The 118,238-nt window shown below is 48.0% G+C and overlaps 1 protein-coding gene across 5 annotated transcripts; it reads left to right on the top strand.

The window, feature by feature from the left end:
- The first annotated feature begins 21,787 nt into the window (after positions 1-21,787).
- g6pd (glucose-6-phosphate dehydrogenase) lies at positions 21,788-81,617 on the top strand. Of its 5 annotated transcripts, none has more exons than XM_063035430.1 (13): positions 21,788-21,932; positions 22,749-22,891; positions 47,476-47,513; positions 48,772-48,880; positions 49,150-49,367; positions 61,395-61,553; positions 69,785-69,910; positions 70,839-70,932; positions 75,522-75,708; positions 75,992-76,227; positions 77,055-77,131; positions 78,417-78,509; positions 79,781-81,617. In XM_063035430.1, the coding sequence occupies exons 2-13, from the start codon at positions 22,760-22,762 to the stop codon at positions 79,869-79,871; spliced, it is 1,560 nt and encodes a 519-aa protein (XP_062891500.1). In that variant the 5' UTR covers positions 21,788-21,932; positions 22,749-22,759; the 3' UTR covers positions 79,872-81,617. The 5 variants fall into 5 exon arrangements, with proteins under 5 accessions (XP_062891500.1, XP_062891501.1, XP_062891498.1 ...); XM_063035431.1 differs by having other exon boundaries at positions 21,845-21,932; positions 22,752-22,891; XM_063035428.1 differs by lacking the exon at positions 21,788-21,932 and adding an exon at positions 21,936-21,975 and having other exon boundaries at positions 22,752-22,891.
- The last annotated feature ends 36,621 nt before the right edge of the window (positions 81,618-118,238 follow it).

The raw sequence follows: 118,238 nt of genomic DNA, 5'->3' as shown, positions 1-118,238 counted from the left end.
CTCCCCGGGACCCCCTGTAAATACTGACACACTCCCCAGGACCCCCTGTAAATACTGACACACTCCCCGGGACCCCCTGTAAATACTGACACACTCCCCGGGACCCCCGGTAAATACTGACGCTCTCCCTGGTGACCCCCCCTTATGAACTTTGGTGGAAGAAATAAAAGCATAGACTATTTTCTAAATGGAGAGAATCTTCAAAAATCAGTGGTGCAAAGGGACTTGAGAGTTCGCATGTGGGATTCCCTTAAGGTTAACTTGTATGGTGGTGAGGAAGGTAAATGCAATGTTAGGATTAATTTCGAGAGGTCTAGAATATAAAAGCAAGGCTGTATAAGACACGGGTGAGGCCTCACTTGGACTATTGAGAACAGTTTGAGCCCCTTATCCAAGAAAGAATGTGCTGGCATTGCAGAGGGTTCAGAGGAGAATCATGACAAGGATTCCGGGAATGAAAGTGTTACCATATGAGGTCCAATTGATGGTTCTGGGCCTGTACTCACTGGAATTCAGAACAGTGAGGGGGATATGTCATTGAACCTTATGAAATGTTGAAAGGCATCGATAGAGTGGATGTGGAGAGGATGTTTCCTATAGTGGGGGAATCTAGGACCAGAGAGCATAACCTCAGATTAGAGGGGTGCCCTTTTAGAATGGAGATGAGGATGAATTTCTTTAGACAGAGGGTGCTGAATCTGTGGAATGAATTGCCACAGACAGCTGTGGAGGCCAAGTCGTTGGGTATAGTTAAGGCAGGGGTTGATAGATTCTGATTGGTCAGGGCATGAAGCGATACAGTACGGGAAGAAGGTAGGAGACTGGGCTGAGAAGGAAATGGATCAGCCATGATGAAATGGCAGAGCAGACTCGATAGGCCGAATGGCCTAATTGTGCTCCTATATCTTATGGTCTTATGACATTTTCTGTGCCCTGTATTGCCCTTCGCTCTCCATGGAACGTTACAGGACCACCTTCCTTATTGTTCGATCTCACTGTAGACCTCATCCACCCAGTCTACCAGGGCTGAATTCACATGCTACGACAGGCTTGCCCCTATCTTACCAGAGTATGAGGTCCGCCGGCTACTCTCACCTGGTCTAGCCCACCTGTGTTTGGTGTCATACACCTACATAGAGCTACAGGTGAGAGCTGAGTGTCCCGTGGGGACCAGAGGTGAGTGAGCCACCCCAGAATCAATACAACAAGCCCTTTTACCCTCCCTGGTCACCCCATGCACCCCAATTGTGAATTTACCTTCTAATTAATTATGTGTTAATGAATTTAATCCATAAATTTTCTAAATAATGAATGTACCACAACCTTTACTTTGAAACATTTCAGAGCTTCAACATATTTAGTGTTTCAAGTTACAACACAGTTACAAATTGCAACAATAAACACAGAATGGAAGTCAGTAGCTCAATGTTAATAAACTGCCAGCCTGCTGAGAAAGTTAAGACTGATTCAGTTAAGACATTCACTGATGTGTTGAGCTATGTTTTTAGAAACGAAGAATTCTTGTTGACATCTTGTTTAAGAGGCGGGAGGAGAAGATGGCGGCACGACGCAGCGTGCGTAGCCTCTCCGGTGAAATGATGTCGTATTTGTAAGTAGGATGCCATGTACAATTCTGATTTGATGAAGGCAGACGTGAGAAGCAGAGGAACACCTGGAGAAATTTTGAAATGCCCGGTTCGCTGCCGCTGCTACTGTGCGATCGAGAATCTCCGGAGGGAAGGCCCCAAAATCCCCGGCTTTGCCTGTTGGTGGTCGAAGCGTTCTGCAGAGATGGTGCTTGGTACTCGGTGTCGGAGGGCTGATCAGAGCTTGAAGTTTTCGGATGTGGTCAGGCATGGCAGGGAGAATTTTCTTCCTTCTCCCATCTGCATGAGATGTGGGACTTTCGAGAGACTTTGAACTTTTTTACTGTGCCATGGCCTGTTCTTCATCAAGTTATGGTGTTGTTGCACTGTTGTAACCATATGTTATAATTATGTGGTTTTTGTTAGTTTTTCAGTCTTGGTCTGTCCTGTGTTTCTGTGATATCACACCAGAGGAATACCTGTATTGTATAATTTCTTAATGCATGCATTACTAAATGACAATAAAAGAGGACTGCGTGTCCTTATAATCTAATCTAATCTAATCATTGGAACATTTCAAGCTTCGAGTGCTGACTGTGAACATGGATTCAGTCTTATGAATTGAAGCAAATGCAAATCCACAAGCAGAACAGAAGTGGAGGGTTTTGGATGATCGAATGCAGATTAAGGCGTAGCTTTCATCTGGATGTGAAATTAACCTGGACAGTGTTTGGATTTGTAAAGAAGACAGATGAGAAACATGGACACAACAAGCCCTTGACCAGAAGTACTCTGGACATTCCATACATCCTAATCTAACAACTTTGTAAATGACCCCACCCCTGGCAGCATATTCCAAGCACCCACCACTCTCTTGCCCAATGCATCTCCTTTAAACTTTGCCCCTCTCACTGTAAATTAGGATTTCCCATCCTCTTGTTTTAATGCCATTGACCAATAGTATTACACAAGGAGGCTGTGGACCCCAGGCCAGGAACCCCTGCCTGAAGTGCCCTCTGGCACTTGGCAGTCCAGAATCAGAAATGGGTTTATTTGGATGTGAACTTTGTTGTTTAGAGCTTCGGTACATTGCACAGACAAAAAAGAAATATAAATTATATATAAAAACAGTGCAAAGAAAGGAATAGATGGGTATTGTTCATGGGCCATTCAGGAATCTGATGATGGAGGGGAAGAAGCCAATTCCTGAATTGTTGAGTGTGGGACTCCAGGCAATGATGGTAGCACTCTCTGGAATTCAGAAGAATGAGAGGGGATCTTATAGAAACATACAAAATTTTGGAAGGGATAGATAAGATAGAAGTAGGAAAGTTGTTTCCGTTGGGAGGTGAGACTAGGGGACATTGCCTCAAGATTCAGGGGAGAAGATTTAGGATGGAGATGAGGAGGAATTGTTTTTCCCCAGAGAGTGGTGAATCTTTGCCCAGGGCTTCTTCACTAAATATATTTAAGATACAGTTAGATAGGTTTTTACATACTAAGGGAATTACGGGTTTATGGGGAAAAGGCAGGTAGATGGAGCTGAGTTTACGGACAGATCAGCCATGATCTTATTGAATGGTGGGGCAGGCTCGATGGGCTGGATGGCCTACTCCTGCTTCTATTTCTTATGTTCAATGAGAACAGGGCATGTCCTGGATGATAAGGGTCCTTCACAATGGACGCTGTCCTCTTGGGCACCGCCTCTCGAAGATGTCCTGGGCGGTGGGAAGGCGAGTGCCCGTGATGGATCTGGCTGAGAATAAAGCTCCCCGCAGCCTTTCCTGGCCCTGTGCAGTGGCCCCTCCATACTAGGCACCGATGCGTCCAGTTAGAATGCTCTCCATGGCACACAGAGTCATTGGAAAGTACAGCATAGAAACAGGCCCTTCAGCCCATCTCGTCCATGCTGAACCATTTAAACTGCCTACTCCCAACAACCTGCACTAGGACCATAGCCCCCGTACCCTTACCATCCACGTACCTATCCAAACTTCTGTTAAAAGCTGAAATCGAACCTGCATGCACCCCCTGCGTTGGCAGCTCATTCCACACTCTCGCAGGCCTCTGAGTGAGGAAGTTTTCCTTCATGTTCCCCTTAAATTTTTCACCTTCCATCCTTAACTCATTACCTTTAGTTGTTGTCCCAAACAATCTCAGTGGAAAAAGCCTGTTTGTATTTACCCTGTCCATACCCCTCATAATTTTGTATACCTCAATCAATTCTCCTTTCAATCTTCTATGTTCCAAGGGATATTCTATCTTACTTATAACTCAGGGCCTCCAAACCCAGCAACATCCTTGTAGATGTTCTCTGTACTCTTTCAATCTTATTTCCATCTTTCCTGTAGGTAGGTGACCAAAACTGCACACAATGCTCCAAATTAAGCCTCACCAACATCTCATAGACTTCAACATCACATCCCATCTCCTGTACTCAATACTTGGATTTATGAAGGCCAATGAGCCAAAACCTTTCTTTACAACCCTATCTACCTATGATAACACTTTCAACGAATCATGGACCTGTATTAACAAAACCTTTTTGTTCTAATTCACTCCTCAGTGCCCTACCGTTCACAGTGCCCCACCCTGGCTGGTCCTACCAAAGTGCAACACCTCACACTTGTCTGCGTGAAATTCCATCTGCCATTTTTCCAAAGGTCCAGATCCCACATCAAGCTCTGATAGTCTTCCTCGCTGTCCACCACACCCCAATACAAACAGTGCCATTCAAACTGCTTTATGACGGGGTAAAGTGCAAATGTGAAAATAAAAGATGAAGAGATGTTAGTTAAAAGCAAGTTTGAATAAATAGGATTTGAGCTGGTGTGTAAGTGTGTCAACTGCACCTGTATCCCTTGTAGTTTTAGGTATCTTTAATTTTCCGACTGGTGGTGTAGTGGCATCAGCACTGGACTTCGAGGCAGACGGTCCCGAGTTCAAACCCAGCCGGGTCCCAACCCGGGCATCAGCAGTATCTGCGCGGAAGAAAGGCCTGGCGATCTACTTCCATATCTTTCCATGAAAACCCTGTGGACCCCATGGTCCATGAGGTCACGAAGAGTCAGAGTCGACTAAATGACTGACCAGCAACAAAAATTTACTGTATAAAAAAATCGAAACCTAAAGATAACCAGGACTTCAACGCTTCCTTGTTGACATCCAGTCTGCACAGATCATGGAGATGTCCTCCATGGAGGGTCATGCTCTTCTATTGGTTAACTTTTTCTTCAACGACGATAATTCCTTCATTTTACTGGGTTAACTGGCGGCTGACTGCTGTGCCCAGCACTGGCACGGCAACTCCTGCGATGCTGCTGGCACCAAACTGTACCGACTTTCGTCGTTCCTTTGGACCTGTCATCAGCATGGAGAGGGGGGTCCCATTGCACGGGCAACAGACGGATCTCCATATCAACTCTGCCCTGGCTTGCGCCCTGGAGAGGCCACTCCAGCTTCACTCCAGCTTCGACCAGAGGCGCAGAACCCATGATTGACCATGATTGACAGAGGCCACACACACACACACACACACACACACACACACACACACACACAACACCCACACACACACACACACACACACACACACACACACAGGCCCTTCGGCCCACAAAGCTGTGCTGAACATGTCCTTACCTTAGAAATTACCTCGGGTTACCCACAGCCCTCTATTTTTCTGAGCTCCATGTACCTGTCCAGGAGTCTCTTAAAAGACCCTATAGTATCCGCCTCCACCACCATCGCTGGCAGCCCATTCCATGCACTCACCACTCTTTGCATAAAAAAACTTACCCCTGACATCTCCTCTGTACCTACTTCCAAGCATCTTAAAACTGTGCCCTCTTGTGCTAGCCATTTCAGTCCTGGGAAAAAGCTTCTGTCTATCGACACGATCAATGGCTCTCATCTTGTACACTTCTATCAGGTCACCTCTCATCCTCCGTCGCTCCAAGGAGAAAAGGCCGAGTTCACTCAACTATTTCCATAAGGAATGCTTCCCAATCCAGGCAACATCCTTGTAAGTCTCCCCTGTTCCCTTTCTATAGTTTCCACGTCCTTCCTGCAGTGAGGTGACCAGAACTGAAGACAGTACTCCAAGTAGGGTCTGACCAGGGTCCTATATAGCTGCAACATTACCTCTTGGCTCCTAAACTCAATCCCATGATTGATGAAGGCCAGTGCACCATGTACTTTCTTAACCACAGAGTCAACCTGTGCAGCAGCTTTGAGTGTCCTACGGACTCGGACCCCAAGATCCCTCTGATCCTCCACACTGCCAAGAGTCTTATCATTAATACTATATTCTGCCATCATATTTGACCTACCAAAATGAACCAACTTACACTTATCTGGGTTGGACTCCATCTGCCACTTCTCAGCCCAGTTTTGCATCCTATCAATGTCTTGCTGTAAACTCTGACAGCCCTCCACACTATCCACAACACCCCTAATCTTTGTGTCATCAGCAAATATACTAACCCATCCCTTCACTTCCTCATCCAGGTCAATTATAAAAATCGCGAAGAGTAGGGATCCCAGAACAGATCCCCGAGGAACAGCACTGGCCATCAACCTCCATGCAGAATATGACCCATCTACAACCACTCTTTGTCTTCTGTGGGCAAGCCAGTTCTGGATCCACAAAGCAATGTCCCTTTGGATCCCATGCCTCCTTACTTTCTCAATAAGCCTTGCATGGGGTATCTTGTCAAATGCCTTGCTGAAATCCATATACACTACATCTACAGCTCTACCTTCATCAATGTGTTTAGTCACATCCTCAAAAAATTCAATCAGGCTCGTAAGGCACGACCTGCCTTTGACAAAACCATGCTGACTATTCCTAATCATATTATGCCTCTCCAAATGTTCATAAATCCTGCCTCTCAAGATCTTCTCCATCAACTTACCAACCACTGAAGTAAGACTCACTGGTCTATAATTTCCTGGGCTATCCCTACTCCCTTTCTTGAATAATGGAACAACATCCGCAACCCTCCAATCCTCCGGAACCTCTCCCGTCCCCATTGATGATGCAAAGATCATCGCCAGAGGCTCAGTGATCTCCTCCCTCGCTTCCCACAGTAGCCTGGGGTACATCCCATCTGGTCCCAGTGACTTATCCAACTTGATGCTTTCCAAAAGCTCCAGTACATTCTCTTCCTAAATATCTACATTCTCAAGCTTTTCAGTCCACTGTAAGTCATCCCTACAATCGCCAAGATCCTTTTCCATAGTGAATACTGAAGCAAAGTACTCTTTAAGTAACACCGCTATCTCCTCCAGTTCCATACACACTTTTCCACTGTCACACTTGATTGGTCCTATTCTCTTACATCTTATCCTCTTGCTTTTTGCATACTTGTAGAATGCCTTGGGGTTTTCCTTAATCCTGTTCAGCAAAGCCTTCTCATGGTGTCACAAGAGGAACGCGTTGGGAACGGACCCAAATGCAAGACACAGAGACTGAAGTACTAGGAATAGGACTAGGATGCAGGACCTGGGCTAGGACATGGACAAGAAACAGGGAACCCGGACAAGGAACTATGAACTAGGAGCCTGGGCTTGGACACCGAGCCAGAGACTGGACAAGGACCCAGAACCTGGGTCTTGTCTCGGGCTCAGAACCCAGAACTAGGCAAGGACATGACATGGCTACAGACTGGACGAGGATTGAGGTTTGAGGCTAGGGTCTTGAGGCTGGAGGCTGGGGCTGGGATCTTGAGGCTGGGGTCCTGAGGCTGGAGGCTGGAGGTTGGAGGCTGGGGGCTGGGGTCTTGAGGCTTGAGGCTGGACACTGGGGTCTTGGAATGTGGAGGCTGATAACTCGGAGGCTGGAGCTCAGAGACAGACTGGGAACTGTACATCAACATAGAGCCAGCACTTATCATTCTAAAAGCCGGGACTCATCTTTAGCATGACACTAACATGAGACTGGAGAGTACGTAGACATAGAGCCGGGACTTATCCTTAGACAAGCCGGGCCTCAGGTTTATCTCCACACCAAGGTGGGACAGATCCATCCGTCGGGTAACGGCAGAACGGCCTGACTTACCCAACAGAGGCAAAGACAATACAAGACAGATCTCCCCCACAGGGCAACAGCAGAATGGCCTGACTTACCCCACGGAGGCGAGGACAAGAGGGGACAGATCCAACTGAAGGGTAACGGCAGAACAGCCTGACTTACCCCACGGAGGCGAGGACAAGAAGAGACAAACACCGAAGAATGACAGACAGTTCCATCTCTGCTCCGGGGTAGCTCCAAGTCGCAGTTACAGCCAGCAACCTCGGCTGGCTACGGAAACAGCCGTATCCCTACCTAGCTCAGAGTGACTGACAGCCACTCAGCTGGCCCGGGAAACGGCCAACTCCATACCATAAAGACAGCTCCAACTACTGACAGCAAGGCTCCATGAAGCGATGGTTCCCCAACGCGGCCTAAAGATGGCAAATGGCTGCTCTAGCCTTCCACCAGCAGATCTTGACAAGACAAACTAGCCACCCACACTTGACCCCAAGGCTACTTATATTCCAAGCCCCAAGATACCTATGATTAACCCAACCGAAACAAGGGACAGCTGGAAGACCCGGAGTCCTGAGTCCACGGACCGGACTGTGAACCAGAATGCGAACTTCATGGACTGGACCATGACACGTGGCCCCTTCTGGCTCTCCTAATTCCATTCTTAAGCTCCTTCCTGCTAGCCTTATAATCTTCTAGACCTCTATCATTATCTAGTTTTTTGAACCTTTCGTAAGCTCTTCTTTTCTTCTTGACTAGATTTACAACAGCCTTCGTACACAACGGTTCCAGTACCCTGCCAGCCTTTCCCTGTCTCACTGTCTCATGGGTTGTGCACTCATTTAAGTTTATAGAACATAGGCTGAGGGTAGCAGACACCAACAGAACCAACAAACTCATTCGTAAGGCCAGTGATGTTGTGGGGATGGAACTGAACTCTCTCACGGTGGTGTCTGAAAAGAGGATGCTGTCTAAGTTGCATGCCATCTTGGACAATGTCTCCCATCCACTACATAATGTACTGGGTGGGCACAGGAGTACATTCAGCCAGAGACTCATTCCACTGAGATGCAACACGGAGCGTCATAGGAAGTCATTCCTGCCTGTGGCCATCAAACTTTACAACTCCTCCCTTGGAAGGTCAGACACCCTGAGCCAACAGGCTGGTCCTGGACTATTTTATTACTATTTAATTATTTATGGTGCAACTGTAACAAAACCCAATTTCCCTCGGGATCAATAAGGTATGACTATGACTATGTGACAGGCCCTTCCAGCTCAATGAGCCAATTTGATTACTTAACCTTGGAGAGGAAACCGGACATCCTGGAGGAAACCCATGCAGTCACAGGGAGAATGTATAAATGTATAAATTCCTTACAGACAGTGGCGGGAATTGAACTCAGGTTGCTAGCATTGTAATAGTGTTACGCTACCCTGCTGCCCATAAATCTCATCGTTTGCATATTCAAGTACCAGTATTAAGACATATTTCAGGTGTTAATAGCCAAATTAAACCAAATAATACTAGAAAGTTGGTAAATTAACTGTCCAATAGTAAGTATTATCCTAGAATCTTATGTTTGCATCTTTATCTTGTCCCTATGCTCTCAGATCTTGGTTCCCAGATTCGAACTGAAAGGCTGTATAAATTGGGGTGAGGCTTTCGATGGCTGTGTCCAGCCTGGGTGTCTGCACACAGTCTCCGTTAGCTTATCATCCTGTCTGTGGCCCCCACTCAGCACGGGCTGTCAAAAGTGGCTGCTCCCTGTTCTGCCGGCACATCGATTTAACCCTTGTGCGTCAAGCAGTAGTAAATCAAGGCACTGGGCTTGCCGTGTTGTCCAGAAGCCGTATCGCTACTCATTCGAGAGGCTTCTTCAGTTCTGATCCATGGTGGGTAGCTTTCCGGCTGATGAACTTTGGGAGTTGTTTAAAGGTATAGCAGTCACATGAGGGTCGTTAAGAGTCGTAGAGGTAATGATAGGGTCATTAGTCTTATCTTAGCAGGAATGGAGGTGTGAACTGTTGTGCAGACGACTCACCTCCCAGTCCAGGTGTCACAGCTCCAAGTGTTCCTATCACCACCGGGAGTACTCTGGCTTTAACCTTCCACATCCTGTCTATCTGCTCTTCCAAGCCCTGGTATTTCCCCACCTTCTCTCATTCTTTCTTCCTGATGTTACTGTCATTTGGGATTGCCACATCTATTACTATTGCTTTCTTCAGTTCCTTGTCCAGTATTACTATGTCTGGTTGGTTAGTACCTTATTATCAGTCTGTATTTGGAAGTCCCACACTCTCTTAGCTCTGTCATTCTCCACAACCTTCTCGGGAGTTTCCCATCCGGACTGGGGAGTGTCCAACCCACACTCAGCACAGATGTTCCTGTACACAATTCCTGCAACTTGGTTGTGCCATTCAGTGTGTGCTGTCCTTGCCTGCACCTTACACCCTGCTACTATGTGCTGGATGGTTTCAGCAGATTCCTTGCACGGTCTGCATCTTGGGTCTTGTCTGGTGTGACAGACCCCTGCTTCTATTGCTGTTGTGGTCAGCGCCTGATCTTGTGCAGCCATGAGCAGTGCCTCTGTGCCATCCCTCAGCCCTGCCATTTCCAGGACTTTCTTCCGTCAGCCACCTCTGATATCTGGCCATGGGACGTCCCGTGCAGTGGCTTGTCCTGCCATGACCTCTGGTCCTCTGGCTCTGCTTCACCCACTTCCATTTCCACGTCCCCCGCCTCTGTATTCTCGAGCAGGTCGTCCCAGGGGGCCATCTTCCTGACACACTCACGGATGTTTCGCATTTATTCCAGCCTTGACATTTCGAAGTCCCCGTCCTCCTTTATTCCAGCAGGTGTACAGTCGCTCAAGGTTGGACATTGGATGGAATCTCCCATGTATTGTTAGTGGTTTCTGGGTGTCGATGTCAGCGGGTTCCCTGACCAGCGCACTTTTGCAGCTGGGTATCTAATGACTGGTAGGGCAAATATATATGTCTCTTTATATATAAGATTGCAGAGGGGAAGAAGCTGTTCCTGAATCATTGAGTGTGTGCCTTCAGGCTCCTGTACCTCCTTCCTGATGGAAGCAATGGGGAGAGGATATGTCCTGGGTCCTTAATGATGGATGCCACCTTTTCGAGGCATCCCTCCCTGAAGATGTCCTGGATACTACGGAGGCCAGTGCCCATGATGGAGCTGACTAAGTTTACAACTCTCTGTGGCTTACTTCAATCCTGTGCAGTGTCCCCCAACCCCCATACCAGACGGCGATGCAGCCTGTTAGAATGCTCTCCACAGTACATCTGTAGAAGTTTGCGAGTGTCCAAATCTCTTCAAACGCGTAATGAAGTACAGCCGCCTTCTTTGTAAATGCATCGACTTGTAGGGTATAGGATAGATCTTCAGCGGTATTGACACCTGGGAACTTGAAATTGCTCACTCTCTCCACTTCTGATCCCTCTATGAGGACTGGTGTGTGTTCCCTTGTCCAACTCTTTCTAAAGTCCACAATCAGCACTTTGGGTTACTGATGTTAAGGTTGGGTTATTCTGCGACACCACTCAACTAGCTGGCATATTTTGTTCCTGTACTCCCTCTCGTCAGCATCTGAAATTCTGCCAGCAACGGTTGTGTCATCAGCAAATTTATAGTTGGCATTAGAGCTGTACCTAATCACAGAGTCATGGGTGCAGAGAGGGTAAAGTTCACTGTAACCTTTGACATCCTTCGACACTGTACACATCAACCCCAACCTTGGTGTCATCTGCAGACTTTATCACCCAGCCACCTACTTTTTCATCCAAACCATTGATACTATGCAATTGTCTCAGGCACATACGGTGGTTCTAAAAAGTTTGTGAACCCTTTGGAATTTTCTCTATTTCTGCAGAAATATGACTTAAAATGTGATGAAAATGTACGTCCTAGAACCACCTAAATAAATAACACAGAAACATTATACTTTTTCATTTATTTATTGAGAAAAATGATCCAATATTTCATTATTTGTTGGAAAAAGTGTGTGAACCTTTGCTTTCAGTCACTGCTGTGACCCCCTTGTATAGCAATAACTTCAACCAGACGTTTCCAGTAACTGTTGATCAGTCCTGCACATCAGCTTGCAGGAATTTTTGGCCATTCCTCCTCACAAAACTGCTTCAACTCTGGGATGTTGGTGGGCTTCCTTGCAGGAACTGCTTGCTTCAGGGCCTTCCACAGCATTTCTATAGGATTAAGCTCAGGACTTTGACTCGGCCATTCCAAACCACGAGCTCTCTTTTTTTTTTCTCTATTCTGGAGACATTCAGCCCAATCATGACCTCGCCATCTTTGGATGCTCGCAGAGACTCGAGTTGCCGCACGACACGCAGATTGCTCTGCATCTAGGAATGGTGGTGGCTACTGGAAGTCTGCTACTCCACCCACCCTCGCACACTGGCTGAAGGAGATGTTGTCTATTATACAAATGGAAAGACTGCGTCTGCACAAACCCAATACACAGAATACATTTGAGAGAATATGGGGACCCTTATTGGCTCAGTGTCATATTGCCTCCCATACATAGTGACCTTGACCTGTCTAGTCTCATGAGTGGGTGTGGTGCCTAACTGGATTTCTTTATTCATTTTACGAGTTCTCTTTTCAAACCAATCTGTTGCTGATTTTCGGATCGTCTTGTTGCATTGCACGATTTCTATTAAGCTTCGGGTGATGAACTGCTACCCTGACATTCTTCTGTAAAATGTCTTGATACAGTTATGAATTCATTGTTGTCTCAATGCCCAGGCCCTGAGGCAGCAGCACAACCCCAAACTATGATGCTCCTTCCACCAGGCTTCCCGGTTGGGAGCAGGTTTTTGTGTTTGGTGTGCAGTGCCCTTTTTCCTCCAAGCATAGCAGTGTGCATTTCTGCCAAAAAGTTCAACTTTTGTCTCATCCGTCCACAGAACATTGTCCCAGAAGCGTTGTAGAACATCTAGGTGTTCTTTTGCAATCGTTTTTTTGGGGAGCATTGGTTTCCTCTGTTGTGTTCTTCCAAGAACACCATTCTAGTTCAGTGTTTTTCTTGTAGTGGACATGTAAACAGAGACTTTAGGAAGTTCTAGGGACTTCTGCAGGTTTTTGGCTTTTACCCATGGGTTCTTTTTCACCTCCTTCAGCACTGCACGCTGTGCTCTTGGTGTGATCTTTGCAGGATGCCCACTCTTAGGAAGGGTAGGAACAGTACTGAATATCCCCCATTTGTAGACAGTTTCTCTTACCGTGGACTGATGAACACTCAGGTGTTAGAAATGTCCTTGTTGCCTTTTCCAGCATACATCTCTACAATTCTTCTTCTAAGGTCCTCTGAAAGTTGTTTTGATTGATGCATGGTGAACATAAACAGATCTTTCTTAAGAAGAGCAGGCCCTGTCAGTTACCTGACTTTGTGTGTCTCTTTTTTAAATTATAGGGCAGGGCACCTCTACAGTCCACACCTCCAATCTCAGCTCATCGATTGCAACACTTGATTCCAAATAGCTTTTGTAGAAGGCATTACCCCAGAGGTTCACAAACTGTTTTGAACCTCGAGTGTGATTGTTTTAATGGGGGACTCAGTATTGACAAGTACAATTGTCTGTGTGTTATTAGTTTAGGCAGATTGTATTTGTCTATTATTGTGATTTAGATGAAAATCAGACCACATTTTATGGGTAGTTAATGCAGAAAACCAGGCAATTGCAAAGGTTTCACAAACATTTTCTTGCAACTGTATATAACTAGAGTGCCTAAGACTTTTGCACAGTACTGTAGTAACTTTACGTATTGCACTGTACTGCTGCTGTTGCAAAAAAGCAAATTTCATGACGTGCGTGTGATGATAAACCTGATTTTGATATGAGCATCTATTGTGGACTGAGAGTGAGAAGGGGGCAAGGAGAGGGAATAATGCTTGGGAAAAGGGGAAGGGAGCAGGGAGCGGGAAGCACTGGAGAGACATTCTGTAATGATCAATAAATCACATGTTTGGAATCAAATGACCTTGTCTGGTGAACAGGGCTGGGTGCATCTGACACACCCCTGGCACTCCTCCTCTGCCACCTGTCCCACACACCACCCTCGCCATTCCTAACACCCATTGCTCTTGCCAGATTTTGATGAGTTTGAGTACAGAGAGGAAATTAAGAACCTGGTGGCATGGTGCGAGGACAATAACCTATCCCTCAACGTCAGCAAGATGAAGGAATTGGTTGTTGACTTCAGAAGGAGTAGCGGACCGCACGACCCCATTTACATCGGTGGTGCACAAGTGGAACAGGTCAAAAGCTTTAAGTTCCTCGGGGTCAATATCACAAATGACCTGACTTGCTCCAACCAAGCAGAGTCCACTGCCAAGAAGGCCCACCAGCGCCTTTACTTCCTGAGGAAGCGAAGGAAGTTTGGCCTGTTCCCTAAGACCCTCACTAATTTTTATAGATGCACCGTAGAAAGCATTCTTCTAGGGTGCATCACAACCTGGTATGGAAGTTGTCCTGTCCAAGACTGGAAGAAGCTGCAGAAGATCGTGAACACGGCGCAGCACATCACACAAACCAATCTTCCGTCCTTGGACTCATTTTACACCGCACGCTGTCGGAGCAGTGCTGCCAGGATAATCAAGGACACGACCCACTCAGCCAACACACTTTTCGTCCCTCTTCCCTCCGGGAGAAGGCTCGGGAGCTTGAAGACTCATACGGCCAAATTTGGGAACAGCTTCTTTCCAACTGTGATAAGACTGCTGACCAGATCCTGACCCGGATCTGGGCTGTACCCTCCAAATATCCGGACCTGCCTTTCAGTTTTTTTGCACTACCTTACTTTCCCTTTTCTATTTTCTATTTATGATTTATAATTTAAATTTTTAATATTTACTATCGATTTGTACTCCAGGGAGCATGAAGAGCAGAATCAAATATCGCTGTGATGATTGTACGCTCTAGTATTAATTGTTTGGCGACAATAAAGTATAAAGTATTTGCAAACTCACTCTCTGCTCCACGTTGACAAATACCACACTGTGCAAAAGTCTTAGGCACCCCAGCGATAGGCATGACTGTTGAGAGGTACTGTACGTACAAAGAGCCAGGGTCCCAGCACCAATCCCTGTGGACACCTCAATCACAGAGCTCAGAGCCCTTCCATGGGCATGCCAATCCTGAACCCAAACAAGCAATTCACGATGCTTCATAATCTATTGGGTCAGCCTCTCCTGAGGGATCTTGCTCAGAGAGAGGTCACAGAGACGGGGAGGGGTGTGGGGGCTGGAGGGGGTTACAGAGACAGTGAGGCGTGAAGGGGCTGGAGGTGGGTACAGAGACGGGGAGGGGTGTAGGGACCAGAGGGGTTTATAGAGACAGTGAGGGATGTAGGGGCTGGAGGGGGTCACAGAGACAGTGAAGGGTGTAGGGGAGAGAGGGGAAAATAGAGATGGGGCAGGGTGTAGTGGAGGGAGGAGGACATGGAGACAGGGAAGGGGTGGGGGAATGGGAAACAGACACAGGAAAGGGTGGAGGGGAATGGGACACGGAGACTAGAAAAGGTGGAGCGGAATGGGACACGGAGACAGGGAAGGGTGGAGGGGAATGGGACACAGAGACAGGGAAGGGTGTGGGGGAATGGGACACGGAGACAGGAAAGGGTGGAGGGAAATGGGACACGGACACAGGGAAGAGTGGAGGGGGAATGGGAAATGGAGACAGGGAAGCGTGGAGGGGGAATGGAAAACAGAGACAGGGAAGGGTGGAGGGGAATGGGACACGGAGACAGGGAAGGGATGGGGGAATGGGACACGGAGACAGGGAAGGGTGGAGGGGAATGGGACACGGAGACAGGGAAGGGAGGAGGGGAATGGGACACGGAGACAGGGAAGGGTGTAGGGGAATTGGATACTGACACAGGGAAGTGTGTAAGGAATGGGACAAGGAGACGGAAGGGGTGGGGGAATGGGACACGGAGACAGGGAAGGGTGGAGGGGGAATGGGAAACGGAGACAGGGAAGGGTGGAGGGGGAATGGGAAACGGAGGCAGGGAAGGGTGCAGGGGAATGGGACACGGAGACAGGGAAGGGGTGGGGGAATGGGAAACGGAGACAGGGAAGGGTGGAGGGGAATGGGACATGGAGACAGGGAAGGGTGTAGGGGATTGGAACACGGAGACAGGGAAGGGTGGAGGGGAATGGGACACAGAGACAGGGAAGGGTGGAGGGTAATGGGACATGGAGACAGGGAAGGGTATGGGGAATGGGACACGGAGACAGGGAAGGGTGGAGGGGAATGGGACACAGAGACAGGGAAGGGTGTGGGGGAATGGGACACGGAGACGGAAGGGGTGGGGGAATGGGACACGGAAACAGGAAAGGGTGGAGGGGGAATGGGAAACGGAGACAGGGAAGGGTGGAGGGGAATGGGACACGGAGACAGGGAAAGGGTGGGGGAATGGGACACGGAGACAGGGAAGGGGTGGGGGAATGGGACACGGGTGGGGTGGGGGAATGGGACACGGATGGGGTGGGGGAATGGGACACGGAGACGGAATGGTATAGGAGAATGGGATACAGAGACAGGGAAGGGTGGAGGGGGAATGGGAAACGGAGACAGGGAAGGGTGGAGGGGAATGGGATACGGAGACAGGGAAGGGATGGGGGAATGGGACACAGAGAAGGAAGGGGTGGGGGAATGGGACACGGAAACAGGAAAGGGTGGAGGGGGAATGGGAAATGGAGACAGGGAAGGGTGGAGGGGAATGGGACACGGAGACAGTGAAGGGTGGAGGGGAATGGGACACGGAGACAGGGAAGGGTGTAGGGGAATGGGACACGGAGACAGGGAAGGGTGTAGGGGAATGGGACACGGAGACAGGGAAAGGGTGGGGGAATGGGACACGGATGGGGTGGGGGAATGGGACACGGAGACGGAATGGTATAGGAGAATGGGATACAGAGACAGGGAAGGGTGGAGGGGGAATGGGAAACGGAGACAGGGAAGGGTGGAGGGGGAATGGGAAACGGAGACAGGGAAGGGTGGAGGGGAATGGGATACGGAGACAGGGAAGGGATGGGGGAATGGGACACGAAGACAGGGAAGGGTGGGGGGAATGGGACACGGAGACAGGGAAGGGTGTAGGGGATTGGGACACGGAGACAGGGAAGGGTGGAGGGGAATGGCACACGGAGACAGGGAAGGGGTGGGGGAATGGGAAACGGAGACAGGGAAGGGTGTAGGGGAATTGGACACTGAGACAGGGAAGGGTGTAGGGGAATTGGACACTGAGACAGGGAAGGGTGGAGGGGAATGGGACACGGAGACAGGGAAGGGGTGGGGGAATGGGGCATGGAGACAGGGAAGGGTGGAGGGGAATGGGACACGGAGACAGGGAAGGGTGGAGGGGAATGGGACACGGAGACAGGGAAGGGTGGAGGGGATTGGGACACGGTGACAGGGAAGGGTGTAGGGGAATGGGACACGGAGACAGGGAAAGGGTGGGGTAATGGGACACGGAGACAGGGAAGGGGTGGGGGAATGGGACACGGATGGGGTGGGGGAATGGGACACGGAGACGGAATGGTATAGGAGAATGGGATACAGAGACAGGGAAGGGTGGAGGGGGAATGGGAAACGGAGACAGGGACGGGTGGAGGGGGAATGGGAAACGGAGACAGGGAAGGGTGGTGGGGAGTGGGATACGGAGACAGGGAAGGTGTGGGGGAATGGGACACGGAGACAGGAAAGGGTGGAGGGGAATGGGACACAGAGACAGGGAAGGGTGTAGGGGATTGGGACACGGAGACAGGGAAGGGTGGAGGGGGAATGGGAAACGGAGACAGGGAAGGGTGGAGGGGGAATGGGAAACGGAGGCAGGGAAGGGTGCAGGGGAATGGGACACGGAGACAGGGAAGGGGTGGGGGAATGGGAAACGGAGACAGGGAAGGGTGGAGGGGAATGGGACATGGAGACAGGGAAGGGTGTAGGGGATTGGAACACGGAGACAGGGAAGGGTGGAGGGGAATGGGACACAGAGACAGGGAAGGGTGGAGGGTAATGGGACATGGAGACAGGGAAGGGTATGGGGAATGGGACACGGAGACAGGGAAGGGTGGAGGGGAATGGGACACAGAGACAGGGAAGGGTGTGGGGGAATGGGACACGGAGACGGAAGGGGTGGGGGAATGGGACACGGAAACAGGAAAGGGTGGAGGGGGAATGGGAAACGGAGACAGGGAAGGGTGGAGGGGAATGGGACACGGAGACAGGGAAAGGGTGGGGGAATGGGACACGGAGACAGGGAAGGGGTGGGGGAATGGGACACGGGTGGGGTGGGGGAATGGGACACGGATGGGGTGGGGGAATGGGACACGGAGACGGAATGGTATAGGAGAATGGGATACAGAGACAGGGAAGGGTGGAGGGGGAATGGGAAACGGAGACAGGGAAGGGTGGAGGGGAATGGGATACGGAGACAGGGAAGGGATGGGGGAATGGGACACGGAGAAGGAAGGGGTGGGGGAATGGGACACGGAAACAGGAAAGGGTGGAGGGGGAATGGGAAATGGAGACAGAGAAGGGTGGAGGGGAATGGGACACGGAGACAGTGAAGGGTGGAGGGGAATGGGACACGGAGACAGGGAAGGGTGTAGGGGAATGGGACACGGAGACAGGGAAGGGTGTAGGGGAATGGGACACGGAGACAGGGAATGGGTGGGGGAATGGGACACGGATGGGGTGGGGGAATGGGACACGGAGACGGAATGGTATAGGAGAATGGGATACAGAGACAGGGAAGGGTGGAGGGGGAATGGGAAACGGAGACAGGGAAGGGTGGAGGGGGAATGGGAAACGGAGACAGGGAAGGGTGGAGGGGAATGGGATACGGAGACAGGGAAGGGATGGGGGAATGGGACACGAAGACGGAAGGGTGGGGGGAATGGGACACGGAGACAGGGAAGGGTGTAGGGGATTGGGACACGGAGACAGGGAAGGGTGGAGGGGAATGGCACACGGAGACAGGGAAGGGGTGGGGGAATGGGAAACGGAGACAGGGAAGGGTGTAGGGGAATTGGACACTGAGACAGGGAAGGGTGTAGGGGAATTGGACACTGAGACAGGGAAGGGTGGAGGGGAATGGGACACGGAGACAGGGAAGGGGTGGGGGAATGGGGCATGGAGACAGGGAAGGGTGGAGGGGAATGGGACACGGAGACAGGGAAGGGTGGAGGGGAATGGGACACGGAGACAGGGAAGGGTGGAGGGGATTGGGACACGGTGACAGGGAAGGGTGTAGGGGAATGGGACACGGAGACAGGGAAGGGGTGGGGTAATGGGACACGGAGACAGGGAAGGGGTGGGGGAATGGGACACGGATGGGGTGGGGGAATGGGACACGGAGACGGAATGGTATAGGAGAATGGGATACAGAGACAGGGAAGGGTGGAGGGGGAATGGGAAACGGAGACAGGGACGGGTGGAGGGGGAATGGGAAACGGAGACAGGGAAGGGTGGAGGGGAGTGGGATACGGAGACAGGGAAGGTGTGGGGGAATGGGACACGGAGACAGGAAAGGGTGGAGGGGAATGGGACACGGAGACAGGGAAGGGTGTAGGGGATTGGGACACGGAGACAGGGAAGGGTGGAGGGGAATGGGACACGGAGACAGGGAAGGGGTGGGGGAATGGGAAACGGAGACAGGGAAGGGTGTAGGGGAATTGGACACTGAGACAGGGAAGGGTGTAGGGGAATTGGACACGGAGACAGGGAAGGGGTGGGGGAATGGGACACGGAGATAGGGAAGGGTGGAGAGGAATGGGACACGGAGACAGGGAAGGGTGGAGGGGAATGAGACATGGAGACAGGGAAGGGTGGAGGGGAATGAGACACGGAGACAGGGAAGGGTGGAGGGGAATGGGACACAGAGACAGGGAAGGGTGGAGGGGAATGGGACACGGAGACAGGGAAGGGTGGAGGGGATTGGGACACGGAGACAGGGAAGGGTGTAGGGGATTGGGACACGGAGACAGGGAAGGGTGTAGGGGATTGGGACACGGAGACAGGGAAGAGTGGAGGGTAATGGGACACGGAGACAGAGAAGGGGTGGGGGAATGGGAAATGGAGACAGGGAAGGGTGGAGGGGAATGGGACACGGAGACAGGGAAGGGTGGAGGGGAATGGGACACGGAGACAGGGAAGGGTGGAGGGGGATGGGACACGGAGACAGGGAAGGGTGTAGGGGATTGGGACACGGAGACAGGGAAGGGTGTAGGGGATTGGGACACGGAGACAGGAAAGAGTGGAGGGTAATGGGACACGGAGACAGAGAAGGGGTGGGGGAATGGGAAACGGAGACAGGGAAGGGTGGAGGGGAATGGGACACGGAGACAGGGAAGGGTATGGGGAATGGGACACGGAGACAGGGAAGGGTGGAGGGGAACGGGACACAGAGACAGGGAAGGGTGTGGGGGAATGGGACACGGAGACGGAAGGGGTGGGGGAATGGCACACGGAGACAGGGAAGGGGTGGGGGAATGGGACACGGAAACAGGGAAGGGTGGAGGGGGAATGGAAAACGGTGACGGGGAAGGGTGGAGGGGAATGGGACACAGAGACAGGGAAGGGGTAGGGGAATGGGACACGGAGACAGGGAAGGGGTGGGGGAATGGGACACGGAGACAGGGAAGGGTGGAGGGGGAATGGGAAACGGAAACATGGAAGGGTGGAGGGTGAATAGGAAACGGAGACAGGGAAGGGTGGGGGGAATTGGGACACGGAGACAGGGAAGGGTGTAGGGGAATTGGACACTGAGACAGGGAAGGGTGTAGGGGAATGGGACACGGAGACAGGGAGGGGGTGGGGGAATGGGACACGGAGACAGGGAAGGGTGTGGGGGAATGGGAAACGGAGACAGGGAAGGGTGTAGGGGAATGGGACACGGAGACAGGGAAGGGTGGAGGGGATTGGGACATGGAGACAGGGAAGGGTGTAGGGGATTGGGACACGGAGACAGGAAAGAGTGGAGGGTAATGGGACACGGAGACAGAGAAGGGGTGGGGGAATGGGAAACCGAGACAGGGAAGGGTGGAGGGGAATGGGACACGGAGACAGGGAAGGGTATGGGGAATGGGACACGGAGACAGGGAAGGGTGGAGGGGAACGGGACACAGAGACAGGGAAGGGTGTGGGGGAATGGCACACGGAGACAGGGAAGGGGTGGGGGAATGGGACACGGAAACAGGGAAGGGTGGAGGGGGAATGGAAAACGGTGACGGGGAAGGGTGGAGGGGAATGGGACACAGAGACAGGGAAGGGGTAGGGGAATGGGACACGGAGACAGGGAAGGGGTGGGGGAATGGGACACGGAGACAGGGAAGGGTGGAGGGGGAATGGGAAACGGAAACATGGAAGGGTGGAGGGTGAATAGGAAACGGAGACAGGGAAGGGTGGGGGGAATTGGGACACGGAGACAGGGAAGGGTGTAGGGGAATTGGACACTGAGACAGGGAAGGGTGTAGGGGAATGGGACACGGAGACAGGGAGGGGGTGGGGGAATGGGACACGGAGACAGGGAAGGGTGTGGGGGAATGGGAAACGGAGACAGGGAAGGGTGTAGGGGAATGGGACACGGAGACAGGGAAGGGGTGGGGGATTGGGACACGGAGACAGGGAAGGGGTGGGGGAATGGGACAGGGAGAAAGGGAAGGGTGGAGGGGAATGGGACACGGAGACAGGGAAGGGTGGAGGGGAATGGGACACAGAGAAAGGGAAGGGTGGAGGGGAATGGGACTCGGAGAAAGGGAAGGGTGGAGGGGAATAGGAAATGGGTCTGGGGAGGTGGACATGCTGATGGGGAGGGAAGGTATCACTGAGTCGGTGAGGAGTCTAGGGGACAGCAGGGGGTCACAGAGATAGGGAGAGTGCAGGGGAGAGGGATTGGAAGGATGGGCCTTTGAGGGTCAGACAGGAAGGGGTGTAGGGGAGGAAGGGGATCACAGAGACAGCGAGAGGTGTAGGCGTTCACTGTGATGGGGAGGGAGGGGAATCACACAATTGGTGAGGAGTGCTGAAAATTAGGGCAAGTCCCCTCTCAGTTTTCTGCTCACCCCGCTGCTGTGTGGCACGGACAGGGTTAACGAGGCAGGTCCCATTGGAATCACCTCACCCCAGAGTTCTATGCTGAATCACCATGAGAAGGCTGCCTTAACCCCACCCACTCCCATTGTACCTTTCACAATAAAGCGACCCGTCCCACAGACGGCGCAGTCCAGAAACGTCTCTACCCAATCATTATTTTCCAACTCTGGGTAAGAGGGGTGCCAGAGATGTCGACTCAGCGTGGGAGGGGCGGTGAGGAAGCGCTGTACCCCGAGGGGGCTGCGAGGGAGCGTCTTACTGCGTGGAGGGGGGCTGTTAGGGGGTCGCTGCCCTGGGTGGGGGGGGGGGAACCAAGAGGGAGCTCTGGAGCGTTGGGCGGGCAGTGAGGAGCAAGTTTTGCTCCGCTGTTTTGCGTTGGGAGAGCGCCACACCGTGTGGGAGCGTCGTACAACGGGAGGGAGACGATGACGAATCTTAATGCAGTGGTAGGGACGTTGAGGGGCTCCACAGAGGGGGAGGCGAGGCAAAGAATCGTTGCACGGTGGGTGGGGGAGAAGCGAGGTGTCGGAACCCCGGACAGCCTGAGGGTGAGAGCAGCGCCTCCGTCCGGCGGACCTGCGCGATTGTTAGGACGAGGAGGGCGGGGTTTGGAGGTGCGCAGGAGCGTGCCGGAAGCTGATTGGCCGACGCCGGTGGCAGGCTACACCTGTCGCCGGGGTGACGGGGATAATGTATCTTTTGTGGTCCCGTGACGTCAGGGCGCGCGGGGAAGAAGCGGAAATGGGGATCCCCCTCAGCACGGGTCAGTGCGAATGCGGATGAAATTTACAAAGGCACCGCACCGTCCCGCTCCAACCTGACCGGCTTGGAGGTGGAGCAGAGGGCGCGTAGGCCGTCCCTCGCCCTCTGCTGCCTCGCCTTCTCGCTCCTCCTTTCACTTCTCGCACTGCATCTCCTCTTCATTTTCTTCCTCTTCCTCTGAACGCGTTGCATCTAATCCTCTTTCTCTTCCTATTGCGCGGCAGCAGTCCGCAGGATGAGTTTCTTCGGGCAAAGGCCGTCTCCTCTCAGCCAGTCGGACATCGTGGATATTTACCGTCACGACCTGATTGAAGACAAACGCTTCAGACAGTCTGACCCACACGTCCTCATAGTGCTGGGAGCCTCGGTGAGTTCGTCCGGGGTCTAGTACTTACAAACTTATCCGGTGTCTTTGCATTGCTTTTGAACTAATATACTTGCCTCTAAAGTAATTTCAAGTTAATCGGATTTTAGTTAAATTGCAAACACGGGTGAAACGTTGCCCGTCAGGAATGGTGTTTGTATTTTCGTGTATCGTGGCACCCTTTGGTTCAAATCCCAGGGTCGAAGGGTGTTCTGGAGACAGGATCGATTCTGCAAACGCAGGGTCTCAGAGTAAAGCCCTTTGAACCTGTGACAGGTGTTTGGAAGAGTCCGGAATTTCCCGCGCTTTGTCTGTCTCTTCCTCTCTTTGTCTCTCCAGCTGCCTGCCCCAAACGGTCCTTCCAGGCGAGGTAACGCTTCACCTGCGAATCTGGCCAGAGATCAGAATTGTATGAAGTGAAATTTGCTGCTTGTGGCATAATAATATGTATAAATTACAATAAAAACTACTTATAAAGATTAGTGCAAAAAGAGAAAAAGACAGAATATGTATAATAAAATGAGAATAATAAAATAACGAGTAAAATAATAACAATAATAAAATGTATATAAATAACAATAAAAAATATATAATTAATTAGTGTTGGGGGGGGGGAAGTAGTGAGGTAGTGTTCATGGGTTCAATGTCCATTCAGAAATCTGATGGCAGAGGGGAAGAAGCTGTTCCTTCAGGCTCCTGTACCTCCTCCTGGGTGGTAGCAATGAGAAGAGGGGGTGTCCTGGGTGATGGGGGTCCCGAAGGATAATGCCACCGAGGCATTTCCTTTTTTTTTTGGAAGGTGTCCTCAGCTGGATCTGATGGAGGGGGTTCCCAATCGTCTCCGGGCCATGGTGCCCTGCCATTGGCCAAAGGGTTGGTGGGCTGCAGGCTGGGAAACCCTGCGATAGGGCTTTATAAGATTCTGAGAGGGGTAGAAGTCCGACGTCCCCTCGCCGTGAGGGGTGCAAATGGGTAAGGCTGGCCCACAGGGTGAAGCCAGTCCTCTGTACAGTGGATTACAGAAACATTGATGAAGTCCAACTCTACCGTTGACCTTGGACAATGGAGGCGGGAGGTCATCACCGGCCTGTGCTCCACTGGGAAGAAGAAGAGAGGCAGAGGGTAGAAACATCTAATTCCAGTGGGCATGCATTTTTAGATTCGATTAGATTATGAAGGTCCTGACTGGCCGTTATGCCCCTGGCGTTCAGGGCAGCAATGAAAGTCCTCCATCTCTGGAGGTGCTCAGGGTTTTCCTGTCAGTAGCTTCCTCCCGGTTTTCTCCACCGTCAGTCACGCAGGTCCTGGGTGGAGACTCAGGAATACCGCCACACACAGATATAGAAGGACTCTTCATTGCCGTTTCTGTAACAGTTTTGTTTGACCAGTCGGGGTTGTTGGCCCTGAGCTGAACCCCCCAACCTGGAGGACTGGTGAACCTCTCCCAGTCTGGCCTCTACCCTCTGACCTGTTTGGCATGAGAGACCCTACCAAAGTGTAATGCCCTGACTCCAGCAGGACATTGAGGCACACGACTCCAAACCCTACGGCAAGCTGTGCTCCTCTTGGAGGGTGTATTTAAGGGGAGGGGAGGGTAATTTCAGAAGAGATGCAAGCAGAATTTTAATTTTTTTTACATGGAGTGGTGGATGCCTGAAATGTGTTTCCTGGGCAGATGGGAGAGGCAGATATGTCACAGTATGCTGCCCTGAGATTCATTTCCTTGTGGCTGTTCACAGTGTAGGCAATAGACAATAGGTGTGGGAGTAGGCCATTCGGCCCTTCAAGCCAGCACTGCCATTCACTGTGATCATGGCTGATCATCCACAATCAGTATCCAGTTCCTGCCTTATCCCCATAACCTTTGATTCCGCTATCTTTAAGAGCTCTATCCAACTCTTTCTTGAAAGCATCCAGAGACTTGGCCTTCACAGCCTTCTGGGGCAGAGCATTCCATATATCCACCACTCTCTGGGAGAAAAAGTTTTTCCTCAACTCTGTTCTAAATGGCCTACCCCTAATTCTTAAACTGTGGCCTCTGGTTCTGGACTCACCCATCAGCGGGAACATGCTTCCTGCCTCCAGCGTGTCCAATCCCTTAATAATCTTATATGTTTCAATAAGATCCCCTCTCAGCCTTCTAAATCCCAGAGTGTACAAGCCCAGTCACTCTAATCTTTCGACATATGACAGCCCCGCCATCCCGGGAATTAACCTTGTGAACCTACGCTGCACTCCCTCAATAGCAAGAATGTCCTTCCTCAAATTTGGAGACCAAAACTGCACACAGTACTCCAGGTGTGGTCTCACCAGGGCCCTGTACAGCTGCAGAAGGACCTCTTTGCTCGTTTACTCAATTCCCCTTGTTATGAAGGCCAACATGCCATTAGCTTTCTTCACTGCCTGCTGTACTTTCATGCTTGCTTTCAGTGACTGATGTACAAGAACACCTAGATCTCGTTGTGCTTCCCCTTTTCCTAACTTGACTCCATTTAGATAATAATCTGCCTTCCCGTTCTTACCACCAAAGTGGATAACCTCACATTTATCCACATTAAACTGCATCTGCCCACTCACCCAGCCTGTCCAAGTCACCCTGCATTCTCATAACATCCTCCTCACATTTCACACTGCCTCCCAGCTTTGTGTCATCGGCAAATTTGCTAATGTTACTTTTAATTCCCTCATCTAAATCATTAATATATATTGTAAACAGCTGCGGTCCCAGCACTGAACCCTGCGGTACCCCACTGGTCATCGCCTGCCATTCCGAAAGGGACCCGTTAATCGCTACTCTTTGTTTTCTGTCAGACAGCCAATTTTCAATCCATGTCAGTACTCTGCCCCCAATACCATGTGCCCTAATTTTGCCCACTAACCTCCTATGTGGGACTTTATCAAAGGCTTTCTGAAAGTCCAGGTACACTACATCCACTGGCTCTCCCTTGTCCATTTTCATAGTTACATCCTGAAAAAATTCCAGAAGATTAGTCAAGCATGATTTCCCCTTCGTAAATCAATGCTGACTCGGACCGATCCTGTTACTGCTATCCAGATGTGTTGTAATTTCATCTTTTATAATTGACTCCAGCATCTTTCCCACCACCGACGTCAGGCTAACCGTCTGTAATTCCCTGTTTTCTCTCTTCCTCCCTTCTTGAAGAGAGGGACAACATTAGCCACCCTCCGATCCACAGGAACTGATCCTGAATCTATAGAACATTGGAAAATGATTACCAATGCGTCCACGATTTCTAAAGTCTCCTCCTTAAGTACCCTGGGATGCAGACCATCAGGTCCCGGGGACTTATCAGCCTTCAGACCCAACAGCCTATCCAACACCAGTAGAACAAAGAAATAAAACAGAATCAATGAAAAGCCACACACAGACTCGCAAACAATGCAAATGCGAAAGATGACAAATACAAAAAATAAATAATAACAAATACTTTGTTAATCCCGAGTGGGAAAGTCTTTTCGTTGCAGTAGCAACATTTAAAAACACACTTAGCGGTGTGCAGACTTAACTAAGAATAAAGTGCAGATAATATGCACAGTAATAATTTACCAATGTGCAATAATAATGTACAAGATAATAAAACAGACTATCGTACTACGATGTGTGTTCTCCTGTCGCACAGAGATGAACTGCTGAATGTGCTTAATTGCATTTGGTAGGAAAGGAAACCAAGATACGTCTTCATCCCTCCTCTTCTTCATGGACACCCCGCTCTGGTCTTCTGCCTGCTCTGGATCTCTTTATTGCCAACTGCCGACGGGACATCAACCGTCTCGACTTCACCGCACCTTGTCCCCATTCCAACCTCACTCCTTCGGAACGCTCTGCTCTCCACTCCCTCCGCACTAATCCTAACATTATTATTAAACCCGCTGATAAAGGGGGTGCTGTTGTAGTCTGGCGTACTGACCTCTACCTTGCCGAGGCACAGCGACAACTCGCGGATACCTCCTCTTATTTACCCCTCGATCGTGACCCCACTAAGGAGCACCAGGCCATTGTCTCCCACACTATCAACGACTTTATCCGCTCAGGGGATCTCCCATCCACTGCTACCAACCTTATAGTTCCCACACCCCGCACTTCCCGTTTCTACCTCCTACCCAAGATCCACAAACCTGCCTGTCCTGGCCGACCTATTGTCTCAGCTTGCTCCTGCCCCACCGAACTCGTTTCTGCATACCTCGACACTGTTTTATCACCCCTTGTTCAATCCCTTCCGACCTATGTTCGTGACACTTCTCACGCTCTTAAACTTTTCGATGATTTTAAGTTCCCTGGCCCCCACCGCTTTATTTTCACCTTGGATGTCCAGTCCCTATATACTTCCATCCCCCATCAGGAAGGTCTCAAAGCTCTACGCTTCTTTTTGGATTCCAGACCTAATCAGTTCCCCTCTACCACCACTCTGCTCCGTCTAGCAGAATTAGTCCTTACTCTTAATAATTTCTCCTTTTGCTCCTCCCATTTCCTCCAAACTAAAGGTGTAGCTATGGGCACCCGTATGGGTCCTAGCTATGCCTGCCTTTTTGTTGGGTTTGTGGAACAATCTATGTTCCGTGCCTATTCTGGTATCTGTCCCCCACTTTTCCTTCGCTGCATCGACGACTGCATTGGCGCTGCTTCCTGCACGCATGCAGAACTCGTTGACTTTATTAACTTTGCCTCCAACTTTCACCCTGCCCTCAAGTTTACCTGGTCCATTTCTGACACCTCCCTCCCCTTTCTAGATCTTTCTGTCTCTGTCTCTGGAGACAGCTTATCCACTGATGTCTACTATAAGCCTACTGACTCTCACAACTATCTGGACTATTCCTCTTCTCACCCTGTCTCTTGCAAAAACGCCATCCCCTTCTTGCAATTCCTCCGTCTCCGCCGCATCTGCTCTCAGGATGAGGCTTTTCATTCTAGGACGAGGGAGATGTCTTCATTTTTTAAAGAAAGGGGCTTCCCTTCCTCCACTATCAACTCTGCTCTTAAACGCATCTCCCCCATTTCACGTACATCTGCTCTCACTCCATCCTCCCACTACCCAACTAGGAATAGGGTTCCCCTGGTCCTCACCTACCACCCCACCAGCCTCCGGGTCCAACATATTATTCTCCGTAACTTCCGCCACCTCCAACGGGATCCCACCACTAAGCATATCTTTCCCTCCCCCCCTCTCTCTGCATTCCGCAGGGATCGCTCCCTACACAACTCCCTTGTCCATTCGTCCCCCCCATCCCTCCCCACTGATCTCCCTCCTGGCACTTATCCGTGTAAGCGGAACAAGTGCTACACATGCCCTTACACTTCCTCCCTTACCACCATTCAGGGTCCTAAACAGTCCTTCCAGGTGAGGCATCACTTCACCTGTGAGTCGACTGGGGTGATATACTGCGTCCGGTGCTCCCGATGTGGCCTTTTATATATTGGTGAGACCCGACGCAGACTGGGAGACCGCTTTGCTGAACATCTACGCTCTGTCCGCCAGAGAAAGCAGGATCTCCCAGTGGACACACATTTTAATTCCACATCCCATTCCCATTCTGACATGTCTATCCACGGCCTCCTCTACTGTAAAGATGAAGCCACACTCAGGTTGGAGGAACAACACCTTATATTCCGTCTGGGTAGCCTCCAACCTGATGGCATGAACATTGACTTCTCTAACTTCCGCTAGGCCCCACCTCCCCCACGTACCCCATCTGTTACTCTTTTTAATGCACACATTCTTTCTCTCACTCTCCTTTTTCTCCCTCTGTCCCTCTGAATATACCTCTTGCCCATCCTCTGGGTCACCCCCCCCCCCCGTCTTTCTTCCCGGACCTCCTGTCCCATGATCCTCTCGTATCCCCTTCTGCCTATCACCTGTCCAGCTCTCGGCTCTATCCCTCCCCCTCCTGTCTTCTCCTATCATTTTGCATCTCCCCCTCCCCCTCCAGCTTTCAAATCCCTTACTCACTCTTCCTTCAGTTAGTCCTGACGAAGGGTCTCGGCCTGAAACGTCGACTGCGCTTCTTCCTATAGATGCTGCCTGGCCTGCTGCGTTCACCAGCAACTTTGATGTATGTTGCTTGAATTTCCAGCATCTGCAGAATTCCTGTTGTTCAAGATATGTATCTCCCCACTCTGCATTTTTGCTTTTAAATAATTCTTGTTCTGGAGTTAAAAATGTAACAACGTGGACTGTGTAGGCAGAAGAGATTAGTTTAGTTGACCGTTTGATTACTAATTTAATTGGTTACTAATCACATTGTGGGCCAAAGGGCCTGTTTCTGTGCTGGAGTATCTGCCTGTCTGTGTCTCTGCTTTCCGTCTGGCCGTCAGCTATCTCACTGTCTCTCGCTGTAAGCCTAACCAGCCGTCTGCTCTTCTGCTTGGCCTGTCTAGCTGTCTCTCCACCACTCTTGCTGTCTGCCCGCCTGTCTCACCACCTGTCTGTCACACGGTGTTTGCCTCTGGCTGGAACCTTGAGTTTTATCTCGAAAGTACAGTACCATGGAAAAGTCCAAGGCACCTGCATATAGCTCAGGTGCCCAAGGTTGTTGCACAGTACTGTACCTCCCCCACACCCCTCCTCCAGCCCTGCCACTATCTCCTGCCATCCAACCAGTCCAGTCGGGGCCGGGCTGTGCGTGTGCAGGCTGCAGTTTCTCAGGAGCCTGGAATTTGTAACTGGCCGCAGCTGCAGGTTGTGTAACTGTCAGTAATGGGGAATTGAGACGGATTGCAACAGTGGAGAGGGAACCGCTCCCAGAACTTGTGGTTCATCTCTCCTGGGCCACTGGGTCAGACACAGAGTGAAACTCCCTCTGCACCGTCCCATCACACACTCCTGGGGTCAGACACGGAGTGAAGCTCCCTCCACATCGTCCCATCACACACTCCTGGGGTCAGACACAGAGTGAAGCTCCCTCCACACTGTCCCATCACACACTCCCGGGGTCAGACACAGAGTGAAACTCCCTCCACACCGTCCCATCACACACTCCCGGGGTCAGACACGGAGTGAAGCTCCCTCCACACCGTCCCATCACACACTCCCGGGGTCAGACACAGAGTGAAGCTCCCTCCACACCGTCCCATCACACACTCCCGGGGTCAGACACAGAGTGAAGCTCCCTCCACACCGTCCTATCACACACTCCCGGGGTCAGACACGGAGTGAAGCTCCCTCCACACCGTCCCATCACACACTCCCGGGGTCGGACACAGAGTGAAGCTCCCTCCACACTGTCCCATCACACACTCCCGGGATCAGACACAGAGTGAAACTCCCTCCACACCGTCCCATCACACACTCCCGGGATCAGACACAGAGTAAAACTCCCTCCACACCGTCCCATCACACACTCCCGGGGTCAGACACAGAGTGAAGCTCCCTCCACACTGTCCCATCACACACTCCCGGGATCAGACACAGAGTGAAACTCCCTCCACACCGTCCCATCACACACTCCCGGGATCAGACACAGAGTGAAACTCCCTCCACACCGTCCCATCACACACTCCCGGGATCAGACACAGAGTAAAACTCCCTCCACACCGTCCCATCACACACTCCCGGGATCAGACACAGAGTAAAACTCCCTCCACACCGTCCCATCACACACTCCCGGGTACAGATTTGGAGTGAAGCTCCTTCTGCACTGTTCTAATAAACGTACACAGTCTGAGCCTTTTGTTTTAACTCCTGTTTTTTTTTTATACATAAAATTAAATAAATAGTGCAAAAAGAGAACAAAAAGAGTGAGGCAGTGGTCATTAGTGAGTTCATTGTCTGTTCAGAGGGGAGGAAGTCATTCCTCGGGCGTTGAGTGTGTCTTCAGGCTCCTGGACCTTCTCCCTGATGCATGGTGTGGTTCTGAGGCCTTGACTCCAAAGGGATCATGTTGATGGAGGGCTGTCCGTATTCACCATTTGAGAGTGTGTTTGGTGAGCAGCCACCGAGAGAGGCTGAAACATTTGCACTGGGACAAATATGTCACCATGGAATGGGAGTCATACGTCACAGAGAAGTTAGTGTGGGAAGTCCTGGTGATGCGAATTATTTATGATGTTCAGTATACTGAGCTCTCTGCTCTACTCGCTTTATACCCACGACTGTGCTGCCACACGCAGCTCCAATCTGCTGATCGAACTCGCAGACACGACGTTGATCGACCTCATTTCCGGCGGAGATGAGACGGCGGAGAGAGGAGAGGTTAACACCCGGTGGTGCCAGGATAACAATCTCTCCCTCAACGCCCAGAGCTGATTGTGGATTACATGAGGGATGGAGACAGGCTGGCCCCGATCAACATCAGTGGGACTTGTAGTTGAGAGGGTGAGTGTTTTCTCAAGTTCCTTGGTATACACATCACCGAAGATCTCACCTGGACTGTACACACCACCTGTGTGCTAAAAAAAAAAGCACAACAGCCTCTCTTCCACCTCAAATGACTGAAGACGTTCGGCATGGGGCCCCCAAATCCCCAAGACCTTCTACAGGGGCACAATTGAGAGCGTCCTGACTGACTGGTATGGGAACTGCACCAACCTTGATTGCTGGGCACTGCAGAGAGTGGTACAGACAGCCCAGCGCATCTGTGGATGTGAACATCCCTCCATTGAAGACATTTACAGCAGCAGGTGCGTAAAGAAGGCCTAAAAGATCACTGGGGACACCAGTCACCCCAACTATAAACTGTTGTAGCTGCTTCCGTCTGGCAAACGGTACCGCAGCATTAAAGCCAGGGTCAACAGGCTACAGGACAACTTCTATCTACAAGCCATTAAATTTATAAATTCACACGTCTGTACGTTGCCACGGAGTCATACCAAAGGTTTTAACTGCCTCAGGTTGTGTGATGGATGTAAGATTTAAATAAATTAAATTTGATTCAGTGGCCACGTTATCAGGTGCACTAGTACATTTGCTGTTTAATACTAATCTCCAGTGACAATCCGATGCAGCCTAGCCGGAGATTTAAATGGCTGAGACTCCTATGCTGAACGCCCTGACCGATCGGGGGAGGCAAGCACGTTGTATTGCTTCGGGTGGTACGTCCGGTGCCCGATCTGCGGTTTGTATTTTGGCGCCGGGTCAGGGTGTCGTGCCAGAGGAACGGGCCGGCGTTCAGCTTTACTTATCTCCGCATTGAGCCGAGGCTGTGGTCTGCAACTAGCAGGCTCCTGAATCGGTCACAGCGATGACTGGCTTCATGGCCGTGGCCTCACTTTCGAGAACTTCAGTTCTGAAAGTTATTTGCTTGCTCTTGTAACAGTTGCACAATTTGACTTTTTTTTCCCTGCATATTGGGTGCTTGTTGGTCTTTTTCGTAATGGGTTCTACTGGGTTTGGTTCTGGCTGCCTGTAAGGAGATGATTCTCAATGTCGTATGTAGCATACGTACTTCCATAAATGCACTTTGAACTTTGAACTTCACCCTGTCTAATCACGTGGGCACTTTCAGGGAACTGTAGACTTGTATCCCAAGATCCCCCTTCTACATCAGTGGTGTGAAGGGTCCTGTCATTGACTGTACAATCTTCTGCTTTTGATCTCCCAAAGAGCAACACCTCACACTTGCCCGGATTGAACTGTATCTGCCGTTTCTCTGCCCAGATCTACAACTGATCTAGGCCCAGTGGCCGCTCTTATTAGGCTCACCTGCTCAATAATGCAAATATCTAGTCGGCCAATCATGTGGCAGCAGCTCAATGTATAAAAGCACGCAAACGTGGTCAAGAGATTCAGACCAAACATCAGAATAGGGAAGAAATGTGATTGAAGTGACTTTGACCATGGGATGATTGTTGGTGCCAGATGGGGTGGTTTGAGTATCTCAGAAACTGCTGATTTCTTGGGATTTTCACGCACAACAGTCTCCAGAGTTTACAGAGAATGGTGCAAGAAACAAAAAGAACATCGAGCGAGCGGCAATTCTGTTGGTGAAAATGCCTTGTCAATGAGGGAGGTCAGAGGAGAATGGCCAGACTGGTTTAAGCCAACAGTAACTCAAATAACCACTTGTTACAACAGTGGTGTGCAGAAGAGCATCTCTGAACGCACAACACGTTGAAACTTGAAGTGGCCAGGCTACAGCAGCAGAAGATCATGAACATAAACTCAGTGGCCACTTTATTAGGTACAGGAGGCCACTGGGTGTATGTACTCGAATGACTCGTAGGGGATGGGATGGCGTTTAAGGTTCCCGAAGTTGCTGGTGACCAGGAAGCAGGTACGATATAAAAGGCGCTGAAGGAACTTGACAGAGGGGAAATCCACCATCCAGTCCTAATGAGGGTCTCAGCCTGAAAGATTGACCGCCCATTTCCCTCTGATGCCGCCCGACCGACTGGGTTCTTCCTTTGCCTTGGGCGTGCGGCTCCAGATTCTAGCCTCTGCCGTCCATTGTGTGTCCCGGTAAATTGGTTCACTCTTGTCATGTGTGCTGCCATGTTGCTTAATGTGCTGTTCATACCAATCATTTCATTGAGGTAGGACAAGGGGAAAAGAATCAGATCTGGTTTACTATCTCTGAAGTATGTCATGAATTTTTTTTTTTGCAGCAGTGCAATGCAATACATAATCATAAGTATGAATTACAGTAATATGTATGCAAGTATGTACAGTAAATGTATAAATATGCAAATTAAAATATATTATGTAAATATATATAATAAATATTTTGATTTACATATACTGTACATATATTTCAATAATTTACATACTACTGTAATTCATACTTGTGGGCATCCGTTAGTCTCGTGAGACCATGGATTTGTGCCTTGGAAGGTTTCCAGGGCACAGGCCTGGGCAAGGTTGTATGGAAGACCGGCAGTTGCCCATGCTGCAAGTCTCCCCTCTCCATACCACCGATGTTGTCCAAGGGAAGGGCATTAGGACCCATACAGCTTGGCACCGGTGTCGTCGCAGAGCAATGTGTGGTTAAGTGCCTTGCTCAAGGGCACAACCCACTGCCTCAGCCAAGGCTCGAACTCACGACCTTCAGATCACCAGACAACTGCCTTAACCATTTGGCCACATGCCAACACAATTCATACTTATGATTATTTTTACATATATATTTAGTAATACAGGGTGGAGCAGGCCTTCCCGGTCCTTCTAGCCACATCACCCCAGCAACACCACAACGCCGATGAAGCTAACCTAATCACAGGACAATTTACAAAGACCAATTAACCTACCCCATACATCTTTGGACTATGGGAGGAAACCGGAGCACCCGGAGGAAACCTGTGCATTCCACTAGGAGGGCGTACAAATGCCGGAATTGAACTCCGGAGCGCCCTGGGCTGTAATAGCGTTGTGCTAACCACAACTCTGCCGGGGTGCAAAAGAGAGCGAAACAAAAAAAAAGTTTGTCATTAATACGTTATTCTCCGTAACTTCCGCCACCTCCAACGGGATCCCACCACTAAGCACATCTTTCCCTCCCCCCCACCTCTGCTTTCCGCAGGGATCGCTCCCTACGCGACTCCCTTGTCCATTCGTACCCCCCATCCCTCCCCACTGATCTCCCTCCTGGCACTTATCCTTGTAAGCGGAACAACTGCTGCACATGCCCTTACACTTCCTCCCTTACCACCATTCAGGGCCCCAGACAGTCCTTCCAGGTGAGGCGACACTTCACCTGTGAGTCAGCTGGGGCGATATACTGCGCCCGGTGCTCCCGATGTGGCCTTCTATATATTGGCGAGACCCGACGCAGACTGGGAGACCGCTTTGCTGAACACCTACGCTCTGTTCGCCAGAGAGAGCAGGATCTCCCAGTGGCCACACATTTTAATTCCACATCCCATTCCCATTCTGACATGTCTATCCACGGCCTCCTCTGCTGTAAAGATGAAGCCACTCTCAGGTTGGAGGAACATCACCTTATATTCCGTCTGGGTAGCCTCCAACCTGATGGCCTGAACATTGACTTCTCTAACTTCCGCTAATGCCCTACCTCCCCCTCGTACCCCATCCGTTATTTATTTTTATACACACATTCTTTCTCTCACTCTCCTTTTTCTCCCTCTGTCCGTCTGACTACCCCTTGCCCATCCTCTGGTTCCACCCCCCCCCCTTGTCTTTCTCCCCGGACCTCCTGTCCCATGATCCTCTCGTATCCCTTTTGCCGATCACCTGCCCAGCTCTCGGCTCCATCCCTCCGCCTCCTGTCTTCTCCTATCATTTTGGATCTCCCCCTCCCCCTCCCACTTTCAAATCCCTTACTCACTCTTCCTTCAGTTAGTCCTGACGAAGGGTCTCGGCCCGAAACGTCGACTGCGCCTCTTCCTAGAGATGCTGCCTGGCCTGCTGCGTTCACCAGCAACTTTGATGTGTGATGCTTATCATCTTGGCGATCAGGCCCAGCAATCATAGGAAGATAGCAGAACTGACCTGGAGGCGGAGGTGGGGACAAAACAAACAATAACGAAGAAAAGTGGGCGAAGAACCTGCCTGACAGGGAACTTGCCAGACCAGTTTGAAGTCCTTGCATGAAGGGTTAAACCTTGCTGTTGCTCCTCCGACGTGTGCCAGTGGTGGCTCCCTTCGCACGGAATCAGCAATCCGCAGCAACAACGTATCAGATGTGGAAGCAGAACAACTTGGTGTGAAAGCCTCTCCTGCCTTGGCCGAAGCACCCCTTGTCCAACCTCGGTTCGCAAGAGCGGAGGGCACTGACACTGCTCAGAAAGGACCACAGTGTCACCACCTTACCAACACACAAAGGTAGGCGTACCATCGTTCCCAGCACAGAGGATCACTACTACAAAGTATACACGCTTCTTAATGATACCGAAACAAGATACAAAACCAGCAGCTACAGAAGATCAGACTGTTTGCAACATTTGGGGGAAAAACAAAGACATTGATCAGGTCTTGTATCATTGCCTCTATCTGGAAGAAACCATCCTGTCCTTACACAGAGTTCCACAAGCTAGGAGTTCCTCTCAGGCCTGTTGTGAGCTGCATTACCTCAGTTCCTTACAACATTGTCCCCAGTCTCACCCCTTTGGTTGGCAGCACTCCACACCACATCCAAAGTTCGAAGGACTTGGTTGAGAAAGTCCGGCATCTGAAGCTGAATGTGGACGAAACCGTGGTGTCAAATGACGTCGGGTCTTTGTTCGCGTCCGTGCCTGCTTCAGAAGCTAAAGACTGTGAGAAGACAGCTACGTCAGGATCGTGCCCTGGCCGGTAGAGCAAACTCAACTCAGATCAGGTGTGACCTCTTCTCAACACTACCTATTTCAAATACAAAGATGCCCTCTACAGGCAGAAACAGGGCCGTGCCATGGGTTCACCGGTGCCTCCTATTGTAGCCACCTTGTACATGGAAGAAGTGGAAAGGACGGCCTTCCATGGAACATCACCCAATCATTGGTTCAGAGATGTGGATGACACCTGGGTCAAGGTTTAAATCCATGAGGTGCACGCCTTCAGAGAACACACCAACTCTGTGGATAATAACATCAAATTTACACGAGAAGACGTCGAGAACAATAGATTGGCCTTTGTAGACTGTGCGGTAGTATTCAAAGAAAATGGACGTCCAAATATTGAAGTTTGCAGGAAGCCAACCCACACAGATCAGTGTCTATGGTTTGACTCTCATCACCCATTAGAACATAAGTTGGCGGTTATCAGATCACTACATCACCGCGCCGAGAATGTGCACAGCCAAAGACAAGGAGCGCAAGTATTTCAGAGAAGTCCTGAAAGCTCCGGCTACCCTGACTGGGCCTCCATCAAGACAGCAACAAGCACCAGCCGAACCATCACATCAGCCCAACAGAGAGGGGTAAGGAGCAAAGCAGACAGAAAAACAGAGTCATCCCGTACGTAGCTGGAGTTTCAGAGGCCCTCAGAAGGATTTTCAACAAACACTAAATCTCTGTGTTGCTCAAGCCTACAAACGTACTCGGACCGAAGCTCGTCCTCTCCAAGGATCCGACACCCAAATATGAACAGCAATGTTGCACGTTATCCAGTGCAGTGAGAACTGCACAGGTCTGTATATTGGCGAGGAAAGCAAACCTCACAAACGACCTTGGAAGGCTGACACCTCAGGTCAAGATTCGGCTGTACATCTGCACCTAAAAGTCAAGGGACGTTCCTTTGATAACAATGTGCACAGTGAGGACAGGTGGTTTGAAAGAGGGTTGAAGAAACCATCTTTGTCAAACTGGAAAACCCGTCCCTGAACAGAGGGTGTTGGGTACGACACCACCTTTCAGCTCCTTACAATGCAGTCCTAGCCTCCAACCTGATGGCATGAACATTGACTTCTCAAACTTCCGCTAATGCCCCACCTTCCCCTCGTACCCCATCCGTTATTTATTTATTTATATACACACATTCTTTCTCTCTCCCCTTTTTCTCCCTCTGTCCCTCTCACTATACCCCTTGCCCATCCTCTGGGTTTCCCCCCCTCCCCCTTTTCCTTCTCCCTGGTCCTCCTGTCCCATGATCCTCTCATATCCCCTTTTGCCAATTACCTGTCCAGCTCTTGGCTCCATCTCTCCCCCTCCTGTCTTCTCCTATCATTTTGGATCTCCTCCTCCCCCTCCCACTTTCAAATCTCTTACTAGCTCTTCCTTCAGTTAGTCCTGATGAAGGGTCTCGGCCCGAAATGTCGACAGTACCTCTTCCTAGAGATGCTGCCTGGCCTGCTGCGTTCACCAGCAACTTTGATGTGTGTTGCTTACAATGTAGTCCTAACATCTCTACCCCAGTGTCTCCACAACAGTTCACACCTCCATTCATGCAAAGATAAGACTGATGACTCTCTCAGACCTCTACGACTCTCATGTGACTGCTATACCTTTAAACAACTCCCAGAGTTCATTAGCCGGGAAACTACCCACTATGGATCAGAACTGAAGAAGCCTCTCGGATGAGTGGTGAAACGTCTGGACAACATGGCAGGTCCAGTTGCTTTGATTTACTGCTGCTTGATATGTCGATTGGTCATTGTAAATTATCTGTGATTAGGCTAGAGTTAATTCGAAGTTACTGGGCAGCGTGGCTCGAAGGACTGATTCTGTGCTGTATCTCAATAAATTAACGACCAGGTCAAAAGTGTCTGTTACTGTAAACATGATGTTCTGCAGGGGCTGGAAATCCAGAGTAACGCGCACAAAATGGTGGAGGAACTCCTACCGTAAGAAGAAAGTGCTCAACCTGAAAACTGATGGAAGCCGGTATAATCTCGCTACATTTACACAATTTATGGAACGATAGCTCTGGACGGGCACAAAGAAACGCCTCTCGCTGTACCTCGGTACGCACAACTATAGTCGGGTGGAGATCATTGGTGCGTGTTGCTTGCACAAGCTCAGTGAGGTACAGGTAGAGTGAAAGACTTGCAGCGGCGTCACAAACTTGCGATGAAGCTACGTTCATGCTCTGTGTCACCATGTACTACCCTGAGATTCATTTTTCTTGCGGGCATTCACAGTAGGGCAAAGAAATGCACACAAAGACTAACAGCCGACGAATGTGCAAATACGAAAAAGCAAAGTAAAGGAGTAAATAGAGAAATAGAGAGATGGGTAGATAAAGGTTAAATAAATTAATGCAGGTACATGCAACAAAGAGGATCTAAACAATATAAAAATATACAGATTGGTGAGGAGAGAGGGAGACAGCGCTCGGGTTTAAGATGGCTCTGGTGAATATGAGCAGCTTCTGGCTTTTGCCTGATGAAGCCAGGAAGAGGAGTAAATACTTTGTTTAAACACTTTCTCAGGATAAGCACCCGCTACCTATTAAATGCTCCCAATGGCGTGTGTCTCTGAAAGCCTCTGACGACCAAGTCCAGCTCCTGGCCTTCACGTGTGGCTTGTCTGCTGAGCCCAGTGGAACCGTTTCTACCAACAGGAGAAGGGGCAAAGGCCGGTGACTGGCACCTTAAAACCAGTCGCTTCGGGCCGATGGGGCTCACCAGCCGCGGTTGGCACCTTGTGTAGGGGAAGGGAAACTCCGGTCTCAAACCTTCGCTGTCTTGCAGCTGTACCCACTCACGGGGAAGGCTTCGGGAGTAGACCCCGAGTCCAGAGCTCAGGGTCCCAGGTTGAATTCAACGCTGACTGGCGACTCCTGTGACGCTGCTGGTCCCAAACTGTGTCAGTCTCTGCTGTTCCTTCGGGTTCATCAGCTGCGTGGAGAGGGGGAGTTACTACAAGAGCAACGGCTTGCACTCCATATCGAACTGCCCAGGCATGCGTACCTAGCTGGGGCGAACATCCACCGTCGACCCTGACCGACGGAGGCCTCGCTCTCTTTTTGGCAAACGATCACCGCAGGCAATCGTCTGTAACTTCCCTCTGGGCTTGGAGGCGATTCGATGCGGCAGAACCCAGGAGGGGCGAGGTGGCCCAGGCTCGGTCGATTTAAGCGCCGGGCCGGATCGAGGCTGCGGGGCCCAGGCCCCGGAGCACATGGACGTGACTGAATCCAGGCCCCGGCCCCATGGAAGCGACTGAACCCGGTGTCTGGTCGATGATTTAGGGGCCAGGCCAGATTGAGAAGGTCAGGGTGACTGGGCCGGAGGTGCGGGTGAAGCCAGATCAGAACTGAGGATGTGTGGACGGACTCTTTGTGAACTTCATTTCATACTGCTATTGCCCTGCGTATATTGCTTGCATGACTTGTTTTTTTTCCTCCGCACATTGGGTGATTGACGGTCTTTCTTTAACAAGAAACAGGAGAGACAAGTATGTTGCTTTTTTTAAAAATGGGTTCGTTTGGGTTTTTGTTTTGTGGCTGACAGTAAAGAGATAAATCTCAAGGTCGTATATAGTATACGTGCCTTGAAAATGTACTTTGAAGTGAAGGACGAGGTTAAAGACAGGTCTACGGTTGTGCAAGAGGTGGTGTGTAGTGTTCTGTTGCTGAGGTGGGGTTTGGGGTCTTTCCAGTCAGGCCAAGAAGCTGATGGGTGAAGGGAGGTAACCTGAACCTGTGAATTTGGGTTTTCTGTACCCGCTGCCCAACGGGAGCTGCAAGAACCCGGCGTGGTGGGGATCTTTGGTGGATGCCCCCTTCTCCAGAGGTTTAGACACTCGGGAGGGCTGTGCCCACCAGCCTCTTGCACTCTGTGTACCAAGCCACCGGTCTGGAGAGGAAGGTGAGCCCTTCCAAAGGGTCTCAGCCCAAAGTGTCAACTCATTCCTCATCTCCATAGATGCTACCCAACTAGCTGAGCTCCTACAGCTTTGAGTATGTTGTGCTCAACATTTCCAGCATCTACAGAATCTCTGGTATGTAGGTGAAGGGACTTTGCTGTCTAGTGTGATGGTGTTGGGCGTTTCAAATCAGGAACCCTCGTTCCACTCGCACAGGTGTTGCTGAGGCCACACCTTGAGTGCCGGGCATATTTCAGGAGAGGTGTGCCATTGCCGTGGGCAATCTGAGAGAGATTCATAGAGCCACTTTCTGTCCTTGTTGAGTTGCCAGAGCTGAAGGCACTGTGCCTGAACTCAGTGGGATTTTGTAAAACAAAGGGTGATCTTATTAGAACATACTAGGCTCTGGTGGGTAAAGTTCCTTCAACACCCGTCCCATCAGACGCAGAGTGAAGCTCTCTCTACACTGTCCTGTCCCGTCACACACTCCTGGGGTCAGACACAGAGTGAAGCTCCCTCCACACCGTCCCATCACACACTCCCGGGGTCAGACACAGAGTGAAACTCCCTCCACACCATCCCATCACACACTCCCGGAGTCAGACACAGAGTGAAGCTTCCTCTACACCGTCCCATCACACACTCCCGAGATCAGACACAGAGTGAAGCTCCCTCTGCACCGTCCCATCACACACACTCCTGGGATCAGACACAAAGTGATGCTCCCTCCACACTGTCCCAGAGTAGTTCCTGAATCGTTGAGTGTGTGTCTGCAGGCTCCTGTACCTCTTCTCTGATGTCAGCAATGAGAAGAGGGCGTGACCTGGACGGTGAGGGTCCTTAATGATGGATGCTGTCTTTTTGAGGCATCGCTCCTTGAAGATGTCCTCGATGCTGAGGAGGCCAAATTAAGCTGGCTGAGTTTAGAACCACCTTCAGCTTTTTCCCAATCCTCTACACTGGCGTCTCCATACCAGACTGTGATGCATCCGGTTAGAATGCTCGCCCCTGTACGTCTGTAGGAATTTGCTGGAGCCTTTGGTGACAGATGGTGTGCCTCCTTCACGATTGCACCACTCTACATTGGCGGCAGAGCAGTGGAAACCGTGGGCAGTTTCATATCCCTGCGAGGGCGCATCTTGCACAACAACTCACGGTCCCAGAATGCAGCCGAAACAGTCAGGAAAGCTCACCAGTGCCTCTATTTTCGGAGGAGGTCGAAGAGAGCTGGACTTTACACCTTCATTCTCTCATCATTCTGCAGATGCGCAGCAGAGAGCATCCCAACACGCTGTATCATTGCATGGTTCCAGAAACTGCAATGGAGCAGGCAGGAAGATCAAAGACAGTCACTTTCCCCAAGCAGTAAGGCTGATCAACACCACTACCCACTACCCCCGGAATTACCACTGATTTATCATTTCCTGCCAGTCAGTTTGTGTACAGACGTTCCTGTATCTAACGTCACTTTACAGATATACAATCTATGTAAGCTATTTCGTGTATTTAGATTTATTGTTTTATTATTGTTGTGTTCTTCATTTTTATGCGCCATAGGATCTACAGTAACAATTATTTCGGTCTCCTTACACTTGTGAACAGGCAATGATATTAAACAATCTTGAATATCATCATTTTTTACGTTGTGATTGAACCGACCGAATGCGTTCTGTGCGCAGCCGGGCCGTGAACCACAACATTCAATTCCCGACGAAGGATCTCGGCCCGAAACGTCGACTGTTCGTCTTTTCCATTGATGCTGCCGGGCTGCTGAGTTCCTCCAGCGTTTTGCGTGCGCTGCATATTCATTTCCGCACCCTTTCGTTGAAAAACAACAACATTGGGCCCGCCCGCTCCCTTCTGGAGGCAGGACACGATGGTCCCACCCCCTCCGCTCCGGGCAGTTGCCGGGGCAACGGGCGATTCCACGCACAGGAGGGGTGAAATGCAGGAGGGGAAATGACTCAGCATGCATTGTGACCGAGAACTTGAGGTTAAAGGAAGACGAGCAGCAAAAATCAAATGGGAATTCGGCGCTGAATCGAAGGGATCGTACTGGTATCATCGTTTGTCGGGAGGCAAGAGTAATAACTCATTGCAGCCCTGCGCCCCTTTTCCGGGGTTGTTCCATCTGAGATGGCGTTTGGAAGGGTGGGCGGTGTGGGCGAAACCATTCGATTGAGGGGGTGGTGGAGCCGAGAGAAGCCGGGAGCGGGGTTGTGTAAGAGAGAGAGGGGGGCGGGTGGGCGTGGCTTGAGCGTTGGGGGCGGGGCCTGGGCGTGGTCACTGTGCGGAAGATGCAGCGCCCTCGGAGCTGCGTGGTGGTGCTGGGCGCCTCGGTGAGGGGACGCCGAGGGGAGGGGATCGGGCGGCGGGCGGAGGACGGAGGACTGCGATGAGGGAAGGAGGACGGGAGGTGAGGGTGGAGGGTGGGAGGTGGAAGGATGGAAGATGCGGGTGTGTGAAGGGGAGGGTTGGAAGTTGAACGGGAGGGATGATGAGGGGCGGTGGTGGAGGAGGCAAAGAAGTGGGAGAGGGGCTGGAGGAGGGAGAAATGATGGGGCAAAGGAGATTGGAGGGAGAGGCAGGGCAGGGATCGAGAGATACATGGCTGGGGAGGAAGTGTAGATGCTCTGAGATTTGCCGGAACAAGCAGGGATTGGAGTGAACAGAATTGGTGGAGGTTTGGGGAGTGAGGAGGAAAGGGTGGAAAGATTCTGAGGGGAGTGGGGAGGAATGGAGGTAAAGACTTTCATGCTCTGGGGGAATGGTTTGCTTGAAGAGGAGTAAACAGTTGATGCTTCGGGCTGAGAACCTTCAGCTCAGCCCGAAACGTCGACTGTTTATTCATTTCCACAGATGCTACTTGATCTGCTGAGTTCCTCCAGCATTTTTTCTGTGTGTTTTGCCTCTGGTGATATGCAGAGCAAAGGAGGCGGGAGTCAAGATGGCCCACCCTGATAGAAAATAGAAAGAGTCATTTAACCTTGTATCGAGTACTTCGGAGAGCAGCGTGTCCCCACAACGTCTGTTGTGGATTGAGTAACGGGTGGGAGGGGGTGGAGAGGGAGGGATGGGGGAGAGGGTGAAGGAGAGAGTGGGTGGGTTGGGGGCGAGACGGAGGGATGGGGGGAGAGGGTGAAGGAGAGAGTGGGTGGGTTGGGGGGAGAGGGAGGGATGGGGAGAGGGTGAAGGAGAGAGTGTGTGGGTTGGGGGCGAGACGGAGGGATGGGGGGAGAGGGTGAAGGAGAGAGTGGGTGGGTTGGGGGGAGAGGGAGGGATGGGGAGAGGGTGAAGGAGAGAGTGTGTGGGTTGGGGGCGAGACGGAGGGATGGGGGAGAGGGTGAAGGAGAGAGTGGGTGGGTTGGGGGGAGAGGGTGAAGGAGAGAGTGGGTGGATTGGGGGCGAGATGGAGGGATGGGGGGGAGAGGGTGAAGGAGAGAGTGGGTGGGTTGGGGGAGAGGGAGGGATGGGGAGAGGGTGAAGGAGAGAGTGGGTGGGTTGGGGGAGAGGGAGGGATGGGGAGAGGGTGAAGGAGAGAGTGGGTGGGTTGGGGGGAGAGGGAGGGATGGGGGAGAGGGTGAAGGAGAGAGTGGGTGGGTTGGGGGGAGAGGGAGGGATGGGGAGAGGGTGAAGGAGAAAGTGGGTGGGTTGGGGGGAGAGGGGTGGGTGGGAGAGAGGGTCTGGGAGTGAGGGAGAGGGGAGAGAACGGGTGTGCATACTCAGCAGTTCAGGAACAGCTTCTTCCCCTCTGCCATCTGATTCCTAAATGGACATTCAACCTCTGGACATGACCTCACTTTTTTTAATATACAGTATTTCTGTTTTTACACATTTAAAAAAAATCTATTCAATATACATAATTGATTCACTTGTTAATTTATTATGTTTTATTTTATTAGTATTGTTTTCTCTCTCTCTGCTAGATTATGTGTTGCATTGAACTGCTGCTGTTATGTTAACAAATTTCACGTCACATGCTGCCTGACCATGCTGGAGGAACAGGTCAGGCAGCATCTATGAAAATAGTAAATCTGATTCTGAGTTGGGAGAGAGGGGGTGGAAGCGGGGAGAGAGAGCGGGGACGATCGATGAAGGAGAGGAGATGGTGGGTAGAAACTATAGATCCGGGGGGGAACAAGATATGGTGTCCACACTCCTGGCAGAGTGTCAGTGGATGGGATATGTTTACAAGACAAAAGGGTCGCTCCTTGAACACATTGAGGAGCTCAGGAACTGTCCTTGTGCTAAACTAATTAAGCTCATAATAGCTAATCCCCTTTCACAAACACGAGAAAAATCTGGAGATGCTGGAAACCCACAGCAACACACACAGGAAATGCTGGAGGAACACATCAGGCAGCATCTATGAAAATGAAAATGCAGTTGACGTCTCGGGCTGGGAGCCTTCAGCAGGACTGGAAAGGGAGGGGAGAAGTCAGAGTGAGAAGGTGGGGGGGGGTGGAGGGGAAGAAGGATGAGGTGGTAGGTGATAGGTGAAACCGGGAGAGGGGGAGGGGGTGAAGTAAAGAGCTGGGAAGTTGATTGGTGAAGGAGATAAAGGGCTGGAGAAGGGGGAATCTGACAGGAGACCATGGAAGGAGGGGGAGGGAGCACTGGGGGAGGTGATGGGCAGGTAGGGGGATAAGGTGAGGGCGGGGAAAACAGGAATGGGGAATGGTGAAGGAGAGGGGCAGGGGCAATGACCAGAAGTTCGGGAAATTGATGCCCATGCCATCAGGTTGGAGGCTACCCAGGCGGAATATAAGATGTTGCTCCTCCAACCTGAGTGTGGCCTCATTGCGGCAGTAGAGGAGGCCATGGATAGACGCCCCCTCCCTGCCTCCCGGTTTCACCGACCACCTTGTACTTCTTCCTCTCCTCCCCCCCGCCTTCTTACTCTGACCCCTCTTTCTTTCGGATGCGGGGCCTCAGCTCCAAGCGTTGACTGTTCACTCTTTTCCATAGCTGCTGCCTGGCCTGCTGAGTTCCTCCAGCATTTTGATGTGTGTGTACCCTGATTCCCTTCGCCTGTGCATGGGCCTGTCCCTCTGCCTCCCTCATTTCCATGTGCCTCTGTAAAATTCAAGCCTGCACGTTCCTGGAGCCCACAACCCTGTATATTAAAAAAAAATTGTCTCCCCCTCCCATACATCTTCTTTGAACTTTCCCCTTAACACCGTAAATGTATGCCCTCTGGATTTTGGCCCTAGGAAACAGAAACCGGCTGTCTTCCTCATCTGTGCCTGATAATTTTATAGACCCCTTTATCAGGTCTCCCTGCCACTCCAGAGGAGACAACCCATGTTTGCCTAACGTGTCCTTGTAGTTCACGCCCTCAAATCCAGGCAGTGTCCCAGGGAGCCTCTTCTGCATCATAAGACATAGGAGCAGAATTAGGCCATTCAGCCCATCGAGTCTGCTGCTGTGCCGTTTCATCGTGGCTGATTCCGGATCCCACTCAACCCCAAACACCTGCCTTCTCGCCATGTCCTTTGATGCCCTGACTGATCAGGAAACGATCAACTTCCGCCTTAAATCTGCCCACGGACCTGGCCTCCACCACACCCTTTCCAAAGCCTTCCTGTAATGGGTCAGTCAGATCCACAAGTGTGATACTGGAGAAGTGGCTTAACTAGTTTTGTAGTGCTGCAGCATAACTTCCTGCCTGTTGGACTCCGTGTCGTGACTGACAGAGGAAGGTATGCCACACACCACCTTTAACACCTTGTCAGCTTGTGCAGCCCCTCTCAGGGAGCTGTGAACTTGGTCCCCATGATCTGTCTGTCGAGCCTGCTCTGCCATTCCATAAGATCATGGCTGATCTGGCCATGGACTCACCTCCACCTAACTGCCTTTTCCCCAAAACCCTTAACTCCCCTACTATGCAAAAATCTATCCAGCCTTGTCTTAAAGATACTTACTGAGGTAGCTTCCACTACTTCATTTAGCAGAGAATTCCACAGATTCACCAATCTGAGAAAAGCAGTTCCTCCTCATCTGTCCAGAATCTACTTCCCCAAATCTTGAGGCTATGTCCCCTAGTTCTAGGCTCATTTACCAGAGGAAACAACTTTCCTGCCTCTATCTTTATCCCTTTCATAATTCTGTGTGTTTCTATAAAATTTCCTCTCATTCTTCTGAATTCCAGCGAGTACAGTCCCAGGAGACTCGATCTCTGCTCTTAGTCGAACCCCCTCATTTCAGGAATCAACCTGGTGAACCTCCTCTGCACGGCCTCCAAAAGCCAGTCTATCCTTCCTCAAGTAAGAAAACCAGAATGGCACGCACCCACCACTCTCTGTGTGGAAAAAACTTACCCCTGACATCCCCTCTGCACCTACCCCCAAGCACCTTAAAACTGTGCCCTCTCACGCTAACCATTTCATGCCCGGGGAACAAAGCCTCTGACCATCCACACGATCAATGCCTCTCATCATCTTATACAGCTCTATCAGGTCACCTCTCCTCCATAGCTCCAAGGAGAAAAGGCCGAGCTCACTCAATCAGTTGGGGGGGGGGGTCCCATCGCAGGCTACGGGTTCCGAAGGCCAGGACTGAAGATGGGGGAGAATTCTTTTCACCCAGCCGTTTGGGAAATGTTTGGGGTTATATCTCCAGAAGGCGGCCCAGTGGACGTGTCTGTGGACGGAGTCCTGGGTGCGAGGGATAGCAAGGGGTAGCGGGATACAGGATTGGGATGGGAGGGAAGGTTGGAGGGCCACTTGTGGCTTTGGGGCCGTTGTCCTGAGAAAAGGTGGCTCTCGGACTCCTTGGGCGGGAGAGCAGCTCCGCTCCTTGGGGAAGAAGGGGACGGGAGGGGTGGGGATAGAGGGATGGAAGGAATAGGACGGAATTGGCAGAAGTGGGGAGGGAGTTGAGGAAGTGAAGGGAGGATCGGGGAAAAGAGTAGGGGATAAGGGAAGCGGGGGTAGTGGGAGTTGGGACAGTGGATGTAGCGGGAAGGGAAGAGGGCTGGAAGTTGGTTGAGGAGGGAGGTGAAGGTGTAAGAGGGAGGTGGGAGGGATTGGAGGGTAAGGGCCAGTGGGGAAAGACGAGTGAGGGCAGATGAGGTTGGGGAGAGGGGGGACGGTTTGGGGGGAAGGACAGCACAGAAGGGGCTGAGGAGCAGTGTAGGTTCAGGAACGGATGGTGCGAGTCGCAGGAGTGTGCTTTGGAAGGGGATGTCATGGAACACAGAGACTGGAGGCTCTGCCATCTACGGGGAGTCTGCGGGCGAGAAGATTAAGCTGTGGTTGAGAGGAAGCGGGGCAGGTGTCGGGACTCGGACTGCAGAGTGGGCATTACGTGGTTAATGATCCCAATCACACCGCCTCCCCGACCTCCCCCACCTCCCCTCGCCTCCGCTGCCTCCCCCACCTCCCCCCGCCTCCCCCACCTCCCCCCGGCCTTGACTGCACTGACACTGACACGGCTTTCTTTCTCCTGCCTGCAGGGTGACCTGGCCAAGAAGAAGATCTACCCCACGCTCTGGTGAGGCTTCCTCCTGGAATGTGTGCTCCTCCCGCCCTGCCTTCCCCGATTTGGCAGCTTCCGCCTGCTGCCCAACCCTGGCTGCCTGACCAGGGCAGCGGACTCACTTGATGTCTTCCCCTACAGGTCACATAAATCAGAAGCAGGCTGTTCAGCCCAGCTGGTCCCATTCGGCTGCGTTTGGCCCCAATCTATCCAAACCTTGTCGTGTTCTTGAACCTGCCAATGTTTGTATTGCTCCAGCTTCTGGCATAAACGGACACCTAGGGAAAGAAATTGTCCCTCGCGTCCCACTTAAAACCTTCCTCGGGTTCCCTTTAAACACTTACTGCACCATTTCCCCCCCCAACCCCCAACCCAGATCCCATTTAAACTCTTTTCCCCCCTCCCCGTATCCCCTTCAGACCCTTCCCCCTGCGCGTCCCCTTCAGACCCTTCCCCCTGCGCGTCCCCTTCAGACCCTCCCCCCCGCGCGTCCCCTTCAGACCCTCCCCCCGCGCCCCCTTCAGACCCTCCCCCCGCGCCCACTTCAGACCCTCCCCCGCACCCCCTTCAGACCCTCTCCCCCGCGCCCCCTTCAGACCCTCCCCCTGCGCGCCCCCTTCAGACCCTCCCCCCGCGCGCCCCCTTCAGACCCTCCCCCCTGCGCGTCCCCTTCAGACCCTCCCCCCTCGCGTGTCCCCTTCAGACCCTCCCCCCGCGCCCCCTTCAGACCCTCCCCCCGCGCCCACTTCAGACCCTCCCCCCGCACCCCCTTCAGACCCTCTCCCCCGCGCCCCCTTCAGACCCTCCCCCCGCGCGCCCCCTTCAGACCCTCCCCCCGCGCGCTCCCTTCAGACCCTCCCCCACGCGCCCCCTTCAGACCCTCCCCCACGCGCCCCCTTCAGACCCTCCCCCACGCGCCCCCTTCAGACCCTCCCCCCGCGCGTCCCCTTCAAACCCTCCCCACCTCCGATGAGTCGCCTTCAAACCCTTCTCCCTGGCCCCTGCTGATCCTCTTTAAACTCTTTTTGCTCCCTCCCCACTGGGTCACCTTGAAACACTTCCCCCCACCCCCTGGGTCACCTTTAAATGCTTCCCCACCTCTCCTTTAATGTACTCAGCCTGGTTCTCCCTTTTACAAGAGTCCGGGGGGGAAGGGGTCGTGTCTCTGGGGCGCACGGTGATTTGTACATCCTGCCCATGCCACATCCCCCCGACCCACCAGTCCAGCTGACCTCCTCCCTATGGGTCTGATATTTTGTTCCCCCCGCTGTAGGTGGCTGTTCAGGGATGGATTACTCCCGGAGGATACGCACGTGGTGGGGTTTGCCCGTTCTGCTCTCACCATGCAGGGCCTCCGCAACCAAGTGCAGCCCTACCTGAAGGTAACGCTGAGACACGTCGAACTCCTGCTCCTCCCTGCCTCCTCGCTCGGTTTCCCTCCCTCTCCCCCCCCCACCTCCCCCAGCCTCAGCTACTCCAGTGTAACCCTCTTATTCCTCTGTGCCTCCTTACCCTTCCTCCCCCCCAAGATCTTCCCTCCCTGACCCCTGCGTTCGCACCGGACCCTCCATCCTCTTTGTCCGCCCCCCCGTTGCACTCCCCCGTCCCCACAGCCGTTCACCCTCTGCGCACCTCTCTTTCTCCCCCACAGGCGACGGAGGGCGAGTTGGACAAGTTAGACCGCTTCTTCAGCTGGCACTCCTACCTGCAGGGCAAGTACAACGAGAGGGCCAGCTTCCAGCAGCTGGACCGCCACATCACCTCCCTCCAGCATGGCGCCCGGGCCAACCGCCTCTTCTACCTCGCCCTACCGCCCAGCGTCTACGAGGACGTCACCCGCAACATCAAGGAGGCCTGCATGGGCAAGGAGTGAGTGTGGGGAGTGGGGAGCGGGGAGCGGTGCTGTGGGTGGGGTCGTTTGTATCTGAAGCTGACTCCCCCGGTGGCCAACCATTTCGATTCCACTTCCCATTCCCACTCCGACTTGCCCTGCCGTGATGAGGCCACGCTCAGATTGAAGGAACAGCACCTTCCATTCCATCCTACCTGATGGCACAAACGCCAATTTCTTCAACTACTCCCTCTTCTTTCGCCCCTCTCACCCCTTCTTGTCTCTGGTGTCCCTCCTGCTTCCCTTTCTCCTATAGTCCGCCCTCCTCTCCAATCAGAATTCCTTCTTCTTCAGCCTTTCACCTATCACCTCCCAGGTTGTTAATTCATTTCGCTCCCCCCACCCATCTACCTGCCCCCTCACGTGTCACCTGACAGCTCGCCCTCCTTCTCCCGGCCCCCCCTTCATATTCGGTGTTCTTCCCCCTTCCTCTCCAGTCCTGATGAAGGGTCTTGGCCTGAAACGTTGGCTCTTTATGACGCTGCCTGACCTGTTGAGCTCCTTCAGCATTTTGTGTGTGTTACTCGGCTTCATTTTACCACTGATGTGTGAATGGAAGGTCACATCAGAAGGGCCGAGTGGCCTAATTCTCCTTAATCTTTAAGGTCACGGTTGGGAGAACACATACAGCAGACATATGCTCCGTCACTTCATTCAGTGCTTCCTATACCTAATAAAGTGGCCACTGAGTGTATGTTCATGGTCTTCTGCTGCTGTAGTCCATCCACTTCAAGGTTTGACTTGCTGTGCATTCAGAGATGCTGTTCTGCACACCAGTGTTGTAACGTGTGGTTATTTGAGTTACTGTCACCTTCCTGTCAGCTTGAACCAGTCTGGCCATTCTCCTCTGACCTCTCTCATTAACAAGGCGTTTTCACCCACAAAAATGGCTGCTCACTGGATTTTTTAAAATTTGTTTTTCACGCCATTCTCTGTAAACTCTAGAGACGTGTGCGTCAAAGTCCCCGAGGATCAGCTATTTCTGACTCAAACTGCTCAGTGTTGCACTAACAATCATCCCACGGTCACAATCACTTAGATCATGTTTCTTCCCCCACTCTGATGTTCGGTCTGAACAACATCTGAACCTCTTGACCATGTCGGCATGCTTTGATGCACTGAGTTGCTGCCATGTGATTGGCTGATTGGATATTTGCATTAATGAGCAGGTGCACCTGATCAAGTGGCCACTGAGTGTAGGTTTCGGGCGAGAGGGGAATCAGAAACAGGTTTGTTATTGTTGACTTGGTAGATTTATTTCACAGGGGCATGCAGTGAGAATTGTGCTGGGGGGGGACAGCCCACAAGTGTCGCTTTGGCCCTCGGTGGCTGGGAGGGTTGTGCCCGCGATGGAGTTGGCTGTGTCCGCAGCCTTTTGCGCTGGAGCCAGTCAGAATGCCCTCCGCCGTACGTCTGTGCCACGGCCCGGGGTAGTGCATCTGAGGCTGCAGAGGCATCCCAGCCCGTCGGGGGCCCTCCAGGGGTTGCAGTGTCCTGCCTCGAGGACCTCTGCCATCCAGACCACCCCCTGCTCATGGCTGCTCCTGTTGAGCCGGGGGTGGGTGGGGGAGCGCAGAAGCCAGGAGACCCTCTCTGGGGTGCCCCGGCAGAGTGGTACCTTTTGTATCTTCCGTCCAACGGGAAGGTGAGGTGGGATGCGTCTCTACCAAAGGAGGTGTAAGGCACTCCTTCCCTCTGCTAGCCTGCAGGTCACCCTGGGGCAAGGTGTAGCCCCTGCGTAGCCCCCAGATCAGGGTCATGTGAAGCCATGGGAGCAGGTGGTGGATGGTCGTATGAGCAGCTGGTCCATATCACAAGTCCTGGTTATCTGACCACTGACACCAGGCAGACTATCTCTGAAGAGTATTGATGGGGTCACCCGTCTTGTAAAGACACTGCCCAGAAGAAGGCAATGGCAAACCACTTCTGTAGAAAAAATTTTTACAAGAGCAACCACGGTGAAGGAAAGAGCATTATCACCCATGTCATATGACATGGCGCATAATGATGACGTCACACGACATGGCACATGATGATGTCATACAACACGGCGCATGACCCAATGAACTGGGAGAGGAGAGAAGAGAGAACTTCTGGAGTGGGTGGGGTCCCTGATTTTGCTGGCTGCTTTACTGAGGCAGAAATTGCTGGTGGAAAGCATTTGGCATGCTGCAAAGTTTTGTACTTTTATCTACAGGAGCTGATGGGGTTATTATGAAGGTGTATGATCTTTGGTCGTCATTACCCTAAGGGTTGAGTTCAAGTGCCGCAAGGTAGTGTTGCAGCTCCCTGGTACTGAGTCCAGTTCTTACGCACAGCCTGTTACGTCACTGGTGTTTAGGGCAGCAACGAAGGTTCTCCATCTCTGGTGGGGTTTGGGGGCTTCCTTCATCGTGTTGGTAGCTTCCTCTCAGTTTTCCCTCGGTTTTCAGTCCTGTTGGTCATGCAATCCCTGGCTGGAGACTTGGGAATGCCGTCGCACTCAGTTGTAGAGGAGTCTTCGTTGCTGTTTCTGTAACAATTCTGTTTCACCAGTCAGGGTTGTTAGCCCTGAGCTGAACCCCCGAACCTAGAGGACCGGTAGACTTAGTCTGGCTTTGATCTCTTGTTTAATTCCTTGTTTTAGTTCCACAGTTTCTTGTTCGGCTTCTTCCTGATCTTGTTTTCCTTCGACCTGTTTACCAGGAGTCATAGTCATAGTCATATTTTATTGATCCCGGGGGAAATTGGTTTTCGTTACAGTTGCATCATAAATAATAAATATTAATAAACCATAAATAGTTAAATAGTAAAAAGTAAATTATGCCAGGAAATAAGTCCAGCACCAGCCTATCGGCTCAGGGTGTCTAACCCTCCAAGGGAGGAGTTGTAAAGTTTGATGGCCACAGGCAGGAATGACTTCCTATGACTCTCAGTGTTGCATCTCGGTGGAATGAGTCTCTGGCCGAATGTACTCCTGTGCCCAACCAGTTCACTATGTAGTGGATGGGAGACATTGACCAAGATGGCATGCAACTTGGACAGCATCCTCTTTACAGACACCACCGTGAGAGAGTCCAGTTCCACCCCCACAACATCACTGGCCTTACGAATGAGTTTGTTGATTCTGTTGGTGTCTGCTACCCTCAGCAGATGACCTGGACTCCAGCCAACATCGCTGTCCGGGTCGTTGAGGCACACAAGCCTCCAAACCACGACAAGGTTGTGGTCTTCTTGGAGCATTGTGTTCCGCTCTAGTCACCTCATTTTTGGAAGGGTGTGGAAGCTTTAGAGAGGGTGCAGAGGAGATTTACCAGGATGCTGCCTGGATTGTAGAGCATGCCTTATCAGGAAAGGTTGAGCAAGCAGGACGTCTCGCTTTGAAGTGAAGAAGGATGAGAGGTGACATGATGGTGTTGCACTCCTCTACGGATCGTCACCTTGAGATGGTGGAGTTTCTGAGGTCCTGAGAGAGATGCTGCCCTGGAGCTTGGCTCCTGGTAGGGTCACCCTCCGAGATAAGGTCAAGGGGGAGGTCCCAGACAATGGGCAAGACCTGAGTGGTGGAGACGATGCATCACAATGGCAGTGAAGACGGAGTGAAGGTCCCCAGTCATCTCGCATTGCATGTCACTGGACCCCGTCCCTGTCTATGTGGGGCCTGTTCGTGCATCAGCCTCCCCACTTTTAAATTTACGCACTGCTGATCTCCGTAAAGACAATCCATCCTAACATCCATCCTAAAATCCCGTGGTGATCAGCAAGTGGCAAAGTGGCAGGATTATATTGATCCCAGATCCGCCTCTACAGTCACCCGAGGACCCATCAAGACCCCTTAGGAGAATCAAATACTCGACTTGAGTGATCGCAGTACCAGAGGTGTATAAGATTATGAGAGGCAAAGATAGTGTGGAGAAGCCAGCACTTTTCTTCCCAGGGCAGCAATATTTAATACAGGTGGACTTTCGTTTTGGGTTATTGTAATAAGGTTCAGGGGCAGATGTAAGGTTTTTTTTGCCCAGAGAGTGGTGGGTGTATGGAGCGCACTGCCAGGAGTGGTGGTAGAGGCAGGGTCATTAAGGGCACTGAAGAGACTCTTCGGTAGGCACATGGGGGTTATAGGTAGTGGAGAAGGGAAGGGATAGATTGGTCGTAGAGTAGGTTTGTATAGGTCAGCACAACGTTCACTGCTCCCTCTAAACTGTGTGGGTGCGCGGCTGTGCAGTGACTGAAATGCTTCTGCGCACGTAGCCTTCGTTGCCACGCAGCTGTAACTTTATTTTATATAATGTTAGTATAATTCTGAAATTATTTTATATTTTGAAATTATGCCAATTGTGAAATACCCTGTTAATTATGTGTTAATGAATATAATCCATAAAATTTCACCAAATAATAAACATACCACAACCTTTACTTTGAAACATTTTAGAGCTTCAACATATTTACATTGTCAGTGTTTCAAGTTACAACACTGTTACAAATTGTAACAATAAACACAGAACACAGAATAAGTCAGTAGCTCATTTTTTTTAAACTGCCGGTCTGCTGAACACCGACACCATCTAGTCAAAACATTGTACTTCTGCATTGAGCCTGTCAGTTGTTCAGACTGCCTGACATCGTTTACTTGTGTTGTGACTTGTGGTTTATGATTGTTTGATGTACATATTACACAAAAAAAAACATTTAAAGTGCAGTGCAGTTTTCAGGCTGCGTAGAAAGTTCCTGCTCAGATCAACAGTTGGTCCGTGCAGCTGTAAAAGAAAAATTTAGAGAGAACGTTGACAACATTGTGGGCTGAAGGGCCTGCACTGTGCTGAACTCTCAATTTGTGTGCAGATACCAGAGATGGACAGAATTCTTAAGGTAATGGCATTGTAGCATCGTTTGCATTTGGTGACTGATATAAGTTGTCCTTGTGACTTATCAGGGGCTTTTCTTTACTTATCCTTGGGACATGGCACGGCATGTTACAGAAACCAGCCTCTTCCCCAAGGATAAGGATGTAATGTTGAGACTTTATAAAGCACTAGTGAGGCCTCACAGAGCACTAAGAGCAGTTTTGGGCCCTTTGTCTAAGAAAAGATGTGTTGGCATTGGAGAGGGTTCAAAGGAGGTTCAGGAAAATAATTCCAGGATTGAATGGCTTGTCATGTGAAGAGCGTTTTGATGGCTCTGGGTTTGTGTTCACTAGAATTCAGAAGAATAAGGGGTGATCTCATCAAAACCTATCGAATGGTGAAAGGCCTTGATATGGAGAGGATGTTTCCTATAGTGCTCTGGTCTTAGACTCTCCCACATGGTCCAGATTAGAGGGGCGTCCTTTTAGAACAAAGATGAGGAGGAATTTCTTTAGCCAGGGAGTGGTGAATCTGGAATTCATTGACACAGGCAGCTGTGGAGGCCAAGACTTAACTTAAGGCAAAGGTTGACAGATTTTTGATTGGTCAGGGTATGAAGGGGTGTGGGGAGAAGGCACGGGATTGGGGCCGCGAGGAAAATTGGATGAGCCTTGATGAAATGGTGGAACAGACATGATGGCCCAAATGGGCTAATTCTGCTCCTGTATCTTATGGTCTACTGGCTCTGTCAACAATCCTCGTTGACTTGTTAAGGCAGCCAGCATACGCCACAATTGCTCTCATCACTGGTACCCCAGGAGGCTGTGTCCTCAGCCCTCCCACTCCCCGTCCACTCATGACTGCGCGGCCAAATTGTGCTCGTACTCTGTTGGCAAGTTTGCAAGTGATGCCCATCGAAGTGGGCCACGTCTCAAATAACAATGAGTCAGGGTACAGAGAGAGAGAGCTCGGTGTCGTGACAACAATACCTTCCTCATTGTCAGCAAAACAAAGGATCCGGTCATTCACCTCGGGAAGGAGGGGAGGTGCCCAGGCTCTTGTTTACATCATCAGTGCTGAGGTCCAGAGGGTTTGAGACTTCATGTGCCTAGGTGAGAACATCACCAATAACTGTTCCGGTCTAACTGCATAGATGTCATAGCCAAGAAAGCTCACCAAGGCCTCTGCTTCCTTGGGAGGCTAAAGAAATTCAGTATGTCCCTGTCGACTGTTATCAATTGTTATTGATGTCCCTGACACTCGAATTTCAGATATACTGTGAAGACTGGCCTAATAAAATTCATTGACATTTCTTTGTCCCCCATTACTAACTCTCCAGCATCGTTTTCCAGTGGTCCGATATCCACTCTTGTCTCTCTTTTGCTCTTTAGATACCTGGCAAAAGCTTTTGGCGTCCTCTTTTAAATTATTAGCTGGCGTACCTTTGTATTTCATCTTTTCCCTCCTTATTGCTTTTTCTAGTTGTCTTCTGTTGGGTTCTTTGAAAACATCCCTTGAGGATGAAATATTTAAAGGGAGCCTGAGGGGGAGCTTCTTCATGCAGAGTGGGGTGGGGGGGGTTTGGTTCTCAGCCTGGGGTCTACAGACCCCTCAGTTAATGGTAGGGGTCCATTTCATTTAAAAAAAAGTTTGGGAACCCCTGACTCAAGAGTGCGGAACGAGCTGCCAGTGGAAGTGGTGGCCACGGGTTCGAGCTCAACATTTGAGGGAAGTTTGATGGGTGCGTGGATGGGAGGGGTGTGGAGTGATGTGGTCCTGCAGGTCAATGGGGCTAGGCAGTTGAGAAGGTCAGCACCCTATGAAGTATTTTTCTCAACTTTTAAAAGATGCATTTCCTACTGTATTTCCCGATCAACCACCGTTATTGGATCGTGTTCACAGAGTTCCATCATACTCGTCTAAGTCAGATAAACCTCGACATGTCATCTTACGTTTTCATTACTTTCAAGACAAGGAGAAACTGTTTCGTTTCGTTCGATCTAAAGGTTACATTGATTTTTTGGATCTTAAGTTCCGATTTGTGGAGGATTTCAGTAAACCAATTCGGGATCAGCGGATTCGTTACAGATCTGTGATGTCGGAACTCTACAAGATGGATTTAAAACCAGCGCTGCTTTACCCAGCACGTCTAAGGATTCGTACGTTGGATGGAGCCCTCCATTTTTTTGAATCTCCATCGGATGCCCAGAGTTATCTGGATCAATTTTCACCTTCAACATCTTAATCGTAATTTTTAACTATCTCCGTTTGATCGGAGGTTGTGAATCTGTCGGCCTTAATTTTTTTTTTGCCTTATATGGGCAGAAAAGTTTATGTTTGATTAATTAATATGGTTGCTAAACTTTTTTTTCTATCTGCATCATTCCTTCCTTTTTCCCAGGGGATTTTGAGTGGTTATTCCGTCAGCGTCATTCTACGTATTTCCTTTGAGGCCTTAAATTTTGTAGTTTTTAAAATCTTTTTTTGTAGGTTTGCATAACTAGTTTATGTTAATAATTTTATTTCTTTTTTGGTTTATTCATAGGGTCTGGGGTTTGTTGCGGTTTTTATATTTTCTGGCTTTTTCTCTGTTATATAAGTGTTTGTTTTAATTGATTTACTTTTTTTACTCTTTTACTGCTTTATAAATAGCTGATCTTTTTTATATTTACACCTTTTTTTAGGGAGCGTCTATCGGAAGTCATGGGGGTAGTTGTAGTGCTTGCTTCTTTCTGGCTGGTCTGTGTTAGGTTTAGCCTTGGGGTCATGGGGTGGGGTGGTGGGAGGGGCTTCACGTTTTAGTTTTTTTCTTCTTGGGCTATGTATACTATTGAAGTATTGGTTGCGTTCTCCTTCCTGGTATCTCTTACTTGTTCTGTTCCCTTTCCGGGTTCGTGGGTCGAGCCTATTGTCAATCCTCCTTGTTGCGGGTTGACTTTAGGGTTTATGGAGTCTATTATTAATTTTGTCTCCTGGAATACTAATGGTCTTAACCATCCTATTAAAAGGAAAAAAGTTTTTAAAGTGTTCCGGAGACTTAAAGCACAAATTTTATTTTTACAAGAGACCCATGTGCGGAGGGGGGACAGACTACGTTTTTTTAAATTCTGGAAGGGACAACAGTTCCATTCCAACTCTAACGCTAAGATTCGAGGCATCTCTATTTTTATAGACTCCTCAGTTACTTTTATACAACAAGATATTATTTCTGATCCGAATGGTAGATTTCTACTGGTTAGTGGTCTACTATTTAATAAAAAGGTAGTTTTGGTTAATGTTTATGCTCCCAATATGGACTATCCGGAATTTTATGAATCATTATTTAATCAGTTCCCGAATTTGAATGAGTTTTCATTGATCTGGGGTGGAGATCTTAATACCTGTTTATCTCCAGCTTTGGACCGTTTGGCTCCTCTACGGACCTTACCTAATAAATCTGCAACCTTAATTAATTCATTCCTCTCTGATTCTGGGTCGACGGACATTTGACGTTTTTTGCATCCTCAGGAAAAAGATTTTTCTTTTTTTTCACATGTTCACCATTCCTATTCAAGAATTGATTATTTCTTTATTGACTCTCGTCTTATTTCTTCAGTGATTAAATGTGATTATGATTCTATAACCATTTCGGATCATGCTCCACTTAAGCTTTCTATTAAAATTCAGGCCAATACACAAAATAATAGACAATGGCGTTTTAATTCGCTGTTGCTTCAGGACTCGGACTTTGTTAACTTTATGAATGAACAGATTGATCTTTTTTTTACAATCAACTATACAGAGGATATTTCTGTGAACATTCTTTGGGATACTTTTAAAGCTTATCTTCGTGGTCAGATTATCTCGTATTCTGTTGCTTTGAGGAAGAAGCTGAAGCAGGAGGAGTTGGTAATTGTGGACAAGGTTAAGGAAATTGATAAGAAATATGTTACAGCTCCCTCTGAGGAGTTATATAAACAAAGAACTGAACTTCAAATGGAACACAGTTTATTACTTTCGTCCTCGATTGTAAATCAATTAAAGAAAACAAGAAGTGAATTTTATGTACACAGTGACAAAATTGGCCAACTGTTGGCTAACCAATTGAAGTCTAATTATGCTAAATCTCAAATTAATCAGATTTATAATCAAAATGACCGACTGATACTTGATCATGCGGGGATTAATCAAACTTTCTTTGATTTTTATTCTTCCTTATATCAATCAGAGTCTCCTTGAGACTCTAAATATATGAATGATTTTTTAGATAACCTAGACTTCCCTGAGATTTCACAGGATATGTCTTCTATGCTAGATACTCCCATTACCACTGATGAGATTAAGAATGTTATTTTCTCTATGAATTTGGGGAAAGCTCCTGGCCCTGATGGGTTTACCGTTGAATTTTATAAATGTTTTGCACCTTCATTCACCTTGGTTCGGGTTTTCGAGGCTTCATCAAAACTTGGTAAACTTCCCGAATCTTTCAATAGAGTGTCAATCTCTCTAATATTAAAGAAGGATAAAGATCCTGCTCAATGTGCATCTTATAGACCAATATCTTTATTAAATGTTGACTCTAAAATTTTTTCTAAGTTATTAGCAAACAGATTAGAAAAAGTACTTCCTTTTATTATTTCGGAAGACCAAACGGGTTTTATTAAAGGTCGTTACTCTTTATATAACATTCGCACACTGTTAAATATTGTTTATACCCCCTCACAAAATGTTCCTGAGTGTGTTATCTCTTTAGATGCTGAGAAAGCTTTTGATAGAGTAGAATGGCCTTACTTATTTAAGGTGCTTGAAATGTTTAATTTTAGCTCGAAATTTATATCCTGGATCAAACTGTTACAACATTCTCCTGTGGCCTCGGTCCGTACTAACTCTCTAAGCTCACCTTTTTTCCCTCTTTTTCGAGGTACTTGACAAGGTTGTCCCCTTAGTCCTTTATTTTTTGATATTGCATTAGAACCTCTTGCAATTGCCATTCGAGAATCTCCAAATATTACTGGGATAACTCGGGGCTTAAAGTCCCATAAAATAACACTCTATGCTGATGACTTACTTTTATATATTTCTAATCCTCAAAAATCCATCCCTGCTGTTTTAGAGTTATTAGCACAATTTAGTCTCTTTTCAGGTTATAAATTAAATCTTAGTAAGAGTGAACTTTTCCCGATTAATAAACAACTTCCCTTATATCATAACTTTCTGTTTAAATTGATTAATAATTATTTTTCATATCTTGGGATTAAAATTACTTGTAAACACAAAGATTTATTTAAGATTAACTTTTTACCCTTAATTGACCATATTATTCAACTTTCATCTAAATGGTTTCCTTTATATTTAACTTTGATTGGTCGTATTAATGCAGTTAAGATGTTTTTTCTGCCAGAATTTCTATATATATTTCAGGCATTACCGATTTTTGTTCCAAAATCTTTTTTTGATAAAGTTGACTCAAAAATTTCTTCATTTATTTGGCAAAATAAAAACCCAAAACTGGGTAAAATACATTTACAGAAAGCTAAGAGAGATGGAGGTTTAGCATTACCTAACTTTAGATTCTATTATTGGGCAATCAATATTCGACATATGAAATTTTGGTTACTTGACCAGGATATACTATCCATTCCTAAATGGGTAGCATTGGAATTACAATCTGTTCAGGGCTATACACTTGGCTCTATTTTAGGTTCCTCTCTTCCTTTTGATTTAAAACGCCTTAAACAGGTATCTAACCCAATAGTTAAATATACCTTACGTATTTGGTTCCAATTCAGAAAATGTTTTGATCTTAACCAATTTGGGCTAGCGATTCCTATTTTAGGTAATATATTTTTTCCTCCCTCTTTTACGGATCGTGCTTTTCAAATTTGGAAGACTAAGGGTATTTCACGGTTTTTGGATTTATTTTTAGATGGTTCCCTTATGTCTTTTGAACAATTATCTAATAAATATAATTTATCAAGAATACATTTTTTTAGGTATCTACAAGTTAGAAATTTCCTAAGTACTATACTTTCTTCTTTTCCAATGCTTCCTCCTACATACATTTTAGATACTATAATTAACCTTAATCCATGTCAGAAAGGTGCATCGGTTATGATTTATAATATTATTATGAAACTTAGGAAAGCTCCATTTGATAAGATTAGGGTAGATTGGGAACAGGAATTGGGGTCTATCATTTCTGTGGATGACTGGGGGCAGATTTTACAATTAGTCAATACTTCCTCTATCTGTGCTAAACATTCCCTAATTTAATTTAAAGTTGTTCATAGAGCACATATGTCCAATTAAATTAGCACGCTTTTATTCTCATATTAATCCTTTTTGTGATAGATGTCCGGGGCAGATAGCCTCTTTAACTCATATGTTTTGGTCTTGTCCTACTCTGGAAACTTTTTGGAGAGACATTTTTAATATTATCTCAAAGGTATTGAATATAGATATCTCTCCTCACCCTATTACTGCTATCTTTGGGCTACCTAAAATTTCCAGTAATTTTTCTCCTTCAGCCCGTAGAATGATTGCGTTTCTTACTTCAATGGCGAAAAGATGTATCTTACAACATTGGAAAGAGCTTAACGCTCCAACCACCTTTTTTTGGTTTTCTCAGACGATATTATGCTTGAATTTGGAGAAAATTAGAAGCAATCTTTATGATTCCTCACTTAAATTTGAACAGACCTGGAGATCTTTTATACAATATTTTCATTTAATGTAATTTTTTTTCTTCTCTTTTTTTGCTCCATATTTATATACCCTTCTTGTTTTTGTTTACTGTTTTTAATGGAGGTCGGGTTTGAGGACGTGATTTTAAGTTTTTTAACTCTATTTGGTTCCAAGTTAGCCCATTGCTTTGCTTTTAGTTTAGTTGCACGGTGGGTTTTTTTGGGTTTTTTTTTTCCTTTTCTCTATTGATATATATATAAATTAGTATACTATTATGCTACCTTAGTATGTTATGTTTAAATTACATTGTTTGTATCACTTTTTTTTCTGTATTAATATTTCCTGTAATTTTATTATATTCTAACAGTGTATTAGTGCCTATATGGCTTACCCTTTTGTATACTTATTCAATAAAAAGATTTAAAAAGAAAGAAAGAGAAGGTCAGCATGGGTTAGATGGGCTGAAGAGCCGGTTTCTGTGCTGTGGTCCTCTGTGACTATAATTTTTAATTTCAACAGGGGCTGGAACCGTGTGATCGTGGAGAAGCCGTTTGGGAAGGACTTGGAGAGCTCGAACAAGCTGGCTGCCCACCTCTCTTCCCTCTTCAAGGAGGAGCAAATCTACCGCATTGATCACTACCTGGGCAAGGAGATGGTGCAGAACCTGATGGTCATCAGGTGAGTGGCGGCCGTGCTCGGCGTCACCGGACACCGAGGGTGGCAGCCTACCTGAGGCACCGGGGCTTGGTGGGGTGAATTGGTTCTACTTGAGGAAGTGCGAAGTGATTTATTTTGGAAGAGTGCAGGGTTCCTGACAGGATTCTTAGCAGCGTGGAGGAACTGAGGGATCTTGGTGTTCACGTCCACAGATCCCTCAATGTTGCCGGGCAAGTTGAGAGGGTGTTCTTAAGAAGGAGTACAGTGCGTTGGCCTTCATTAGTCAGGGGATTGAGTTCAAGAGCCTTGAGGTAACGTTGCAGCTCTATAAAGCCCTGGTCCGACCACAGTTGGAGTGTTGTGTTCAGTTCGGGTTACCTCTTTATAGGAAGGATGTGATAACTTTAGAGATGGTGCAGAGGAGATTCACCAGGTTGCTGCCTGGAATAGAGAGCGTGCCTTATAGCTTAAGTGAGTTAGAGCTTTTGCCTCTGGAGTGAAGGACGAAGAGAGGTGACTTGATAATAAGAAACTTTTTCCCAGGGCGTAATTTTAAGGTGAGTGTGTAAACGTAACTTTGCTAGATCAAATAACGACAGCAGAAGAAGATCGTTACTGATCTTTTCACCCGTTTATTTCTTCGAGCTCAGCCGGGGAGTGAACTTGGACCCGACATCAGGGAGAGACCCTTTCTCATCTCCCCGGCGGTTCTACAAGTTCACTGCCCGATGTCAGAATTGTCAGAAGTTATAAGGCCACCGATACAAAAGCACAATCAGTTTGATAACCATTCCAGCCAAGTCAGTGGACTATTGATACAAAAGTACAATCAATTTGTTAGACATTCAAGCCATCTTAATCAGAGAAAAGAATGTCCTACCTGGTTTTCTGGAGCCACAACTTAATTACAAAGATAAGAACATCCGTCAAATTTATGCTTTAATTAAGAAAGGATTGTTCTGTCTAATTTCCATCAGGTTCTGCTTTTTGTCAAAATGAAAAGGTGTGAAAAGCCCAGAGACACCTGATGTGGATCTCGGCAAACTTTAATTATCTTGCTCCAAAGAAGGCAGCTTTGAGATATTATTCAAACACACTGCAGTCACAGACATAGTCAGTACTGAATCCATTGTTTACAGGAATCTTGAGAATCTCCCTTTCACTTAAACTTTATCAAGTGGAGAAACGTATACAGATAAGTTCTTCACCCAGTGAGTGGTGCCTGCAACGACCTGCTTGTGAGGTGGTAGAGGATATTTAATAAATGTCTTAGGTAAGCACATGGATGAAATAAAAATGGAGGGGGGGTGCTAGTGAGATGAGTGCAGTATAGGTGTGTATTTTGGAGCTCCTCATGGCACACCAAACTTCACGAGTTAAAACTGCCTTTTTGAACACTTGACTCTCAATTTTTTGTTGCAAGATCTCCGTTGTTTGTTTCTCTTTTACGCCACCAAAAAGTGTAACATGAACGTGTCCAGTAAAACAGCATGAGGTGGAAAGGGAGCCGCTCGCCTGCTAGCCGATGCTGCAGCGAACGTTAGCCGGTACCAAGCTAGCAAGAACCCTCCAGGCATGTCGTCAGCCGAAGAGGAAGACGAGCTTCCTCTTATTTGACAGAAAATTTCAAACAAACTCTTGCAATCCTTCAATGAGCGGTTTGACAAGTTTGAGCACAGTTTCCAGAGTCTGTTGTCCGCCCGGCAAGCGCTCACTGAGAGACTGTCGAGCACCGAAAATCAGACCGCCGGCCACGAGCAGCGAATCCACACCGTGGAAACTTCAGTCGCTGAGCCGCAGCAAGAAGATGAAAGGCTGCGGCCTAGGCTTTCAGATCTGGAAGAGAGATCCAGACGCAATAACATAAAGATTGTTGGCGTCCCAGAAGGCAAGGAGAAAGGGAGGCCGACTGAATTTGTCACTAACCTGATCCCCAATCTGCTGGGGGATGACAACTTCACCAAGCCAGTCGTTATCGATGGAGCGCACCGCACACAAAAGCCCAGACCACCGGAAGGCTCAAGGCCCCGCACGTAATTGCACGGGTGCATTTCGCACTGGAGAAAGAAAAGACTCTGCGGCTCGGGAGGCAACTCTCGATGGATTACGGAGGTCTTTGAATCTTAATCTTCCCTGAACACACCGCGGAGGTTATTAGATTATGAAGACACGCAGTCCTCTTTTATTGTCATTTAGTAATGCATGCATTAAGAAATGATACAATATTTCCTCTGGTGTGATATCACAAAACACAGGACAGACCAAGACTGAAAAAACTGACAAAACCACATAATTATAACATATAGTTACAACAGTGCAACAATACCATAACTTGATGAAGAAGTCTATGAGCACAGTAAAAGTTCAAAGTCACTCAAATGTCCCACATCTCACGCAGATGGGAGAAGGAAGAAAAACTCTCCCTGCCATACCCGACCACGGTCCGCTTCTGAGTCATCCGAAAACTTCGAGCTCTGTTCAGCTCTCGGACACCGAGTACTGAGCGCCATCACTATCCGAACGATTCAACCCCCTTCTCGGTCGCCAACAGCAGGCAAAGCCGGGGATTTTGAGGCCCACCCTCCGAAGGATTCCCGGCCACGCAGTAACGACAGCAGCGAACGAGCGTTTCAGAAATTTTCCCTGATGTTCCTCTGTGCTTTCACGTCCATCTTCATCAAATCAGGATTGTCCATGGCCCCTATTTAACAGATACGATATCATTTTTCATCGGAGGGCTGCGCACGCACGGCGCGTTGCTTCTCTTCTCCTCCCGCCTATGGAGCAAGGCGGAGTTTCCGTGAGGTGCTGCAACTGCTGAGGGAGAAGGAGGTCCGGCATTCGCTATGATTCCCGGCCAGGCTCCATGTTCATCACCAAGGGCAAGTAAAAGAATTCAGCATCCCGGATGAAGCCAAGACTTTTGTAGACCAAAAACTTTGAAAGGCTATTTTTCACAACATAAATAAAGAGAGTCTAAACGTGCTGTGAGCAGACTTTAATCATGGCAGTTCTTTATTCTATCCTCAATTTGTTCTTTATTATGTGTGCTAATGAGGGGCTGTTAGTTGGAGGTGTTTTTCTCCGCTTTTGTCCGGCAGTCCCAGATTAGGATGAGGGCAACTCTGCTTCGTTTGGGGAAGCAATGGGTGGGGGTTTTGTTCACATATTTGTTAACTGTTCATCTTATTTTTTGTTGGTTTTTGTTGGCTGCTAGACTGAATGTTAAGTTTGTATTTCATTACAATGCAAAAGGTACCACAAATGAATAATACTCTTGACTCCTTATCCTTGGTCTCTTGGAATGTGCGCGGTTTCGGTCACCCATTAAAGCGAGGTAAAGTTTTCGCACATTTGAAGCCATTGAAATCTGACATTGTATTCTTACAAGAAACCCACGTTAAAGCCACTCAGCATAGGAGTCTCAGGGCTAATTGGACTTCACAGGTCTATCAGGCACCTTTCACATCCAAAGCCAGAGGCGTTGCCATTCTCTTCCGTAAGACTGTGCCTTTTTGTTTTCATTCATCCACAATTGATCCAAATGGTAGGTTTATAATTTTAACTGGGCATATCAATTTACTTCCCATTACACTGGTAAACGTTTACAGACCGAACTCGGACGATCCAGGTTTTTTCCATAACTTGATCCCAGATAACGATTCAAGCCACATATTGATCGGGGGTGACTTTAATTACTACCTGGACCCGTATTTAGATAGGCTGTCCTCTGCCCCCTCCCACCCAATATTCTTGCTGTGCAAACTCTTAACAATTTGATGAAGTCGAAGAAGGTGGTGGATATTTGGAGACTACAACACCCATCTGACCGTGATTATTCCTTTTATTCCCATGTACACAGATCATATACACGGATCGATTATTCTTTAGTCGACTCCAGATTAATCTCTAATATTGACCACATCAAATATCACAGCATAATAATATCCGACCATAGTCCTCTCAATCTCAATCTTCAACTGTCCCTCCCTATAACCGGCGCTTTAATGCCTTCTTGCTCAAGGATCAGGCATTTAAAGAATACATTACGACGCACATCTCGCAGTTCCTTGAGACCAATGACAACGGCGAGGTGAATGACTCAACACTGTGGGAAACACTTAAAGTGTATATCAGAGGACAAATTATTTCTTATGAAGCCACACTGAAAAGGGCTAAGCGAGGTCGATTGGAAGTGATTGAGGAAGAATGACTAGCGGCTGAACAGGCTTACAAAAACGCCTTGCTCCAATCAGATTATAATATCATTCTCAAATTAAAATACGAATACAACTCCATTCTAGGGGAACAAATTGGCAACATACTACTTCAACTGATCAGTGGCACTTTGAGTTTGGTGACAAAACACAGAAGTTATTGGCAAGGCAGTTGAAAGGAGAACGAGCAAAACGATCCATTTACAAAATAAAATCCAAATCTGCCCTGATGCTTACGAATATTAACAAATGATTTAGTGAGTTCTATTCAGAAATTTACACCTCCAAATCAATAGCTACACAGGAAGATTTTGATAAGTTTTTTGATCTGCTCCACTTCCCACAATTGGATGCAGCTTTCAGGGAGAATTTGGATTTGGATTTTTCACTATCTGAGTTACAGGATGCCATCGAAGCATTTCCCACCGGTAAGGTGGCTGGGCCGGATGGGTTCCGGCCAGGGTTCTGCAAAGCCTTCCGAGATGTCCTTACACCGACTTTGCTGAGAATGGTTCGGGATACCTTTAAAAACAAGCGGCTCCCACCCCTCTCTCAGTGAAGCAAGTATCTGTGTTTTATTAAAAAAAGATAAAGACGAAACGGACCTTGGAAGCTATAGGGCCCATTGCACTACTAAATTATGATCTGAAAATAATTACAAAAGCGTTAGCACATCGGCTCGGTAAGCACGTAGCAAATATCCTTCACCTGGACCAAACGGGATTCATCCCGGGCAAGTACTCCTTCTGTAATGTCCGCAAAATTCTCAATGTTTTGTATGCCGATTATGGGAAAGATGATAGAGCTGCTATACTGTCTCTGGATGCCCACAAGGCATTCGATATGATAGAGTGGCCCTATCTAATAGTTCGGATTCGGCGACACTTTTATAGAATGGGTCAAAATATTATATACTGATCCAAAATCCTTCATTCTCACAAATGGGGATAAATCCAGTCCGTTCTCTCTGCAATGTGGTGTTCGCCAAGGGGACCCATTGTCCCCCCTGCTGTTTAACACAGCGCTGGACCTCCTGGCAATTGGCATTAGGGGCCACACAGGTATTAAGTTGGGCAATATTGAGACCCGTGTGATTCTGTACGCGGAGGACCTTCTTGTCTGTTTAGCCGACCCAGTGGTCTCTATTCCCATCATACTAGAATATATAAATCCCTTCGGGAGTATTTTTGGCTGTACCATAAATTGGGGAAAGAGCAAATTCATGCCCTTAGTGGATCAATTTGCTGAAGACTTCCTGAAAAAGTTGCTTTTTAGAGTAGAGAAGGACTGTTTCACCTACTTTGGGATTAAACGGACTAAGAACCCAAAGCATCTTTTCAAATTTAATTTTATAAAATCATTAGAAAAACGCAGAACAAATATCGAGTCCTGGAGGAAACTGCCCTTATCCATGATTGGATAGGTAAATGCGATCAAAATGTTGAGCCTAGCCAGCTTTCTATATCTTTTTCAAAACCTGCCTATATATTTAAATGCATCCTTTTTCAAGAACCTTGACTCTATCATATTGCCCTTTGTGTGGGGCTACAAATCACACAGGATATTTAAGGCTCACCTACACAAACCTCTTAGGAAGGGCGGTCTTGGTCTGCCAATTTTCAAACATTACTACCGGGCAGCTAACTCCAGGGCTCTTACGTACTGGAAATGTGGAGGTGCTGGGACCCAGGAAAAACTTTTATGGCTGCAGCTGGAAGCCTCTGTTGTTAAATATTCTTCACTTCCTGTTCTGCTTTCCACTTATGCCTCAGCAGACAAGCTAATCCAACAAAACTTCACCTTAAAGAATTCTTTATGAATATTAAACCAGATAAAAGTGGCTCACCGAACTCCCAGTGTTTCCATACACGCTTCCACTTGTCAAAATCATTCATTCAAGTCCGGATAATTAGACGGGGTGTTTGCAGTCTGGAGAGAGAGGGGTATCAAAACTTTCTTAGATCTGTACATCGACGGCCAATTTGCATCATTCACACAATTAGGCACTAAGTTCAACCTTCCAAATTCACATTTTTTCGCCATCTCCAAGTCAGGCACTACGTTAAGGAAAAGTGCCCACACTTGGAGACTACTTCCACCACGCATCCCTTTCTTGAAAACCTCTTGCTCCCTCCAGACTCCAAACAGTTAATATCAAAATTTGTGAATTGCTTTACTCCTTTGGTTTCTACAGATTTTATTGGGGAAGCCTGGGCCAGGGACTTGAACTCAGAGATATCAGCGGAACTTTGGGAGGAGGCAATGTCCCGGGTTTACTGTTGTTCTATTAATTCACGCTACAGCTTAATCAAGGTGATGCATAGATTGCATTATTCAAAAAAAAACCGACCCGCACCTTCCCATCTGTGTCTCCTGAATGTGACAAGTGCCACTCTGCTGAGGCCTCACTAGCACATCTTTTCTGGTTTTGCCCTGCATTATACAACTTTTGGACTGCAATTTTTGAGTGGCTCTCAAAGGTCTATTCCAGAGACATTCAGCCCAATCTTTGGATGCTCTGCAAAGACTCTGGAGTTGCCGCATGACATGCAGAGTGCTCTGTATTTCGGAATGGTGGTGGCTAAGAAACTTATTCTTCTGACCTGGAAGTCTGCTACTCCACCCACCCTCGCACACTGGCTGAAGGAGATGTTGTCTATTATACAAATGGAAAGACTGCGTCTGCACAAACCCAATACACAGAATACATTTGAGAGAATATGGGGACCCTTACTGGCTCAGTGTCGTATTACCTCTCGTACATAGTGACCTTGACCTGTCTAGTCTCATGAGTAGATGTTCTGCCTAACCGGATTCCTTTATTCATTTTACTTTACATTGCCTCCGTGATGTCACTATTCTGTCAGCTCTTTATCTGGAAGTTTATTTATGTAATCTTGTCCATTGTCTGGCAGCCTTTTTGGTTCTTTTTTTGTTCTTGATTTGTTTTGTCTGTGCTCCACCTGGAGCTGTATTCCCTTTGTATTGTTTTGTACATCTTTTATTTATCTTGTCTTTGTAAAACTGAAAATTGTAAATAAAGTAAAAATGGAGGGCTCTGTGGGAGGGGAGGGTTAGATTGATCTTAAGTGGGTTAAAAGATCAGCACCACACCGTGGGCCAAGGGACTGTACTGTGCAAAGTATTATTCTGTCATAGAGTGCTACAGCAATACGGCTTGGCTACAGACCCTTCGGCACAAGCAGACCGTGCTGACCGCGGTGCCCACTCAGCTACCTGGGCTCGGGCGATATCCCTCCATGCCCTGCCCCTAACCAAGAGCTTCTGAAATGATATATCATCCCTGCCTCAAACCACCTCCCCCAGCAGCTCATTCCGTACACTCACCACCCTCTGTGTGGAGAAAGTTGCCCCTCGGGTCCCGTTTGAACCCCTCCCTTCCCGCCCCTATGCCACCGGTTCAGGGCCTGCCCACCCTCGGGTGCTTGCGTCCACCTCGTGCATGCCTCGGTTCCTCCGTGGCGTCAGCTCTGTGTGTCGATCGTAATTCCAGACATAACGGGGACCTGCCCCGTTTGCGGCCGACGACCGACGCAGTCCGAGGATGTGCTGGGGAGGGGGGGTGGGGTCAGCCCGCGAGCTTTGACACGCTTCTGGCGCCAACCAGGCCGAGTGGTTGCTGACTGCTGATATTTAAAACCGAGCAAATTGAATCTCTCCACCCTCCCCACATCGGTGTCACTTGAAGTGCTGAGGGGTGGGAGGGAGGTCATATTCAGTGCTCCCGCGAACCTGGCCCTATCCAGGGGTGGGTGGGAATGGCCGGGTATTTTGCCTGGCAGGGGGGCTAGTAGGTGTTAAACTCTAAGGTGAGGAAGGAGCAAAATGATAACGTCGCCCAGCGTATCCCTGCTGCAGGTGAGAGTATTGGGGCAGGACCAGACAGTGCTAGAGTGCGCCGGAAGCTTGGTGGTGTGGGGGGTGTTGGAACGAAGTGGGGGGTTGTCAAGCTCGGCCTGGCCTCTGCGTTCCCAGACACTAACCGCCACCTCCCACCCTGCGCTATCTCGCCAGGTTCGCCAACCGGATCTTCGGACCTGTGTGGAACAGGGACAACATCGCCTCCGTCGTGCTGACCTTCAAGGAGCCGTTCGGGACGGAAGGCAGAGGGGGCTACTTTGACGAGTTTGGGATCATCCGGTAAGGGCTGGCAGAGGGAGAAACCACACCCCTTCTGGGGGGGGTGGGCACGGGAGCGACTGGCGGGTCACACAGCCCCCAACACGGTGGGTGCCCAGGAGAACTCGACTCGGTGGGCAGGGACTGTGGAGAGGGGAAAGGTCAGCACACTTCACCCACTCGGACACCACCACCCTCTGCTCCTGTCTGGTTCCAAACCTCTGACACTCTCTCGCTCTCTCTCTGGGGACATGCTGCTGCTCCCTCCCGTCGGGGTCTGTTGTCCAGTGTTTGCTCGGTGGCAGACAAGCTGGATTGTGTTCATCTGTGGACTGCTGAGAACTGCTTGCTCTTGCCAGTGACTCCCATGCATCTTCAATTTACAGGCCGTGTGCGATATAAATATTTGTGTCTGACTGTATGTTTAATGCTGTGCTGTGTGACTGTTGGTACTGTGCTTTACTTTTTCCTTTGAGGAATGTGTTTTGTTTGGCTGTATTCGTGGATTTTCATGCGTGGTTGAATGAGAATTAAATGTGAACGAGACGTATTCTGTTGCTTCCTCTGTCTCCCTTTCTGCGTCACTCCCTGTGTGTGTGTGTCTCTCTGTTACTGTCTGTCTGCCTCTCTGTATCTCTCTCTCTCTATCTCATTCTCTCTGTCTCTCTCAATCTCTCTGTGTGTCTCAATCTCCCTCTCTCTCATTTTCTGTCACCCCGCCTGCTCCCCCCCCCCCGCCTCGCCCTCCGTCCCACTTCTCCTCCCCTCTCCCTATATCTCACTACACCCACCCCCGTCTCCTTTGGTCTCTTTCCTCAGCCTGGTGCGTGAGTGCGGGGAGGGCTCTGGCAGTATCGTGGGGTGGGTGTTAAGGAGGCAGAGGTGTTGCGCGTCCCCACGGGCCCAGCCCCACCTCACCGCCTCGACTCTCTCTCCCCCCTCAACCCAGGGACGTGATGCAGAATCACATGATGCAGATGCTGTGTCTGGTTGCCATGGAGAAGCCGGCCTCCACCAACTCTGATGATGTCCGCGATGAGAAGGTAGGTCCTGTCCACCCACCCCCATGTCTGACCCAGTCTTCAACCTGGGAGTGTGTGATGGGACGGTGTGGAGGGAGCTTCACTCTGTGTCTGACCCCGGGAGTGTGTGATGGGACGGTGTGGAGGGAGTTTCACTCTGTGTCTGACCCCAGGAGTGTGTGATGTGACGGCGTGGAGGGAGCTTCACTCTGTGTCTGACCCCTGGAGTGTGTGGTGGGACGGTGTGGAGGGAGTTTCACCCTGTGTCTGACCCCGGGAGTGTGTGATGGGACGGTGTGGAGGGAGTTTCACCCTGTGTCTGACCCCGGGAGTGTGTGATGGGACGGTGTGGAGGGAGTTTCACCCTGTGTCTGACCCCGGGAGTGTGTGATGGGACGGTGTGGAGGGAGTTTCACTCTGTGTCTGACCCCGGGAGTGTGAGATGGGATGGTGTGTAGGGAATATCAGTATGCATCTGTGATTATGTTTAAACATTTTATTTTATTTTAGCAACTTTACTTTTCCCCATTCTCGCTTAGTTCACCAGGCTGCCATTTTCTGTCCCATCGTCCTCCCAACCATCACCGTTGTGCCTGTGCCCAGAACAGGGAAAGTGCCCTGACTGCTTACATTGTCCAAATTAACAGAACAACCCTTGATGTTGATACAGTTCTTAAGCTACCAAATGCCTTCTCTAAGGGCCTTTAACAGCACAGGAGATGGTGCTCCATTCTTTGTCAGACACTCAGCTACTGGGTCCTTTGCTAGTGGACCACAGCACCCGATGGATTTTCCAGGACGAGGTCCTTGATGCTGCTTATCTCTAGACGAAGCCTTTTCTCTGTAACTGGCTTGCTGGATTTGATGGCATCAACCAGAGAGTAGCAGTCTGTAACACAAGTTATTTGTCGAGTGTTCCTCTCTGGGTCACCGTGGACAAGCTCAGAGCAGTGTGTGGCCAAATAGAAGGCATTCAGTCGTTGCAAGGGTTTCTCTCGCCAGCGTAGTTGGTATGAGTCTTCGATCCTTTCTGATTGCCAACAGAGAAGTGAAAATCTTCCCTCTTCTCCCATCAGTGCAATAAATGTTCCCCTTGAGTCTGTCCATCGGGGAGATTTCCAAGTGGGGCATCACTCAAGACAACGAGCCTCAGTGAGCTAACTTTTCCAAGCTGTTGAAACTTCAAGACTACTTTTTCAGACTGAATTCTGCGCGCTGTCTTGTTTGCCTCACGTAAAGTCTGCACTGTGGCATTTCTTGGTGCTGGACACCCAAGTTGCAGGCATCCAACATGACGTCTGGTCTGCTGTGCCTTGCCGCCCGTGGAGCCAGACCTCCCTTTGGCCTCAGGTGCTCTGCTTCTCGGAGGGGTGCGTCCTGCTGTGGGGCCCGTGAGGATTCCATGCGGATTGTCTGAAGATTCCTGATGGGGCTTTCTTGCTGCAGTTGTACTGTTCCGTCAACAGCAAGGATGTCTATCTCAACTGAGCAGCATCTATCATCTTCCTCGCACCCAACCCAAAAGGCCGATGTTAGCTGAGGGATGATGCTGTGGCCTCCCCCATGTGAAGTCATCTACGTGACTGGCAAATACTCCAGTAACAAAACGGCTGGATCCACTGGTGACGTCTTTCCATCTGTTCTCAACATTACTTCCTTGATCTTTTTATACCAGTAGAGTGATGCATCTGCTGGACCATACACACACTTCCTGAATTTCCACATTGCTCCTTCACTTCTGGCTTCAGGAGCAGGGGGGAGGAGGAAGGGGGGGGCGGAGGGATTTAATGTAAGTGTCACTTGGCCGCTCAATTCCCTGTGAGAATGCGGATCTTATGTCCATGCCGTGGGTCGCCAATGCTTTTGACATAATACTGAGAGAAATAGGCAGAGACTCTGATGTACATGTTGGTGAGTCTTTGTGGAGTTTCTTTATGTTCAGTTCCTCAAATCCTCCAGCCACGAGGCGTGCTTTTGGTGTCATTCCTGTCGAGGTCTCTCTTTGGTGCGCACCCATCTTGTAGACATTGTCTCTGGGCCAATGTCTCAAACTTCCTCAAACACTCCATTATTTCTTCATCTACTTTCATCCTGTTTTTCAGATTCAGATGACAGCTCATTAGTAACTGTAACATCTTCATGTTGTTATTTCTCCGCTGGTCCCGCCTGATCTATACTTGGTTCAATATGAAGTCTGTCTACACATGGCATATCGACTGATCCTGCAGTACCAGTGACCGTGGCTGGTTCTAGTCAATTCAAGTTGTACCGACTTTTAATTCTCCCAGTGGCTTTGCCGGCTCGTCCTAAGACTTCAGCTTTGTATTGGTCTACAAATCTCATAGATTTTTTTTTAAAGATTTTAAGATTATTTTAAGACTGAAACTTCCGTGTTGTCTGTGTACTTGTTCAAGCAAGTCTGCTGAGTTTTCAACTGCATTCTCTTCAGCACTGTCTGTGCCAATGTTGGGTCCTCAGCTGCACTCTCCATATCCCTGTCTGTGCTACGTGACCGTGTGCCAGGTTAGTGCTTTTCGTTTTTGTTTTGTGTCGCTCTCTACGGAGTTCTGATGGTCTTCAGTTTGTGCTGTACGTAGTCTGGAATGATGCACTCTCACATACGTACCTCCATGTTTTACGAATATCGCGATCGATGACAACTCCAGGACCTTTCCACTCTGTACAGTCTGCTCTTTTGTAACACGCTTGGTCCCCTGTCCCATATTTCTCACCTGTAGGCTGGAGCTGTGTCCTCAGAGCCCTTCGAATTCTCGCTGAGAACTCTGCTTCAGTGAAAGCCTTCCTCCATCCGTGTCCCAACCCACAGAGCAGGTGATGTAGTCCAAGGGAAGGGCGAGCACCCATACAGCTTGGCACCAGTGTCGTCACAGAGGTTGCCAGAGTGAAGTTGTAAACAACATCAAACTGCCTAAGGGACCCCGGCTCCGGATTTCCTCCTCGGGGTTTACTCCCGAAGCCTTTCCCATGGGTGGGTGTGGCCGCAAGGCAGCGGAGGTTTAAAATCAGAGTTTTCCTTCTCCTAGGCGGGCCCCCACCTACCCGAAGCATCTGGCTTTGAGGCGCCCGTGGTCTGCCTTTGCCCCTTCTCTTGTCAGTAGAAACAATTCCACCAGTCCTAGTAGCTCAGCCACACATGAAGGCCAAGAGTTGGACTTGGTTGTCAGAGGCTGTTGAAGTCGCACGCCATTTGGAGCACTTTATAGGTAGTGGGAGCTTATCCTCACTACCACCCTGGCTATGACAACCTTAGGAATCATTGGTAAGTGCTGTGACAAACAGCACGTTTTAATCTCCTGCCGTACTTGTTTAGTGGATTTGTGCCAGGTGATGGCGCCCCCATCTGGTCACTCTGGGAGCTACACTGGCTGCTGTCTCGTTTCTGCTCAGTGAAGTATGTCATTTCCCAGCTCAGACTAATTCTGACTGTTGCCCCGACAGCTTCTTCAAAAAATCTTCTTCACAGCCAATTCCAAAGATGCAAATGTAAGTTCTGTGTATTCAGTTAATGCCAGCTGTCTGTCCTCTCTGTCTAGACACGCAGTATCCAACAATTTAAAAGCTAATACAGCGCCAGGAAGTTCCATTTTGGATTTAAACTTGCGACTGTACATCCAGAAATTTTGTCTGTGTAAATGCCTCATAAATCCGATCCTTTTCTTCCTTTAGAGAAACGGAGACCTGCATTTATTAGTGTAGTCACACCATCATCTTTGTTCAAGTCAATCACCGAAATTCCCATCCTGGTCTCTCACTGTTCCCGAAAGAGACAGTGGAATCCCAAGGTCCAAGCTCGGTATCCTGAGTCCATATCCCTATTTAAATTTTGCAGCTTTCGTAAGGCTTGCCCTTATGGAATGCCGGTGAGATCCTAACTAGGAAACAAACCTCTGCTAACACTGATAACATTTGAACAACAAAGAGAAGATTTATTTTTTTCGTTTTAACTGCCCTGTTCTCGTTTAGTACACTGGGCTGCCGTTTTCTGTCGCAACATCCTCCCAACCATCACCCTCCTGCTCACCCCAACTAAATGCTAACATGGTACAAATGAACAACTAGTGTGTGACCCCAGGAGTGTGTGATGGGACGGTGTGGAGGGAGTTTCACTCTGTGTCTGACCCCGGGAGTGTGTGATGGGACGGTGTGGAATGAGTTTCACTCTGTGTCTGACCCCGGGAGTGTGTGATGGGACGGTGTGGAGGGAGCTTCACTCTGTGTCTGACCCCGGGAGTGTGTGATAGGACGGTGTGGAGGGAGCTTCACTCTGTGTCTGACCCCGGGAGTATGTGATGGGACGGTGTGGAGGGAGCTTCACTCTGTGTCTGACCCCGGGAGTGTGTGATGGGACGGTGTGGAGGGAGATTCACTCTGTCTGACCCCGGGAGTGTGTGATGGAACAGTGTGGAGGGAGCTTCACTCTGTGTCTGACCCCGGGAGTGTGTGATGGGACGGTGTGGAGAGCGTCACTCTGTGTCGGACCCCAGGAGTGTGTGATGGGACGGTGTGGAGGGAGCTTCACTCTGTGTCTGACCCCGGGAGTGTGTGATGGGACGGTGTGGAGGGAGTTTCACCCCAGAACTCTGTTCCAGGTGAAGGTACTTAAGAACATCTCGGAGATCCAGATGGAAAACGTGGTGGTCGGGCAGTACGTGGGGAATCCTAACGGAGAGGGTGAGGCAAAGAAGGGTTACCTCGATGACCCCACCGTGCCAGTGGGCTCCACCACGCCCACCTTTGCCACCGTGGTGCTCTACATCCAGAACGAGCGTTGGGATGGTGAGTTCTTAGCCCCCAGTGACCCACCCGTCCCCGTCCCATCTAAGGTCCCATTCAAGTTCCTTCAGTCCCCACCGATTGCCCCCTCTCTGCTCCTGCCCCTGCCCCTCGCCAGTGAGTGACGAGCGCCAGGCCCACCCCCCCAGCCACCTCTCGGCTCCCTCCCTCCTCCCTCCCCCCTCCCTGTGTCTTGAGCGCCGCACTGTTCTGACGAGGGAACTGTGGACACGGGTGGGGAGCTGTTCAGAACGGACACCGGTCTGACCCCAGCCCTACACTGCAGGAGTCCCCTTCGTGATGCGCTGCGGGAAGGCGCTGAACGAGAGGAAGGCAGAGGTTCGCCTCCAGTTCCGGGATGTGCCGGGCGATATCTTCCAGCAACAGTCCAAACGCAACGAGCTGGTCATCCGCGTCCAGCCCAACGAGGCCATCTACACCAAACTGATGACCAAGAAGCCCGGAATGTTCTTCAACCCTGAGGAGACCGAGCTGGACCTCACCTATGGCAGCCGCTACAAGGTCGGGAAGCGCTCGGTCGCCCTGGGGTCAGAGAAGTGAGGGAGCTGGATTAACGTCAGTGGGGATACTGTCAGTGACACAGGACGCTGGGGGAGAGGGGTCACTGAGGGACAGTGTGAGGTTGCTGAATTAACGTCGTGGGGATACTGTCAGTGACACAGGACGCTGAGGGAGAGGGGTCACTGAGGGAGTGTTTGAGGGATCGGGATTAACGTCAGTGGGGATACTGTCAGTGACACAGGACGCTGAGGGAGAGAGGTTACTGAGGGACGGTGTGAGGGAGCTGGATTAACGTCAGTGGGGATACAGTCAGTGACACAGGACGCTGGGGGAGAGGGGTCACTGAGGGACGGTGTGAGGGAGCTGGATTAACGTCAGTGGGGATACTGTCAGTGACACAGGACGCTGAGGGAGAGGGGTCACTGAGGGAGTGTTTGAGGGATCGGGATTAACGTCAGTGGGGATACAGTCAGTGACACAGGACGCTGGGGGAGAGGGGTTACTGAGGCTACGGTGTGAGGGAGCTGGATTAATGTCAGTGGGGATACAGTCAGTGACACAGGACGCTGGGGGTGAGGGGATACTGAGGGACGGTGTGAGGGAGGTGGATTAACGTCAGTGGGGATACAGTCAGTGACACAGGACGCTGGGGGAGAGGGGTTACTGAGGGATGGTGTGAGGGAGCTAGATTAACATTAATAGGGATTCAGTCAGTGACAGAGGGTGCTGGGGAGAGGGGACACTGAGGGACGGTGTGAGGGATTCGGCCAGTTCTGCAGATCCCTGGTTTCCCCTGAGTGGTCTTTAACGGCTGATTTCTCTCCCAGGATGTGAAGCTGCCTGATGCCTACGAGCGCCTGATTCTGGATGTGTTCTGTGGCAGTCAAATGCACTTTGTCCGGAGGTTTGTACAGAGGGCGCGTCTGTTCAGTACTGCACCCTGTACGGTGTTCCCACTCATCCTGCACCAGGAGGTCACGGCGCGCCAGCGCGTATCTGCGCGTCCACACGTACCAACGCACATGCGTGTTCACTGATGCACGTGCACACTGTCACAGTTTCACCCGGCAATACGTTGCCGTTTATTTACTGAGATACAGTGTGGAACAGGCCTTTCCAGCCGCGTGCCCCAGCAATCCCCCAAAATTACCCTAACCTGATCATGGGACAGTCGATACTGACCCGGTAACCTACTAACTCAGGGCGCCCAACCTGTTTTGCACCGCGGACTGGTTTAATATCGACAATATTCTTGCGGGCTGGCCGACCGTGGGGGGATGGTGTTCAAGTGGGGTTAAACTCACCTCAACATGTCTTTTACAGTTAGGGTTGCCAACTTTCTCACTCCCAAATTAGGGACAAAAGTAGCAGTCAAATATTGGACACTTGTGAAGGACTGCCATGACCATGAAGCCTTGCGCGGGCACCTGTGTGCGCATGCGTGAGTGATGTGCGCATATGTGACGTGCGCATGTGTGTACGTCCTGATTTTTTTTACACAAATTGGTTTTGGCGTAATCTTCCTGACTATACTGTACATAGATTACTTCTACGTTATATAGGCTGTGTATTTATCATATCATTCCTGCTTTTACTATATGTTAGTGTTATTTTAGGTTTTATGTGTTATTTGGTATGATTTGGTAGGTTGTTTTTGGGTCTGGAAACGCTCAAAACTTTTCCCCATATAAATTAATGATAATTGCTTCTTCGCTTTACGCCATTTCAGCACGAAAGGTTTCATAGGAACGCTCTACCTTAGCGGGGGAAATACGGGACACGGGCGGTCCTGTATGGGACAAACCAATTTAGCCCAATGTACGGGATGTCCCAGCAAATACGGGACAGTTGGCAACCCTATGTTCAAGTTCAACAGTGCGTGACAGGGAATGAGGAAAGGTGCAGCTGACTCATATCGTTTCCTCGCGGCCAGGTAGCACATGCTCTGCAGCCCGGTACCGGTCCGCAGGCCGCTGGTTGGGGACCGCTGTACTAACTGGTACGTCTCCCAGGAAACCAGAGCCCCCGGTGGAAACCCACAGGGTGAATGTACAATCTCCTCACAGGCACCGGCGGGAATTGAACCTGGGTCGCCTGGACTGTAATGCATTGTGCTAACTCTACACTACCGTGCTGCTCTGCTGCAGTTTTGGGTTCACCAGAGACTCTCCTTTATTTTTCCCTCTCAGTGACGAGCTCCAAGAAGCCTGGAGAATATTCACACCCCTTCTTCACAAGCTGGAGTCTTCCAAAATTCGCCCCGTTCCCTACGTGTACGGCAGGTATGTGAATGCACACGTCTCTCTCATCCTGCTCCCCCGGTCACCACCCAGTCACCCCAGGGTTAGAGAGAGAGTGGGGATCAGCCAGGGTTCCTGCACCCCATCACCGCACAGTCACCCCAGGGTTAGAGAGAGAGGGGGGATCAGCCAGGGTTCCTGCAACCCGTCACTGCCCAGTCACCCCGGGGTTAGAGAGAGAGGGAATTAGCCAGGGTTTATGCTCCCTGTCACCACCCAGTCACCCCGGGGTTAGAGAGAGAGGGAATTAGCCAGGGTTTAAGCACCCTGTCACTGCCTAGTCACCCCGGGGTTAGAGAGAGAAGGGAAATTAGCCAGGGTTTATGCACCCCATCACAGCCCGGTCACCCCAGGGTTAGAGAGAGAGGGGGGATCAACCAGGGTTCCTGCACTCCATCACCGCACAGTCACCCCAGGGTTAGAGAGAGAGGGGGAATTAGCCAGGGTTCCTGCACCCCCTCACAGCCCGGTCACCCCAGGGTTAGAGAGAGAGGGGGAATTAGCCAGGGTTCCCTGCCCAGTCACCCCGGGGTTAGAGAGAGAAGGGAAATTAGCCAGGGTTTATGCTCCCCGTCACTGCCCAGTCACCCCGGGGTTAGAGAGAGGGGGGGAATTAGCCAGGGTTTATGCTCCCCGTCACCGCCCAGTCACCCCGGGGTTAGAGAGAGAGGGAATTGGCCAGAGTTCCTGCACCCCGTCACAGCCCGGTCACCCCAGGGTTAGAGAGAGAGAGAGAATTAGGCAGGGTTCCCTGCCCAGTCACCCCGGGGTTAGAGAGAGAGGGGGAATCAGCCAGGGTTTATGCTCCCTGTCACAGCCCGGTCACCCCAGGGTTAGAGAGAGAGAGAATTAGCCAGGGTTCCCTGCTCAGTCACCCCGGGGTTAGAGAGAGAAGGGGAATTAGCCGGGGTTTATGCTCCCTGTCACTGCCCAGTCACCCCGGGGTTAGAGGATGAGCTACAGATAGATATGGGAGGAAATCAAATAGGGTTCCTGCTCCCCATCACTGCCCAGTTTCCCTGTGGTCAGAGAGAGACGGGTGAGAGACAGAGAGGGAGATGGAGCGGAGAGAGAGAGTAGGAAAAGAGTGAGGAGGGAAAGAAGCAGCCAGGGTTCCTGCTCTTCATCACTGCCCAGTCACCCTCAATTGGGGGGGGGAATTATCAGCTAGAGTTCCTGCTCTCCTGCATTGCCTCCCCAGTCTCAGCACTGGTCAGTAACACCAACACCTCTCTCTCCTCCCTCCTCACCAGCCGCGGACCCCCAGAGGCCGATGAGATGATGAAGAAGGTGGGCTTTCGTTACGAGGGCACCTACAAGTGGGTGAGCCCCAACAGACTGTGAGCCCGGCGGCCGGGTGGAAATGGAGAGAGGGGGAGTGGATGGAGACAGAGCGTGACACACACACACCCCCACCCACCCACCCACCACTGACACTCTACCCTTCCACAACCTCCACACCACTACCTCCCACCCCTCCCCACACCAGTTCCATCGCACCTCCTGGAAGAACAGAGGACCTCTCTCAGAATGATTCCGGCCGGAATGTACGGAGCGTCAGGACAAAACTCTGTCACTCACAAAGCCAGCGTTGCCCTTCGACCCTGATGAATGTACTGTCTCCTTTCGTTACTTGTATCCACAGAGAGTGCTAGAGCTTAAGTTATTGCTGTCTTGTCGTTGCTTGCTTAAGAGGGTGGTGAAACTTCACGGATTGCCTGTGCTGCTGGCTGGGTGGGTTGTTTTCAGGGTCTCTTCACTGCTGTGGCTTGTCGGTGTGAAAGAACTCACGAGGACACTCCCTCCCTCTCACCCTCCTCGTCCAGAAATCACTGCACTTCCTGGTCACCCTGCACAGAACGTGTTCGGGGTTCCGGTGGAGACAGATATACTGGGAGTGTGTGATGGGACAGTGGGAGTATGTGATGGGACAGTGTGGAGGGAGTTTCACTCTGTGTCTGACCCCGGGAGTGTGTGATGGGACGGTGTGGAGGGAGCTTCACTCTGTGTCTGACCCCGGGAGTGTGTGATGGGACAGTGAGGAGGGAGCTTCACTCTGTGTCTGACCCTGGGAGTATGTGATGGGACAGTGTGGAGGGAGTTTCACTCTGTGTCTGACCCCGGGAGTGTGTGATGGGACGGTGTAGAGGGAGATTCACCCTCTGTCTGACCCCGGGGTTGTGTGATGGGACAGTGAGGAGGGAGCTTCACTCTGTGTCTGACCATGGGATTTTGTGATGGGAATTTCACAGAGGGAAAGGGTACTTCATTCTATGTCTGACCTTGGAAGTTTGTGGTGGGACAGTGTGAAGGGAACCTCACTCTGTTTTTGTCCTTTTCTCCGGAGGCAGTATACATTTTAAAGGTTTTAAAAACTAGTAAATTAGAATTTTATAAAGACTGCTTATTAACAACTTTATTAAAATGCTGAAGAAGGAAAACTTTTTAACCGATACAATGTGGGAGAAACCCTTCAGTATCGAATCGCCTTTGCCGCAGCCCCTCCCTCGTTGCCCCCGTCTCCTCTGGTGTCATTTTGCCTCCTCAGCCTGAGGCGAGGTTCCAGTTTGGATGAAGAAGGAGCCCATTTTATATCCCCCAGAACCTGGTACTTGAGGGGGACCAGTCAGGCCGCGGGACTCGGCTGCACCTTCTTGCCTCCCGGCTGAGACATGGTTCACGGACAGAGGCAACTCGCTTTGCGGCTGAACCACGTACATCACCGTTACCTGCCCTCAAAGCTTTGTGCCTGAGTGTACTCTAAACATTCCTACTTCCCACACTTCAGTCTTAATACCAACTGTCTTTAAGCTGCATACTCTTGTATGCACTGAGGAGGATTGAAATGTGACTTGCACTCCCCTCTTCTCCAGCTAATTCGTACTCTAAAGAGAGAGAGAGAGAGCCCCAACTGACTTGTGCTTCATTAGTTATTGTGGGTCTGATGTAATGAGTCATTTTGCTGGTTGAAGGGGGAAGAGAGAGATCGAAGGGAGGGTCACAGTTTGGATCGGGATCATTTTTGTAATTGCTGTTGTATATTTCAGTTTATTTAGTAAAAACCTGTTAGTTATTTGTGCTTTTTCTTAAAGGTGTTGTTTACAGAGTGCATCGATGGGCTGTGTGCAGGTGACATGGTTGGTGTGTGTGTGTGCGCGCATGAGTGTTACTGCCCTTCGGGCCATCTAGTCTGTACCATTGTACTGTGGTAGCAGGTTCACAGGTTTGGTGAGCGAGGCAGAAAACATTGTCTGTGAATAAGCATGTCAACCATCTATTTACAAACAGTAAAATATTGGACTAAACATTTAAGTCCCTCCCCTCCCCAAGGTTACACCAACTCGGCTGGTGGTATAGTGGCCCCAGCACCGGACATCGAGGCGAATGGTCCTGGGTTTGAACCCGGCTGGCTCCTTGCACGCTTTCCATCCGTGCTGGCTTGATCATCGAACTAGCAACTTGGTCCTGTAAAAAAAAACAGAGAAATGCTGAGGGAATGGCAGAGTTGCCACCCGATGCGCAATCTTGTAGTAACGATCAGGGAGGCACAGAGAGAATCTGAATTTACTGATCGGTACCTTTATAATCTCAACAGAACAACACGTGAATTTACACAAACAAATAACTCTCTGCTCGCCTACTAAGTTTTCCTGACCAATCAAAGAACAGGAAACTGACCATGTTGCTGACCACATGTCCCTCGTTTCGAATCTCCACGTTTTCACGGGGCACCTCACATCCACGATAGTTGGCCTCCTACAGAGTTACCACCAACAGCACACTTGAAGTGTCTGCTTTTATATTTATTTCTTACCAATTCAGATATTGCATTCCAGTGCCATTGCCTGTAGGTCAAGTGTCTGACCTTTAACACCTTTTTATTATTGGCTCTGCTCGAGGCCAGCGTCCATTTATTGCCCTGCAAGTGACAATTGGTAACTTACGGCCCTTCGTTCTCAATCAGCAACCGGCTTGACTCACGCATGACAGATTCAGACCCCAAACAGTCAGAAATCTGCGTATATATCCAACCGAAGAAGACTCCACAAATAACTTATTTGGTAAATGATCCCTAGTTCAGCAGATTACCCGAGGTATAATTGTGTCGACTTCAAAACACTGATCAAGCCAAGCGACTGAGTCACAAAATGGAGAGGAAGCAGTCTCTTTATAAAATGGCAGCTACCATTTCCTCCCTCATAGCAAGAGGAAAGGCAATGGAATTGTCTCCTTCCATTGTCCTTGATTCATTTGAATTCACTGATTTGCAGACGGTAGTTCTCTCTGGTCAACAGGATGGAGAGGAACAAGTTCCACAAACTACAAACTAGATATTCAACAACCTGCTAAAGGGCTGGAGAAGGGGGAATCTGATAGGCGAGGACAGAAAACCATGGAAGGGAGAGGCACCAGAGGGAGGTGATGGGCAGGTAAGGACATAAGGTAAGAGAGGGAAAAGGGAATGTGAATTAGCGAGGTGGGGAGGGGGGCATTACCGGAAGATTAAGAAATCGATGTTCATGCCACCAGGAGCGACCGATACGGTGGAAGGAGCTTTTCACCGTCAAATAAGCCACACCCCACATGACAGACATATAACCTTCACCCAGAGCCTAGCTGTCCAAGTTTCAAAGTTCAAAGTACAATTTATTAGCAGAGTATGTACATGTCACAACATACAACCCTGAGAGTCTTTTATCCTGCTGGTAAACTTAGCAAGTCTATAGAATTTCGCTTACGCGCTGGAGTCAAATTCGAACCCACTAATTCCACTGGCAGTTCTTACACACTTGTACCACGCTCTGAATGAAGACGTTGCCTCCTCAGTTTCCCCTTAAAATCAGGGGTTCACATTCTGATTTTTATTTAAAAAATGGAGCAATAGCATTAAGCAAGGGGGTCGTGGACTCTTTGCCTTAAGTAGAGAAAGATTAGTCTAATTTATCTGTGAGCATTGAGCCATGCAAGTGAAATGCATCATTTGAGTCAACATCCCCCACAGTCCGAGGATGGAGCCGGGGGCAGCCCGCAAGTGTTACCACTGTGTCATACCCACAACTTTACTCACCCTAACCTGCAGGTCTTCAGAACGTGGGGGAAGACAAGAGCACCAGGAAAAAACTGACATGGTCCTCGGAGAACGTACTGTTACGTACAAGCAACACTGGGGGAAGTACCGGTTACCAACGTGACACTAAAAGTATCAGCAGCAATAGAATACACCTACAGTCTGGTTTTGATGTTAAAATCCACTATCTTTATTAGTAACTACTAAATATAGTATCTTAACCAGGTGACCAAAAGTTAGCAGTGTTTTGCATATAAAGGTGTATAGATAAAGTTCCCAAACTTATTCCAGCTCAGGTGGCAAGAGTTATAGTCTTACGATGGTATGTAAGAAAATTCAGTTCAGTTCAAATACACAGAGTTGTTATTGTTGTTATGAGGGAGATATTTGTAATCCAAGGTGAAATCCGCGATAGGAGAAAAATAAACAGGTGTCGTCGATCTTCCCGTTGTCCTCCGAATCCTCACATGAAGTATCACCAACAGTAGCTTATCACAAAGGGGACCATCTTCAAGGGAACCACCACCCAGACAAGGGTAGACACACCGGTAGATTCCACAAGGTTACCCCAATCACACACAACGTGATAGCCATTTATCCAGTTCCACGACATACGAAATAACTCCAACAGTGATTTGCCACAGGTGTGCCTTCTTCAGTGAACTACCACACACAGAGAAGGGTAAATACATATGTGGTATTATCAAAGTTTTTCCCTTCACCAGAGAACACACTCCTGTGGATTAGCTATGTGACAATCACACTTTGGTATTCAAATGGAATCAAACTCACCCTTATGGGCTACTTGGAAGAGAGTCCAAACAGTGATATCTTTATCACTAGGTTTCTTCTGTTTCAAACCTTTCTCTCCCTCCTCTTTGCAAACTTCTCATAGCAGTACTTTGTGAGAGTCGTTTACCAATACTCTGGATCCATCTCAACTCACCCCTTTTGGGCTACTGAAAGTTTAAACCAGCGACCTCACTCACTGGTGTCTTTCCTTGATCGAAACTTCTCGACTCTGAACTGTGTGTGTCTGTCTGTGTCCGTAAGAGGATCATCTAACCTTGCTCATTCAAAACAGGCCGCAAGAAACTATAAACAATCATTGTCCATCAAACAGCTCCACCTCTCTCATCATAGTAACCAAATAATTTTGTAGTCAGCAGAAATCCAACAGTGTCCCAAAACTCAGTCTCATTCTCTCGGCGTTTTAAAGTAACAGTCCACAGAAAAAATGAACCCTAGGGGTATATAACAGTGCAGACTCTTTACGGAGAGCATTGGGAATGAACCTCGATCTCTGCACTGCAAAGTGACGCCACTAACTGCTAGGCCACCATGCCACGTTTCACCCTTAACCTATGACCTCTACTTCTCGTCTCACCCAACCTCAGAGGAAAAAGCCTCCTTGCATTTCACCTATCTATATCCGTCACAATTTTAATCCCTCTATCAAATCTCCCCTCATTTTGCAGGGAATAAACTCCTAACCCATTTAACCTTTCCCTATAACTCAAACCCCAGTCAGACGACAGGGCACATCGGGAAAGAATGAACAAAACTCATCAACTCTGCTGCTATCTCTCTTCTCCTCCTTCCCACTCTCTCTCCTCTCCCCCCAGGGCGGACCTGAACCGAAATCTATCACATTACACTTTACAGCGCCTGCAGTCGATGTTCACTGTCTGTAAGGAGTTTTTACATTCTCTCCATGTCTGTGTGTGTTTCTTCCCACATTACGAAAGATATAGAGATTAAGGTTAGTAAATGTGGGCACGCTATGTGGGTGCTGGGAATGTGGCGACACTTCCAGGCTGCCTCCAGTACAGTCGTCGGACCATTGGTCATTGGTGTAAACAACGCGCATTTAAGACACAGAGAAAAATCTGCAGATGCTGGAAATCCAAAGTAACACATACAAAATGCTGGAGGAACTCAGCAGGTCAGGCAGCATCCCGAGTCCTGCGGAAACGTTTCCACCTGAAACGTCGACTCTTTACTCCTTTCCACAGATGCTGCCTGGCCTGCTGAGTTCCTCCAGCATCCTGTGCGTGCTGCAACGCATTTCACGGTATGTTTGGATGTACTGGTGTCAATTAAAGCTAATCTTCAGCAGGTTTAATCCTGTCCTCAGCGGGAATGACGCGCCTGTTCCTCACAGGTCGCCGAGTTTCCCATGGGAATTTATTCAACCTGCTGCCCATAAACTTTCATTTTTTCCTGGGCTATTCTTCTGCAGAACATTCTCTCCATGAACAGGGTAGTTCACAATGTGTCATTGGTCGGCAGCTTAGTAGTTACAATATTTGCAAACCTGCACATGGTTCTCTCTAAAACGCAAGACATTCTGCAGATTCTGGAAATCCAGAGCAACGCACGCACAGAAACACAGACACAGACACAGACACACACACACACCCACTCACCCACCCACACGGGGTTCGGGGCATGAAATTAGAAGCTGGGAGGTGATAGTTGGAGCGCTGGAGAAGGATTCTGATAGGACAGGAAAGTGGATCGTGGGGAAAGGGAAGGAGGAGGGGGGCGCCAGGGAGACGTAATAGTCAGGTGAGCAGAAAAGGTAAGAGGGGAGACAGAAGTCCAAAGGTGTACCGGTTGGTAGCTTAACTGGCCATTGTAAATTTTGATTATGTGAAGGTTAAGTCGGTGCCTGGTGGGCAGCGTGGCTCGAAAAGCTGGAGGGGCCATATTCAGTGCTGTATCTGAATAAACACAGAAAAAGCACGGGCAAGGGAGGTCGAAGGAGCTACTCTCATGTGAAGTGACTCAAAGCTGGAGGAATCCCTCGATTTCAGTTCTCTCTGATAGAATTCATTGAGAATAACGTCTGGACAACGGAAAGCTGGACGCTGCGGAAGTTTCCATTATTTGAGACCTTTTGGTGTGGGCGTGACCCGGGAATACGGAGATGGGATGTGCGCACGATGTTCCAGGCCTGGGTCTGACCCAGGGATATGGACATGAGAATTGTGCATGACGCCCCAGGTGTGGGTCTGACCCAGGGATACGGAGATAGGATCTGTGCATGGTGCCCCCTGCGCGGGCCTGACCCAGGGGATATGGAGATGTGAACTGGGTGCAGTGCTCTCAGTGTGGTTCTCACCAAGGGACACAGAGACCCAGGGGATATGGAGAGCAACGTTCCCTCTAATATTTTTAAAGCTGTGCAGAAGCACCATTGCTTGGAGCAGAATTTTTTTTACGTGGCCTGAAAACTGTGCAGCACTTTAACTTTTCTTTTGTAATATGTCTACTATGAATATTTAGAACGAAAATAAAAGAAACACACACTTTTTTTTATTAATTGAAGGGTATACTGAAGTACAGTAGAACAAAGCAAATCTTTAACTTTGCATATTTTTTATATAGCTGCGTCCAAACTCAACTACATGGCAACAACGGCTATGTGCGCAGGAGTATTGCAGGTACTATGCGGCCGCACAGATTCGAGGGTACAGTGACGGGGACAGTAAACATGTACAGTATGGTGATCTCGGTGCGGGTCTCACCTATAGATGCGGTGACGAGAACAATGCGCAGTACTCTCAGTTTGGGTCTCAGCGAAGGGACACGGAGATTGAAACTGCAAGGTGTCTCAGAGTAGGTCTGACTCAGGGATATGGAAGAGAAACTGTGCCCGGCACTCCTGGTGTTAGCCCGACTCAAGGATATGGAGACGGGAACATGCATGGTGCTCTAGTCGTGGGTCTGACCCAGCATACGGAGATAGGAACTGTGCATGATGGTCCGGCTGTGGGTCTGATCCAGGGATACAGAGAGGGGAACCTTGCACAGACTCCCGGCGCAGGTCTGACTCAAGGGTACCCAAAAGGAACCGCGCACGGTGCTCCCGGTGTGAGAGTGACACACGAATAGGGTTACGGGAACTGTGCACGGTGCTCCCAGTGTTGGCCTCGTCAAAAGGACTGACGCAAGTGCATGGTTATGGCGCAAGAGCAGAGGAGCTACGCAGGTTGACTCTGTGGTAAAGAAGACATACGGTGCATTGGTCTTCATCAACCGTCGGATTTGGTTTCAGAGCCGAGAGGTAATGTTGCAGCTCTATAGGACCCTGGTCAGACCCCACCTGGAGTACTATGCTCAGTTCTGGTCGCCTCACTACAGGAAGGACGTGGAAACCATAGAAAGGGTGCAGAAGAGATTTACAAGGATGTTGCCTGGATTGGGGAGCATGCCTTATGAGAATAGGTTGAGTGAACTCAGCCCTTTTCTCCTTGAAGCGACGGAGGATGAGAGGTGACCTGATAGAGGTGTATAAGATGATGAGAGACCTTGATCGTGTGGATAGTCAGATGCTTTTCCCCAGGGATGAAATGGCTAGCATGAGAGGGCACCGCATTAAGGTGCTTGGAAGTAGGTACAGAGGAGGTGTCAGGGGTAAGTTTTTTACGCAGAAAGTGGTGAGTGCGTGGAATGGGCTGCCGGCGACGGTGCTGGAGGCGGAAACGATAGGGTCTTTTAAGAGACTCCTGGATTGGAGCTTAGAGAAATAGAGGGCTACAGGTAACTTTAGGTAGTTCTAAGGTGAGGACATGTTCCGCACAGCTCTGCGGGCCGAAGGGCCTGTATTGTGCGATGTAGGTTTTCTCTGTTTCTATGTCACTGACTTTTAATAAGAACTGTGCAAAAGGAAAATAATAAGTAGCAGGCCAACAGCGTCGTTAACTAAAAGTCTCAAAATGAAAGCTAACGCAGACACTGCGACTCCGCAGCAGTCTCCTAGTTCTAAATAAATGCCGCTGATTCATAATCCGAACTCTGAAAACTCTGCTGATGACGGAAATCCAAAGCCGCACATGCAGAATGCTGGGTGAACTCAGCAGGTCAGGCAGCATCAGTGGAAATGAATAAACATCGAATGAACAGTTTCATTGTGAGATCCTTCTTCAGGACTGGGAAGGAAGAGGGAGGACGCCGGATAAATAAGGTGCCTGTGGAGAGAGGAGTTTAGCGAGAGGGTGATAGGAGAAGACAGGAGGGTAGGAAAGATAAAAGGCCAGAGAGGAAGGGACTTGATTGGAGAGTTAATGGACCATGGGAGTAAGGAAAGGAGGAAGGGGTATCGGGTGGTGGGGCAACAGGCAATTGAGAAGAAGTAAGCGGCCACGGGTGCAGAATAGCAGAAGAGCGAAGGGAAGGGAGTCCTGACGAAGGGTCTCGGCCCGAAACGTCGACTGCACCTCTTCCTAGAGATGCTGCCTGGCCTGCTGCGTTCACCAGCAACTTTTATGTGTGTTGCTTGAATTTCCAGCATCTGCAGAATTCCTGTTGTTTGCAGGAAATATGGAAACATCATTTTCAACCCAGACTTGAAGAGAGTAGTTTCCCAGCATCGGTGATATCTGCTGGGGACGAGGGTTACAGCTCAGTGAAGTCGACAAAGAATTTGAAAATAACGTCATCGCAGCAACCAACGAACAGCTGATCAGAAGTGTTCTCGGATTTCGCTGACGATGGATTTGGAATTGATCATTGAATTGGAATTGCTTTACTATTAGCAAAGTGGTATAACAAGATACAGGGAAACGCGCGACCCCACACTGTGCACACAGATTAATTCAATACTCGGTGCTTCCAGGCGGTGCTGTAATTTCAACTCGAGCTCTCAGACTTCTTCTGCCGGTCTCTGAAATTTATACCATCTCCCTCAAAATCTAATCTGGAAGCCATCTATTTCAAACTACACCCCAAACTGGTGAATTCGATTATCTAAAACAGAAGGGATGCTGACTCAGTTGAAACTTTTGAACGCCTACTCAGAACGTACTTATTTAACGTTGTTTTTAACTAAAATCATTTTCTCTGTTCGTTTGTATTTTGAAAACAATTTGAAACTTCGTCTATATGAACAGTTCTCTTTAAATATTATTATTATTTTTTATCGAAAACAAGGGGATAAATATCGTTGACCGGATCCAGTCAAAATATCAGAAGTTAATCATCCGAGGTTCAGTCAGGGAGGACGATCGACTGTGTGAACCGGAACATGCAACTCAATCCCCATCAACCAGACATCTTTACTCCGTGTCCACTACTTCCCATTCTGTCATTGCTCGAGTCAGTGAACAGGAACGTACCGGGAAATGCAACCAAAGCGAGAACGGGATAGTAGATGGGTTGAATTGTCAGTAGTAAATACAAGATCCGATCGTCTGCTGTCATCCCCGGGTCATTCGAAAAAATATAGGTAACCAGGCCGAAGGCACCCTTCCCCGTCCTATTTTTCAATGCTGAAACATTTTCCGTCACTGTTCCCAGATTCCAATCGGTATCTGGCTCTTCCCACGCTGCAGATCCAACCACTCATTGAAAATCCTACTTTGATGTTCGTAACTCCCCAGTTATTGTCTTCCGCTGTGGAGCTGCTGCGGTCCGTGTCTGACGGAAGGGCTGCTCTCGCTAACACTGTGAACCTTCATCGAAACGAGAAATTTTAAGCAGAGCTGCGAATCCCCCAGGGACACAACCAGGCTCCGGGCGGGCTGACGTTAATTACTCAACATTCATCTACGGTTAACCCCTTTGAATCCGGACCACTGGAGAAACACGCAAACCGAAGTATTTAACAGGGTGGTGATGACCAGGATGTATGGCCACCGATCCCGGAGAAACGTTCTGCATCAACTCGCAGGAGACACAAGAGCCTGAGAGCACGTACCATCAGGCTCAGAAACAGCTTCAATCACGCCGTTAGAAAAATTTTCAACCCTTCACCCTGACGATTAGATGGATTCTTGATATCGTAACGTTCCCTCCTCTGACTTTGCAATTTGTTGTTCGCCTGCCCCGCACTTGCTCTATCACTGCAGCTCTTTACACTCTGTCATTGTATTACCTGGAAACTCAATGCACTGTGGCAATGATTTTTTTCTGTGCTTTTTTTTTGTGTTTTTGCCTTGCATTGAATGCAGAATAACAACTATTTCGTTCTCCATTACACTTGCGAATGGAAATGATATTAAACAATTTCGAATTTTGAATAATAAACCCGTTTACCAATTTTACCACAGTGCAGCGGGGTTGACCAGTGGGATCAGGGAACTGCCTGCAAGGCTGATGGAGTCGCGATGTGTCGTCCGCAAGTCCACTAACTCTGAGCAGTCTCGTCAGAGCGAAAGACTGAGATGAGATCCTTTCCATGGTTGGGAGGAGGATGATATAAACCCGAGAACTTCGCCGCATCTAACCTGACGTCACTGCGAGGGCGATGAATAAGTGGATATTCTGTATCCGATGAGGTACACTTCGGAAATTATGCGGGGACAAATTGCTTTATAAAACGGATTTGGACCTTAGCCGTATTTGAGTAATATATAGATAGCACTTTCCGTTTTGCAGCCCGTCCACTCACCTGAAGCATATCAGTGGGCAAGGTGCAAAGCCAGCAGAGTCACAGACAGGAAATATGGAATCATATTTTTGAACCCAGACTTGAAGCCTATAGTTTTCCACCATCGGCGATGTCTGCAGGGGACCAGGATTATAGCTCAGTGAAGTCGACAAAGAGGTTGAAAATGAAGTCCTCCCATCAACCAATGAACAGCTGTGAAGTTTTCTCCTATTTCGGTGAAGATGGATTTGTAATAGTGCTCGGAATGGGTCATTCATTTCGAATTGTTTTACTATTACCAAAGAGGTATAACAAGTTACGGGGAAACGCGCGACCCCACACTGTGCACACAGATTAATTCAATACTCGGTTCTTCGAGGCGGTGCTGTAATTTCAGCTCAAGCTCTCAGGTTTCTTCTGCCAGTCTCTTAAATTTATATCATCTCCCTCAAAAGAAATTTGTGAAGTCACCCATTTTATACCACACTCGAAACTGTGAATTTAATTTACTGAAACAGAAGGGATGCAGACTCAGTTGGAACCAGCTCAGAACCTAGTTATTTACCGTTGCTTTTAACCAAAATCATTTTGTCTGTTCGTTTGTATTTAGAAATCACTTTGAAACTTCAGCATCTATATGAACAGTTCTCTTTAAATACTATTATTATTTATCGAAAACGATGAGATAAACGGTGGTGACCTGATCCTGTCAATATATTCGAGGTTAATCATCCGAAGTTCAGTCAGGGAGGACGATCGCCTGAGTGAAGCTGATCCTGGGCTTTGTAATTAAATCTCCATCAACCTGACCTCTATACCTCGTGAACACGACTTCCCATTCACTCATTCCTCGGGTCTATAAACAGGAACGTACCGGGAAATGCAACCAAAGCCAGAACGGGATAGCAGATGGGCTGAATTGTCTGGAGTAAATACCAGATCCGTCTGTCTGTTGATATCCAAGGGTCATTCGAAAAAATATAGGTAGCCACGCTGAAGACACCCTTCCCCGTTGCTGGAACATTCCATGGTCCTGTTTCTCGATCCTGAACCATCTTCCCGTCACTGTTCCCAGATTACAGTCGGTGACCGACGCTTCGCACCCTGCAGATCCTAACCGTTCACGTAAAATCCCAGTTTGTTGCTCGCAACCTCCCAATTATTGTCTTCCGCTGTGGAGCCGCTGCTGTCCGTGTCTCTCTGACACTGTGAACCTTCATCGAAAGGAACAATTTTAAATAGAGCTGCGAATCCCCCAGTGACACAACCAGGCTCCGTGTGAGCTGACGTTAATTACTCAACATACATCTACGGTTAACCCCTTTGAACCCGGACGGCTGCGGCAACACGTAAATCGAATTACTTAACAGGGTGGTGATGTCCAGGATGTATGTCGACCGATCCCGGACATTCTTTCTGCATCATCCCGCAGGAGAGACAAAAGCCTGGAACCACGTACCATCAGGCTCAGGATCAGATTCAACCACACCCGTTATAAAAATATTCAACCTTTCACCCTGACAATTGGACGAACTCTTAATATCACAATCTGCCTCACTGCGATATTTGCAATTTGTTGTTCGCCTGCGGTGCACTTGCTCTGTAACTGCAGCGCTTAATTCTGCACTCTGTCATTGTATTACCTGGAAACTCAATGCTCTGTGGCAATGATTTTTACTGTATTTTTTTTTTTGTGTTTTTGTGTTGCATTGAAAGCGGAGTACCAACTATTTCGTTCTCCGTTACACTTGTGAATGGAAATGATAATAAACAATTTAGAATCTTGAATAATAAACCCATTTGCCAGTGGGTTGGACCAGTGGGATCAGGGCGTGTGATCCGGAATTCTACTAACTTTGAGCAGTCTCCTCAGAGTGAAAGACTGAGATGAGATCCTTTCCATGGATGGGAGGAGGGTGATATACACCCGAGAACATCGTCGCATCTAATCTGACGACACTGCGTGGACGATGAAGGAGTCAGTATTCTGTATTGGATGGGGGACACTTCGGATATTATGCGGGGTCAAATTGCTTTATGAAAGGGATTTGGACGAAATCTAAATTGAAGTCCAACATATTACATCCCGTTTTACAGCCCGTCCACTCACCTAAAAAGATGAAGGAGGAGTAGTGCCAGAATGGATAATTGAAGAAAAGGGAAGGGTGGCGGAAAAAATGATCGGAAAACATTAAGTTCAATACATAATGTTTTTATGCATCTTTATATCCGTCTGTATATCTAATAAGTTGATATATTTCGTTGGGGTTACCTCGATGGAAAAACAAAGATCAGCTTATCCAATATTTCGTCATAACTTGCAAATAAAGAAAATCCAGAGATTCTCCTCCGCAGCTGATTCGCATCCTCCTGTACTACGGTGACCTGAACTACGCACAGTACTCTAAAGGCGGGCAACGTAATGTTATGCACAAAAGAGTGATGTAGAAAAAAAGAAACAGCCATGCCTGAATAGTGGAGAAGTCCTGTTGGGCAGAATAGCTTCATTATGATGCTATAATTTGTGGGTTCAATACCTCACCCTGGGTTCCTTTAACTTTCCAGTTTTACCCTTTATACTCACAGGTACGCCCTGTCCTTCACCTGTTCATCACTCTCTCAATACTCTGTCACTGGTCTTCTCCTCTTTCCATTAGACTACCACGAGAGGTCGTCGAAATGTCTGGACATTATCCTTGCTCTAGTTTAGGGCTTAATATCCAGATCCGTCCACTCCTTTCCAATCACTATCCAAAAATCAACAGGATTAGTGGACTGCTGAATAGTCTTGTAACAACGGGATAGAAGCTGTCTTTAAGCCTGATCTACTTTTCTTCCGATGGGATAGCGGAGCAGAGAGAATGTCTAGATTTCAAGCATATGTTGTTATGATCGCGCTTTGTTGTGTCAGAGTGGTGTGCAGAGTCTCTGAAGTGGAGCCAAGTTGACCTAACGGACAGGTCTGCCATGGGAAGGAAAGGAGCGTCACCGTGTTCACTGGGAGCGTTTGGCTGTACAGCCTGCAAACACGCCTTGCTTCAGGTGTGTGGTACCGACCAGACATCAGTACACTGCAGGGCTGTGGTGTCGGTTGTGCGCAAGCACCTGACGCCGGTGCACAGAGGGACAATTTTGGGGATACACACCAGTACACCAGGGAGTGGTGTCGGGAGAAGTATGGATAGGCAAACCCCAGTGGAGATGGGTAGAGCAGGGGGAGGAGTGTGGAAACACATGACAACGGAACACTGGTAAACGCGTTTGGATCTCCCTCCTATATGCTGATTTGTTACCAGCTTTGACCGTGTCAGCGATAATGGTACCGTCGGTCAACGTAAATATGACGTTATATCTCTGCTCAGACTTACAGGTATTGTATATGAAGCAAATTTAGCAGTGGCCTCAGCAGACTGTCGTTTGGTGCACCTGTTCTGATGGAGATTGTGGAGCAGATGTTGTTGCCAATCCGAACTGACTGGGGTCTGCATGTGAGAAAATAGAATACTGCATCTATATTCAGAGCTATTTCCTGAAGCTTATTCATTAGTCTTGCGTGGGCAATGTCATTAAATGCCGAGATGTCGTCAATCAAGGTCATGCTAATGTATGCAGATTAGCTGTCCAGATGTTCCAGCTTTGAGTTCATTTCTCATCGTGGCCGGAGATTCCAATCAGGCTTGTTTGAAGAAAACCCTGTGTCTTCCCCAAACAGAAGCCCTGAATTAGATCCGAAATATGCTGAGAAGCATATTTCGATACCAAGAACGATACAAGAAGATACCAAGAAGATGCAAAGAATGGTGAAGACATAATCTTTGGTCGTCTGGTCTTTGGGCTGTTTATATCTCCCTCTCAATCGTGTCTAACTTACGCTTTCTCTTTCCCAGTCGACCGCTAGATGTCGCCGCAATATCTGAATATTAGCCCGGCTCTAGTTTCAGGTCTTGGCACACGGACGCTTTTCCATCCTTCCCCATCTGAGAAGTAATAGTAAATCTTGTAACATCGGGATAGAAGCTGTTTGAGCCTGGAGTTTCTATTTTCTTCCGGTGGGAGAAGGATAGCGGAGAGAATGTTTGGCATTCAAGCTGATCTTATTATGCTGGCTTCTTGCCGTGCCAGACCGGTGTGTAGACCAGCGTATGGAGTGGAAGTGCGTTGGCCCGATAACTTGGGATATACTTACAACTGACTCCTCTCCCCCGCCCCACCACCCACGCAACACACCGCGTACATCCGTTTTCAGAGCGGCCGGAATTAACTTTGGCGTATTAGGCAAGAAGGGAATCATCGTCTGAATATTTAATGACGACTGGACACGTCAGTTTAACTCAAGAACCTTAATACGACAGTTAAAAGAGGTCTGAATTATTTTACCTATTTTGCCGCTCTCTTGCAACCTCGCTCTCTCTCGCAATTCCCTTACTACCTATGGCTCCCACTCCCTCTCTTTACATCTTGCGTGCACCTGTTCGTACTCTCTTCTGCACTCATTGGACCCGCTCTCCCCTCTTAGCGCCTGTTTTTCTTTTCCTCACAACTACTCTCCACCCTCTCTATTCGTAGCCTCTCTCCTTGTCTTTGATTCTCTCTCTCTCGCTGTGTTCCACCCCCAGTTGCGTTACTGTCCTCTCTTTGACTTTCACGTTGCCTTTGACTTCCCTTGTTAACCACGGTTGTGTCTTTACAATACTTCTTCCTGTTAGGGATGTGTATATCTCGTGCCTTCCGAATTGCTTCCAGCCATTGCTGCTCTGCTTTTGTTCTTTTCAATTCAATTCTGGCCAACTCTCTCTCATGCCGTTGTTATCTCTTTTACTCCACTGAATTACTGATACATCTGGCTTTAGCTGCGAAGTCCAAAATTTCAGTGTGAAAAAATCATTTATCATCATATTATGATATCTTTTCCCTCGGGGTTCTTTTACATTTAATCTCTCGAATCAATTCTGGTTCTTTGTACAGCGCTCAGTCCTGAACAGCCGATCGTCCAGTGCGCCCAACCACGAGCTGCTCTAAAAAGCCATCTCGCAGGAGCCCTTGAAATTCCCTCTGACTGATTTTCTCAATCCACCTGCATATTGAAGTTCCCTATGAATATTTCTCCCTTTTGGCATGCAATTTAAATCTCGCGTTGTAATTGCCACGTTCTTAATACGTTCTGGGTCTCTGTATACAACTCCCCAATGGGTTTTACCACCCTTGCAATTTCTTAGTTCTAACTGCAATAATTGAAGATCTCCGACCCTCTGTCACCTTTTCTAAAGATTTGATTTCATTTTCTTACCAAAAGAGCAACACGTCCCACTGCCTTACTGGCTATGCAGTAATCTGCCAATCTGCAGCTGTGCTGCAGGTTCGCCCAGTTTATTCCTTATACTGCACCCAATCAAATACAACACCTTCAGTTCAGTAATCACCCTGTTTGTTTTTGCCCACTTTTAAAGTTGCACCTCACTCTGTTCACTGGAAGTTGGCTCAATGAACGTCCTGTCCTCACTACATATTCACTCTATTTATAAATCAGCTACCTCATCTTCTGCACTATTATCCACCTTTACGATAGTCCTTCAGTTAAATACAAGATGCTCAGGACACTAGTCACTACATACTCAAGCTTTTGATTCCTAACTTTGTCTGAAGGCTTACCAACATCTGATTCCACAACCTCTCCACTAACTGTCGGGCACTCTGATTCCCAGTCCCCTGCAACTCGAGTTTAAACCGCACCGTGCACAATTAACAAACCTTCCTCCTTGATGATCAGTGCCCCTCCAGTTCAGTAGCAACCCGTCCCTTCTGTACAAGCTCTACCTTCCCTGAAAGTTCCAAAACTCTTATGTCCTCCCTCCTGCACCAACCCGCTGGCCACATATTAACCTGTATAACCTTCCTGGTTCTGCCCTTTAACGTAGCACCTAACTTCCTGAACTCCGTATCCTGAACCATACCGCTCGTTCAGCCCAGGTCATTCTACCTACACGGACCACAACTTCTACCTGTACATATTCCCATTGAGAATGATGGGGACTTTATCCAACATATCATGGACCCTGGTACCCGGGAGGTAACATATCATCATGGAATCTATTTCACGCCCATAGAACCTCGTGACCGTTTCCCTGTTTCCACAGTGTCCGTCCCTCCTCTCCTTCCTTGCTGAGTCACAGAGACAGATTGAGTGCGCTCATTAAATTGCGTCGTTCAGCAGACCACACATTTAGCACTGGCCTGATCACATGTCAAATTTGCAAAAACAAATTAACCTACCGGGTGGTAGGTGTTTGGATTGTGAGAGCAAACCGGAGCACTTGGTGGAGAAAATCCATATGTTCACGGGACGGATGTACAAACTTTGCTCAGAGGACGTCGGACTAATGACGGCGGGAGGAGAGGATGGCGGCGCGACGCAGCTAGCAGCGGCCACTCCGGTGGTGATGACTGTTATTTGTCAATACGGTGCCGTGCAAAATCTTGATTTGATGGAAATAGACGTGAGAACACGGAGGGACATCTGGTGAAACTTCTGAAATGCCTGCTTCGCTGCTGCTACTACTGAGTGGTCCAGAATCTCCGGAGGAGAAGGCCCCGAGTCCTCGGCTTTGCTTGTTGCTCGGTGGCCGGGGAGGAGTCGAGCGCAAGGCAGAGGATGGTTCTCGGAGAGGCTGTGTCGGAGGGGCTGGTCGGAGGCTCGAGGTTTTCGGACGGACTCAGAGTCCGCTGCGTTCGGGTGCTTCCAATGGTGCTGCATCGGCAAATTGGCGGCGCTTGGAGGTTCATGGCGGGGAGGGTTTCTCCTTTCTGCCGCCTGCGTGAGATGATGAGTCTCTCGGGACTTTGAGACTTTATTTTTTTTTACCGTGCCCATAGTCTGCTCTTTATCAAATTATGGTATTGCTTTACAATGATGTAACTATATGTTATAATGATATGGTTTTGTCAGTTTTAGTCTTGGTTTGTCCTGTGTTTTCTTGTGATATCATTCTGGAGCAACGTTGTATCATTTTTTTTAATGCATGCATTTCTATATGACAATAAACGAGGACCTGAGGGTCCTCATAATCTAATCTAATTGAAATTCGAACTCCGATGCAGCGAGACGTAATCGCGTCGTGCTGTCTGCGACGCTACTGTAGCGCCGCAGGTCTTTTACCAACGAAGACCGTCTGAGCAAAGGAGCTGGGGATGGGGACATATTGGGGATGGAGACACAGACACCGGCTTTCAGTGCGCCGGACAGCGAAGTGTTCCACAAAGAATGCGGGAAATAGGCAATCCTGCTTCTCTCTGAGCCACAACAGGTTGATAATACATTAGTTTTAATAGACATGCAAAACTACAGCATTCTGAGTTGAAAATGTGTTAGTGAGAAACATATAATATTATCTCTGCCATAGACGGTCGTAACCACAGCTGTAAACGAGGAAGAGTTGGGCATGGGACTAGCAAACGAATTCCGTAAGAACCCAGAGCTGCAGAAACGCCCACAGAACCTCCAAAGAACACATCGCTGGGAGAGAAAGGATATTTGCATCGAAGACGATTGAAGTAGTCTGGAAAGAAAAGGGGACGGCACAGGGTCGATTTCTCTCCAATTCGCCCAGGTCTGAGGATCCTGGCCGGTTGTGCCGGCGGAAAAGAGTCACTAACTGGCCGGAAAAGAGTCTATAACAGCAAGAAGGATCACAGCCACTAGACTGTTAATCCCACTCCAGTGATGGAGAAGGCGACGTATCCCCACGGCGGGACCACAAGCAATTATCTTCCCTAAGCAGTAAGTCTGAATAGCATCTGCACTCACTAACCCACTCCTGTGGACCCTCAGCCACCAATAGTTTATCATATTATCCACCGACTGTCCAGAACTCGCTTCCCTTATGGAGGTAGGACCCAGAGTAAGAATGCTGTGTTTTTACGATTGTGTTCTTCATTTAATAGCGTATATTTGTGCTGCACCGGACCCGGACTAATAAGAACTTCGTTCTACTTAACATCTATGTGCTGGAAATGCCGTTAAGCACTCTTCAATATTGAATAAACCCATGTTTTGTAGTCGTGTTCATGATCATACTGTAGAATGGGTGAATTTCAAAATGCTGTTATTAAGAGGCAACGGCAGCTGGTCTTACTTTCAGCCCAGACAGAATGTTGGAGGAACTCAGCTTTTGAGGCAGAATTTATGGAGGAGAAATAATCAGTTGATGTTTCGGGCAGAAACTGCTTATCAAGAGTGCGAAGGAAAGGCCAGAAGCCCAAATACCCAATGAGTAGTGGGTGCTTGTGCAGGGGGTATTCTGGGGTAATGTGAATATAGCAGAGATTAATTCTATGGAGAGCCAGACTTCAGTTCATACTGTAAATGGCAAGCATTAAATGTTAAAAGGATTGGCGGCCCAGGTTTGGAGAGATAATGTTTGTAAGATAGTGACGATGAGACGTTTTACATCCGCAGCAGCCGAAGTTAAGAGAATGGGGCTGTGTGAATTGGCCTGCATGACTCCAAGTAACTATGGGCTTACGTAATTTGCCGCACTGTAAACTTTCAAGAAAGCTGGCAGATCAGGCTGATATCTGCACAGGATATCCAACAAGGTCCCGGAAAAAGACAAACAATGGGGCGATTACCGGTAATCAGAGAGTCGGCTCATACAAACTTGGGCAGCTGGCTTTCAGTTTTCAGAAGCTTTTCAAATATCTGTGTCAATTACCTCGCCCCAGAGGAGGTGTCTGAACATTCAGAGATGTCCCCCACTGCAGATATGCAACTCAAATGAATAACAGTGAAAATAATTTATTGGCGTGAACAGCGTCATTGTAACGATTGTAATTGTATTGAATCATCTTTCAAATATTTTTATTATCAATCCAAAATTAACAAGATTACATCGAAGTAAACATCACTTACAATGCCTCAAGAGAAGAGAACTAAGAAGACATTCATATTAAAAAATTGAAAACTTCTTTGTGACAAAAAAAAACAACTCTAGTAAAAGAAAAAAATAAGTGAGAGGACAAAAAAAAAAACGTTGGGTGGTCAAGTCCGGCACTATGCGTTATGTAAAAAGCGTCTGAAAAAAAGATAAACATCAAACCGCCAGAAAAAAAATATACAACAATTTACAATTAGATCGTGAAGGAAATATATCAATTAACTCAAATGATAATAGCAAGCAAATGCACCCCATCTTTTCTCGAAATCAAGCATAGGTTCAAAGTTTTGACTTCTAATTTTCTCCAATCGAAGATATAGCATCACTTGAGAGAACCACTGTGACCAAGTGGGAGCGGACGCATCAACAGAATGACCTACCTCGCAATCAATCAGACAAATGCAATAACGTGTTGGCCAGATGAAGAGATACCGCCAATATTCTGAGGAATTATTGCAAAATGCAGAGTTAATTGGTAGGTTGTAAATTAATTTTTAGTGCTTTCGAAATTGTAGAAAACACTGACTTCCAGAAGTGTTCCAATATAGAACAAGACCAAACCATATGGGGTCAATATAGATGTCGCAGTTTTACATCTATCACAATAACTATTAACATTAGGAAATATTGCAGACAATCTCTCCTTCGTCAAATAGTAACGGTGTACAATTTTGAATTGAAGCAGTGAATGACGAGCACAGATCGAGGAAGAATTAACCAACTTCAGAATCCGCGTCCAATCCTCTGTCACAAAAATCAAATTAAGTTCCTTTTCCCAATCTTGTTCAATCATAAATAAAGGACGCTTATTCCATTGTTATATTAAATTATAAATTCTTCCAATGGAACCCTTCATCAAATGATTCATACTCGTAATAATGTCTAACAGGTCAGCATCCGATATGTAAGGAAAATCACTTACATCTTTGTAGGAAATGTCTAATTTGAAGGTATTGTAAAAAGTGTGAGTATGAAAGAGAATATTTATCAACTAATTGCTGAAAGGACATCAGTCTATCTTCTCCAAATACATCCAAAGAAGAATTAATGCATTTATTCTTCCAAAGTAAAAAAAATGGATCACTCAATGAAGGCTTAAAAAAGTAATTTTGATATATTTAACTGAAAAGTTTAAGTGTTTTTAAGGTTAAAAAAAATTACGAAACCTGAGCCAAATTTGTAAAGATTGCTTAATCACAGGATGTAACTTTAAATGAGCAACTTTAGCTAATTGTACAGGTAAAGCAGCTCATAATAACGAGGTTAAATAAAGCTGTTTCACAGCTTTTAGCTCCATGTCTACCCAAATTGGCCGATCGTTCTTATCAACCCAGTGTAACTAAAGGGACAAATATCGGACATTAACAGCCTAGTAATACAGTCTGAAATTAAGCAAAGCAAGACCTCCATACATTTTAAATTTTGTAAGTGATATTTACTAATTCTTGGTGTTTTATAAAAATTGAAATAATAGAATCAGTCCGATCAAAAAACTTCTTAGTCAAAAAAACAGGGATATTCTGAAATAAATATAAAATTTTTGGTAAAATCATGATTTTGACTGCATAGATGCGACCAGCGAGTGAAACCACAAGTGGATTCCATCTACAAAATAAATACTGCATAGAATCTACCAAGGGAACAAAATTTGCTTCATAAAGATCTTTATATTTTTTAGTAATTGTAATAGTAATAAGTATCTAAAGAAATCCGTGACTCTGAAAGGAATATTATCACAGATAGAAACAGATTCATTTAAAGGGAACGGTTCACTTTTGCGAAAATTTAATTTGTATCCCGAAAAATCTCCAAATTCATTAAATAATTTTAGCAAGGCAGGGATAGGTTTTTCGGGTTTAGAAATATAAACCAGTAAGTTGTCAGCGTACAGAGAAATTTTATGAATGGTCTCATTCACAAGAATCTGATGAATATCTTTAGCTTCACAGAGAGCGATAGCAAGGGGTTCTAATACTAAGTTAAATAACAACGGGCTCAATGGACAACCTTGGCTTGCCCCCAGGGAAAGCCGAAGAAAGGGGATCTACTGTTATTGGTAATAACAGTAGCGGTAGGAGTTTTATATATCATTCTAATCCAATTATTAAAATTAACACCAAAACAAAATTTCTCTAAAACATTAAGTAGATAGTTCCATTCAACCCGATCAAACGCTTTTTCAGCATCCAAAGAAACAACGCATTGTGGAGTTTTAAAAGAAGACGAGTATGTAACGTTAAATAATCTCCGAACGTTTGAGAAAGAATAACGAGCTTTTATAAAACCCGGTTGATCTTTAAAAATAATTTTATCCAGAATATGTTCCAACTGATTGGCCATTATCTTTGACAGACTCTTAGTATCGATATTAAATAATGAAATAGGCCTACATGAGGCACAATTAGTAGAATTTTTATCCTTCTTAAGAATTAAAGAAATAGAAGCTCCATAAATGGTACAGGGTATATCATCTTTCACAAAAGAATCCCTAAACATTTCCAAAATATACGGAGAGTGCAATTTTCCGAATTATTAATAAAGTTCTACAGGGTAACACAAGTCCAGGGGCCTTAAAAGAATGCATTAAGAATAGCTTTATGAATTTCGGCTTCAGTAATTGGGGCATCAAGAGTTTGTTGATCCTTATCAGAAATTTCAGGAAAAGCAATCTTTCCTAAAAAAAAACATTCATTTTGGAAGAATCTACTGGAAATAGAGTTTTATAAAGTTCAGTAAAAAATCTTGAAGCATCTTATTAATTTCCTCATATTCCCAAGCAAGGCTACCATCTTTCCTACGAATTTTCAAAATTTGCCTTTTGGCTCTGGCCGTTTTGAACTGAGATGCAAGCAGTTTATTGTTTTTATCTCCAAACATATAAAATTGACTATTTAACTAAAGCAAATGACCGTCAATAGCAGAAGTTAATAGTAAATTATATTGTGTTTGGAGCTCCACCCTATGTTTAAATAAATCAATATCAGGGGGGATCGTATAGATATTATCGAAGTCTTTAATTTGTTTTGAAATCCTATCTAATTTTACTTTTTTTTAAAAAGCTTGGTTAAATAAGAAATGATCCTCAGCGGCTCTGCAAGGGCACTTGGTGAGGGACGGTACAGATGGAGGCATGATCAGGTCCTGAAGGTCATCGCTGAAGCCATCAGCGCAGGAGTTGAGTGGGCGAAGCGGTCCCGACCCTCCAAGCAGACCATTGCCTTTATCAGAGTCGGGGAGCAGCCAATACCTGCCAAAAGAACATCTGCAGGCATCCTGACCTCTGCAAGGGACTGGCAGCTGTTGGTGGACCTCGAAAGGCAGCTGAAGTTCCCCAACCATATCGCAGCCACCACCCTGCCACCAGACATTGTCCTAGTGTCTGAGTCTACTAAGCAAGTGGTGCTGCTGGAGCTGACAGTCCCATGGGAAGATAGCTTGGAAGAGGCCTTTGAAAGGAAGTTCTCCAAGTATGCGGGACTGGTCAGCAACTGTCAGCAGGTTGGATGGAGAGCGAGGTGTCTCCCAGTGGAGGTTGGTTGTGGGGGATTCGCAGCCCGTTCCTTAGTTAGAGCCTTCAACATTTTGGGCATCGAGGGAGAGAGGAAGAGGAGAGCCATCCGCAGTACCACCGATGCGGCAGAGAGGGCCTCAAGATGGCTGTGGCTCAAAAGAGGGGAGCCATGGAGTCATAAGTAGCTAGCCATCTGGACACAAGCTGGGGTCTGATCAGCCCCGGCTGGGTCACCTCCAGGAGGTTGTATGATGATGTTGAAAGACCCGAAACGCCCGATGATTCCAGGAACATCACTGAAGATGTGTCCGGAAGCATCAATAGATGTATGTACACAGCACCACGTAAAAATGCTTTAACTGTATCCCATATGATTAATTTAAATATCCCCCATGTCACTTAAAGGGAAAAAAAAATCTTTTATTTGGGTTTCAATGAAGACGACGAAGTCAGAGTTTTGCAATAATATCTGAGACAGGCGCCATGGTGGGTGGACAAGAATGACAACATAGAGTCCGAAAGACAAACTCAGAGGCGCATGATCAGAGATATCGATAGCACCATACTCACAATTCCTAACACTGGGCAAGAATCGACGATCGACTATCTATAACCGATCCTGGAATATTTTATTATAAACGTGGAAAAAAAGAATATTCTCTGTCATCAGGATATAAATAACTCCATAATTCGATCAATCCAAAAACGACCGAAAAAGAACTAATAAGTGACGCGGAGTGTTTTGGAAGTCCTTGATTGGTTGAACTCTTGTCAATGAAAGGATTTAATCAACAGTTAAAATCCCTGCCCATTACCATCATATATTCATTTAAATCAGGCAGTAAAGCAAATTTTTTTTTTACAAAGAAGGTTCATCTGAGTTAGGATCCGACAGGTTAACCAAAACAACTTTTCTATTACAAATTACTCCTTTAACTATAAAAATCTACCATTAAAATCTAACTTAATATCCTCATGAATAAACGAAATATTAGATTTTATAAAGACAGACACACACTTGCTTTTACTCTGAGAAGTAGAATGGAATTGCAAACCCCTCCACCATACAAAAAATCTATTTTGATCTCCCGCTCTGATATGCGTCTCCTGGGCAAAAATTATTGATTGATCAATCGATTGATGATTTTACAAGCCTTTTTTCGTTTGATAGGATGATTCCAACCGCACACATTCCAACTTATTACATTAATCCATTAAAATACCATGATAGAGTTTAATTCTACTTTAAACATGCGCGGAGCACACACTAATACGGAGTAATCAAAAATGGCGGCGATGAAGAATACAACCATATAGAAAACACACATGCTCCGGAACCACCCAATGGGAAGAGCCCCCTAACTTTAACCCCACCTCCCTCCCCCCACAGCCCGAAGGATAGCAGGCACCCCATAAATAGATACCAAACCACGGACTGCTCTGTTTTTATTGAATCATCTACTGATATATCTGGTCTCAGCGGCCAAAAATATGAAGTACTTTTGTACCACCATACCAAATGGGGCAGAGAGGAAAGGCTGCTTGTTGTGATGAATATCATCCCGTTCAGTGTGTCTCCGGTGACTCAGCAGGAATGCAAAGGAAGGGGGCAGAGGCAACATTGCGAGTGCGTATATGAGCCTGGCCGAGCAGTAGTTGGTACCTAGGCGGGGCTGTCTCGGCAAGTACGAAACAAGCGTTGAAAGGCCTTCAAGATGGCACAGGATAGAGGCACAGGATTATTATAACCTGCACTTCCAGCCTGGGCAACAACCTCAAACATCTGGCTGTGAAACAGCTGAGGATCCTGCCACCACCGGGTCTCGTCACCGGGACAAGACCTGTTTACAGTTTACTGTTTACCTCTGCTGAGCAATTCATGGACATTGAATTATATTTATAAATTTACTCGTAACAAATATTTTCTTTATTTGATTTGTGTCAGGTATATTTTGTGTGTGCCCCTTTGTCCCGAGGAAGGATGTTTCGTCTGATCACAAATATGTATCACGGAATGAGAATAAACGTGAACTTGAAAAGGAGAAAGTTTAAATGACACGTCACGCACTGCGTGGTAGTTGACTGGAATATGTTGTCAAACAGAGTCAGAGATGGTGATAGAAAAGCAATATCTGAAAATATACGGACGAACACAAACTCAAGCGGAGGTTGGGACGACAGGTGTATTTACCTTTACTTTCGACATGATTGTATAGAGAGTCAGAACACTCTGCCTGTGTGGCAATCCTAAACACCAGAGAATGTGGAATTAAAGTGAGAACGAGGATACTTGAGAGGAGACTTACAGAGCAATTTCTTTCACAAAGAGAGTGATGGATGGTGCAGGTACTTTGTAACTGCAGCGATTTGGCGATGTTTAGATAGGTAGACATTTAAATTGTGTAATATCCATTATATGCCTGCACAAAGTGTTAGTTTAAAATGTTGGGATATGATTCAGAAATTGTGGTGTTGTGAATGTTGAGGACGTTTCCCGATGGATTCTGCATGATGTATGCCAACTGGGGAATTGAGAAGCAATATAGCAGATGAAGGTTAATCAGGAATCAATGGCCTGCCACACACTGTGTGTGGAGTGAGGTTAAGTGGAATCATAAAATATTTATTGAATGGACTGGATGCTTTTGCTGGACATCCATGTCTTTCTGAATGGAACATGGCACGGAGAGATGTTGGCAAAGAAGGCGTACGCTTCATTCCAAAATGGGTCGTGTTTTCAGTGATGAGTCCAGGAAGTCATGCAACAACTCCGTGAATGATTGAACGTAGATATCTCCAACTTCCAGTTTATTCTCCCTCTCTAACCTCTCCTCTTCCTTAATTCTCCACTCTTGCCCACTTACCTCCTCTCTCTCCTCCACAACGCATATTCTCCGACTACTGCCCCTTCCCTTCCTCCCGTGATCTATTCACTTTTCAGATCTGATTCCTTCTTCAGCTGTTAGTCTTCCACTTATCACCTCCTAACATCGCTACGCACCCCATCTCCTATTTACTTGACGTTAACGGCCAAGTTCTAGCTTGTACTCTTTCCCCTCTGCCCACATTCTATTATGGATTTTTTCCCCTTCTTTTCCAGTTTTGATGAAGGGTTCGGAAACCTCGACTGTTTGGTCATTTATATCGATCCTGCCTGAGCTAATGAGTTCCTCCAGGATTTTGTATGTGTTGCAGCTGATGTGTAGCATCTGCAGAATATTTAGACTGAATAAGTAATTGTTTTGGCCATCGTATATTTGCCCGTCTAAGCATCACCTAGATTAGAGTATTGATCTAGCAGACATTGAACACGCAGACGCAGATGAGCAATTTAAATTAGCGTTATTGATGGCATCCATATCATGGGCCAAACGGCCTATTCATGTGCATCGTTGATCTGTGTTCCTCATTTTCAATCACGTATTTATGAAACTGATTTCAGTGCGTATTGTTTGATTCGATAACCTGGACCAGACAGCCTCGTTTGCCATAGTTCTTGAGAGACAGACACAATGGTAAAACGCGCAGACAACTGCTAATAATATACTCCGCGACACAGAAGCTTGTCTTTTATAATGGAGCGGGAAATTGACGGAGGGAGTTTCATGTTAACAGTATTTCACCTTTCTTATTTAAGATACAGCAGGGCAACAGGGGTTTCCACCATAACCTTCATGTCTTTGGAATGTGAATGCACTTGGAAGAATCCCACGCCGTCATCGATAGAACGTAGAAAATTTATATAGACGGCTGCGGGGACTGAAACCGCTTTGAACCGCATTCAACTAGGTGGGCAGCACCGGTTTCTTACTCTTTATTCCGAATAGTTTCTCTCACGATGCGAGTGAATGGAAATTTCAGCATCTCCCACATCTGCTCCCTGAATTTCCTCTGGGTAAAGGCGTAAAGAGCCGTGTTTGTGCAGCAGCTCAGGAGCTGCAGCATGTAGCCCAGCTCCCACAGGGTGAAAGGTGGGTACATGGCATTAAAATAATAAAATCGCATCCACATATTGTGCACAACAAAAACCATCCACTACACGATGAAGTTCGCCGACACGACCAACAGCAAAATGAGCGACTTCCTTCGGTTCTGCATTTCCGGATCATTGGAACTATCCCCACCATTGCGACTTCGGAGTCTCCTCCGGGCTCTGCTCACCACTAACACGTGTCTGATGGTCAAAGCATTGACCAGCAGAATGACCAGAAAGAGGATCACAGGCGTCAGGATGTAGCTACTGAACTCAACCACTGCCCAGGCCACTGAGAACCCGACATCAACTATTGGATCGCAAAACCAAGGGACGTTAGAAAGCTGATACTTTATGAGAGCATAAAATACCAGAAAATGTTTTTTAAACAGCTCAGGGCGGCCACAGTCCCCAGAAGCACAGCCGCCATTCTCTCGGTGCAGTATTTAGCTTTCAGAATCTGGCAACAAATAGCCACAAATCGGTCAAACGTGAACATTACGTGAACCAGACGGAACAGTCGTGGACTGCGTAAAGTAGGACGGCGTGGACATTACACACGGGGATTTTCCTCAGGAAAATAAACGCTTCCAAATAAGCAATCGGAATCTGCCTCAGTACCAGGTCTAAGATAACAACCAGGCGATCCGCTGCCGCAACGGCCATCAGGTAACGAGTGACTCCTTTAGAAAGACCGCACTTTCCCCGGGACAGGACCACAATCGTCAGCATGTTCACTATTGAGATTGAAAGAAACACAATGTTGTCAGTGGGCAAGGAGCACAGTCAGGAAAGTCACGGAAATATGGAAACATTTTTTTTTGAACCAAGACTTCAAGACTGCAGCTTTCCAGCATCGGCAATATCTGCTGGGGACGAGGATGAGAGCTCAGTGAAATCAACAAAGAACTGGAAAATAACGTCATCACGTCAACAAACGAAGAGTTGAGAAGAAGTGCTCCCGGATTTCGGTGACGATGGCTTTGGAATAGGAGTCCGAATTGGTCATTGAATTGTAATTTCTTTACTATTACCAAACTGGTATAACAAGCTGCAGGGAAACATACATCTCTACATTGTGCACACAGATCAATACATTACTCAGTGCTTTCAGACTGTGCCGGAGGTTCATCTCGAGCTCTCAGCCTTTATCTGCCGGTCTCTTAAATCTAAATAATATTCCTCAAAAGAGAATTGGCAAGTTGTCTATTTTAAACTACAGTCCGACCTGGTGAGGTCAATATCCGAAACTTTAAGGATACAGACTCAGTTGGAACTTCTAAACGCCAGCTCAGAACCTGTTTATTTAACACTGTTTTTAATTTTTTCTGCTGTTTTCATGTTCTTTCAGTTGGTATTTTGAAAACACATTGAAACTTCATTGTATATATGAACAGTGCCCTTAAATTTTATTATTGTTTAAAGAAAAACACGGAGACAAATGTTATTGACTAGATCCGGTCAATATATCAGACGATCATCACCCGAAGTTCAGTCAGTGAGGGCGATCGACTGTGTTAACCGGAACATGGAATGAAATCCCCATCAATCAGAACCTCTTTACCGGACTCCGTAATAACTACTTGCCAATGTCCCATTCGTCGAGTCGGTGAACAGGGGCGTACTGGGAAATGCAACCAAAGCGAGAACGGGATAGTAGATGGGCTGAATTGTCCGGAGTAAATACCAGATCCTATCGTCTGTTGTCATTCATGGATTTTTCGAAAAAATATAGATAGCCAGGCTGAAGACACCCTTGGCCGTCGCTGGAACATTCCATGGTGCTATTTCTCGATCCTGAACCATTTTCCGTCACTGTTTCCAGATCCCAGTCGGTGACCGGCACTTCGCGCGCTGCAGATCCAACCGTTCAAGTAAAATCTCACTTTGATATTCGCAACTTCCCAATTATTGTCTTCCGCTGTGGAGTCCGTGTGTGACGGCGGGGCTGTTCTCGCAAACACTGTGAACCTTCATCGAAAGGAGCAATGTTAAATAGAGCTGCGAATCCCCCGGTGACCCAACCAGGCTCCGTGCGGGCTGGCGTTAATTATTCAACATACATCTACGGTTAACCCCTTTGAACCTGGACCGCTGCGGCAACACGTAAATGGAATCATTTAACAAGGTGGTGATGTCCAGGATGTATGTCCACCGATCCCGGACATTCGTTCTGAATAATCTCGCAGGAGACACAAAAGCCGGAAAGCTCGTACCATCAGGCTCAGGATCAGATTCAATCACGGCTTTATAAAAATATTCAACCTTTCACCTTGACAATTAGACGGACTCTTGATATCACAATCTGCCTCACTGTGACATTTGCAATTTGTTGCTCGCCTGCGCCGCACTTCAACTGTAACTGCAGCACTTTATTCTGCACTCTGTCATTGTATTACCTTGAAACTCAATACACTGTGGCAATGATTTGTTCTGTGTTTATTTTTTTGTGTTTGTGCGTTGCGTTGAATGCGGAATAACAACCATTTCGTTCTGCTTTAAACTTGTGAATAAAAATGATAGCAAACAATTTTGAATCCTAAATAATAAAGCCATTTGCCAATTGACCACTATACAGTGGGATTCACCAATGGGATCAGGGAACTGCCTCCAAATTCATGATCTGCAAGTCTGCTAACGTTGAGCCAGTCTCCTCAGAGTGAAAGACTGAGATGAGATCCTTCCCATGGATTAGAGGAGGGTGATATAAACCCGAGAACATCGCCGCATCTAAGCTGGCTTTACTGCGAGGGCGATGAAGGGGTGGATCATTCTGTATGGGGTGAAGGACACTTCGGAAATTATGCGGAGACATACTGCTTTATGAAAGGGATTTGGACCAAATCTGTTTTACAGTCGTACATGTTCTATCCCGTTTAAAAGCCCGTCCACTCATTTGAAACTGTGAGAACCCACACAGAATGCTGGAGGGGTTCGGCAGGTCGGACCAGCATCTATGGAGGTGAATAAAGTGTCGAGGTTTGTGGTTGAGAACATTTAAAATAAAGCTGAGAATAAGACTGGAAGGAGGCACGTGCCAGAATAATAAGGAGGTGGAGGCGATAAGGAGTACAGACTGGTACGTGATACTTGTGGCCAAGTGAGCGATCAGGTGGCCGGGGGGGGGGGGGGGGAAGAGGGATGAAGTACAGACGTTGTAGTTGATAGTTGGAAACAGTAAGAGCTGCAGAAGAAGGAATCTGATGTGAACAGGAAATGGACCATCGGAGATAGGAAAGGAGGTGGTAACAAGGGGGAGGTGCATAATGTTTTTATACACCTACCATGTCAAAAAAATCCGCGATTAAACCCGTCTGCATATAGCATAAGTTGATATATTTCGTTCGCGTCATCTCGCAGGAAAAACGAAGACCAGATCATCCAAGATTTCGTCATAACCTGCAACCCAAACAAATTTCCGGAGATTCTCCTCCACAGCTGATTTGCATTCTCCAGTACTACGGTGACCAGAATTACACACTGTACTCTAAATGCGGGCAACGTAATGTTATGCACATGAGAGTGGTGTTGAAAAAGAAAAAGCCATAACTGAATAGTGGAGAAGTCCTGTTGGGCAGAATACTTTCATTATGATGCTATAATTTGTGGGTTCAATACCTCACCCTGGGTCCCTTTCACTTTCCAGTTTTACCCTTTATACTCACAGGTACGTCCTGGCCTTAACCTGTTGATCACTCTCTTAATACTCTGTCACTGGCTGTCTCTTCTTTCCATTAGAATACTACTAGATGTCGCCGAAATGTCTGGATTTTATTGTGACGGGGTCCTGGATGTGGGAATTCAGGGCGAGCACAATCGTCCCTGAGAACTACACCTGCGAAAGGTGCATCCAGCTGCAGCTCCTGACAAACCGAGTTAGGGAACTGGAGCTGGTGCTGGATGAACTTCGGATCATTCGGGAGGCAGAGGCAGAAATAGAGAGGAGTAACAGGGAGATAGTCACCCCTAAGAGTCAGGAGACAGGTAGTTGGGTGATTGCCAGGAGATGGAAGGGAAATAGACAGAATGAGCAGAGCAACCCTGTGGCCGTTCCCACCAATGATAAGTAGATCGTTTTGGATATTGTTGATGGGGACGACCTATCAGGAACAAGTTGCAGTGGTTGCGTCTCTGGTACCGAGAAGGGACCCTCAACTCAGAAGGGAAGGAAGTAAAAGAGGAGAGCATTCGTGATAGGGGATTCGATAGTTAGGGGAACAGATAAGAGATTCTCTGGAGGAGATCGAGAATCCCGGATAGTCTGCTGCCTCCCTGGTGCCAAGGTCCGCGATATCTCAGATCGAGTACTTGGTATTCTCAAGACGGAGGGTGAGCAGTTGGATGTTGTGGTTCATGTAGGGACCAATGACGTGGGTAGGAAGAGTGAAGGGGTCTTGAAAGGTGAGTTTAGGGAGTTAGGCGCCAAGTTAAAGGACAGGACCTCCAGGATAGCAGTCTCAGGATTGCTACCAGTGCCACGTGCAGGTGGGTGTAGAAATAGTGAGATAGCGCAGATCAACACGTGGCTGAAGACATGGTGCAGGAGGGAGGGCTTCAGATTTATAGATAATTGGGCAGTTTTCCAGGGAAGTTGGGACCTGTTCCGGCGGTTCAGTCTACATCTGAACTGGAAGGAGACAAATATTCTTGCAACACACATCAAAGTTGCTGGTGAACGCAGCAGGCCAAGCAGCATCAATAGGAAGAGGTGCAGTCGACGTTTCAGGCCGAGACCCTTCGTCAGGATCTCGCAGGTAGGTTTACTAAAGAGGCTCCGGTGAATTTAAAATAGAAACGAGGGGGGAGAGGAACCAAAGAGTAGGAACAGATGTAGGAAAAAAGGACAAAAATAATAAAACTAAAGTTATTTGCACTATTAGTTATAAACAGAGAGTAAGAGGTTGAAAATTCTTAAATGCATTTATTTTAATACTAGAAGCATTATAAGAAAGGCGGATGAGCTGAAAACATGGATTGATACCTGGAAGTATGATGTGGGAGCTATTAGTGAAACATGGTTACAGGAGGGGTGTGATGGGCAACTAAATATTCCTGGATTTAATTGCTTCAGGAGTGATAGAAACGGAGGGACAAGCAGGGGAGGTGTCGCATTGCTTGTCAGAGAAAATATTACAGCAGTGCTCGGAACAGGATAGATTAAAGGGCTCGACTAGGGAGGCTATGCGGGTGGAATTGAGGAATGAGAAAAGTGTAGTAACTCTTATGGGTGTATCATAGACCACCAAATGGGGAGCGAGAATTGGAGGAGCAAATTTGTAAGGAGATAGCAGATATTTGTAGTAGGCACAGGGCTGTGATTGTGGGAGATTTTAATTTTCCACACATAGACTGGGAAGCCCATACTGTAAAAGGGCTGGATGGTTTGGAGTTTGTAAAATGTGTGCAGGATAGTTTTTTGCAACAATACATAGAGGTACCAACTAGAGAAGGGGCAGGGTTGGATCTCCTGTTAGGGAATGAGATAGGTTAGGTGACGGACGTTTGTGTTGGGGAGCACTTCGGGTACAGTGATCACAATGCTATTAGTTTCAATATAATTATGTAGAAGGATAGGTCTGGACCCAGGGTTGAGATTTTTGATTGGAGAAAGGTTAACTTTGAGGAGATGCGAAAGGATTTAGATGGAGTGGATTGGGACAATTTGTTTTATGGGAAGAATGTAATAGAGCAATGGAGGTTATTTAAAGAAGAAATTTTGAGAGTACAGAACCTTTATATTCCTGTTAGGTTGAAAGCAAAGGTTAAAAGTTTGAGAGAGCCATTGTTTTCAAGGGATATTGGAAACGTGGTTCGGAAAAAGAGGAATATCGACAATAAATATAGGCAGCATGGAGTAAATGAGGTGCTCGAGGAATATAAAGAATGTAAAAAGAATCTTAAGAAAGAAATTAGAAAAGCTAAAAGAAGATATGAGATTGCTTTGGCAAGTAAGGTGAAAATAAATCCCAAGGCTCTCGACCGTTATATTAATAGTAAAAGGATAGTGAGGGATAAAATTGGTCCCTTAGAATATCAAAGTGGACAGCTATGCGTGGAGCCAGAAGAGATGGGGGAGATTCTGAACAAATTATTTTCTTCGGTGTTCACTAAGGAGAAGGATATTGAATTGTGTAAGGTAAAGGAAACAGGGAGGGAAGTTATGGAAACTATGATGATTAAAGAAGAGGAAGTACTGCAGCTTTTAAGGTATATAAAGGAGGATAAGTCTCCGGGTTCTGACAGGATATTGCCTAGGACCTTGAGTGAAGTTAGTGTGGAAATAGCAGGGGCTCTGACAGAAATATTTCAAATGTCATTTGAAACGGGGATGGTGCCGGAGGATTGGCGTATTGATCATGTTGTTCCATTGTTTAAAAACGGTTCTAAGCCTAAACCTAACAATTATCGGCCTGTGAGTTTGACGACAGTGGTGGGTAAATTGATGGAAAGTATTCTTAGAGGTGGTATACATAATTATCTGCACAGACAGGGTCTGATTAGCAACAGTCAACATGGATTTGTGCGTGGAAGGTCATGTTTGACAAATCTTATTAAATTTTTTGAAGAGGTTACCAGGAAAGTTGATGAGGGTAAAGCGGTGGATGTTGTCTATATGGACTTCAGTAATGTCTTTGACAAGGTTCTACATGGAAGGTTGGTTAGGAAGGTTCAATCATTAGGTATTAATACTGAAGTAGTAAAATGGATTCAGCAGTGGCTCGATGGGAGACGCCAGAGAGTGGTGGTAGATAACAGTTTGTCAGATTGGAGGCCGGTGACTAATGGTGTGCCTCAGGGATCTGTACTGGGTACAATGTTGTCATATACATTAATGATCTGGATGATAGGGTGGTAAATTGGATGAGTAAGTATGCAGATGATACTAAGATACGAGGAGTTGTGAATAATGAAGTAGGTTTTCAAAGCTTGCAGAGAGATTTAGGCCAGTTGGAAGAGTGGGCTGAAAGATGGCAGATGGAGTTTAATGCTGATAAATGTGAGGTGCTACATTTTGGTAGGACTAATCAAAATAGGACCTACATGGTAAATGGTAGGGCATTGAAGAATGCAGTAGAACAGAGGGATATAGGAATAATGGTGCATAGTTCCGTGAAGGTGGAATCTCATCTGGATAGGGTGGTGAAGAAAGCTTTTGTTATGCTGGCCTTTATAAATCAGAGCATTGAGTATAGGTGTTGGGATGTAATGTTGAAATTGTACAAGGCATTGGTGAGGCCAAATTTGGAACATTATGTACAGTTTTGGTCACCGAATTATAGGAAAGATGTCAACAAAATAGAGAGAGTACAGAAAAGACTTATTAGAATGTTACCTGAGTTTCATCACCTAAGTAACAGAGAAAGGTTGAACAAGTTGTGTCTTCATTCTTTGGAACGTAGAAGGCTGAAGGGAGACCTGATAGAGGTATTTAAATTTATGAGATGGATATATAAAGTTAATGTGGATAGGCTTTTTCCATTGAGAGTGGGGGAGATTCAAACAAGAGGACATGAGTTGAGAGTTAAAGGGCAAAAGATTCGGGGTAACATGAGGGGGAACTTCTTTACTCAGAGAGTGGTGGCTGTGTGGAACGAGCTTCCAGCAGAAGTGGTTGAGGCTGGTTGGATGTGGTCGTTCAAAAGTTAAATTGGATCGAAATATGGACAGAAAAGGAAAGGAGTGTTATGGTATGAGTGCAGGTCGGTGAGAGTGAGAGTTCGGCCCGGGCTAGAATGACCGAGATAGCCTATTTCCGTGCTGTTGTTGTTATATGGTTATATGGTTATATGATTATATTACCCCTATGAAATATGCTTTTAAAAGAAAGAGAGAGAGAGAGAGAGAGAGAGAGAGAGAGAGGGGCGAAGACCGCTCACAGTTTGTTTATACTTTTGCAAGGACACCAGCAGCTTCCAGGTTTCTACAGAGAGAGAAGGGAGGGGCTGCTTGATGGACGGTTGTTATTCAGCACGGGGAGATACATAGGAGGTCAGCTGTTAGACCTACAGGCACATGGTTTTGGACACTGAATGAGCTTTGTTGTGCGCACAGAAAAGGTGGGTTTTGGAGGATCGATCAGTGGCTCTCGCAGTGTGAAAAGGGTGTTACCGATGGAGAGTTATTCGAGTTTGCAACCCTCTCCTGGGTTGATAATTCTACCACAGAAGAACAGTCCCCTTTGTTGTGGTCACAGGCGGTGGCTTCGAAAGGAATTCGGAGGACAACGGGAAGGTCGACGGCGTCAGCTCACCTGAAAGACTCGAATCTCTCCCTCTTGCTCTCTCCATCACTACTCAACTCAATATCACGAACTGAACTGTGCTTTACTCATTATCGTAAGACTATCCATTTATATATAAAATCATATATATATATAAAATCATTGCTAACCTGTTTGATATATCTTCATTTATATCACATTATTGCGTAGTTACTAATAAATATCATTAGTGAATAGCAATATTGGACTCCAAAGTGTTTCCCATTTCTGCTGGTTCTTTAACCCGTCACGGGGTATGTGACATTATCCCTGCTCTAGTTTATGGCTTAATATCGGGATCCGTCCTCTCCTTTCCCATCACTATCGACAAAATAACAGTCAATCTAACTGGATTAGGGGACTGCTGAATAGTCTTGTAACAACGGGATAGAAGCTGCCTTTAAGGCTGATTCACTTTTATTCCGATATGGTAGTGGAGCACGGGGAACGTCTGGACTTCAAGGATATGTTGTTATGCTCGCGCATTACTGTGTCAGAGAGATGTACAGACAGAGTCTGTGAAGCGGAGACAAGTTGACCCAATGGACCGGTCTTGCGATAGAAAGGAAAGGGGCGTCACAGAATTCACCGGGAGCGTTTGGTTCGTCAGCCTGCAAACACGCCTTGTTTCGGGTGTGCAGTACGGACCAGACATCAGTACACTTCAGGTCTGTGTTACGAAGTGTGTGTACATACGGGAAACCAGCACATATGGAGAAGGTCGGAAGTTGTGTGCACGGAGCGGACGCCGGTTCACAAGGGTACAATTTTGTGGACACAGATCAGTACAGCAACGAGCGCTGTTGGGAGACGTGTTGATAGACAAACTCTAGTGGAGATGGGTAGAGTATAGGGAGGCGTGTGGAAACACATGACAACGGAACACTGGCAAACGTCTTTGGATCTCCCTCCCACATGCTGAACTATTATCAGCTTTGATCGTGTCAGCGATAATGGGAATGTCGGTCAACGTAGATATGACATTGGAGCTAAGCTCAGCCTTACAGGTATTGAATATAAAGTAAATTAAGCAGTGGGCTCAGGACACAGTCTCTTGTGGCAACTGTTCTGATGGAGATTGATGAGCAGATGTTGTTGCCAATTCGTACTGACTGGGGTGTGCATGTGAGGAAATCGAAGTCTATTTGCACAAGGAGATACTCAGAGCAATTTCCTTAAGCTTATTCATTAATATTGTGGGGGCAATATCATTGAATGCCGAGATTTCGTCAATAAAGGTCATGTTAATGTATGCAGATTTGCTGTTCAGATGTTCCAGCTTTGAGTTCATTTCTTATCGTAGCCGGAGACTCAAATCATTCTTGTCTGAAGAAAACCCTGTGTGTTCCCCGAGAAGCATATTTCGATACCAAGAAAGGTCCAAGAAGATACCAAGAAGATACAAAGATGGGTACAAGATGTTCAGGCAGAATCTCTGGACGTCCGGTCTTTGGGCTGTGTATATCTCCCTCTTAATAGTCTCTCACTTACCATTTCTCTATCCCAATCGACCAATCAGCGTATGGAGTGAAGGCGCGTTGGCCCGATAACTTTGGATATAATTACAACTGACCCATCTCTCCAGCCCCCCAGCCCGCGCAGCACACCACGTTTTTAGAGAGGGCGGAATTAACCTCGGCGCAGGTAGGCAAGAAGGGAATCATCTTCTGAATATACATGGAGGACTGGGGACGTCAGTTTAACTCAACACCCTTAATACAACAGTTAAAAGAGGTCTGTATTATTTTACTTATTTTCCCACTCTCGTGCATCCTCGCTCTCTCTCGCAATTCCCTTACTACCTATGGCTCCCTCTCCCTCTCTTTACATCTTGCGTCGTGTTCCGGCTGTCCCTTGTTTCAGTTGGGCTTAATCATAGGCAACTGATGCTCGTCTTGTTGCTGGGAATATAAGTAGCCCTTAGATCGAGTGTGACTGCTGGTTCGTCTCGTCAGTGTCCCCTTGGAACAACCCGCCGGTAGAAGGCTAGAGCAGCCATTCGTCATCTCTAGACCTGGTTGGAGGACCACCACTTCATCGAGAATTATTGCCTCTATTCGGAGCAGTCATCGTGGTATGGAATCGGCCGTTTCCGGGGCCAGCTGAGTGGCCGTCTGCCACTCCGAGCTGGATATGGATTCGGCTGTTTCCGTAGCCAGCCAAGGTTGCTGGTCGCCCATATACTTGGAGCCAACCCGGAATGAGCTCCCTTCCCGTCCTTGCCTCTGTGGGGTAAGTCAGGCCGTCCTTGCCGTTACCCTGCGGTTGAATCTGTGCCTTCCCGTCCTCGCCTCGGTTGGGTAAGTCAGGCCGTCTTGGCCGTTACCCTGAGGCTGGTTTGTTCCCTTCCCCTCTCCATCTGAATCCCTGACAGTTTCTTCAGCTGTTTACCTCGGCAGTCACCCCGGTCCCCAATCCTAGTAATCATCTCGACCCGCCGTCCAAGGAAGGGACCCGGCCTTGCGTCCTAGAAAGGGTCCCGGCCTTGCTTTCCAAGCAGGAGTACCTCTTCCTGCCCAGGAAAGCCTCGAAGAATCCAAGACTCGTCCAGTTCTGTAGCCACGTCATGTCTTCTCCTAGTTCCGGAGTCCGAG

The sequence above is a fragment of the Mobula hypostoma genome, chromosome 28 (genome assembly GCF_963921235.1).
Source record: "Mobula hypostoma chromosome 28, sMobHyp1.1, whole genome shotgun sequence".
NCBI lineage: Eukaryota > Metazoa > Chordata > Chondrichthyes > Myliobatiformes > Myliobatidae > Mobula > Mobula hypostoma.
This window is presented reverse-complemented; position numbering and strand designations above follow the sequence as displayed.

Bases quoted from the DNA above. Each gene is read 5' to 3' on its own strand.
- g6pd (XM_063035427.1), top strand. From the start codon at position 22,453: ATGTATCTTTTGTGGTCCCGTGACGTCAGGGCGCGCGGGGAAGAAGCG. The intron at 22,892-47,475 runs GTGAGTTCGTCC...TCCTGCCTGCAG, and splicing joins TCATAGTGCTGGGAGCCTCG to GGTGACCTGGCCAAGAAGAA. The intron at 47,514-48,771 runs GTGAGGCTTCCT...CCCCCGCTGTAG, and splicing joins AAGATCTACCCCACGCTCTG to GTGGCTGTTCAGGGATGGAT.